This window comes from Hyperolius riggenbachi, chromosome 8 (genome assembly GCF_040937935.1).
Source record: "Hyperolius riggenbachi isolate aHypRig1 chromosome 8, aHypRig1.pri, whole genome shotgun sequence".
In the NCBI taxonomy this organism is placed as follows: Eukaryota; Metazoa; Chordata; class Amphibia; order Anura; family Hyperoliidae; genus Hyperolius; species Hyperolius riggenbachi.
Window position 1 is genome coordinate 22,087,831 of NC_090653.1, and position 121,896 is coordinate 22,209,726.

At 47.2% G+C, this 121,896-nt stretch overlaps 1 protein-coding gene across 5 annotated transcripts; it reads left to right on the forward strand.

Annotated features, from left to right (window-relative positions):
• Nucleotides 1–23,006: 23,006 nt before the first annotated feature.
• On the forward strand, nucleotides 23,007–121,127 carry HDX (highly divergent homeobox). Of its 5 annotated transcripts, none has more exons than XM_068249259.1 (12): nucleotides 23,007–23,156; nucleotides 25,599–25,697; nucleotides 48,854–48,962; nucleotides 54,155–54,304; nucleotides 60,985–62,088; nucleotides 66,905–66,958; nucleotides 73,816–73,962; nucleotides 79,096–79,297; nucleotides 110,060–110,142; nucleotides 113,895–113,978; nucleotides 119,856–119,978; nucleotides 120,857–121,127. In XM_068249259.1, the coding sequence occupies exons 3-12, from the start codon at nucleotides 48,894–48,896 to the stop codon at nucleotides 120,980–120,982; spliced, it is 2,142 nt and encodes a 713-aa protein (XP_068105360.1). In that variant the 5' UTR covers nucleotides 23,007–23,156; nucleotides 25,599–25,697; nucleotides 48,854–48,893; the 3' UTR covers nucleotides 120,983–121,127. The 5 variants fall into 5 exon arrangements, with proteins under 5 accessions (XP_068105360.1, XP_068105363.1, XP_068105364.1 ...); XM_068249262.1 differs by having other exon boundaries at nucleotides 54,158–54,304; XM_068249263.1 differs by lacking the exon at nucleotides 54,155–54,304.
• The last annotated feature ends 769 nt before the right edge of the window (nucleotides 121,128–121,896 follow it).

A 121,896-nucleotide genomic window follows, 5' to 3' on the forward strand; every position in this document is an offset into this window, starting at 1 on the left:
CTCCATGCTCTGTACACACGCTGCTGCTCCATGCTCTGTACACACGTTGCTGCTCCATGATCTGTACACACGCTGCTCCCACATGCTCTGTACACACGCTGCTGCTCCATGCTCTGTACACACGCTGCTGCTTCATGCTCTGTACACACTCTGCTGCTCCATGCTCTGTACACACGCTGCTGCTCCATGCTCTGTACACACACTGCTGCTCCATGCTCTGTACACACGCTGCTGATCCATGCTCTGTACACACACTGCTGCTCCATGCTCTGTACACACGCTGCTGCTCCATGCTCTGTACACACGCTGCTGCTCCATGCTCTGTACACACGCTGCTGCTCCATGCTTTGTACACACGTTGCTGCTCCATGCTCTGTACACACGCTGCTGCTCCATGCTCTGTACACACGCTGCTGCTCCATGCTCTGTACACATCCTGCTGCTCAATGCTCTGTACACACCCTGCTGCTCCATGCTCTGTACACACGCTGCTGCTCCATTCTCTGTACACACGCTGCTGCTCCATGCTCTGCACTCACGCTGCTGCTCCATGCTCTGCACTCACGATGCTGCTCCAGGCTCTGCACACACGCTGCTGCTCCATGCTCTGTACACACGTTGCTGCTCCATGCTCTGTACACACGCTGCTGCTCCATGCTCTGTACACACGCTGCTGCTCCATGCTCTGTACACACGCTGCTGCTCCATTCTCTGTACACACGCTGCTGCTCCATGCTCTGCTCTCACGCTGCTGCTCCATGCTCTGTACATACACTGCTGCTCCATGCTCTGTACACACGCTGCTGCTCAATGCTCTGTACACACAGTGCTGCTCCATGCTCTGCACTCACGATGCTGCTCCAGGCTCTGCACACACGCTGCTGCTCCATGCTCTGTACACACGTTGCTGCTCCATGCTCTGTACACACCCTGCTGCTCCATGCTCTGTACACACGCTACTGCTCCATTCTCTGTACACACACTGCTGCTCCATGCTCTGCACTCACGCTGCTGCTCCATGCTCTGCTCTCACGCTGCTGCTCCATGCTCTGCACTCACGATGCTGCTCCAGGCTCTGCACACACGCTGCTGCTCCATGCTCTGTACACACGATGCTGCTCCAGGCTCTGCACACACGCTGCTGCTCCATGCTCTGTACACACGCTGCTGCTCCATGCTCTGCACTCACGCTGCTGCTCCATGCTCTGCACACACGCTGCTGCTCCATGCTCTGTACACACGCTGCTGCTCCATGCTCTGTACACACGCTGCTGCTACATCCAAAGTCATCTGTAGCAGGGAAAGAAAGGGGGCGGTGCTGTGAGCTGCAGGATGCCTGCATATATTCTGGTGTCTCAACTTGTGCCTGTCCCCTGGTCTGAGGGGGGATTCTGGGCAGCTGTAATCCCCCCTGTGTTTGCCTATGCAGCCAGCTCAGGATTGAATGATTACCATTCAGCTGTGTGGAAATTTGCATACTTGCATCCATTGGTTGATGCCGGCATTAAAGTCTGCCTCCCATTTCAGACTCTGCCCGACATATCGGTCAGTACGCTGGTCTGCTGGGCACTGTGTCACTCTGTTATAGATCTGTTGATGTAGTTCAATGTGACCTTATTACCTGTGCTTTAGCTAGTTTCTTGATAAATATATATGCAGACTTGCTAATATATATTTATCCGTTAGTTGAGCCGTTTGTTATTTTTCTGTATTATTGAGTATGCCTGATGGACTGCTGCAGTTGCTCTGAGCAAACTGTGTAGCCTCTTCCATTATTCAGCTAACAGCCTTGTTGCTCTGGGTGGTCAAAGTATAACCCCCAGGCATTACATTGTGTAGGCCCAACACAAAATCACATGGAGGAGGCCTCTAACACCGTGTGTGAAGGTTCTCTGTCTTTTGAAAGATTTGAAAAGCTTGACTGTGAAACAGCAAGCAAATTTATGCCAGAATTGGTTACATTTTTGTTAAATACAGATTTTCAGGGTACAGCATTTTCTACAATCGTTCGGCAAATAGTATCGTTAGTGGCCACCTTAAGAGCCAGCTAAACACATTTTTCATCAGAAAAATACATACAGGGGCATAACTAGAAATCATTGGGCCCCCCCTGCAAAAATGTGGATGACACCCCCCGCCCTGGGCCCGCTCAGGGCCGTTTTGGGGGGCAGGACGGGTTGCAGCATGAGGAGAGAGCATGGCAGCACATCAGCAGGGAGGGGGGACAGTCCCTCACCTTGGGCTTTCCCCTCAGCATGCTCCCCTCTTGCACTTATCAGTGGCAGCGGGCGGCAGCAGGAACACATACCTCCATCCACCGCGGAGGTCAGATCTCATAAACAGGAAGTAGCGTCAGACACTTAGAGAGCGGAACCTCCGGCGCGTGGAACGCATGGAGGTATGTGTTCTTTTGCAGGAGGGGAGCGCGCTGAGGGGAGAGCCAGAGGCTGAGAGGGGGGGGGACTGTCCCCCCTCCCTGCCGATGTGCGGCCATGCTTTCTCCTCATGCTGCGACCCCTCCTGCCCCCCAAAACGGCCCTGAGCGGGCCCCAGGCCCCCGACGGGTGCAGGGGCTGCAGCTCCTACTGTCATAGCTCCCAACTGTCCCTCTATTGGAGGGACAGTCCCTGTTTGGGAGCCCTGCCCCTCTGTCCCTCTTTCCTCCTCATTTGTCCCTCTTTCAGGACTTTGTCCCTCTTTCTATGTAAATACTGTATATGTATTTCTCTACTAAAAAATGTATTTGATTGACTCTAAACTTTATTCCCATCCTTTAAATTGATATATTACTGATTTTAAAATGTTAATATGAAGGGAAATTAACCAGGATAGAAAGGACCAGTGTGGTTTGAATTATAAAAACATATTTTTCTTATGTAATCTTTATGGTATGCGTGACTAGGGGTGTGACGGGGGTGTGATCAGGGGTGGGGCAGGGGTGTGGCTTAAGTGTCCCTCTTTCTCATCTCAAAAAAGTTGAGAGGTATGCCTATTGTTACGCCCCTGAATACATATCTTAACACCGATCTGTGCATGAGTCCTGAAAGAGGGACAAATGAAAAAGAGGCATTGAATTCCCAAAGAGGGACTGTCCCTCCAAAAGAGAGTCAGTTGGGAGCTGTGGGTTTTTCTTGTTTTTGTGACTGCGGATACACTTTAATGCAATAAACGATCAGAGCAAGCACTAATCTCGCCAGCGAAGCAGCAGCCTCTGACGCCAGGCCGCGATTTTAACTTCTTTAGCGAAACCATGAAAGCCGCATTAAGAAAGGTCTTACCAGACCTGTGATTAAACCTTCGCAGAAAGGAAACGCGATTCTGGCGATCTAATGACTATCATTGAACGCTGAATATTCGGCTGATCTCAAACTGTTCCGCAATTACAGCGTACCGAGGTGTTATTAACATTAGACTCTTTTAAGACGCCAGTCATCGGAGCGGCGAAGCAGGAAGCTGCCGGGCTGAATGAGAGCGCCGCAATCTCCCACTCTCTCCGCCATAAAGATGCTTATTAGAGAACGCTGATAGCCCGGCGCTCGCCGTGGGGAGGGGGGGGGACGGCTTACCTTTCCTGTACGCCGCCCCACACTGCGCACAAAGGAAGGATTATAACCTGCACCGATTGTTGTTAAACACAGAGCAATGCTAGACATGTTTCTATACGGATAAAGGTACTTACAGCGCAGCTACGTCTCTTAACCCCATATCGCTTCCAATCAACAATGCGCTTACAGGGGAAAATATAAATCAATACATTGCAAAGTGAGGAGTTAAAAAATAGAAGAGAAATCGAGAAATGATTGATATTCACCATGTAATGCAAGAATTAAACTTCGTCCCAATCAGTGGCTGATACCCCCTCTACCATGAGAAACCTATTCCTTTTCATCATCAGGGGGCTCTGTATGGCTAATATTGTGGTGAAACTCCTCCCACAGAGTGATGTCAGCACCATGGTTCTGACATCACACTGTGGGAGCCTTGTTGCATTGTGGGAAATAACAGCTGTTTCCAACTGCAAAAAAAGCAAGCTGAATCTCCGTCCACTGACATCACCTGCCAACAGTAAAAATGTCACCATGTGATAAATGTCAGAATGTAAATCAGGGAGAGGAAAGATTTTACAACGGGCAAACACTGACTAAATTATTTATACATAATTATTGTAAAAATGAAGCACTTTTTTTTACTATATTATTTGCACTGGAGTTCCTCTTTAATCCCCATCCTTGAAATGTATATATTTATTATTTTCAAATCTTAATATGAAGGAAAATGAACCAGGATATAAAGGACTCGGAGCAGTGTGGTTTGAATTATAAAATAACACATTTTTCTTATGAAATCATTATATTATGTGTGACTAGGGGTGCGCTGGGGGAGTGATTAGGGGTGTGGCTTAAGCGTCCCTCTTTCTGATCTCAAAAGGTTGGTAGGTATAACAGCAGTTATGTCGTAATCTATAGTCAGTGGCGTAGCTAAGGAGCAGTGGGCCCCGATGCAAGTTTTACATTGGGGCCCCCCAAGCACTCTATACATAACAATTGATACGGCGCACCAAAAACTGCCAATGGCAACTACAGTGTCAGAGGTGCAAGAAGGGGATGGGGAACAGTTTGTTAATGATTACCACTATTCAAAGTATCTATAGAAGTGATTATTATGAGCACAGTACCAATAATGAGCTAATACTGTAGTTGAGGGAGGGCACTTCGGGGCCCCTCTGGCCCAAGGGCCCCAATGCGGTCGCTACCTCTGCAACCTCTATTGCTACGCCCCTGTCTATAGTAGTCTATAGGAAATGCAGTATTATGTGATCATTGTGCGATTTCCCTATGCGGAGTGAAGCCCTGCACCCTCTTCTTCCGAAAAAGCAGCAAATCATTGATCAGAATTCTAACATGATTGCAAATGCAATTGGGATTTGCAGTGGAAAAGTGCCCTTAACCATTTCAGGCCGCGGGTATTTTTCACCTTATGGACCAGAGGAATTTTCACCTGTCACCGCTTTTCTTTTTTATTCCCCAATACCTTTATCAGTACTTATCACAACAAAATGATTTATACCTTGTTTTGTCCACCACCAATTAGACTTTCTTTGGGTGGTACATAATGCTAAGAATTATTTTATTCTAAATCCATTATAATGAAAATAATAAGAAAAAAATGGAAAAAATCATTATTTTTCAGATTTCAGCAATTACAGTTTTAAAATAATTCATGCTACCTTAATTAAAATCCACACATTTTATTTGGCCATTTGTCCCGGTTATTGCAACGTTAATTATACCCCTAGTGTAATGTATGGTGACAATATTTTATTTGGAAAAAAAGGTGCAGTTTTTCAGTTTTACATCCATCACTAATTTTTAGTCCATTATTTATTCATTATATGCCCTCTTGACATAGATAATAATTTATTTTTATTCCCCAAAGTCAGTAGGTGTATTTTACTATTTGGCCACAAGATGCCCCCGCTGAGCAAAAATCCTATTAGCGTACGATGTACGCTAAATAGGATACAATGTGTTGTTACATTGTAACTAGGGAAGTGACGTAGGCTTCCATCGGAAGCCTCTGATCACAGTGGCGGCGGGGAGATTCATGAATGGAAACATTGTTCCCATTCATAAATTTAACGATCGGGTGGCGGAAACCGATAGAAATCACAGCGGCTCCATTTACAGAATAAACACTGTTTTTGAACAAAAACAGTGTTTATTCTCGGCAGACATGCTCGGATTGGAACAGGGGACTTTTGTGGGCATCAGCGCGATCGTGGGCCTCTGCCAGCAGGATCGCCCGCAGACCACCCAAACTGCAGGAAGGTGACTTGCGCGTCCCTGCGGTTCTAGCTGCTGTGACTACAGTGTGGCCCTCACTCATAGGAAATTCCAACTATAAAACACTTTCCTGGCAGAAAATCGCTTCTGAGAGCAGGAAAGAGATATAAAAGGTCAATAGTTCATAGATTTTTAGCTCTGGCATACTTCAATGAATGTGTCATTGAGCAAAAACAGTAAAACAGTCAAAACTTAAAAAGTAGATTAAAACATAAAAAAAATGTGGAATATCTTAAAAAGTCATTTTTAGGAGAAGGAGGATAGATACAATCATTTATTTCATTCGTTTATTTTCACCTCGGGTGTCCTTTAAAGCCCGTTCTTACTGGAAGATGGTTCGGAGAAGCCACAGCAATGCGACCCGACAAACGGGCGTTCCCGAATACAAATTCCTACCCGAGAGAACACGCAATGGGGGCTAACGAGAGTTAAAATGATTGCAGCACTTTATGCAGGAATAGTTGGGGATCTTAAAAACCAGATCCACCGCGATGGTCGTAATTGCTGTGCGTCACAAAACGTCATTTGTTAGTTTCATAGTGCACATGTACTCACGTTGCGAAATTGTTCATTGAGCAAAAAAATAAAAATCACCGGTTGTGGGAAAAATCACTTGGAAAATTGTGACGTGGGTAAGTAGCTTTAATGATCCTGCATGCTAGGTCTTAAACCACATAACGACCGCCTAACGCCGATAGATGTGGGTTTCCATGGAAATGGAAGCCTATCAGAGGCGGTACAGGACGGATCGCCGTCCTGTGCCGCCCATAGTGAGCGGGAGAGGGAGAGAGGAAAATCGCTGGGGAAGGGAGCTTTGGGGTGTTCCCCCCCCCCCGCAGCTCGGCCACACAGAGCGGCGGCGATCAGACCCCCCCCCCAGCAGGACATCCCCCTAATGGGGAAAAAAGGGGGGAAGTCTGATCGCCCCGCCTGCAACACGATCTGTGCTGGGGGCTGGAGAGCCCACGCTGCACAGATCAGTGAAAAATGCCCTGGTCCTTAAGTGGTTAAGGAACACCTAAACCGAGAGGGTTATTGTGGCTGCCATATTTATGTCATTTTAAAGGGAACCGGAGTTGAGAGGGATATAGAGGCTGCCATATTTATTTCCTTTTAAACAATACCAGTTGCCTGGCAGTCCTCCTGATCCTGTGTCTTTAGTACTGTTAGCCATAGACCCTGAACAAGCATGCAGCAGATCATGTACTCTGACTCAGCTGACTCAAGTTTTACTGGATTAGCCATATGCTTATTCCAGGGTTTTGACTCAGACACTACTAATGCCAGAAGATCAACAGGGCAGCCAGGCAACTGGCATTGTTTACAAGGAAATAAATATGGCAGCTTCCATATCACTCTCACCTCGGGTTCCCTTTAAGCAATGCCATTGCCTGCACCTTGCTTCATTAGATTTCCTAATATGTGCCTGTAGTGAAAATAAAAAGGCAATACCAATGGATACTTAAAAAGAAACCATGACCAAGAATTGAACTACTACATCCCAATCAGGAGCTGATGCCCCCTTTCCTATGAGAAATCTTTACCTTTTCTCAAACGGGTCATCAGAGGGGTCTATATGGCTAACATTGTGGTGAAACCCCTCCCACTGTGTGATGTCAGGACCATGGTCCTGACAGTTTCCTGTCTGTGAACCTCATTGCATTGTGGGAAATAGTTGTTTACAGCTGTTTCCAACTGCCAAAAAAGCAAGCAGCATCTCCTTCCACTGACATCATCTGCCAGTAGTAAAAATGTCACCATGTAATAAATGTCAGAAGAATGTAAATCAGGGAGAGGAAAGCAAGAAGTTCGTCGGGAGAAGGGGAGGGGGGGGGGGGTTGCGCTATGCATGATATGATCCTGTTGGCACACTCTGTCGCAGGGTCCTATGATTAACGTTTAGTGTGTTGCGGTGTGACAGGAGTGGAGCAAACACTCAGGCCAAGTGTAAAAGTGACTTTAAAACAAATTGCCAGGCTTTCCCTGCCGATCCTCTCCTCCAAGTGTTACTCCCTGTTCTGTTTGCAGCCTCATCTTGCAACCTCTCTTTGTTCAGTCCCCTTACTGGGCTGCAGCTGCCCTAGGCCCAGCCTGTGTGGCCTTTGCAGGAATGGGATCATCAGAGATGACGGATATTGCGGCTGTGTAGGTGGCTGTTTGGTGAGGGATTTGGTCTTCAGGTTATTTCCTGTTATAGTACTTCCTGTGTGATGTATTGTAAAGTGAGGAGACAGTTATAAGCAGCGCAGATACAGAGAGCCTATATCTAGCACAGCCTCCTAATTGCCATAGACAGCACAATATTGGAGCCTTGCCTGGACAGATCCGGAACAGATTGCCGGGAAAGCAAACAGAGCGGCAAGGAATAATTATTGACAAGACAAGTAGAGAAATTTTCAACTCTCTTCTTTAAAGGGAACTTAAACTGAGAGGGATATGGGCGTTTCCTTCTAAACAATACAAGTTTCCTGGCAGTGCTGCTGATCTTTGTCTGCAGTAGTGGCTGAATAACACACCTGAAACAAGCATGCAGCTAATCCAGTCTGACTTCAGTCAGAGCACCTGTTCTGCATGCTTGTTCAGGGGCTGTGGCTGAAAGTATTGGAGACACAGGATCAGCAGGAGAGTCGGGCAACTGGTATTATTTTAAAAGGAAAAATCCATATCCTTCTCCGTTTAGGTTCTCTTTAAAGCAACAGGGACAGCCATACTATGCAAGGCAAAAAAAACAACAACCCACAAACTGTATATAAGTAGATAAATACTTGTTCTATTTATATAACATATGTATTATACTGGCCACATTTTGATTTCAGTGAATTATATATAATAAAGAGAAACCCCGTTCCAGGCATTTTCCATCTTTACTGCCTCTGACTGAAGCTAATCCTGATGTCATTTCCTCCCTTACTCTTTTTTTTCTCCTACAACCTACACTGTCATATCTAGCTTGCTTTGTAAACACATGTGAGCACAGCACAGATAGTATTTCAGCAGCTTCTCCTTTCTTAGCCTTGTTTCACACTGAACTGCCCTCAGTCAATCAGTGAGGAACATGCTTCCCTCTCGTCGGCAATGTACCAAATAGAGCCAGGCTGACTGAGATAAGATTCATTACAGCAGACACATGTATGATTATATTGGAATGCTTGCAATGCAGGGTCAGATGATACAAAGTTGTGCAGAATTATCAAAACACAGGAATATACAGACATATTGCAGAAGGATCTAGGTATATGGGTAAGTAAATGGCAAATTCAATGTTGACAAATGTAAAGTCATGCATTTTGGTCATGCCAACAGTCTAGCACCATACAAAATAAACAGGATACAGATGGGGACATCAAACTTGGAGAAGGACTTAGGAGTACTCATCCACAACAAGTTAAATAATCGTACTCAATGCCAAGCCGCTGCAGCTAGAGCTAATAAAATGTTGGGGTGCATTAAATGATATATACAAACCTGGGATGCTAGCATAATACTGCCTTTGTTTAGTTCTCTTGTAACGTTGCATCTGGAATATTGAATTCAGTTCTGGGCACCACATTACAGAAAAGATATTGCCGTTTTAGAGCAGGTGCAGAGACGAGCAACAATATTGATTAGAGGAGGGATGGAAGGTCTCACTTACCAAGAGAAGTTGTCTGGAGAAAAGACAACTTAGAGGAGATCTAATTAACATGTATAAATACATCAGAGGGCAATATAATAGCTTGGCGGATGAGCTTTTTGTCCCTAGGCCTTCTCAAAGGACTAGAGGACATGATCTGTGCATGGAGGAAAACCGTTTTAGCCATTTATTTAGGAAAGGGTTCTTTACAGTACATAGTGATTGAAATGTGGAATACATTACTACAGGAAATAGTTATGGCAAATGCTGTATAAACATTTAAGGGCTTAGACGCTTTCCTTGAGATGAAAGACATCCATGGCTGTAATTACTAGGTAATGCCGAGTGGTGGTGATCCAGGGATTTTATCTGATTGCCATCTGGAGTGGGGAAGGAATTTTTCCCTTTTGGGGCTAATTGGACCATGCCTTGTAAGGGTTTTTCGCCTTCCTCTGGATCAACAGGGATATGTGAGGGAGCAGGCTGGTGTTGTACTTACATACTCGATGGACGTATGTCTTTTTTCAACCCAAATAACTATGTACCTTATCTCCATGTACAAAAATATTTATGATTGTTTTTGTTTAGTTTTGTTGTTACATGTTACAGTATTGTATAAAATGTTGTAAGCAATTTAAAGCAAAATTAAAAGCACATTGAAAACACCCAAAAAACATTGTTTATATTACATGTCTAAATCCAGTCCGAAAATAAATATATTATTCAAGTTTCCTTATGAATAACTACACTGCTCAAAAAAAATCAAGAGAACCCAAAAATAAGACATCCTTGATCTGAATGAATGAAATATTCTTATTAAATACTTTGTTCTTTACATAATCGGGTTGAATCATAAAGCATTACCGCAATCAGTTATGCAGAAAACATCTGACTTTACCGAGCACTTAGGAAAATGTCAATTCATAAAAGCTGTTACCGCATGAAAAACTGAAATTACAGTGCGTTAAAGAGAAACCGTAACCAAGAATTGAACTTCATCAGTAGCTGATACCCCCTTTCCCAGGAGAAATCTATTCCTTTTCTCAAACGCATCATCAGGGAACTCTGTATGGCTGATTTTGTGTTAAAACCCCTCCCACAGTGTGATGTCAGGACCATGGTGCTGACATCACACTGTGGGAGCCTCGTTGCATTGTGGGAAATAACAGCTGTTTCCAACTACCAAAAAAGCAAGCAGCATCTCCTTTCAGTGACATCACCCGCCAGCAGTAAAAATGTCACCATGTGATAAATGTCAAAATGTAAATAAGGGAGAGGAAAGATTTTACATTAAACACTGACTAAATCATTTATACATAATTATTGTAAAAATGAAGCACTTTTTTATTACATTATTTTCACTGCAGTTCCTCTTTAAAGCCACGAAACAATACTGTCTGTTTTGAAGTGGTGAAAAGAGTGCGGAGACTGTGCGAGGAGTCTGTGCTGGGAGCCGTGACTGACAGGAGCAGGGAGGGAGCCAATAGAAACAACCCCTGTCTCCTGCAAGTCTGACTGATGGAATCTGATAGGACAGGCAGCCTTCCATGGCGGGACAAGCTTTTAAACCCCCCAAGCAGCAGCAGAGCCATCAGAACAAAACGGGCATCCCCTGAATACCTTCAGCTGTTAACCTCTTGGGTTCCTGTTTGAAGATGAGTAGGAGCTAGTGTGGTAGGGGGGGGGGTCGTGGTAGGGGGGGGGTCGTGGTTACTGCAATTATCATTAGTTAGCTGATTATTAACAAAGAGTAAAAGATCCCAGGGTGAATTACAGTGACACAGGCAGCTCTCTCTTCCTTCTCCATACACCCCTCCCCTACCCAAGCGTGCAGTGTGGAAGTACAGCAGGCCAACAGCATCTCTTACCGTGGATGCAGCTGCCAAGGACTCCACACTCCGTCTGCTTCCTACTACAGCACGGCACCTTCTTCCTGAAATTACATAATGTGCCTGCTGTGCTCTCAAGGAGGGAACCATGGCTGGGTCGGGTCGGGAGGCAGGACAGAGTGGCAATGCTGCAAAATAAGCTGATACACACAGAGAATGTTCCCAGTGTTGCCAACTTAGTGACTTTGTCGCTATATTTAGCGACTTTTCAAATCCCTCTAGCGACAGTTTTTTAAAAAAGCGACTAGCGACAAATCTGGCGACTTCTTCTTGTGTTACCTCCCCCATCCCAAAGCACTCACAGACAGGCCCGTCCTCTCGCAGGGGTCCCCCCCCCCCCCCCCTCCCCAGCTGCAGTTACAGCAGGAGGTGCTCACTCCTACAAGTCTCGACTGCAAATAAATTGCCCATGCGCAAATGCAAATTACGTCATGACGTCATCTAGCGACTTCTACGACAGCCAATAGCTACTTTCCTTACTGACGAGTTGGCAACACTGAATGTTCCCCTGCCTGCTGCTGCTGCCTGTCTCCTACCGTCACACATGCCCTGCGGCTATATTACTCTGCCTAGATTGAATTTTAAAAGGGGCAATGGGGAAGCCTGGAGGCCTCCTCAGACCCTGGGGCATATACCTCATTTACCTTTATTGTAGTCCTCCCTCCGATGTAGAGACCGGTGCTGGCAGTGGCTCACCGTCCATCTCGAAAACACCTGCTTTGCTCAGCTCCCGGGCCATTCTTCTGAACTGTGGCTTTAAGGGTCCTCGCTTGATGAGGTCATCAAGCAAAGCCCTTATAATTCAGAAGAATGCCCCGGGAGCTGAGCAATGCAGGTGTTTTCGAGATGGATGGTGAGCCACTGCCAGCACTGGTCTCTACATCGGAGGGAGGGGAACTGAGAGGAGCTCAACGCGGGGGACATTAATCAGAGGAAGGGAAGCTGTGCGACGGGGAAAACACTTATCGGAGGGAGTGAAGCGATGCACTAGGTGCCTTATGTGACTCCAGGGGGACGTGCGCCCCCTGGAAGCCGGCGCCTTGAGACTGTATTTGTTGCTGCCTTCTGAGAACCTGGTGGAGAGATTTACCCACTTCCTGTCTGGACAGGAAACAAGAGAGAATTTCTCCAATGGGGACACAGACAGTAACAAACCCCCCAGAAGGGCACCAAACCCTCCTCAGCACTGAACAGAAGAAGGTATATTTCTCCCAGAGCTCAGTTATAAATCATTCCATTAGCAGCCTGATGATCCCGACACCTCGGCGTGTTTACTCTGCGCGGTGTGCGAAGTTTGACTCCAAGCTGTTTATTTTGGTAAATTTCTGACTCGGCTGATTCAGACTAATATTTGCCCGTTGTGCTGGAGTGCTCTCCACTCGCTGCCGCCATGGTTCGCCTCTCCGTTGTGCCTGCTGTGAATCTCTGCCAGGGTAATTGCTATGATGATTTTAATTATAATGGTAGACGTGTCAGAGAGCCGCGGCGATACGAAGTCACACGGAATGCCGGTTCCTCGCGCGCTTTTATAGGAAAAATGCTGTTAATGAATAGCTTGCTTGTCTTTCATCCGCTTTGTGATTGTGTATATTTGCTAAATTCTGTGCACGGTTTTCCGATTTATTATTATTAGTATTTATATAGCGCCGACATCTTCCGCAGCGCTTTACAGAGTATTATGCAGGAGAACAGAGGCGCCAAAAGGATAAAAGGAAGATAAATGAGCTTAAAAACCAAATTCTTGGTAAATAGAGGAGGTAGTGGTGGACTTACCTCCTCCAAGTAGACACACAACGACTGTAGTAAAGACAGTCAATATATTTTATTTATGAACTCCAAATATACAACGCGTTTCGCAGGTTTGATCCCGCTTCATCAGGCAATAACAACGGAGCAATAGCATATGTGGTCAGTAGAAGAGCCAGGCACGTCGCGCTGTACAGAGTATATATAGTCTTGTCACTTACCTGTCCCTCTCAGGGGCTCACAATCTAATCCCTACCATAGTCCTGTATGTATTGTGTAGTGTATGTATCGTAGTCTAGGGCCAGTTTATGTTTTGGGAGGAAACCGGAGTGCCCGGAGGAAACCCACACAGACACGGGGAGAACATACAAACTCCTTGCAGATGTTGACCTGGCTGGGATTCAAACCGTGGACTCAGCGCTGCAAGGCGAGAGTGCTAAACGCTACGCCACGCGAATTGCCAAACACCAAGTGGTAATTAATACGTGGTTCACTTTGGCTCACTTGACGTGCGATTTTTCACTTGCATTCTGTGCATGTAAACATTTCAGAAACTCTGCATTTTTATTTTTGTTTATTTCAGTGGACACTGCATGCGTTCTCTTTATTTTCTACATTTTGCTGCTGTGGACGAACAAGAATGTATTTTCGCAAACAAATGCGTGTAGGAAAAAGTGTGTGCGAAAATACCTGCACAATTTCCGCACGTACAAATGTCAACCTGGAGGTACCTACACACTATTTAACTAGTGGTAGATCAGGTAAACAATCTTAACAGTACAATATTTTCCGCAGATGCGATCATTCAATCTGATTTGCAGGATCGGAAGTAATTGGAAGGTAATTATCGATTTCTGCCATAAACGGATTGATTAGGGCACTTTCTCTTTTTCAGATAGGATAAAATCTAATATTCCGATCGACGAAAATCCGTATTCAATTTTCTCCAGATACTGTGTGGTTTTCTGTACAATTGGATTGTAAAAATTTGAATAAATAATTGCATATGCGGAATATAGTGTACCATTAAAGGGAACCAGAGAGGAATGGGTTGTTAAAATAGGAAAACACTTTTATACATACCTGGGGCTTCTTCCAGCCCCATAAGCCTGGATCGCTCCAACGCCGCCATCCTCCGCTTCCTGGAACCGCCGGTACCGGGCCCGTCACTTCCGGCGGACGCGGCCAATTGTCCGCATCACAGGGGCTCCCTCCATACCCGTAAGTAAGCACAGAGGGGCTGCAGCACACAACAAGAAAACAGTGACAGGGGCTCCTGGCCACGCCCCAACGCGCCCAAGCCCACCAACTGCGCCAAAGTGTCCCAACCCGGCGAGTCCCACTCACCACGCAAAACGCCAGTCTCTATAAGCAGTCCAGTGGGAACCAACCAAAAACACTTTCTCTTTTCAGATAGGATAAAATCTAATATTCCGATCGACGAAAATCCGTATTCAATTTTCTCCAGATACTGTTGTGGTTTTCTGTACAATTGGATTGTAAAAATTTGAATAAATAATTGCATATGCGGAATATAGTGTACCATTAAAGGGAACCAGAGAGGAATGGGTTGTTAAAATAGGAAAACACTTTTATACATACCTGGGGCTTCTTCCAGCCCCATAAGCCTGATCGCTCCCACGCCGCCATCCTCCGCTTCCTGAACCCGCCGGTACCGGGCCCGTCACTTCCGGCGGACGCGGCAATTGTCCGCATCACAGGGGCTCCCTCCATACACCCGTACGTATCCGCCTGCGCAGTAAGCAGCCTCATGCGTACTTGTTATAGAGGGAGCGCCGTGTGATGCGGAGAATCGGCCGCGTCCGCCGGCCGACTCGCGGCAATGACAGGACCCGGTACCGGCGGATCCAAGGCAGCAGAGGACGGCGTGGGATGCGAACCGTGCGTATGGGGCTGGAGGAAGCCCCAGGTATGTATAAAACCTTTTTTTGATCCTCTCTGGTTCCCTTAACTAATAACTAATATCTGTGGTTCTTGAACCGTGTATTTTTGTTTTTTTCTTGTTGAACTTGATTGATGGACGTCTTTTTTCAACCAAACTAACTACTGTATTTTTTGAAATATACGATGCTTCAGAATATAAGATGCACCTAGGTTTATAGGGCAAAACCAAGGGAAAAAAATTATACTAAACCTGGTGCATCCATGGTCCAGAATCATCTTGTGGATGTTCTCTCCCCCCCCCCCCCCCCCCCCCCCCCCCCCCCCCCCCCCCCCCCCCCCCCCCCCCCCCCCCCCCCCCCCCCCCCCCCCCCCCAATTATTGTGTCCGCCTTGTACACCCCGTGCCTCCTTCTGTCTCCTGTCCCACTTGTGTCCTCCTCCATGCCCAAGTTGGCCCCCTTTGTCTGCTTGTCTGCCCTTCTGTGTCTTCCTGTTTCCCTTTTTGGCCCGTTTGTTCCCCTCTCTGCCCTCCTGTGTCCCCTCTGCTGCCCATATATAGTTAATATGTGCAACCCATTTTTGCTATTATGCTGCCTAGTTTGTATTTTGGGGGATATTCTGCTGCCTGGTTAGATTTTTAGGTGGGAGACGGGGAACGGCAAGCTGCCTAATTGTCATTAGGAGGGCATGTATATTCTCATCGTTTGCCATACTTCATTCTTACAGACCATGCTTCACTTCAACTTATACACACCCAATTCAAGTTGAGTACACCTGCCAAAATGTGAAATTTTATGGGGGGGGGGGGGGGGGGGGGGTGAGATGGTTAGTTAAGCCCCTGTTGATATCTCTAACTCGAGACTGACACACCCTATTACTGGAGCCTTTGCATCTCCAACCCTTGCATTAAAAATATGGCATAAAGCAGAGCGATCAACAGTTCTCATAAACTCCAGCACTTGTTTAAATGTCCTTTTCGGAATAAGCCTAATGCTGTCCGAATAAAATGTCCATCCACATTTCATGAATGTATATTCATCACTGTGAAACCTCCTGCAACAGAATTGGTCAAATCCTTACACCGCTTTAACCATATACGCTCACCAGATCGGTCAGCCAATCCTCTCAGATTAGCAATCAACGCTTTTGGCCTTGCCAGCAAAGTTCCTCCGGTCACTCCACCAGCTTCTCCAGACAACCAGCCTTATGCTCAAAGTAAAACAAGAAAAATGCAAATAGTGTGATACCGTCTTAAATGGGTCTTAATATTGCCACCAGTGCACCCCTTTTCCACAACAGTGCTACCCAACGTGCCCTCCACCAACATAGACACACAGGGCGCTCACCAGATGCACCGGCCGACCCACAACAGACCAGCAATACAGCGTGTTGGTATAACTTTAACTCCAATACTTGGAATACAGAGCATCCTAGGACTCAAACAAAGTCGACCATAGCGTAATTCCGTTTGATTTTAATGAGTATTAAAAAGTAGTGCACTTACAATCTTCCAGTAAAAAATGCGCATGTAAAATCACAACACAGGATCCTCCAGCGTCTCCTCAGCTCCTTAGGCTCCGGAGCTGGCAGAGGCAGAGAGGCTCCAACCTCAGGGCGCAGTGTAGGAGGGGCACACACAGGGCGGGGATGAGGCAAAAGCGAGAGAGGCTCCAGCTCAGGGCGCAGTGTAGGAGGAGGCACAGGGCCGGGCCGAGGCGAGAGAGGCTCCAGCCTCAGGGCGCAGTGTAGGAGGAGGCACAGGGCCGGGCCGAGGCGAGAGAGGCTCCAGCCTCAGGGCGCAGTGTAGGAGGGGCACACACAGGGCGGGGATGAGGCAAAAGCGAGAGAGGCTCCAGCCTCAGGGCGCAGTGTAGGAGGAGGCACAGGGCCGGGCCGAGGCGAGAGAGGCTCCAGCCTCAGGGCGCAGTGTAGGAGGAGGCACAGGGCCGGGCCGAGGCGAGAGAGGCTCCAGCCTCAGGGCGCAGTGTAGGAGGGGCACACACAGGGCGGGGATGAGGCAAAAGCGAGAGAGGCTCCAGCCTCAGGGCACAGTGTAGGAGGAGGCACAGGGCCGGCTGAGGCAGAGAGGCTCCAACCTCAGGGCGCAGTGTAGGAGGGGCACACACAGGGCGGGGATGAGGGCAAAAGCGAGAGAGGCTCCAGCCTCAGGGCGCAGTGTAGGAGGAGGCACAGGGCCGGGCCGAGGCGAGAGAGGCTCCAGCCTCAGGGCGCAGTGTAGGAGGGGCACACACAGGGCGGGGATGAGGCAAAAGCGAGAGAGGCTCCAGCCTCAGGGCGCAGTGTAGGAGGAGGCACAGGGCCGGGCCGAGGCGCAGAGAGGCTCCAGCCTCAGGGCGCAGTGTAGGAGGAGGCACAGGGCCGGGCCGAGGCGAGAGAGGCTCCAACCTCAGGGCGCAGTGTAGGAGGGGCACACACAGGGCGGGGATGAGGCAAAAGCGAGAGAGGCTCCAGCCTCAGGGCGCAGTGTAGGAGGAGGCACAGGGGCCGGGCCGAGGCGAGAGAGGCTCCAGCCTCAGGGCGCAGTGTAGGAGGGGCACACACAGGGCGGGGATGAGGCAAAAGCGAGAGAGGCTCCAGCCTCAGGGCGCAGTGTAGGAGTGGCGCAGGCCGAGGCAGAGGCGAGAGAGGCTCCAGCTCAGGGCGCAGTGTAGGAGGGGGGCGCACAACTCACTCTATCGCTATCTTTCCCCTATTGTGTTTGAAGCAGAGAGAAATAAGAAAAGGGGATACATGGCAGTGACTGCAAGCCAGATAACTAGAGATTAAAGGATACATCCAAGGTAATTAAAAAATAAAAATCCACTTACCTGTGGATTCCTCCAGCCCCTGGCAGCCGTCCTGTGCCCTCGCCGCAGTTCCGGTGACTACCGGTCTCCTCCGCTGCAGATGCCGACCTCGCCAGGTTGGCTTCCGGGTCAGCTTCTTCTGCGCTCCACTGTGCGGCTCACGTGGTCGCAGTACTTCTGCGCCAGAGCAGTACAGTCCTGATGATGTCAGCGCGACCACATGAGCCGTACGCTGGAGCGCAGCAGAAGCCGACCCGGAAAGCGATCTGGCGAAGTCGGCATCTGCAGCAGAGGACTGGGAGACACCGGAGCTGCGGCGAGGGCACAGGACGGCTGCCAGGGGCTGCAGGAAAGCCCAGGTAAGTGGATTTTGATTTTTAATTACCTTGGAAGTATCCTTTAAGGTGTTGGGGGGGTTGGGGGACCTGGGGCTGTCACAGGAGCCCTGGTGGCTGGAACGCGAAATGCCTTCCAAACGGTTCCAGCGCACAGAGCGTGCAAACTGTGGTCGGAGTCAATGTGCAGAAACCGTTGGGAATTGGCTGCAGACAAACCAGAAGGGAGCCTGTGGGTTACGGAAATACACTTTACACACTATTTCAGGGTATATCTGCCACCACCACTGGTATGGGCCAGTGGTCCCTACCGACTGACTGACTGGTCCTGCAAATAAAATGGTTAAAACATGCTGTATCCTGTCTAGATATTAATAATAGTAGCGACTCCTCAGAGACCCGAGTTCAGTTTCTGTGTATGGCTGTATAGCAGGTGTAGCGGAACAGTAAACGACTTTGATAAAGTCTTTATTTACGTGCAATATAAATATTTAATATATAGAGAAAATCGTTAAAATCAACAATTATAGAGACAAATGATAACACAGTATAAAATAAAATAAGGCCCCGTTCACACTTGCGGTTTTGTCAAAACCGCACCGGATGTCCGGACCGCACCGGAGCCGGACCGGACCTGATCCGTACGGTTCCTATCCGGATCCGGTCCGGATCCGGTCCGTTTGCATCCGTTTTCCGTGCGGTGTGAACACGGTTGCGGTCCGGATCCGGTTTCTTAAGGAGATACCATCCTGTAAATACCTGGGGTCTGGGAGGTCAGCAGAAGGGTCTGGGGTCATTGTTGGAGACAGGTGGACGTGTGGAGACCATCCGTGGATACAGAGACTGCAGTTGGGACCATGGATCCAGGCATTTTTTACTCGTAAACCTGGGAATTCTCTCCTTCCTGTTGTTCGCCTCCTCGTTATCAGACATCAGACATGTTGCTGCCAAAACGAGCTCCAGCATGAAATCGCTGCTGCCCCACTCTTTGAACGCTGGGCCCATGTGGTCCCCATTCAAAATGCATAGGAAGTGGGGTAGAACGTCCGGTTTTTGTAGCCAGTGTGTTGTGCGCTCTCCGGCTCTCATTGCTTTGTATTGGCCAGATGGTGCAGTCCGGCTCCGCTCCGGATACGGCTGCCGGAGGAGCCGGACCAAAAAATAGCGCATGTTGGAACGGACGCCGGAGTCCGGATCGGATCCGGTCCGGCTCCGGTCCGGCAGAACGGACGCATGTGAACGGACGCATAGGCTTTCATTGCTATTGCCGTGCGTCCGTTCCGTCCGTTCTGCAAGCGGTCCGGCTCCGGCACGGCGATTCCGGACGGCCACCGCTAATGTGAACCGGGCCTAAAAGGGATAAAAAATACTTAGATTTGCGGAAAGATGTCCTTATGTGTGAAAAACTTGTAGAGTTCCTTTTGTTTCAGTTCAAAGTTCAGAGTTCAGACCAGGTGGATGCCAGCATATCCTCAAGCTGGCACAGATGTGATCAAGATGGTTTTTCAAGGTGGAGGACACTTGCGTTTCAGCCTATCAATAGTTTTATCACCCATCGCTGCGGGGAGTGGCTATGACAGGCACAAGTCCAGCCTCGGGAGGATGGAGCAGGGGCTGTCCCATCCTTACAGACCCTCAGACTGGCAGAATTCTAGTTCGGCCCGTCTTGGGGTGCACGTGGGGCAGTTAAAACCCTTTACCGCATATTCACACTCAGCATGATTTTACGAATCCTAGGACATGAAATATGACAGGTCTATCATGAGAATGTACTCTCTTCAAACTCATATTTGTTACGGTGGTGCACTGTTGACCACTCCACTGAGGTGAGAGAACCCTGAGAGTGCAGAGTCTAAGTGCCCACGGGTGTTCACCAGAGCGCCCCGCAAGGGACGATGGACTTTCAGCTGCCTATTGTTCACCAGGTTGCACTCCAGAATTCCCCGACAGTGGATAGGAGAACAGGGGACACCCCGATGTGGAGGTGAGTCTTGAAATGTCTCTGAGTGGCAGATAACAGGAGGATGTAGTGGTTAAACAATCCGGGTTAGAGGCAGGCAGCACAGTTGCAGAACGTTTAGGCAATCTGGGTCAGAGGCAGGCAGCACAGTTGCAGAACGTTTAGGCAATCCGGGTCAGAGGCAGGCAGCACAGTTGCAGAACGTTTAGGCAATCCGGGTCAGAGGCAGGCAGCACAGTTGCAGAACGTTTAGGCAATCCGGGTCAGAGGCAGGCAGCACAGTTGCAGAACGTTTAGGCAATCCGGGTCAGAGGCAGGCAGCAAAGGGTCAAGACGGGTAAATAATCCGGGTCAGGGCTGGCAGCAGACAGGGAGGTCCAGAAACAAGCCGAGGTCAAACCAGAGGAGTGGAGATCAAGAGTAGTCAGGACAATCCGGGTCAGCAACAGGAGATCAGGCAATAAATAACAGGACTGGCGAACAGACACACTAGCTGACAGACAGATCAGCGCAGAGTGCTGTGAACAGCTGCCTTTTATACTGCAGGGGGGCCGGCTCTGGGATTGACTTTGGCGCCATGCATGCGTCATCACGTACGCCTGCCGCCGCGCACGCGTACAACATGCCAGACGCCGCTTCCGCCCAGTTCCGCACGCGTCTCCTGGCAACAGAGACCAAACCATCGCCAAGGACGCATGCGCACAAACAGATGCTTCCGCCCAGAGCCCGACCCGGAAGTGCGACCCGCGGCAAACCACGGCGCTCCGATTCCCCCGCAGCAATCCGGCCAGGCTGCACGGAGGATACCTCAAGGACCCCCAGACCAGGTGAGATCATTGCCGCATGACCCTGACAATATTGCTATGAGAGTTTAGGGGACAGAGTTCTGGGAATTTCACAGAACCAGCACCGGGACTCATGCTACACTTTCCCCATGTCTGGCGAAGCTGCCATCTCAGGAACCCCGGAAATATGACAGATCTGGGAAGTTATAGATTACGCTATGAGCCTCAGGTCATTCAGGGTGTGTGCTGGCAGCTGGCTTCCCTTTGATCCTTACCAGGGAGCAAGGTGTCAAGACCTCCCGGGGATTCGTAGCCTGCCTGGCTGAATCTAGGCCTCCTTATCAGAGCTGAAACAACTGGCATATCCTCTGAGAGGGGCCATTAGATCTCCAGGGGGGCGGGGAACCAGCTTGTTACAGCAATGTGCTAAACGCAATTAACTACCTTTCCCAGAACTGTCTATCTTAAAACCAAAGTTTGTCATTCTGAGCCCTGCAATAGATGTGCGATCGATTGCGGTGATTGCTGCTGGATCTGCGATTTTTGTGTGTTTTGGATGACTGGGTGTCGCTTGGCGTCACAGGGGCGCCTCTTAGTCTAATAGCAATCAGTGTGTGATGGCTGGGGTGGGAGGGATGGAAGGGCGCCCTTTGGTGTCTCAGCCTTGGGTGCTGGAGGACCCTGTCCCGGCTCTGATCACAACCCTCCACACTAAACGCAGATTCACAATTGATTTCAGCATGTGACCTATTGAAAATGTATGCACGCCAGCCGGCATTCCCAGTGAGCCCCCCTTTCCCCAGCCATGCAGCTCTCACCTATCCAAAGACCGATTTTGGTGTCTTCTCCGCTGGCAGTTCCTTCCTCTCCCTAATCCTGGGCACCTATGTAACGTAACGATAAAGGCAAACACTAGGGGCAGTGTGGCACCTTATGTGACCACTAGAGGCCTCTAGTGTTTGTTACGTCACTCAGGCGCACAGGGACTCAGGAGTGTAGAGACGACGCAGCCAGCGGGGAGAGGAAGACGCTAGGACCACACCAGGGCAGGCGAGACCAGCACCAGCTGCTGCGTTGTAAAATCAAACGCCACTATCGATGCGCTCCCGACCTGCGGCCGATTGACCAAAATTTTCCATCCTGCGCGACAGACCTAAAATTGGCAAAGCTGGAATTATTTGTGGCATCAATTTCTAGCCGATTTGATTAAATCGGCCGGATATCGATGCAAAAAATCTATTAGTGTATGGCCACCTTAACCACCCTGGCGTTCAATTAAGATCGCCAGGGCGGCTGCGGGAGGGTTTTTTTTTTTATAAAAAAAAATCTATTACATGCAGCCAACTGACTGAAAGTTGGCTGCATGAAAGCCCACTAGAGGGCGCTCCTGTCTCGTACTTCTGATCGCCTCTGGCGATCAGAAGTAACAAGAAGGGCCGCGATGAGCGGCCCTCCTTGTTTTGCTTTTCTCTTTTCTTTGCCATGGTGACGAGTGGAGTGACGTCATGGACGTCAGCCGACATCCTGACGTCAGCCGCCTCCGATCCAGCCCTTAGTGCTGGCCGGAACTGATTGGTCTCGGGCGGCTGGGGGGACCCTCTTTCGCCGCTGCTCGCGGCGGCGATCAGGTAGCACACGTAGCTGGCAAAGTGCCGGCTGCGTGTGCACCTTTTTATTTGAAGAAAATCGGCCCAGCAGGGCCTGAGCGGCACCCTCCGGCGGTAATGGACAAGCTGAGCTCGTCCATACCGCTAAGGAGGTTAAAGGACACCTGAGGCGAAAATAAACTAATGAAATAAACGATTGTATCTATCCTCCTTCTCCTAAAAATGACCTTTTAAGTTTTAACTGTTTTTGCTGTGAACCAGGACACAGCATGCAAGATCTAAAAGTACTTGTTCTTAAGGGTAACTTCAAAAATGATCAATCAAGAAAAATTTCTGAGTACAAATTTATGAAAATGTTCAAGACATTAACAGAAGGTTAAATTGCGGAACAGGATTCATGACACCTTATGTAACATGATTGATTTGGCTTCATGATCTTCAGAAACCTGCTGGATTTCATGTATGGTTGCACTAACTCGCTGGCTCCAGCCTGCTGATCACCTGACACCTAACGGATAAACAGTAACCAACACAACTGTCATTTTCGTGTTCACCATTTATCTGCATCAGTGTTTTACTTCAGCTTACATCTGGAAATATGCCTGAAGAAGGGGACTAGATCCCAGAAAGCTTGCATCATTTAACTCTATTAGTTAGCCATTAGAAGGTATTATTTTTTACAAAACGTTTTTTTTCTACCTATATAATTTGTTTGGCTAATACGGTACAGAAACTTTTTTGCTACTATCAACTGTTTTTGCTCAATGACACATTCATTGAAGTATGCCAGAGCTAAACTATATGCACTATTGACCCTTTTTATCTCTTTCCTGCGCTCAGAAGCCATTTTCTGCTAGGAAAGTGTTTTATAGTTGTAATTTCTTATCAGTGAGGGTCACACTGTAGTCACTTCCTGTCTGAGTCAGGACTGAGTCAGCCACTTACATAACTGATATTTAACTCTTTCAGGCAGAGAAAGAAAAAAAGGAACACAGCATAGTTAGTAGTGTGCTAGGCACTGTACATACACATGCCTATCTCATCATGTCACATGTCACTTCGGGTATCATTGAACTTCATCCCATTCAGTAGCTGATACCCTATTTCCCATGAGAAATCTTTACCTTTTACCGCATAGATCACCAGGGGAAAGTGGTGGTGGTGGGGGGGTCTTTATGGCTGATATTGTGGTGAAACCCCTCCCACAGTGTGATGTCATGACCATGGTCCTGACAGTTTTCTGTCTGTGAACTCAGTTGCATTGTGGGAAATAACGGCTTTTTCCAACTGTCAAGAGTGCGCATCACGGCATCACTGACGCCAGAGTGAGCTGCACAACGCGGCTCACTCTGACGTCCAGATCCAGCACCACCAGGCGTTCCGTTAGGGGGACATTATGCGACCTTAACGCCCCCTCTAACGCAACGTCCTGGTGTGAAATTAGCCTAAATCAGTTGCTCTCAGTTATAACTGAAAGAAAACTGATTTTCAAAGTAATGCAGATTTTTCCTATGGCACCTTTCACACTTAAAGAGAAACTCCGACCAAGAATTGAACTTTATCCCAATCAGATAATAGGATAACAGAGGCGCCAACAGGATAAAAAAAAAACACTAAAAGAACTTAAAAACCAATCTTGGTAACAGAGGAGGCAGTGGTGGACTCACCTCCTCCAAGCAGAACACTCGACTGTGGATTTTCAGTCAAAACAATTTTATTGGATACTCCAAATAAAGTGCAACGCGTTTCACCGGATACAAACCCGCTTCATCAGGCAATAACATAGGAGTAAACAGCATCTTCCAGTATCATCAACACTGAGCGCCTCTGATTATCCCAATCAGTAGCTGATACTTCCTTTTACATGAGAAATCTATTCCTTTTTACAAACAGACCACCAGGGGGCGCTGTATGGCTGATATTGTGGTGAAACCCCTCCCACAAGAAACAAGAAAAGGACGTACTCTTGGCAGTTTCCTGTCTGGGAGCCTTGCTGCATTGTGGGAAATGGCTGTTTACAGCTGTTTCCAACTGCCAAAAAATCATGCAGCAGCTACATCACCTGCCAGCAGTAAAAATGTCACCATGTGATCAATGTCAGAATGTACATCAGGGATTTACAAGCTTTTACAATGGGCAAACACTGACTAAATCATTTATACATAATTATTGTAAAAATGAAGCACTTTTTTTATTACATTATTTTCACTGGAGTTCCGCTTTAACGCGTTTTAACTGAAATCTTCTTCCCAATGCACTGCTATGTAAAAAAGGCGTACTAACACATACTAACTGATTAAGTGTAGACGGAGCCTAAGGCCTCGTTCACATCATACGCGCTTCCGTGCGTATTTGGAAGCGTGCATGATGTGCTGAAACGCAGGAACGGCAGAGGGGCATAGACAGCCCTTCTACCGTTCACATCTAATGCGCTCCGCAGCAGTACGATGCGCTGGGAAGCGCTTGCGTACTGCTGCCTGCATTTTGCCCGCAAGCGCAGAGCTGATCCCATCACTGTCAATGGATGGGATCAGCAGCGCAGCGGGTAGCGGCGCCGATGGCGTGCGATCGTATGCACTGCGTTCGGATCACACGGCCATCTGCGCTAGTCAGATGTGAATGAGGCCTTAGTCAGTCACTGGATGGAGCATGGAGATTAGGCAAGTTAGGTTCACTCAAATGCATAGCATGGGTGCACAGTAATGGAGGTGCATGATCAGGTAGGACACAAAAGGAGGAGAACCCTGCCCAAAAGCTTACAATCTAGAGGGAGAGGTAGGGACACGAAAGGTAGGGGACCAGAGTTCACAGCTGTGGGTTTAGAGCACTTGTGAGGGGTAGTAGGCCAGAGTGAAAAGGTGAGTTTTGAGGGCCTTCTTGAAGATGTTGAAGGAGGGGGCTGCCCTAATGGGGGGAGGTAGGGAGTTCCATAGTGTTGGACAGAACATTCCGTATAGATTACCTGGAAGGGATACAGATGTACCACCAGTGATAAATGTCATAATGTAAATCAGGGAGAGGAAAGATTTTACAATGGGCAAACACTGACTAAAATATAAACGAATATTGTAAAAAATAAGCAATTTTATTTATGTTATTTTCACTACAGGTCCTCTTTGAAGGTGCCCATACGTCTAGCAATGATGAACAAATGGACCAAGAGACAGATCTCTTTCTGATTGAATCTGACTGAAGAGACGTCTGTCAGGTGCCTATACACCGCAGGCTGATTCCCGATCCATTTCAGCATGAAGTATTTGGGGAATTGGACTCATGATGCCCCCTCGTCGCGCCCCCCAGTCCCTGTCACCCCAAATGTTGTATGTGCCCCCCGTTGCCTGTGGATAAAAATGCTTTACCTGTCCTCTGTCGTCGAATGCCATCTTCAAGCGCTGCAGGCGTCACACAGCGCCATTGCTATGCACCTGCAGCACATGGAGAACAAATACGGAAGTATGGCGGACACTTAGCGACAGCGAACAGGTAAAGTATCTTCATGCACGGGTAACCGACCAGCCACGTCGACCAGAGATTTCCCAGCATGTCCCATTGATAGCTTCAACCAATTTTGGCCCAAAATCAGTTGAATCGTCAATCAGCATGCTAGTTGCGGCACAGAATTTTATCCAAAGGTCGATCGGCTGCAAAATTCTAAGAAATATGGCCACCTTTAGAATTAATCCAAAAACATACTGATAAGTTAAATTTGCTTGAATGCTTAATAAATTGGCCTTAGACTACAATAGACGTATGACTATGGTAGGATTAGATTGTATACATGACTATGTATATTGTAAAGTGCTGCAGGAGATGTCAGTGCTATATACGGTGGGTTGCAAAAGTATTCGGCCCCCTTGAAGTTTTCCACATTTTGTCACATTACTGCCACAAACATGAATCAATTTTATTGGAATTCCACATGAAAGACCAATACAAAGTGGTGTACACATGAGAAGTGGAACAAAAATCATACATGATTCCAAACATTTTTTTACAAATAAATAACTGCAAAGTGTGGTGTGCATAATTATTCGTCCCCCTTTGATCTGAGTGCAGTCAGTTACCTGTAGACATTGCCTGATGAGTGCTAATGACTAAATAGAGTGCACCGGTGTGTAATCTAATGACAGCTGCTCTGTGAGGGCCTCAGAGGTTGTCTAAGAGAATATTGGGAGCAACAACACCGTAAAGTCCATAGAACACACAAGACAGGTCCAAGACAGGTCAGGGATCAAGTTATTGAGAAATTTAAAGCAGGCTTAGGCTACAAAAAGATTTCCAAAGCCTTGAACATCCCACGGAGCACTGTTCAAGCGATCATTCAGAAATGGAAGGAGTATGGCACAACTGTACACCTACCAAGTCAAGGCCATCCACCTAAACTCACAGGCGGAACAAGGAGAGCGCTGATCAGAAATGCAGTCAAGAGGCCCATGGTGACTCTGGACGAGCTGCAGAGATCTACAGCTCAGGTGGGAGACTCTGTCCATAGGACAACTATTAGTCATGCCCTGTACAAAGTTGGCCTTTAGGGAAGAGTGTCAAGAAGAAAGGCATTGTTAACAGAAAGCATAAGAAGTCCCGTTTGCAGTTTGCAACAAGCTATGTGGGGGAAACAGCAACCATGTGGAAGAAGGTGCTCTGGTCAGATGAGACCAAAATGGAACTTTTTGGCCAAAATGCAAAACGCTATGTGTGGCAAAAAACTAACACTGCACATCACTCAGAACACACCATCCCCACTGTCAAATATGGTGGTGGCAGCATCATGCTCGGGGGGTGCTTCTCTTCAGCAGGGACAGGGAAGCTGGTCAGAGTTGATGGGAAGATGGATGGAGCCAAATACAGGGCAATCTTGGAAGAAAACCTCTTGGAGTCTGCAAAAGACTTGAGACTGGGGCGGAGGTTCACCTTCCAGCAGGACAATGACCCTAAACATAAAGCCAGGGCAACAATGGAATGGTTTAAAACAAAACATATCTATTTGTTAGAATGGCCCAGTCAAAGTCCAGATCTAAATCCAATCGAGAATCTGTGGCAAGATCTGAAAAGTGCTGTTCACAAACGCTGTCCATCTAATCTGACTGAGCTGGAGCTGTTTTGCAAAGAAGAATGGGCAAGGATTTCAGTCTCTAGATGTGCAAATGTGCAATGGTAGAGACATACCCTAAAAGACTGGCAGCTGTAAGGGCTCTTTCACATTAAGGCAGATTTTCTGCGTTTCAACACAAAGGGTAAAGTTTGCGTTACCCAAGGTGAAATGAAAGTCCATAGACTTTCATTTTAGCTTTCACATATAACGCTGCGTTTTTGTGCGTTGCGTTACACTGCACCCAGGCGCAGTTTTTCGGCCGACGTTAGCTTTATGCGTTACAATGTTAGTCAATGTAAAACGCACACTATGCACGTTTTTAATCCGTTAACGCAGGCAATCAGTCCCAGAATGCAACAGAGGAACAATGTAGAAAGTTGACGACTAAGGGCTCGTTTCCACTAGTGCGAATCCGCATGCGGGCACTGCACGCGGATTCGCATAGGCAATGTCAGTGGATGGGGCTGTTTCCACTTCTGCGGGTGCGGCAGCGTTTTTTGAAGCGGCAGAAATCTGCACTGCAGAGCCGTCAGATTTCGCGTGCAGAAGGAATGTGCACGAATCGCCGCTAATGTATCTTAATAGGGAAATCGCATGCGGGGTGACGATGCGTTGACGCAAAATCGCATGCGATTTCGCATAGGTAATAATGTTAATTTACACCAGCAGTTGAATCGCATGCGAAATCGCGGCAAAAACGCATGCGGAATCGCACCCGCATGCGATTTCATCCGCGGTGGAATGCAGGCGATTCCGCACCGCACTAGTGGAAACGAGCCCAAAGAAAAAAAAATTACCTGCGTTTTTCTATGTGCAGTAACGCATTGAAAACGGATTAAAAACGCACACTCACTGCAGTGCAACGCATATCAAAACGCAGTAAAAGGCATACAACAAAACGTATGCTTTGAGCGTTCTCCAACGCAAGCTCTGATGTGAAAGAGCCCTAATTGCAGCAAAAGGTGGTTCTACAAAGTATTGACTCAGGGGGCCGAATAATTACGCACACCCCACTTTGCAGTTATTTATTTGTAAAAATTGTTTGGAATGATGTATGATTTTTTTTGATCCACTTCTCACATGTACACCACTTTGTATTGGTCTTTCATGTGGAATTCCAATAAAATTGATGCATGTTTGTGGCAGTAATGTGAAAAAATGTGGAAAACTTCAAGGGGGCCGAATACTTTTGCAACCCACTGTAAATACATAATAATAATATGGTAGGACATTAGACTAGGACTATGGTAGGATTAGATTGAGAGCTCCTCTGAGGACAGTGACATGACTATGTACTCTGTACAGTGCTGCAGAAGATGTCAGTGCTATATAAATACATAATAATAATATGGTAGGACATTATGGAAGGATTAGATTGTGAGCTCCTCTGGGGACAGTCAGTGACATGACTATCTACTCTGTAAAATGCTGCAGAAGATGTCAGTGCTATATAAATACATAAAAATAATATGGTAGGACATTAGACTATGACTGTGGTAGGATTAGACTGTGAGCTCATCTGAGGACAGTCAGTGACATGACTATGTACTCTTTAAACGACAACCAAGGTGATTTGACAAGATGAGATAGACATGTGTATGTACAGTGCCAAGCACACAAATAACTATGCTGTGTTCCTTTTTTTCTTTCTCTGCCTGAAAGTGTTAAACATCAGGTATGCAAGTGACAGTGTCTGTACTGGTCAAGAACAGGTCAGACTGGGTCAGACTATAGCATAACCCTCACTGATAAGTAATTACAGCCATAAAATACTTTCCTGTCAGTATATGGCTTCCTGGAGCAGGGAAGAGATACAAAGGGTCAATAATTCATAGATTTGAGCTACGGCATACTTTAGTGGAGGTGTCATTGAACAGAGACATTGAAACTGTAAAAACTTAAAAACTAGATTTAAATGTAAAATAAAACCCTGGGTTATCTAAAAAAAAGTAATTGTTAGGAAAAGGAGGAAAGATACAATAGTTTTTCTTATACGTTTATTTTCACCTCGGATGTCTTTTAAAGTGCTGCAGAAGATGTCAGGGCTATATAAATACATAATAACAATACTATGGTAGGGCATAAGACTATGACTATGGTAAGATTGTGAGCTCCTCTGAGGACAGTCAGTGACATGACTATGTACTCTGTAAAATGCTGCAGAGGATGTCCGTACTATAGAAATACATAATAATAATAATATGGTAGGGCATAAGACTATGACTATGGTAGTATTAGATTGTGAGCTCCTCTGAGGACAGCCAGTGACATGACTATGTACTCTGTAAAGTTCTTTGTAAAGATATCAGTGCTATATAAATACATCCTCTGTAATAAAACGCAAGTGTCCCTGCGCACTCCTGTCTCTGTGTCCTTGGGTCTGTGCTTTTTGCTACTGCCTTGTGTGCAGCACGGACCCAAGGACAGCCATTGAGACGGGGCGTGTGCGCGGGGGCAGACAGGTGCGTGCGTGCACAAGCGGCGGTTGTGCGCACGGGGCGGCTGCACGCGCATGAGCACTGTTAAAAAACAGACCTAGGTACAGTTTTTAAACGGGCTTGGTTCTACTAGTAATAATATGGTAGGGCATAAGACTATGACTATGGTAGGAATAGAGCGCAAGCTCCTCTGGGGACAGTCAGTGACATGACTATGTACTCTGTAATGTGCTGCAGGAGATGTCAGTGCTATATAAATACATAATAATAATATGGTAGGACATTAGACTATGACTATGGTAGGATTAGATGGTGAGCTCCTCTAAGGACAGTCAGTGACATGACTATGTACTCTGTAATGTGCTGCAGAAGATGTCAGTGCTATATAAATACATAATAATAATATGGTAGGACATTAGACTATGACTATGGTAGGATTAGATGGTGAGCTCCTCTAAGGACAGTCAGTGACATGACTATGTACTCTGTAATGTGCTGCAGAAGATGTCAGTGCTATATAAATTCATAATAATAATATGACAGGACATTAGACTATGACTATGGTAGGATTCGAGTGTGAGCTCCTCTGAGGACAGTCAGTGACATGACTATGTACTCTGTAATGTGCTGCAGAAGATGTCAGTGCTATATAAATACATAATAATAATATGGTAGGACATTAGACTATGACTATGGTAGTATTAGATTGTGAGCTCCTCTGAGGGCAGTCAGTGACATGACTATGTACTCTGTAATGTGCTGCAGAAGATGTCAGTGCTATATAAATACATAATAATAATATGGTAGGGCATAAGACTATGACTATGGTAGGATTAGATGGTGAGCTCCTCTGAGGGCAGTCAGTGACATGAGTACGTACTCCGTAAAGTGCTGCAGAAGATGTCAGTGCTATATAAATACATAATAATAATATGGTAGGGCATAAGACTATGACTATGGTAGGATTAGATGGTGAGCTCCTCTGAGGGCAGTCAGTGACATTACTACGTACTCCGTAAAGTGCTGCAGAAGATGTCAGTGCTGTATAAATACATAATAATAATAATATGGTAGGACATTAGACAATGACTATGGTAGGGTTAGATTGTGAGCTCCTCTGAGGACAGTCAGTGACATGACTATGTACTCTGTAATGTGCTGCAGGAGGTGTGAGTGCTATATAAATACATAATCATAATATGGTAGGACATTAGACTGTGACTATGGTAGGATTAGATGGTGAGCTCCTCTGAGGACAGTCAGCGACATGACTATGTACTCTGTAATGTGCTGCAGGAGATGTCAGTGCTATATAAATACATAATCATAATATGGTAGGACATTACACTATGACTATGGTAGGATTAGATTGTGAGCTCCTTTGAGGACAGTCAGTGAAGGACTGTGTACTCAGTAAAGTGCTACAGAAGAAGCAGGCACTATCTATACACTAAATAATAATATTGAACCAATATATAAACAGTGACTGGTCTGCTCAATACTCTAAATGTGCAGAGACTAGAGAACAGAGCCTGGTCACTGTACTTGAGCTGTTAGTCTGGGCTGTGATCTCCCAGTATACAGAGTATATAGCAGATCTCTGCAGTCATATGACACAGTATGTATATATGATGTATATGACAGATCTGGGTCCCCCATTCATCACATTGTGGATTTGGGGGGTCCTCGGCTCCGGCTGTCCTCTGATCTCCCCTCCCCCTCCCTCCAGGCCCCCCTCCCCCCGGGAATGTCAGGCCCCCGATGATCTCGCCCTGCGATTGGCCGCTGTCTGCGGTGACGTCACGATCATGATGAGAATTGATGATCGGACGAGCTGATTTCATTGTCTGGAGCGGAGCGCAGAGCAGCCGGCGGGGCCCGTGATTCCGGTGCCGGGGGGAGGTAGGAGCGGGCCGGGGGAGGGCGGGGGGTGGCCTGGGGGCCGTGCGGTGGGGGAGGGGGGTGATGGGAGGGGAGGAGGGGGCGGGGCTGTGCAGTGTATGGGGGGCGCACGGGGTGGGGGAGGGCGGCCTCCGCTCCGGGGTGAGGAATGGGGAGTTTGGGGGTGAACGGGGATCCGGCTTTCTAGGGGTTAATTTGAGAACTCGAGGGGGGAGGGGGAGGCTCCGGGCATGCGCGGCAAGCCTGACGTCACGTGACGAGCCCAATACTGATACATTGTATCTCCTGCCCGAGCACGTGACTACCCTATACATCCGCCTGTCTGAGGCCCCGCCCCCTCCCGCACTTTGCCCGCTCCGTCACGTGGTGTCACATCTGGCTACCCCAGTCACGTGTCCTGCTGTCACTTCTTTCTGTACATTCTGCTCTCTGTCAGTCTCCACATTACAGCACATCTATAGACTAAGCTCCATTATATTCCATATTATATATATATATTATTTACAGGCAGCCCATCACTGGTATGCGGCATCTCCCCCAAAACTGCCCCAATCCTCACTGGGACCCCCAAAAGATCCTTTGATAATGTCACACTGGGGATTATTTCTTGGTCTGATGCTGTGTACACGTGATACGTTCTTGCCGCTTAATAGATGAATCCGATACATAATTCCCGACATGTCCGATATTCCTTACGATCGATTCTGGCCTCGATTTCGCATAGAAGTGAATGGAAAAAGATAAGAAAAACATGCGGATAAGAGAATTGAGCGGAAAAAAACGATTGGGTGGAAAATCGAGCGGTAATACGTATCGTGTGTACCCAGCATAAAGGCCCTTTTCCACTAGCTGCGATCCACTTATCCACGGTAAACGGATCGCAGCTGTTTTGTCAATCGCAATGGGCACCGCGATAACATGTAAATCGCGGTGCTCATTTTCCAGTTGTGCGTGTCGTTTTTTCCTGAAATCACAATCATTGGGCTGTGCGATTCTCGCTGGGATCGCTGTCCATTCCTGGCGGCTTACTACACAATCGTGGGGGAAATTGTGGGTTGCGCAATCGATTGTGGTTGTGATTGCGCGTCCCAGTGGAAAAGCTGTTTTTCTGCAATTTGCGTTTCTCCCATTTTCAGCTGCTGCAATTGAGCAGCATTTTGCTCCGATTCCCTTGGGTATATTTTATTTCTTATTTAATTGCGTTGCAGTCGCCTGGAAAATATTTTGAATTGCAGAAAGATCCCACATGACCCACCACTATGTAATTTTTCTGGATTATGCTTTGTATAGGAGGCCAATCGTGCAGAAAAAGGATCAGGCGCAAGGATTGCGATCAGGAAAAATCATGTTGCAAACGCTCCGTACTAATAGAAATGTCCCTGCGCAGTTCTTGGTAGTACGTGGCGTTTAGCAATCAGAATGTTATTGCAAAACGCTGCTAGTGGAAGATAGCCCTAAAGCCTTGAAGCTAGTTGGGGGATTCTAGCGGATGTACATCGGTCTCCTCCCCCCCACAGCGTAGGCGAGTGATCTGCCTTGAGGACAATCTCAGTCGAACGCAGACAAGGGAATCTTCTATCCTGCTCTGCCACACCAACAACCCTCCTCTCCCCTCCATAGAGACTCAAGCTAGTGATGTGTCTTTACAGCTGTCACCTGAGGGATCTCATCCCAATCACTGCTGATTATGTGCGAGACTTAAAGGATACCCGAAGTGACATGATGAGATAGACATGGGTATGTACAGTGCCTAGCACACAAATAACTCTGTTGTGTTCCTTTTTTTCTTTCTCTGTCTGAAAGAGTTAAATATCAGGTATGTAAGTGGCTGACTCTGTCCTGACTCAGACAGGAAGTGACTAAAGTGGGACCCTCACTGATAAGAATTTCCCCTTTTTTATCTCTTTCTTGCTCTCAGAAGCCATTTTCTGCTAGGAAAGTGTTTTATAGTTTGAATTTCTTATCAGTGAGGGTCACACTGTAGTAACTTCCTGTCTGAGTCAGGATTGAGTCAGCCACTTACATACCTGATATTTAACTCTTTCAGGCAGAGAAAGTAAAAAAGGAGCACAGCATAGTTATTTGTGTGCCAGGCACTGTACATACACATGTCTATCTCATCATGTCACATGTCACTTCGGGTATCCTTTAGGCTCCCTGCACACGGCAAATCCGATGTGCAATTCCGATTCCGATTTGCAATTCTAATTTTCCCTGAATGCAATCAACAGAAAAACGGAGGAAAAAACAGAGTATGCAGTAACGATTAAAAATCGTAATTGGAATCACATGTAAACAATTAAAAATCGGAATTGGAATCGCATGCAGTGTTCAGGGAGCCTTAAAGAGACTCAGAGATGATATAAGGTACGGCTCTGATACCTACCTGGGCCTTCCTTCCGCCCTATAAACACATCTAAGTCCCACGCCGTCCTCCGTCTGCCGTCCAGCCGTGGTGAGCCCCAGTAACAGGCTCAGTGATGTCAGTCTGGGACTACAGCACATGCCTGGGAGGTCTGCGCATGCGCAGTAGATCCTTTCTGGCATCGACTGAGCCTAATAACTGAGTTGGCTCATAAGTCGGTATCTTTTCCTGGAAGCGCCTGCGAATGGACACATTCATAGGGATAACAGTGGTGCCTGGATGAGTGAATCTGTGAATGCATTCGTGTGAACATTTGCATGCGAGCGTGCAAAGGGTTACTGATTTTTGCTATTTTTCCGGCCACACCCCTTTTAGCACCTCCCTTTCCTTAAATTACTTATTTAAATGTCCTAACTAGAGGCGATGTGGCTGGATATATGAGTTTTTTCTTGTTATGGACCCCTGTGGCTAGGGTTTTAATCTAGTGCACTCCCTCCTTCACATGTTTGTGTTTTTTTGTCAGCATGCACAGCTTATGCTGGTGTATGCGCATGGTGCGCATGGATACATTACGTTAGCTCCCTTGTGCGATTGGTAAGATGCACTGTCTGTCCCAGGAGAGGACATCAGGATGTGTGCTCCTAATCCCTAGATAGGTTTGATGCAATGAATGTTTGCATGTCTGCACTATGCATGTTACAGGGCCAGAGTTAGGACACCTACGTTTACCTGGGTACTTCTGCGCAGTGTAGGTGACTATGCAAGAGAATGCATTCTTCTGTGAACTAAAACCCCGGCTTTTAACTTAGCTGTAGGGATAACAGTGGTGCCTGGATGAGTGAATCTTAGAATGCATTTGTTTGAACATTTGCATGCAAGCGTGCAAAGGGTTAATAGATTTTTGCTATTTTTCTGGCCACACCCCCTTTAGCACCTCCCTTTCCTTAAATTACTTATTTAAATGTCCTAACTAGAGGCAATGTGCCTGGATATATGGTTTTTTTTCTTGTGAATGGACGCAAGCGATTCTGAACTGGTCATGCGCGAGTTGCGAACCTCACGTGCACCATAAAGGGAAGCTTCTGCACAAGAACAGAGGCGTGGCTAGGCTTATCAGCACCCGAGGATAAAGACCGTTATTGCGCCCCCTCTGGACTAATTGGGCATGGCCATGCCTCAGAATATGGGTGTGGTCAAGGGTGGAGCCAAATGTACAAATGCTGTTTAGCTAGCCAGATGCGCCCCCCTTCCACTCCCCCCCCCCCATTTAGATAGCCAAACGTGCCCCCCTTTAAATAGCTAGATGTGCCTCCCTTCCCCACGTTTAGATAGCCAGATGTGCCCCCGTTCTGCTGCTGTTAACACTTCTGCACTCCTCTGCAGAGGGCGGGAGGAAAGCCGGGGCACTTCGGGCAGCCAGCGAGCTGTCTCTCACTCACTTGGGGGTGCGGTAGCCATGCTCTGTGCCCCTTTACAGCGCTGCACCCAGGGACATGTGTTCCCCCCCCCCCCCCCCATGGCTACGCCTCTGCACACGAATGATAGAAGATGTACTGTACATGGGAGCTTTCTTTCAGCGCACAAGTGGTCATGCATGCCCAGTTCAGAATCACTTGTCCATTGCTCATTGAGAAGGGATTGGGGGAGGGGACCCTGAGGACAAAGGGCAGCATGAGGATGTTTACTTGTAAGAGCTCTGGCTCACCAATCCAAACAGCAACACTGAAGCGACCTGAAAAAGAAAAAAAAACTTAAAGGACAACTGAAGTGAGAAGAATATGGAGGCTGCCATATTTATTTCCTGTTAAACAAAACCAGTTGCCTGGCAGCCCTGCTGATCTATTTGGCAGCAGAAGTGTTTGAATCACATCAAGAAACAAGCATGCAGCTAGTCTTGTCAGATCTGACACTAATGTCAGAAACACTTGATCTGCTGCATGCTTGTTCAGGGGCTATGGCTAGAAGTATTAGGGGCAGAGGATCAGCAGGGCTGCCAGGCAACTGGTATTGTAACTTTTTTTACGGCATTTTTGCACGCACTCACTGCAGTGAGACAGAGCGAGTGGTGTGAGAGTTGAATGTTTGTATAGAGTGGGGAAGGTGCTATAAGTTTTCTTGTGGCCTAGGATCAATTATCATTGTTTTATGAATTTGGATCATTAAAGATATTTATCTTTTAAGCGCTGTGGACATTTTCATAACTATTTAACATTGAGGTTTTTGGGGATCGCCTGGTCCAATCAGCTGCTGAATTAAACCAATTGGCGCAAGCTGCAACTCACAGTTTATGGTATTGTAACTAGTGAAACCCATGCTAACCTAGAAATAAAAAAACAGATATATAAGTAGATAAATACTAGTTCTACTTACATAATGGATGTATTGTACTGTCCACGTTATGATTCCTGTGAATTTTATAAAGGAAAAGCAGAGAATCCTATTCTAGACAGTTTCCATTTTTGTTACCTTTGAATGAAGCTAATCCTGACATCATTTCCTCCCTCACTCTTTTTTTCTCCTCTTGCTAACAGGGATGTGGAGAACGGTTCACCGGGCGAACACCTCTGGGGGGGGTTACTACTTCCGGGTCGCTCTGACCCGGAGTAGTACACCTGCGCTGCCCGGTGGAGCGCGTCCTAGATCGCGCTCCTGTTGCCGGGCACTCTCTGCACATGAGCGTGACGTCGCGAACCGTTCGCCACATCTCTACTTGCTAATTGTGTATTCGTTACCCACCCTCCTCCCAGAGTCTTCAGACACTCCCACTGAGGTCTATACTAGGAACCGCACGGTCTTATGTCATTAGAAGGAGGGGAAAACAAAGGGAAGAGGAGGAATATATCATAGATAAAAAGACCCCCCAGCATGCAACTGTTTGGCAATGGCAATTAAAGGGCCAGTGCTCCTAAGGTATGTAATATCTCCAAACCATAACAGCAGAAAAAAGTTTTGAATGCAGGATTAGCATTTTTATCACTTAATACACTCAGACCAGTTGCTGTTGAAATTTGATTTTTATGGTGACAATCCCTCTTTAAAAGGAAATAAATATGGCAGCCTCCATATTCCTCTCACTTCAGGTGTCCTTTAAATGCTCACCTGGCCCTGGGTGTCATCGAGCCTTCCCCGTCTCCTCATTCCCCAGCTGTCCTCCATTCAAAATTGGCACCTCGCATCCTTCAGTGCTTCCAAAGACAGGTGCATCTGTACTGCCCGAGTATGAATTCCAGCATGTGGACTACAGATCCACTGGCATAACAATAGCCCTTGCAAGCCGTGCCGTCGCAGGGGGGTGGGGGCTTCGGTTGCACTCCCTCCCATGCGCTCGCTCCCACGAGTCCCACCTCCCAAACACCTCTCTTCCCCACCCCCTCCATCTCTCAGACACCGCTTGTACCCCCCACCCCCAATCGTGCAGAGCTAAGGCAGCTGCAACGGAGCATATACTTTTCCTATTTTCCTACTTTCAACGTGGTGGTAGGTCCTCTTCACAATTTCGAGTAGCCTATTAGCTTGCTGCTTCCTATCACATGACTTGCAGTGTCAGGAGAGATAATAAGCTGCATGTTGTGGCTACACAGAGTAGTGAAGAGGACCTGTCCCGCCGGTGCAGGGGTGGGAAGAGACATAACCGACCTATAGGTTGAATCATTTCACCAGGGCTCAGGGGTAGAATGAGGAGACAGAGGACTGGGAAGGCTCTATGGGGTCTGGAGTCTCCATACCTCTACATACAGTGGGTTGAAAAAGTATTCGGCCCCCTTGAAGTTTTCCACATTTTGTCACATTACTGCCACACACATGAATCAATTTTATTGGAATTCCACATGAAAGACCAACACGAATTGGTGTACATGTGAGAAGTGGAACGAAAATCATACATCATTCCAAACATTTTTTACAAATCAATAACTGCAAAGTGGGGTGTGCGTAATTATTCGGCCCCCTGCCCTGAGTCATTACTTTGTAGAACCACCTTTTGCTGCAATTACAGCTGCCAGTCTTTTAGAGTATGTCTCTACCAGCTTTGCACATCTAGAGACTGAAATCCTTGCCCATTCTTCTTTGCAAAACAGCTCCAGCTCAGTCAGATTAGATGGACAGCGTTTGTGAACAGCAGTTTTCAGATCTTGCCACAGATTTTCGATTGGACTTAGATCTGGACTTTGACTGGGCCATTCTAACTTTGACTGGGCCATTCTAACACATAGATATGTTTTGTTTTAAACCATTCCATTGTTGCCCTGGCTTTATGTTTACAACAACAACAACAACAAATAACATTTGTAAAGCGCTTTTCTCCCGTGGGACTCAAAGCGCATAAGCATGGCTCCGACCATCGTGGTACAGAGGAAGAATTTTATAAATCTGGAAATGCCAGGCTAAACAGGTGGCTTTTCAGTCTGGATTTGAATAGCTCCAGGGATGGTGCTGTCTTTACTGGGTGTGGTAGGGAGTTCCAAAGAGTAGGGGCAGCATGACAGAAGGCTCTGTCTCCAGATTTTTTGAGGTGCACTCTGGGAGTGACCAACTTTATAGAACTTGCTGATCTGAGGTTGTGAGAGGTGTGGTGCAGCTTCAGCAAGTCCTTCATGTATCCAGGGCCCAGATTGTGCAGGGATTTGAATGTCAGCAGTCCAATCTTGAAGAGTATTCTCCATTCTACTGGTAGCCAGTGCAGTGAGCGAAGGATCGGTGTAATATGACAGTGGCGAGGCTGGTTTGTTAGCAATCTGGCAGCAGCATTCTGCACTAATTGCAGGCGACGCAGGTCTTTTTTGGGGAGGCCAGCATAAAGGGCATTGCAGTAGTCCAGCCGTGATGTGATGAAGGCGTGGACTAGGGTTTGAAGATCCTCTGGGGGAATCAGATGTTTAATCTTTGCAATGTTCTTCAGATGAAAGAAGGAAGATTTAACTACAGATGAAATTTGGTTTCTGAAACTCAATTCCCCATCGATTAGTACGCCAAGGCTGCGCACAAGGTTGGAGCTGTTTATGTCTGAATTCCCAATCCTGATTGGTGTTGCTTTAGGATAGAGCTGTTTTGATGGCGAGCACTGGCTTTGGACAAACAGGACCTCAGTTTTGTCAGCATTCAGTTTCAACCAGTTATCATTCATCCATGCCTGAAGCTCAGCTAAGCAAGAGTTTATTTTTGGGGTAGGGTCTGTTCCACCAGGTTTGAAGGACAGGTATAGCTGTGTGTCATCAGCGTAGCAGTGGTACGTCAGGCCATGTCGTTGGATAAGTGTACCGAGTGGCAACATGTAGATTGCAAACAGCAGAGGGGATAGGATTGATCCTTGTGGCACTCCGAATTGTAGAGGTGCAGGTTTGGACATTATAGGTCCTAGGGATACTCTCTGTGTTCTGTCAGTCAGGAATGATCTGAACCACTGGAGGACTGATCCACTGATGCCACAGTACTCCTGCAATCTGTTAAGCAGGATTTCATGGTCAACTGTATCAAAAGCCGCTGAGAGATCCAACAGGATTAGGATGGAGCATTCCCCTCTGTCCCTTGCCATGAGCAGATCATTGCAGACTTGGATGAGGGCTGTTTCACAGCTGTGGTGTTTCTTAAAGCCAGATTGTAGAGGGTCCAGGATGTTGTTTACTGACAGCCTGGTTTCAAGTTGCAGATAGACAGCCTTTTCAATAACTTTACCTAAGATGGGGAGGTTGGAGACAGGTCTGTAGCTGCTCATAGCATCTGGATCCATGGAAGGTTTTTTAAGAAGGGGCTTGATGATTCCTTCTTTTAGAGAGGTAGGAAATCTCCCTGCTTGCAGGGAGCAATTTACTATTTTGTGAAATGCTGGGACAAGCAGGTCAGGGCATTTCAGCATATGTTTAGTTGGTCCAGGGTCCAGGTCGCAGGTTGTCTGGCGGAGACGACAAGCTGGCCATACACTGGCCCGATTTGCCGCCATTTCGACAGCAGATTCGATCACTGGGATCGAATCTGCTGCCAATCGTTCGCGCTACACGCCGAATTTCGATCCATTTCGTCCGATCCCGTCTATCGCTCCGTGCGAAAAATAACCATCGATCGCCCGCGGGTAGGGAGGGCGTCGCTAGCGGCGTTCGAGTACCCGACGACCGACGCAATAGAGCCGCATACATTACCTGCTCCGCCGGCACGACTACCCCCGGTCACCGCTGCTCAGTGTCCGCGCTGGTCTCCGGCATGCTTCAGTTCCTCCTGCCCGGCAGGAAGTTTAAACAGTAGAGGGCTCTCTACTGTTTAAACTTCCTGCCGGGCAGGAAGAAGTAAAGCATACTGGACCTGGAGACCAGAGCGGAGACGGAGCAGCGGAGACCTGGGGACTGGAGTCGCGCCGGTGTTCCAACTAACTAGCATACATTGACAAAACAGCATACATTTAAAGTGATATACCCCTTGTTAGTAGAATCAGTGTCCCCTTGCCCGCTTGCTTCGCTCGGACAACTTTTTATTCTAACTCTATGTCCACTTGGATAGTGGAGATTGCACATCAGCACCCAGGCAGCTAACTGGGGTTGCAATGGTTAATGCTGCTGATGGGCATTATGGGGTTAATGTATGACCTGCATGACTTTGCACATGCTCAGTAGCATTTGTATGCTATTCTGTCGGGCATGCTAAAATGTTGGAACACCGGCGGAGCAGGTAATGTATGCGGGCGGGGGGAGCGGCGGCAGCACCACCACCACCACCACCACCACAACAGATTGTGAACGGTTTCAGGCTGAAATCGGTTCACAATCTGTTTGCAGTAAAGGCAGCCATACGAACCCTCTCTGATCAGATTCGATCAGAGAGGGATCTATCTGTTGGTCGAATCTGATGGCAAATCGACCAGTGTATGGCTACCTTTAGGGTCATTGTCCTGCTGGAAGGTGAACCTCCGCCCAATCTCTAGTCTTTTGCAGTATCCAAGAGGTCTTCTTCCAAGTTTGCCCTGTATTTGGCTCCATCCATCTTCCCATCAACTCTGACCAGCTTCCCTGTCCCTGCTGAAGAGATGCACCCCCCGAGCATGATGCTGCCACCACCATATTTGACAGTGGGGATGGTGTGTTCAGAGTGATGTGCAGTGTTAGTTTTCCTCCACACATAGCGTTTTGCATTTTGGCCAAAAAGTTCCATTTTGGTTTTATCTGACCAGAGCACCTTCTTCCACATGGTTGCTGTGTCCCCCACATGGCTTGTGGCAAACTGCAAACGGGACTTCTTATGCTTTCTGTTAACAATGCCTTTCCTCTTGCCACTCTTCCATAAAGGCCAACTTTGTACAGTGCATGACTAATAGTTGTCCTATGGACAGAGTCTCCCACCTGAGCTGTAGATCTCTGCAGCTCGTCCAGAGTCACCATGGGCCTCTTGACTGCATTTCTGATCAGCGTTCTCCTTGTTCGGCCTGTGAGTTTAGGTGGACGGCCTTGTCTTGGTAGGTTCACAGTTGTGCCATACTCCTTCCATTTCTGAATGATCGCTTGAACAGTGCCCCGTGCGATGTTCAAGGCTTTGGAAATCTTTTTGTAGCCTAAGCCTGCTTTAAATTTCTCAATAACTTGATCTCTGACCTGTCTTGTGTGTTCTTTAGACGTCACGGTGTTGTTGCTCCCAAGATTCTCTAATGGTCCATACTCACGGGCAACCAAAACTGCATGTCGCTAGCACACGGGAGCGTGTGCGCGACAGTTCGGCGACAGCTCGTCGCCACGTCTCTCCGCATACACACTGCAGAAGAGGGACTAGTGGCGCGATTGAAGCTGTCGCCGACGTTCCTCCTCCCCGCCGGAAACTCAGTGCACCGGCTATGGGGTTGCTGTCGCTAGTCCGCATACACACGCGGACTAGCGAGAGTTGCGGCGAAGTTGCGGCGGCAACTGTCGCTAGGCGATTGACCGGTTCAATCGCCTGGCGCCAGTGGCGACGGGCGACAGTTCAGGGTGCGCGCCCGTGTTGTGCCTCATACTCACGGGCGACCTGTCGCTGCAACACGCGCGCGCCGCGCGTTGCGGCGACAATTGTAGCCCGTGAGTATAGGCCATTAGACAACCTCTGAGGCCGTCACAGAGCAGCTGTATTTGTACTGACATTAGATTACACACAGGTGCACTCTATTTAGTCATTAGCACTCATCAGGCAATGTCTATGGGCAACTGACTGCACTCAGATCAAAGGGGGCCGAATAATTACGCACACCCCACTTTGCAGTTATTGATTTGTAAAACATGTTTGGAATCATGTATGAATTTCCGTTCCACTTCTCACATGTACACCACTTTGTATTGGTCTTTCATGTGGAATTCCAATAACATTGATGCATGTTTGCAGCAGTAATATGACAAAATGTGGAAAACTTCAAGGGGGCCGAATACTTTTGCAAACCACTGTATATACAGCTTGAAACTGGACCAATCAGAACAACTTCCCGACAATCTGTATTGGTCTGATTTCAAGCTGCATATAATTTACATAAAATTATATATAACTGACAGAATATATCTGTGCTATATAAATACATAATAATATGGTAGGACATTAGACTATGACTATGGTAGGATTAGAGTGTGAGCTCCTCTGAGGACAGTCAGTGACATGACTATGTACTCTGTAAAGTACTGCAGAAGATTTCAGTGCTATATAAATACATAATAATAATATGGTAGGACATTAGACTATGACTATGGTAGGATTAGATTGTGACCTCCTCTGAGGACAGTCACTGATATGACTATGTACTCTGTAATGTGCTGCAGGAGATGTCAGTGCTATATAAATACATAATAATAATATGGTAGGACATTAGACTATGTATGTGGTAGGATTAGAGTGTGAGCTCCTCTGAGGACAGTCTGTGACATGACTATGTACTCTGTAATGTGCTGCAGAAGATGTCAGTGCTATATAAATACATAATAATAATATGGTAGGACATTAGACTATGACTATGGTAGGATTAGATTGTGAGCTCCTCTGAGGACAGTCAGTGACATGACTATGTACTCTGTGATGTGCTGCAGAAGATGTCAGTGCTATATAAATACATAATAATAATATGGGAGGACATTAGACTATGACTATGGTAAGATTAGATTGTGAGCTCCTCTGAGGACAGTTAGTGACATGACTATGTACTCTGTACAGTGCTGCAGAAGATGTCAGTGCTATATAATGCAGCAGCATAATAATAAACACTGTTCTAGTTTGTTTAATCAGGCCCATTGTATTTGCAGGAACATTTGTTAGCAGATTATAAGCAAGGGAAACAGGTATTATAATAATAATCATAAGTAATCAGATACAGTTTTTTTATGCTGCTTCCTGGGTTCCCTGTTCCCTTACCAGCAGGGACATTATGTGACATGGCTGGTGAGCAGTATTGAGTAGTGCCCCATGCGATGTGCTGTTTCCAGGGAACGCACTGATCATGTGACCTTGCTTCCATGCCAGGGGGCACATGGTGACAATGGGGCCTGCAGAGCGTTCCTGCATGGATGGCTGCGTCCTGTGAGGCCCCAGTGATGGGGGCAGGGGGAGGGTACCGCAGCCGTCCTGTGCCCGGCCTGATCTCTGCAGCACTGGCCTCGTCACACACATCATTACATCAGAACATACTATTAATGGCTCATTAGCAGTGATGAGGAGAGATGGGCATTTTGGTTCTCACGCAAACATTTTGTGTGTGTGTGTATATGTGACAATTTGCTTATTCTCGCAATGAGAATACATTGCATTGTTGCAGAGATGAGATCTTTTTTTTTTCTTTTTTATAAAACTTGCTAAAGTAAATAGACTATGAAAAAAGCTACACCTCCCCCCTCCCCCCCCCCCCCCCAAAAAAAAATAAAATAAAATTACATACATCCAGTTTTTATTGGCCAACAATTGGGCAATTGTACCACCTCCATGTAGTATGAGAGCTTAGCTACACAACTTGTTCATAGTATTCAAAATCTGTTGGTCCTCTTGCTACATGGAGGTTGTATAATTGCCCATTCATTGGCCAAATATAATTGGATGTGTGTATGAACCTTAAGGGTGGCCATACATTACTCGATATTGTGGACCGTCAACCTTTCGATTCGATAATTTTATTAAATCAGAAGAGAATCGCTGATGCATTATGGCCACCCGATCGATCTTTTATTTAATTTCCAGTTGAAATCAGTCAAATGAAAACATGAGCAATTCTGGAAGACATGGTATGGATGGTTTGAATTTAAAGAGAATCTGTATTGTTAAAATCGCACAAAAGTAAACATACCAGTGCGTTAGGGGACATCTCCTATTACCCTCTGTCACAATTTTGCCGCTCCTCGCCGCATTAAAAGTAGTTAAAAACAGTTTTAAAAAGTTTGTTTGTAAACAAACAAAAGGCCACCAAAACAGGAAGTAGGTTGATGTACAGTATGTCCAAACATAGAAAATACATCCATACACAAGCAGGCTGTATACACCCTTCCTTTTGAATTTCAAGAGATCATTTGTGTGTTTCTTTCCCCCTGCAGCTCACTGAAGAGTTACAAGCTGATTGTTTGTTTCTTCTTATAGACAGCTCTGCCCGGTTGTCTGTAATTCTGCAGTATGTGACTCATCAGTATGTGTACAGAGGATTTATCCAGCTTGTAAATGATAAGAGAGCAGAGAAAAGTTGGCTAATGTAAATAACACACACACACAGGGGAGTGTGCATAGAGGGGGCATGCATAGCAGATCACACTGAAGAGTTGGCAGCCTTCCAGGCACAGGACGACAAGTCCGACAGGGGAAAGATAAGCTGTTTTAATACAGAGATGGTGATAGTATAAAGTGCTGCAGTAAGCCAGGGCACATTATAATAGGTTTAGGAACCTGTAGGATGGTAGAAAACACAATGACATTTTTGTTACAGAGTCCCTTTAAGGAATCTGATCACTACCGCTCCCTCATGTCCGCCTAGTCACACAGCCTGCTGAGGGAACTCTGACCGAACCTCTGACGTTCTGGAGACAGCGTTGAAGCTGTGGCGCTGTCCTCGGGACCCTACCACCTCTACCGGTCTTCTTTTCTCTTTACCCCTTTCTTCTCCTCTCTAACTATTTTTTCTCTTTATTTTTACTTTTTATTTTCTTCTTATGTCTGTCTATGTCAGACTAAACCTTTTTCTAGGGTTTGTCCATATGTGGCAGCCATATATGGGTGAGTCTGAGAATCCTTCACTAATTGATATTAAAGAGAAACTCCAACCTAGAATTGAACTTTATCCCAATCAGTAGCTGATACCCACTTTTACATGAGAAATATAATGATTTTCACAAACAGACCATCAGGGGGCGCTGTATGACTGATTTTGTGCTGAAACCCCTCCCACAAGAAGCTCTGAGTACCACGGTACTCTGGGCAAACTGCCACAATGTAACAATATTCACAGACAGGAATTAGCTGTTTACAGCTGTCTCTAACAGCCAAAACAGCTAGGAGCAGCTACATAACCTGCCCACAGTAAAAATGTCACCATGTAATAAATGTCAGAATGTAAATCGGAGAGAGGAAAGTTTTTACAATGAGCAAACACTGACTAAATCATTTATACATAATTATGGTAAAAAATGAAGCACTTTTTTTACTACATTATTTTCACTGGAGTTCCTCTTTAAACTAGTTATGGTATACATAGAAAGACTCCGTTTTTCAGGTTTTTGCACTCTCTATGTGGACTATCTACTCAGGGTCGGCTACTGGTGGATGTTCCCTTTGGGCCCAGAGCTGATCCCTTAGAAGTTTCTATATATAGTGGAGAGTCTTAACCTTTATACTGGTTGAACTCGATGGACGTATGTCTTTTTTCAACCAAAATAACTATGTAACTATGTAACCTCTCCAAAAGGACCTTTGCAGTCATTTGCACTATATTTGATGTTCTATCTCTTTTGAAGGAACCACGCTGGTTTGTGGTTCATCTTACTACTGTTTATCGAATGTTATAGAATGTGTTTTGGTCTCAATACCATGTACTGTATCACTGTTCTCTATGGCTTGCACTATCTATGGCGGGCTTTATGTTGTTAGTCTTGTTGTCTTTTTGTACTACTTATAAAACTTTCAAAATAAAAGAATCATTAAAAAAAGAAATCGGTGAAATGAGAATGCCGGTACACTATCAGTCGCAAGGGCTCGATAAGGTAATGGCGTTCGATATTGCGGTAATCGACGGACCTCAAGACGCTGTGTCACAAAGTGTATAAATGTGTCGGACCTCCTCCCAACCAAACCCTCCCCCCCCCCCCTCCATGTCCGTGTGCAGTGGGAAAGTCCACCTCTCTGCTGGCACGGGTCCTCCTCCCTCCCCAACACCCCCCCCCCCTTCATGTCCGTGTGCATTGGGAAAGTCCGCCTCTCTGCTGGCACGGGTCCTCCTCCCTCCCCAACACCTCCCTCTTCAACACCTCCCTCCCCCCCTCCATGTCCGTGTGCAGTGGGAAAGTCCGCCTCTCTGCTGGCACGGGTCCTCCTACCTCCCCAACCCCTCTCCCCCCCCCTTCATGTCCATGTGCAGTGGGAAAGTCCACAGCTCTGCTGGCACGGGTCCTCCTCCCTCCCCAACTCCTCTCCCCCCCCTCCATGTCCGTGTGCAATGGGAAAGTCCACCTCTCTGCTGGCACGGGTCATTTCCTCTTCCCGTGTCCAGCGTCACCACGAGTGACATTACTACACATGCCAAGTTACGTGGTACAGGCACTCGTGGTAACGCCGGCCACCAGAGGAGAAAATCGGTGTACAGTGTGTGGGCAGGCAATAGAGAGGGATCGATCTAATGGTCTATCTGGCCATGTATTGGGTGATGTATGGCCACTTTAACGATATCTGCTGCAATCTCTTTAACTAAGAATAGTCAATGAGATACAAAATAATCTGATACAGGATTATGCAAATTTGTGCATCTTGAAAATGGACCAATCAAATTCCACCTTGGGTGGGATTTGATTGGTCCATTTTTAAACTGCATAAAGAATGTTTTTGGCTGGAGCCCTGTCACAGGAGCCCTAGTGGTCAGACCGCGAAATGCCTTCCAAACGGTGCCAGCGCACGGATCGTGCGAACTCTGGTCGCAGTCAATGCGTAGGAACCGTTGGGAATTGGCCGCAGACAAACCAGAAGGGAGCCTGTGAGGTACGGTAATTACAACTTTACACACTATTTCAGGATATAACTGCCACCACCTCTGTTATCTGAGACAGGGGAACTCACTAACTGGTTATTTCTCGACCTGCAAATAAAAACGGGTAAACACACTCTATTCTGTCTAGATCTCAACAATAGTAGCGTCTCTTCAGAAGTCTGGTTCAGTTGTGCGGCTGATAAGCAGGGTAGCGGAATAGTGAATGACTTTGATGAAGTGTTTTATTCACAGCAATATAAATAATTAATATATACAGACAATTATTAAAATCAACAATTATTAAAACAGTAATAGCCAGTATGAAATAAAAAAGGAGAAAATACTTAGGGTTTGTGGAAATATGTCCGTTCTGGGAAAACTTGTAGAGTTCCTCTTGTTCAGTTCAGCAAAGTTTAAAATCCAAGCAACATGGAAAATGTCCTTTGTTCAGTTCAGACAAGATGACCGATCAAGATGGCCGCTAGCCATGTGTCCTTTGTTTCAGCTCAGACAAGATGGCCGCCAACCACATGGTCTCCTGGCTGGCAGTGTGCTTTCATGAAGGTGGAATTTGGAGGACTGAGGGCCCATGTGCTTTTGATGAAGCTGGTTTGGGGGTGAGGCAATGCCGGCCCCCTCTGAGTTACCCACCAATGACAGTTCATTCCCTCTGAGAGATTTTAGGGCTAAACTTATAAAATGCCGTAACTCATGAACGATACACGTTATATTTAGGGGGATAACAGATTCATACTTGTCGGAAAATACAGATTAATATGACATCAGACATGGCTAGGGCAGCCGGTCAGGTTCCTGAGAAGATTCATACCTGGGTTGTAGGGGCCCCGGGCCCCTCTCGACTGGTATCAAGAGATTCAGCATGACCCTACGGATCCAATGATACCGCTCTCATTACTACCCTATTTACTGTATTCTGTAAATAGGCAAAAAATTATATAACCTGTTCATTTCTTCCTGGTAAGGCTGCAGCCAGGCTGTCTGGTGTCAAGCTGTGACTAGCTTCCTGGGATCTCCCTGTATGAAAAGGACCTTTTGGTTCCTTTAATTAACATCTGAATGTGAAATCAGCTTGGACAAGCTTTGAGTTTACACCTCTGGCTAACAGTCCACAGGCACCAGGTTTCATGAAAAGAACTCTGCTGCTCTTATGAAGACAGCAGAGACCCTCCAGGCTGGACTGCCTGGTATCCACAGACATGAGATTCTGATTTGGCAGCGCAACGGCAATCGAGGCAGGAAACCGACTGCGGTTGCGTTTTCGTTTCTCACGGCTGTTCTGTGACAAGCCCCCCTTCTCTCATCAGATCCTGGTGGTCTTGGCTCAGTGTGAACGTACGGGGTACTGTACCATCAGGGGGGCAGTGTTATGTGTTCCTCTACCCGTAATAACGTCAGACCTTTTCCCCCCTAGGAATCCAGGAATCCCGGCTGTGACACACTAACGTCCCAGGATGGAGGGGAGCGTAGCTGCTAACGTTGGGGAGGTCACCTCTACAGGGTCTCAGGGATACCAGCAAGAGGTGAGCCCCCTAAACACCCGCACAGCAGAGCACAAGGGACACGGTACAGAGGGGTGAGGAGGAACTGACAGACCACCTGCTGCTGAGGGGCTACAGGGGACACGGTACAGAGGGGTGAGGAGGAACTGACAGACCACCTGCTGCTGAGGGGCTACAGGGGACACGGTACAGAGGGGTGAGGAGGAACTGACAGACCACCTGCTGCTGAGGGGCTATAGGGGACACGGTACAGAGGGGTGAGGTGGAACTGACAGACCACCTGCTGCTGAGGGGCTACAGGGGACACGGTACAGAGGGGTGAGGAGGAACTGACAGACCACCTGCTGCTGAGGGGCTACAGGGGACACGGTACAGAGGGGTGAGGAGGAACTGACAGACCACCTGCTGCTGAGGGACTACAGGGGACACGGTACAGAGGGGTGAGGAGGAACTGACAGACAACCTGCTGCTGAGGGGGCTACAGGGGACACGGTACAGAGGGGTGAGGAGGAACTGACAGACCACCTGCTGCTGAGGGGCTACAAACACCATCCTGTTCTACCAGGTGACAATGAGGAGTCAACCAGGAGACCTGGAGTACCTTCACATGAATATGGCCTTAGTTAGATTTTAAAGGGAACCTGAAGTGAGAGGGATACGGAGGCTTCCATCTTCATACCCTTATAAAAAATGCCAGTTTCCTGGCTGTCCTGCTGATCTTTTGGTTATAGTTGTGTTTGAATCCCACACCTGTAACAAGCATGCAGCTAGTGGAGTCACACCAGAGTCACAGCATCTGATCTGCATGCTCATTCTGGGGGAGGGACTTGTAGTATTAGAGGCGGAGCGTCAGGACAGAAGTCGGGCAACTGCCATTATTAGAGAAGGAAGGTGGCAGCCTCCGTATTCATCTCACTTCAGCCTCCCTTTGTGTACCTCTGGTGGCTGAATCTTCTGTCATCCCATGCTTTTGGATGGCCTAGACCCATTAAATGGTTATATGTTCTCATTGTTGTTGCCTACACAAATGGTGGTCAGGTCTTCTTATTTTTGTCCCATGACTATGGCTTGCTTCCACACATATGATGATCAGATCTTCATATTGTTGTCCCATGACTATTGCTAGCCTCCGTAGATGTGATGGTCAGATCTTCTCATTGTTTTCCCATGACTATGGCTAGCCTCCACACGTATGATGATCAGATCTTCTCATTGTTTTCCCATGACTATGGCTAGCCTCCACACATATGATGATCAGATCTTCTCATTGTTGTCCCATGGCTTTAGCTTGCCTCCACACATATGATGGTCAGACCTTCTCCTTGTTGTCCCATGACTATGGTTACCCTCCACATATATGATGATCAGATCTTCTCATTGTTGTCCCATGACTGTGGTTAGCCTCCACACATATGATGGCCAGATCGTCTCATTGTTGTCCCATGACTATGGCTAGCCTCCACACATATGATGGTCAGATCTTCTCATTGTTGTCCCATGACTATGGCTAGCCTCCGTAGATGTGATGGTCAGATCTTCTCATTGTTGTCCCATGACTATGGCTAACCTCCACTCATATGAGGGTCAGACCTTCATATTGTTGTCCCATGACTATGACTAGCCTCCATAGATGTGATGGTCACATCTCATTGTTGTCCCATGACTATGGCTAGCCTCCACACATGTGATGGTCAGACCTTCTCATTGTTGTCCCATGACTATGGCTAGCCTCCACACATGTGATGGTCAGATCTTCTCATTGTTGTCCCATGACTATGGCTAGCCTCCATAGATGTGATGGTCACATCTTCTCATTGTTGTCCCATGACTATGGCTAACCTCCACTCATATGATGGTCAGACCTTCATATTGTTGTCCCATGACTATGGCTAGCCTCCACACGTGAATGGTCAGACCTTCTCCTTGTTTTCCCATAACTATGGCTAGCCTCCATTCATATGATGGTCAGACCTTCTCCTTGTTTTCCCATGACTATGGCTAGCCTCCACACGTGCGAGTGTCAGATCTTCTCATTGTGGATAGCCTACACACATAGAACGGTCAGACCTGTGCATTGTTGTCCCATTACTATGGCTAGACTCTGTGGGAGGGGGTGGCTGCGGATGTTTAGTTCAGTGTTATTCTATTGTTCAGACTGCAGGGGGCGCAGGCAGCATTCTCTGAGGTGGTCGCTGCATGCAGTACTAGAAGTTTGTGCTGCTGAACATAGCTGGTGAGGGGGTTCCTGATCTGTTAATCAGGCATCAGCTGATCAAAGATCTGCTAAATAGATAAAAAAACAAGGTCTGCCTGTTCAGGGCCCAGAGATCATCTGTGCAGGGAGTGTGGCTTTAAAATGAATGTATCCTAAAACGTGTGGGTGGGGCTTAATGTGGGCAGCGGCTAAGTGTGGGTGGAGACTTAGTGTGAGCGGCAGCTTAATGCATCGGCTGTGGTGTGCGTGTGCAGCTAAAGGTGCGTCTGTACATACTTAAAGCAAATCTGAAGTGAAAATAAACTTCTGAGATAATAAATTGTATGTGTAGTACAGCTAAGACATAGAACATTAGTATCAAAGAAAAGAGTCTCATATTGTTTTCAGTACAGGAAGAGTGAAAACACTCTTATCTTATCAAAAGAGCAAAGGAGCTGCTCTGAGCTCTCCACTTAAAGCTTCACTATGGCGAAAAATTGTAAAATTTAAAATATGTGCAAACGTACAAATAAGTATGTTTTTTCCAGAAGAAAAAGCCATAAATTACTTTTCTCCTATGTTGCTGTCACTTACAGTAGGTAGTAGAAATCTGACAGAGCCGACAGGTTTTGGACTAATCCATCTTTTCATTGGGGATTCTCAGGGATTTACTTATTTTCAAAAGCACTTAGTAAATGGCAGTTGCTCCGTCCAACTGCCAAAAAACTATATAGCGAGCAGGGAAGCTGGCCAGCATCATTGTTTACATCTTTTTTTAGGGAATTGCTTTATAATGAATAAAAGCCTTGCTGAGAATCCCCTATGAAGAGATGGACTAGTCCAAAACCTGCTCACTTCTGTCAGATTTCTACTGCCTACTGTAAGTGGCAGCAACATAGGAGAAAAGTCATTTATGGCTCATTTTACTCTGGAAAAAACTTACTTCTTATTTGACTTGTTTGCAGATATTTTAAATTTTACAATTTTTCGCCATAATGCCCCTTTAACTTGGTCAAACTGAGTCCTATTTTTTGAAGCACTTACACAGGCAAGAATCTGTGAGAGGCAGCTTGGGATAAGGTTTGAATGCAAGAAAGTTCAAAGGGTCATTATTTTTGCTTTGTTTTTACAACTTAAAAGACAGAGTGTGGTTTCTAAACTGCAAATATGACAGCCTGATGCAATGTTATAAATAAATAAAGCTACATAACTGAAAATAAAAATATGAGACTCTTTTCTTTGCAACTAATGTTCTATCAATGATCCATACTACACATAGAATTTATTATCTCATAAGTTTATTTTCGCTTCAGTGTCACTTTAAGGATGCGTGACCGCACCTGTGGGCGGAGCTTAGTGTGAGTGGTGGCTTAGTGCAGCAGTGACTTAGTGTGGGTGGTGCAGTTGTGGGCGGAGCTTAGTGTGGGTGGTGGCTTAGTGCAGCAGTGACTTAGTGTAGGTGGCGGCATTGATCTAGCGTGAGTTTCTTTTGAGAATCGGTAATCGGCAATGAATTGTATGTGTAGTACAGCTAAGAAATAGAACATCAGTAGCAAAGAAAAGAGTCTCCTATTGCTTTCCAGTATACAGGTAGTCCTCGGTTAACGAACGTGATAGGGACTGTAGGTTCGTTCTTAGCCTGAATCCGTTCTTAAGTCGGAACGCTGTGCTATCTCTGTCCCCTTTGCCTCCCATGTGCCCTCCTTTGGCTCCAGTGTCCCCCCCCCCCCCCCCCTGTGCCTCCGTATTTACCCCCTGTTCCTCTTTCCCCTCGCTCTCCCTATGGACTTACCTTCCAGCCCAAGTCCAACGCTGTCTGCCCTCCGCTCTCCGCTTACATCACCGCTAGATGCAGCATCACACTGCTTCCTGTTTGTCATGTGACATTCAGGAAGCTGTATGTCACATGACATACAGGAAGCGAATGGATGCTGCATCTAGCGGTGCTGTACGCGGCTATTGGGAGCAGGACGCAGAGAGCGGTCAACAGACAGCGTTGGACTCGGTTCGGACGTGAGTCCAAGACTGCTGGGGACATGAGCCGGCACTCGCGGGAAGTTTGAAGCCGCTTCTTCAAACTTCCCTCATGCGAATATGACGTCATCGCAACGGGATCGGGTAGTTCGTATCGGCAGGTCATTCGTATGTCGGTCGTTTGTAACCCAGGGACTACCTGTAGTTAAAAGAGTTGTTATCTATGCAAAAGAGCTTCTCTGAGCTCTTCAAACCCCCGGGTCCAATACAGTCCTGTTTTCTGAAGCATTTGAACAGCCAAGAAACAGTGAGAAACTGCTTGAGATAAGGTTTTACTGCGGAAAAGTTCAACTGGTCATTATTTCTGCTTTGTTTTATAGCTTAAAAAGACAGAGTGTGGGGTCTAAACTGCAAATATGACAAAATGATGCAATATTATTAAAAGAAAAGCTATAAAACTGAAAATAAAAATATGAGACTCTTTTCTTTGCTTCTAATGTTCTATTCAGAATTCCTACTTCACGTGCAATTAGTTAAAGCATAAGTTTTTTTCCGCTTCTGATTGGCTTTAAGTGTATGGCCACCTTAATGAGAAGTAATTTATTACACAGGACTATGCAGGAATCCATTACCAGAGCAAGCCAGGATGGACAACTACATAAACACTAGAGAACATCCTGGCATACATTAAAATGTGGAAAATGTAACAGTGACACCTACAGGTGGGAGGCAGGAAAAGCAGAGTCTCACTAGGCAGTATAAGTATAGGATGAGGTTGAGTGCCTGGCAGTTAGCACACTTCTGTAATGATGAGCTCAGGCTGAGCATTGTAGGACCCCCGAGGCGCGGTCCCATCTCTGGCAATGATTGGCTGATGCTGTCGGTATGAGTGATGCCGCACGGGTCGGTGCTGCTGTCGGTATGAGTGATGCCGCATAGGTCGGTGTTGCTGTCGTTATGAGTGATGCCGCACGGGTCGGTGCTGCTGTCGGTATGAGTGATGCCGCATAGGTCAGTGCTGCTACTAATTTCTGCCTCCCTGTAGCAGATGAATCTTCGGTCGGTCTTCACCGTGGACCAGCAGAGAATTTTACAGCGTTATTATGATAACGGAATGACCAATCAGAGCAAAGGCTGCTTCCAACTCATCCTGCAGTGTGCACAGGAGACCAAGCTGGACTTCAGCGTGGTGCGGGTGAGTAGCTCAGGGTCCCTTATGGTAGGGATTGCCCATGAACAGCGAGTGGGGACTGAGGTGTTAGGGTGTGTCCATGTACTGGGGTTCAGTGACTGGGGACTGGGGTGTTAGGGTGTGTCCATGTACTGGGGTTCAATGACTGGGGACTGGGGTGTTAGGGTGTGTCCATGTACTTGGGAGTCAGTGACCGGGGACTGGTATGCTATTACGGAGGAGTCTCCAGCTATCCCAGCAGTCTCAGCCAACCAGCACTCACTGGCCAACTTCTTCTTATTAAAGTGTATCTGAGACTTAAGTTAAAAAAAAAATGTAAACATACATGTGGCTTCCTCCAGCCCCCTTCAGGCGGATCGATCCCCCGCTGTCTTCCCAAGCTGCCTAGGCAGCCCGGTAATTCCACCAGTCGGTGCAGGCGCAGTCCGGCCGTGCATGCTCCCCCACCACACTCCCGTGCCAAGGAGCATTCTGCATCTGCACGGTAGTACTGCGCAGGCTCAGAACTCTTCCGACGAAGGGGCGCAGTACGCCCTGACTGGCAGAATTACCAGGCCCCCTAGCGGAGGATCCAGGCAGCTGGGGAAGACAGTGAGGGACCGATCAGCCTGAAGGGGGCTGGAGGAAGCCCCACGTATGTATATTATTATTTTTAGCTAGTCTGTAGTTTCCTTTAAAGGGCATCTGAGACCGAAAAAAACCCAATGTGTAATGGAGTACATACTTTTTTAGTAATGGCCTCCTTTGGCAGGCTGTGTCCTCCCTTTCCCCTTCCATCTCCTTTCCTCAGTTATAAGTCCCATAAACAGACCCTGACTAGAACTAGTCAGAACCTCGGAACAGGAAGTAATGGCCCTTGCACGTGCGCAGTAGCCTTCCCCCTAGCGCCAGACAGAAGAGCCACTGGGAGCTCAGACAGCGCAACTGTGGGGAGGCTACTGTGCATGCGTGGGGGTCATGTATTCCGGGGTCCAAATGTCCTGACTAGTACTAGTCGGGGCCTACTAATGGGACTTATACTAAATGAAAGTGGGGGGGAAACAGCATGTCAAAGGATGCCATTAGTATTAAAAGTATTTACTCCATTACACATAGTTTTGGGGGGGCTCGGATTTAAAGAGGAACTGTCGTGAAAATCTTCAAATTTAAAACACATACAAATAAGAAGAAGGTTTATTTCGGAGTAAAATGAGCCATAAATGACTTTTCTCCTATGTTGCTGCCACTTACAGTAAGTAGTAGAAATCTGACATTACCGGCAGGTTTTGGGCCAGTCCATCTCTCCATAGGGGATTCTCAGCATGGCCTTTATTCTTTATAAAGACACTCCCTGAAAAAGATTAATACAAAGATGCTGGCAAGCCTCCCTGCTCACCGTACACTTATTTGGCAGTGGGACGGAGCAACTGACATTCACTAAGTGCATTTTGAAAATAAAGAAATCCCTGTGAACCCCCCATCAGGAGATGGGCTAGTCCAAAATCTGTTGGTAACTCAGATTTCTACTCCTTACTGCAAGTGACGGCAACATGGGAGAAAAGTCATTTATGGCTCATTTTACTCTGGAAAAAAACGTACTTCTTAATTGTCTATGTTTACTTAAATTTTAAGATCCTTTAAAGACTGGGTTCCACAGCTCCCTTAATATACTAGAATAATTAATATTGTGCAAAACGCCATTTATTTCAGTCATTCATCTTAAAATGAAAAACTAATATATGAAATAGACTTATTATATGCAAGGTGAGATATTTCAAGCTTTTATTTGTTATACATTTGATGGTTATGGCTCACAGCTTATGAGAACCCCAAAATCAGAAGCTCAGCCCATTAGAATATTGTGAAAATGTCAATATTCTCGGCTCAAAGTGTCCGACTCTAATCAGCTAATTCATCCAAAACTCCTGCAAAGGGTTCCTTTTTCATGTATTGGTTTCACCTTTTAAGTTGAATTACTGAAATCATTTTTTGAGTTTCATCTGTATATAGAGTGGGGTATAGTGTTGCATTAGCCAGGCCTATGTGTGTATTAGGTAGGTCTATTTTTAAAGCTTCCTCCAGCCCACTGTAGCCCGCTAAGTCCTCGGCATCCTCCTGGCCCCTTCCGTGGTCGCGCTAGCGGCTCCGGTAATGCGGCGACTCTGGGTGAAGTCGTGCATGCTTCCCCCCTCCCCCTCCGCCACGTCATCACGCCGGTTGGCATAAGAGTCCTGCTCATGCGCAGTTCAGTCTTCAAAGAACCACACATGCGCAGGACTCTTACGGCGACCGGCGTGGTGACACAGGGTGAGCACTCGCCACTTCGCCCGAAGTCACCACTGCCAACAGGACCATGGAAGGGACGCAGACACCTTGTGCCCGTGCAGCCACTCCCCAATGCTCCGGCCCCGCCTCCGGTTCACTTCTGGAATTTCAGACTTTTAAGTCAGAAAACCACTGTGCCTGCGTTGCCGTGTCCCCCCTTCCGCTGACGTCACCATTGAGCAGGCCCAGTATGGTCTGTGCCTGTGCAGTAAGCTCCTGGTGACATCAGTGGGAGCGAGGACACAGCAACGTAGGCACAGTGGTTTTCTGACTTTAAAGTCTAAAATTCCAGAAGTGAACCGGAGGCGGGGGTGGAGCATCGGTGAGCGGCTGCACAGGCACAGGATGTCTGCGGGGGACCATTAGAAGCCCCGGGTAACTTCAACTCTTTCCCCCCGACCCCCCTACAGTATTCCTTTAACAATAAGTCTCAAGCAACCAGAAAGCACACTTATCCAGCATCAGACGATCCCAGTACTGTATATTATTATTATTATTATTATTCTTTTTGATGTATAAAGCGCCAACAAATTTTGTTGCCCTGTTAGAAACAAACATGGGATACATAATAGTACAGACAATGGTATACACAGAATATACACACTGGTACATAACACAGAATCACAGGAACACAGTAATGACAAATGTAACATGATGAAGAAAATATATAACCAATCCCAAGAAAGAAGAGAGTGAGAGAGCCCTGCCCTTGTGAGCTTACAATCTAAATAAAAGGGGGGGAGGGGGACACAAGAGGAGGGGTAGTGTACATTATGCATAACTAGCGGCCGTGTGTTTATCCTATAAGTAGTGAGGAGAACAACTTGGGTAGAGGTTGAAAGAGAAGTTAGTGCGCATGCTTGTCGGAAAAAAAGCGAGTTTTGGGGGAGCGCCTTAGATAGCTGCTGGGGGTTGGGGGATGGGGGGGGGGGGGATTGGTTAGATTCACTAATTCAATACAATACTGATGTTAATCCTCTAACAATAACTAGGTAGCGCCCACAAAATCCCCCTCACCATGCTAGCAATACTTAACTAATGCTGGGAATACACCATACAATTTTCTGTTCGATTTTTCTGTTAGATTTTCTGTTGGATTTTCAGTTAGAATGCATAATTAGATTATTTTCTGTAGAGACTGGTCATTACCTCTGGTGCATTGTCTTCTGGTTATCTCCTGCTGAGTAGAACAATGCCTAATTGCTCTGCAGATAGATCAGAATCAGAATCAGAATCAATTTATTTTCGCCAAGTAAGTTTGCACCTATAAGCAATTTGTCTTGGCAGTTGCTTAACAAACACAAACAAAAACAATACAAGGACAGACAGTGTGAATATTACAAGTTAAGGACATTATAAGTATAGTGGCAGTAAGCAATGTGAGAATTGTTCATGTTTAGTTCTGTGCTGATTACTTTCCAGTCCTAGCAGCTCTAACGTGGTTCAGCATTAAGTATGGCTACCGCTTGAGGAAAAAAACTGTTCCTGTGTCTAGAGGTTTTGGTAGCGATTGACCGGAATCTTACTCCTGAAGGCATGCGCTGGAAGATGGAGTGAGCTGGGTGAGAGGGGTCAGAGGCAATTTTCTTTCTCTTTCTGCACCTGCTAGTGTAAAGATCCTGCAGGGAAGGTAAGCTACAGCCAATTATCCTTTCCGCTGATCGGATGATGCGCTGCAGCCTCCCCTTTTCTAATGCTGAGCAGGAGCTGAACCATACAGTCATGGATGATGTTATGGTGGATTCGATGATTGCAGTGTAGTACTGCACCATTAGATTTTGAGGTAGGCCAAACTTTTTCAGCTGCCGCAGATGGTACATTCTCTGTTGTGCTTTCTTGACAATAGTGGCGGTGCTGTTGTCCCATTTTAAGTCGTTTGAGATCGTGGACCCAAGAAACTTGAATGACTCTACTTGGGTTATTGTGGATCCATTTATGGTTAAGGGGAGGTGCTGGGGGGGAGATCTCCTAAAGTCTATTATCATCTCCATGGTTTTGAGAGCATTTAGTTCCAAGTTGTTGCTGCTGCACCAGGAGGAAAGTCCCACCACATGCCTGTATGCAGACTCATCCCCGTTTTGAATGAGACCAACAACTGTTGTGTCGTCTGCAAACTTCAGAACCTTAACAGATGGATCTGTGGAGATGCAGTCATTGGTGTAAAGTGAGTACAGCAGTGGGGAAAGCACACAGCCCTGGGGTGCACCAGTACTGACTGTCAGAGAGCTTGATGTGAGTTTACCAAGTCTAACACGCTGTCTTCTGTCGGTTAAGAAGTCGGTTATCCATTTGCAGAGGGATTCAGGTATGTGTAGCTGGGAGAGCTTGCTGTGCAGCAGTGATGGAATTATGGTATTAAATGCAGAGCTGAAATCTATAAATAAAATCCTGGTGTAGGTTCCTGGGGTGTCTAGATGCTGTAGTACATAATGCATACACATGTTCACGGCATCGTCTGCGGATCTGTTAGGCCTGTAAGCAAATTGCAAAGAGTCCAGCAGGGGATCTGTGATGGATTTCAGATAAGTCATTATCAGTTTTTCAAATGCTTTCATGACCAGTGATGTCAGGGCAACAGGCCTGTAATCATTTAAACATGTAGGTTTTGTTTTTTGAGATAGATAAATTTCCAACATGTTGAACTTTATCTATCTGCAGGTAAATCTAACAGGAAATTGTATGGTGTATTCCCTGCATAAAAAGACCACCATGTTCATCATCATTCTATCTCACTCATGCCTTTCAGCCTCCACACACTGGGGCTACTTGTCAGATAGCAGAATGATCGTGTCCTCCCGGCTAGCTGGCAAAAATGGGACTCTTTTGTCCAGCAGAAGGATGAGGGCGCCACTGCTGGAGATTTAGGACGTGTGCTCCAAATCTGTAGCACCAACAATGCCACAGTGTGGCAAATATAAAACATTAGTAGCAAAGAAAAGAAACTCATATTTTTTTTTTTTAGTTTTTTTTTTTTTTTTTTGCATCATACTGTCGCAGTTGCAGGTTAAAACCACACTCTGTCTTTTAGGCTAAAAAACAAAGCAGAAATAATGACCCTTAGAACTTTACTGCAGTAAAACCTTATCACAAGCTGTCTGTCGCTGTTTCTTGGCTGTGCTTCAGAAAACAAGACTGTTTTGGACTCAGTGGGTCGAATAGTTCAGAGAAGCACTTTTGCATAGATTACTGAAGTTTTTTTTTAACTATTCCTGTACTGGAAACTAACATCAGACTCTTTTCTTAGCTACTAATGTTCTATTTCTTACCAGGGCCGGATTTAGGCCAGGGCCACCTCGGCCATGGCCTAGGGCACCACAGGAGCAAGGGCACCAAAGCAGCAGGCTAAACTGGTGCAGCATTTGCAAGCTTGGAAATGCTGCAGTGCAGGGAGATCACAGTGCTCTGCTGCCAGCAGCCTATGCAGCGACCACCCTGCTCTCTCTGCACGTTGGAGTTGTAGCCGGCGGCTATGGACTTGGGCAGTATTGCAGAGTTACAAGCGGAAGATGTGGAATAGCAGCCGCCAGTCGCTCACATCTCCGCTTGTCTCCAATGTTGAAGCTTCCTCTTCCTGTCTGACTCGCTGGTAACATGCTGGCAAGTCACAAGAGATGCTGGTTGGAAGGACAGATATACAGCAGTGACTGATGGAGACTGAGTGGTAGAGGAAGCTTCTGCTCTGGAGACGAGCGCAGAGGTGACACTGATGGCTACAGCGGCATGGAGGTGAGCTGACTACCTATACTGAAAGGTGGGAGTGGGAAAGGGAGGGATTAAGGGAGTCACCTAGCTACCTATACTTGAGGGGAGGGGTCATCAGGATACCTATACTAGAGGGAAAGGGGGAGGGGTCATCTGGCTACCTATACTGAAAGGTTAGAGTGGGAAAGGGAGGGATTAAGGGAGTCACCTAGCTACCTATACTTGAGGGGAGGGGTCATCAGGATACTTATACTAGAGGGAAAGGGGGAGGGGTCATCTGGCTACCTATACTGAAGGGGGCCGGCTGATGACAGTGCCCTTGTGCAGTAAAAAGTACAAATCCGGCCTTGTTTCTTACCTGTACTACACATACAATTTATTATCTCATAAGTTTATTCTCGCTTCAGGTGTGCTGTAAGGTGAAAATTAAGTAAGCTTTGTAAATCAACCCCATTAAAGGATACTGGGACTTGCTTAGGAGGAACTTACCTCTGTTGAGGAGTTCTGGGACTCATCAGTGAGCTATTTGCTGTGGATGAGGGGCGGGCTATCAGTATTTGTAGTTCCATGGACAGTTGAATTGTACCTTTTGTAAGAACTGCATGTTAAGTTCTGTAAGACAGATTCAAGTAAGTACAGAAACCAACTGTGTTCATTCTTGTTCCTTATCTTCACAGACCTGGGTTGGAAACAAACGCAGGAAAATGAGCAGTAAAAACTACACAGAGTCCAGCACCCAACTCCAGGCCTCCATGCCCAACTCACCATCCCGACCTTCAGAGGCGGCCGTTAGGATTGTGCCAAACCTCTCCCGCAATGTACCTCCTCGGACTACCTCTAGTAACGACTTTATTATGACCTGTGCGTACAGCCCGAGCAACTCATCGGGCCGGGCAGGGATCAGTCCACAGACGACAACGAAGGCCGATCTCCTAAAGCCAAGCATGCCAAGACCGCCAGTCAAGAATGACCCCGAGTACCTTAAGCTTCAGGCTCTTCCTCCTCCGAGGCCAGCTCCAATGGTGAAGAACACCATGGATGAGAAGACCCTGATGTTATCTCGATCGTCGAGTGCTACGAATCCCCCAAACTCGCTCTACGTCAAGAAGAACTTTGGTGGCTCTCCGGCTCCCGTGATGGACAGGATGGCTCCTCAAAAGGCAACGTCTTGGTCTATAAAAAGTGTGACAGATCTTCCTGGTGGCCATCGGCCACACAAACCCGATCAGCCAAGCATTAGTCCGGTACTACATGTCTCTGCCGGGCAACGCAACAGAGACTCTTCCTGTGGACTGAAAAACGTGGAGATCAGAGAAGTATTTTCACTGGCAGCTTCGGAGAACTCTTCCTGGAGCCTCACCTCAGGGGCGGCAGATGAGAAATTTCGGCCAGTAGAATCAAACTGTTTTTCCATCGCTATGGAAACAGGAGATGTTGACGAATACACTCGAGAGGAGGAGCTTGCGTCCCTGGCGGCCCAGAACCAGCTGTGCTCCAGGTTTAGGGACTGTAACAGCTCCCCCCATGCGGAGAACCAGTGCGCCATATCGCCGGTCTCCGTACGGACGGGGAACGCCAAAATACTTCCGGCCAATGCAAGGGACGCCCCTGAAAATACAGCCTATCACAGCAGCGATTATTACATGGCGCTCAATACCTCAGTGCACAACACAAACAACGTGCAGTACCCGGCGGGTAACACCTCTCGGAACAGTGCGCATCGACACTACAATATACACCCTCCACAGGGGGCGCTACTACTGAACCAAAATAACTACCAGGTAAGACTTTGAGCTGTAAAGACCCTTCTTCATTATTTGAAAGGTCTCTGAACCCATAACTGAAATATCCATGTGTGGTTCCAGCCACTGATTCATTTACAAAGGCTTTGGTGGCGACATCTGTTTTCCTGAGTTCCCAGCTCAGCACATCTGCTACGCCCATCACCAGGAGCTCCACCTCCTGCTTCTGGATTCTTCTATCTCTCGGGCATTTTGCTGGAGACATCTCTGTTACTCTGAGTTCCTAGCTCTGCCCGTCTGCTGCACCAATTACCAGGGGCTTTCTATGAAGGCAATGTGCTCAAGGCAACTGTCCGCAATGATAATAGCAGCTGAGCTCAGTAGTAACATAGATGGGCATACTCACCTCAGTGAGCGGCTACTGGATAATCGTTATCGTTATGCATTAGCCTCTCGAAGTAACGCAACGAGGGGAATACACCCTTACAGACTGCCGTTTTTGTGAGGTCGGCTGCAAGCATTGTGGATTGTTGCCTCGAGCGCATTACTCTGATGAAGAGGCGGACTGATTGTTGGGCAGAGAGGCGCACCACCAAACACAGAGACTGCCCAGTCTCTAAAGGAGCTCATTAACAATCCAATTTCCCCCCAAAATTGCAATAAATCAAACAATTCTTCGGGCCTTCCAAAGGGGGGGGGGGGGGGGGGGAACGATACGCAAGGTAAGTACACACGTTCTACTTTTTCAACCAACTTGTCGTCCGACTTGTAGTTTAAACGACATGTTGGTCGTGTGTATGTGTTGTCGGGCGACTGATAACCGCCGGTTTGCCCGATCCGCTTGACGGATCCGTTGGACCAACTGTGGTTCAAGCGACTGTCAGGTCCGTAAGCGTATACAAACAACTGCTAGTCGTTTGTCCAACTAAAAGACGTTCAAACATACAGTAGTTTGATCCATCGTTTAATCTAGTCCATTGTTCTATCCAGTTCATTGTCCATTAGAGTTGGTTAAACGTCATGTAAATTAGGTAAATTAGCATATCAGCCACTTTGTTGTTTAGTGTGTACATGACATTTGAACGTCTTGTTGTTTGCACGACTAGTTTAAAAGACAATCAGGCGTAAAGTTGGAAGTGTGTACTCACCTTAAAGGTCCATACACATGTCGGATTTTTTTAAACGACCCGTCGTTTGGACGTCCCGTCGTTCAGTCGTCTGCCAGGCGGATCACTCAAGACCAGTCTTATCAGCTGAATGACGGACTGTACACACGCCCGATTTGATGTCCGGACAACTGAACGACGGCACATCCAAACGACGTGTCGTTTAAAAAAAAATCTGACGTGTGTATGGACCTTAAGGCCCCTTACACTTGTAGTGCGTCGTGGTATGCCAGTCTCTACAAGACTGGCCGCTCTACCCACGGTGCAACGCGATCAGAAGTGACAACGACAACACATACTCTGCAGTGCGTTGCCAAGCGGTACTGCGCAACATGTACTTGCATTGGTGTCTATGGCACCGCAACAATCTATTATCAATCTACGATTGTTGCGGTGACGGTGCTGCACGCAGGCGCTGATCATACGGAAAACAGTGACCTACTTCCTGTTCGGAAGGGAGCACGTCATTCTTCGGGGGTGGAGATATGCATATTATCCTGTTGACGCACTCTACTTTGGGGTAATGTGCACATGGAAATGGTGCGGTGCGATCGTCTTGCTCCAGGGTTTCCTGCCGCAAAATGATGCATTGCTCTAGGGGCTTGACTAAACCGTGACAACTCATATCACAGCCGCGCCATCGTTTTCATCTTCGTAAATTCGCGATTGCATGCGGAAATTCGCAATTGCATGCGAAAACGCTAGCACGGCCATGATATGAGTTATCACGGTTTAGTAAATCGAGCCCTATATGTGAAACCAGCCTAAAAGAATCATTCTGAAATTCAGATCGGTAGAGCGATCATTCATCATTGATTGGCACCAATAACGGTATCCGATCAATCGTACTAGAGGTTGTACCGTTAATGGGTACACCATCCAGCAGCGGTGGCTGGATCGTGTACTGGTTAAGGGCTCTGCCTCTGACACAGGAGACCAGGGTTCGAATCTCGTCTCTGCCTGTTCAGTAAGCCAGTAATTCAGTAAGGAGTTCATTGGGCAAGTCTCCCTAACACTGCTACTGCCTACTGAGTGTGCTCTAGTGGCTGCCTCGCAAGCGCTTTGAGTCCGACAGGAGAAAGGCGCTATACAAATACTGCCATTATTATTATAATAAAACAGCTATGTGAGTTTGCTATGATGCAAATGTTTCCCTATTGCCTGGCCTAGTCTGCCCCAGGATCACCTCAATTCTGGTGGGGTTAGCGTCTGTTTTACCGCATGCACGGTAATTTACCGCATTTGGTTAATTCAATTTACAATTCTGCTAGATTTTAGTTATAAATTACCGAATGTGGTAAATCAGGTCATAAAATGTGCAGTATTTAGCATTCTTTTAGGGCGCGTTTCCACTTGAGCGGCTCTTCCGGGTCTGCGGGGAAAGCAGGCGAATCCCTTCAGCCGTGCCATGCACGGCTATGGGATCAGCAGTCTCCCGCGCCGATTCGGATGGAAAAGCCGGCCGAATCGCTAGCGGTAGCGATTCGGCAGGCTTTACCATTGCACCCTATGGCAGAGTTTCCCCGCGGCGGTTTCCGCTCAAGTGGAAACGTGCCCTTACTGAAGTTTACAATGCTCATGGAAAACAGGTGGCATGTTAGCACATAATTTGCTGATCAGTTTAAATGTGGCCACACACCATACAATTTCTTTAAATATCTGTTCAATTCAAGAATTGCAATCAATTTTTCTGACTGATTGTAACATTTGAAAAATATGACCAATGTACCACACACCTACTGTATGTTTAATTTTTCCCCAATTATGATAAAAATTATTGGAAACTCTGAGAAAATTGCTAGGGTGTGTATATTAATAAATTGACAATGTGACACACACCATAAAAATTTATTTTGAAAAATTGAAGAAAAATTTCCAGCATTCCGGATCGATAAAAACAAAAACAAAAAAAAAATGGGAAATGGGATCGGATTTTTCAATTGAATGAAAAAAAAAAGCTTTCGATTTTTCAGGAGATCCGATCATATTTATCGAATTGCCATTTAATCTGATAATTTTATTGTATCGTGTGTGGCCACCTTAAAGGGGAACTGAAGTAAGAGGTATACGGAGGCTGCCATATTTATTTCCTTTAAATCAATACCAGTTGCCTGGCAGCCCTGCTGGTCTATTTCTCTGCAGTAGTATCTGAATAACACCAGAAACAAGCATGCAGCTAGTCTTGTCAGATCTGACTTTAAAGTCTGAAACACCTGATCTGCTGCATGCTTGTTCAGGGGCTATGGCTAATAGTATTAGAGGCAGAGGATCAGCAGGGCTGCCAGGCAACTGGTATTGCTTAAAATGAAATAAACATGGCAGCCTCCATATACCTCTCTCTTCAGTTCCCCTTTAAGACCTGCCTGTGCCTGGCGGTAAAGTCAATTTGTGAGCATTTTGCAGTTTTTATTGGCGTTCCTATTCAGTTTCTATTCCTGTTTAAGTGGAGTTCCTATTCAGGCTGTGCAATAGGAATGAATAGGAGAAATAAAACTCCAAATATTAACTGGATTTTGTTTATAGGGGATGCCTATAGATCAGGGGTCTCAAACTCAATTTACCTGGGGGCCGCAGAAGGCAAAGTCAGGATGAGGCTGGGCCGCATAAGGAATTTCACAATCGCGGCGCATCGCCGCCTCTGCCCGCCCCTCTCACTCTTCCTTCACAGTGAGGGGCGGGAAGAGGCGGTGATCCGTACGGCGATTGACGTCCGGAGGGGCAGAGCTGAAGCTGAAAGCTCTGCCCCTTCCAGGAAATGCCGGCGGATTGCCCCCCGGGCGATTTGGGGGCTCTGCAGCCCTCGTTTAGCGGCGGGGATGCGGCTGATTACTTGGGAGCACTGAAGCGAACTATAAGGAAGCTTTTGCCGGCGAGGGCCACAAAATATTGTATTGAGGGCCGCAAATGGCCCGCGGGCCGCGAGTTTGAGAGCCCTGCTATAGATAAACTTTCCATAGTTTGCTGCATAATCAAATACACCCCCCCCCCCCAAAAAAAAAAAAACACGTTCCAAAGACTAATTTATGGAAGACATTCAAAGACTATTATTATTTACTGCATGCTAACCGCTGAAATACCACTCTTTACCGCATTTTCCACACTTTTTACCGCACTTTCGTAAAATTACCGAAAAATGGTTGCATGTGGAAAAATCTTTCAGAATTGCCCCCCCCCCCAAAACGGAAAATGCTGATCGCGGTATTTTCCTGACAAAGAAAAAAATTACTGCGCACAGCGAGGTCAATGTCATCCAACCCACAGGCACCCCAACCGACTGTTTGTACCGCTCACGCCCGGCTACCACCCCCGCAATTCATCTAATTTATATAGGGTGATATTTCCGGCGGGCGACTAGAGTGACCATTGGTGGAATCTGAATAAATAGTCTCCACAATATAATTTCCTGCGGCTGCACGCAGTACAGATTATCGGCCGCCATGACACCCAGACGGGTCCAGGAATGGAACGCGATACACGGCGGCCGGACCGCTGCGGCCGCAACTCCCGGCAGAGGGAATTTACATTTATATTAATCTGTGAATTTATTACTATTGTGCCTTTTTATTTGCACGGCGGCGAGGAGCGACAATCCGCGGGATTAGACTAAGCAGCGGCCGGACGATTCGTGCTATTTACATAAATATCGCGTCCGATCTCACAGCCCCTCCCCTCTCTCTCTCTCTCCGCAGATATCAGGGAACCTCAGCGTGCCTTGGATTACCGAATGCTCGCGCAAGAGAACAGTGAGTGAGTTTAATAAAATAGCATTTGTAGAGCTTTAATACCCAATCCCTGTTTATTTACATGGAATATTTCTGCTCAGCGAAAAGAGTATGTGTTACATCTGAAATGCAATGGCTTAAAGAGAATCTGTATTGTTAAAATCGCACAAAAGTAAACATACCAGTGCGTTAGGGGACATCTCCTATTACCCTCTGTCACAATTTCGCCGCTCCCCGCCGCATTAAAAGTGGTTAAAAACAGTTTCAAAAAGTTTGTTTATAAACAAACAAAATGGCCACCAAAACAGGAAGTAGGTTGATGTACAGTATGTCCACACATAGAAAATACATCCATACACAAGCAGGCTGTATACAGCCTTCCTTATGAATCTCAAGAGATCATTTGTGTGTTTCTTCCCCCTGTTCTCATGCACTGAAGTTTCAGGCTGCTCTTTTCTTCCTGCAAACAGCTTTGCCCTTGTCTGTAATTCTTCAGTATGTGAAAGCCCAGCCAGCTCAGAGGACGATTTATCCAGCTTGTAAAAGATAAGAGAGAAGAGAGAAGCTGCTCTAATCTAAATAATACACAGGCAGTGTGCATAGAGGGGCCTGGAAGGGGGAGTTCATAGCAGAACCACAACACTGAAGAACTTGGCAGCCTTCCAGACACAGGCCGACAAGTCTGACAAGGGAAAGATACATTGATTTATTACAGACACTGTGATAGCAGAAAGTGCTGCAGTAAGCCAGAACACATTAGAATAGCTTTTGGAACTTGTAGGATGATAAAAAACAGGATGCAATTTTTGTTACGGAGTCTCTTTAAAGAGACACTGAAGCGAAGAAAAAATTATGATATAATAATTTGTATGTGTAGTACAACTAAGAAATGAAACATTGGGAGCAGAAATATATGTCTAAAATTGTTTCCAGTTCAGGAAGAGTTAAGACACACTAGTTGTTATCTGTGCAAAACAAGCCATTCAGCTCCACGACTTTCAAAGTCGCAGAGAGCTCTGTTATCTGAAGTTTATTATCTCACCTGTCAGGCTTTTTCTTCTGCAGAGAACAGTTCAGGATAGGTCAAAAGTTCACAGCCTGCTCTGTAAAAATCATTTAGAATGCTGAGTAGTGGGGAAACTGGAAATATTAGAGAATGATGCAATGTTATAAAAAAACACTATATGACTGAAAATAAAAATATGAGGATATTTTCTTTGCTTCTAATATTCTAGTAATTATCGGTACTACACAACCAATTCATTATATCATATTTTTTTTTTTCGCTTCAGTGTCTCTTTAAAGAGTACCTGTAGCGAAAAAAGTGCCTCAAATAGATACTGCTGAGGTAGAGGGAAGCCACTGGATCATTATTTACACAGGTTGTACTTTCTCTCTCAGCATACTTCAGGTTTGTCAGCGCAATTCAATAATTTATATGCGCTGGTTCTGTATCCATCCTGATATCATTGAATCTACAGATGGCCACTAGGGGGAGCCTCTACAAATGAGTATGTGTTTAAGTGGATCTGAGATAAACTTTTACTCATTGCATAGTTGTGTTCCTTTCATATAGTTTATACGACATTCCTCAAGCCAAATACTTTTTTTTTTGGTTTTAATACCCTAATTCCCTAAAAACTAAACAAGACCCGCCCACAGTTCCTCCAGCGCCTTGGTACTCTGAGACCCATGTAGTAAGGGATTATGGGAGCTCAGTCTGGGCAGGAGGAGGGGTTACTAGCCAGAGATTTCAGAGGCAGAGGGGAGGAGGGAGGAAAAGAGGGCAGTGAAGTTTTCACAGGCTGAGGGGAGGAGATGCAGAGCAGCTTTGCCTGTGTGTAATAATCACAAACAGAACATGGCTGCCTTCATTGTATCACAGGAAGAAATAATCATATTCTGCTGAAGCTGTTTGCAGCTAGATTTGCTGTGTAAACTATCTAAACTTTAGATGAGATACATAGACAAGTTACTTGTTATAGTTAGTTTTTCATCTCGGATCCACTTTAATGATGGTCAGTGAGCGGATCAGTTCATAGCAGCAATGCTATGATGCGCGCCCCATGTAGCAGTAATTCGGGGCTATGGCAGCTGCCAGACCCCGAATTAAATATCCCTTCAAGCTGCGACAACTCGGAGGGTGAATAGTATTTAACGCCACCTCGGAGTTTAGCGGCAGCGGTGAAAGCCGTCATTCGGCTCTCCCCGCACCGAACTGAGCAGCGCCGAAATAATATGTACCCGTCAATGAGATGGAAATAATTGTTGAAGCAACCCTTTTGATAGGTTCACACAATCAGATTTTCCATAGAATTGAATGGAAAATCGATCGGAAATCAGATCGGACAGGTTGGAAATAATCGATCTGGCAGGAAATCTGCCATAAAATCTCACCGTGTGTACCTCGCATTAGGCCTGGACCCACTTACGCCTGCAAAATGTTTTTAAAAATGTGATTTTGGGCTCTGCTCTCCCTCATGAAATCGCTGTGAAAATGTTGCATGCGGAGCTACATTGTGATCGCGGCCAATCGCTTTCAGCAGGGAAGCGCTTTTGGTATCACCATCGATTCCTAGACAGCATTAATTGATTCTGAAAGCGCTCTTGTGAGTCCCAGACCTGGAGCCCACTAGAGAAGTCTCATCAGCAATTTGTGCAAAAGCGCCAGGCTAATGAAAGCCTATGGCAGTGATTCCACAGGAATTATTGCCATTCACAATCGCACTTCCACAGCAGTGAGGGCTGGAACCCACAGGAGCGCTTTTGGCAGCGTTTTGGCAGCACTGCGATACGCTAGCAGTTTGCCAAAACGCTGGGCTAATGTTAATGGATGGGGCAACTTCCACAGGAGCGTTTGCGTTTCCCAGAAACGCAAACGCAGGACCTGCAGCATTTTGGGAGCGTTAGCGCTTCAATGTAAAGTATTGAAACGCTAGCAGAAACGCTCAGCAAAACCTAAACTGAGCGGTTTTGCTAGCGTTTTGCAGTTCAGCACACTGTAACAAAATGAAAAATAATTCACAGGACCAATCAGGATAAAAACGCAAAACGCAAAACGCTAGGCACCCGCTGGGGAAAAAAATACAATGTTGCAAAACACAACCAAAAACGCGTATGAATCCGCTTGCAAACCGCTCAGACAAAACGCTAGCGGTTGCGTTTTGCATTTGCTGATTTCAGTGGGTTCCAGGCCTTACAGTCGGGCATGCAAGGGCCAAATACACAGTCCCTAAAATCGCTCCAGAAATTGCTCTGTTATGAGTAGCAAATTTGCTCTAAAAGAAACTCCAGTGATTTGTGGTTTCTAGCAGACTCCACCCGTAGCGTAGGGGCAGCAGGGGAGCTTTCATGTCAGGAAAGAGTCTCTCATTTATAGATGAGGCTTTCAGGTAAAGGTTACATTAATATCTCCTCACAGAGGACAGGTTATCGTATGCAGCGACTAATTCCTGCCCGGCGGGGGGTTCCGGCGGTAGCTGTACTGTGCGCCGGTGGTCTCTGTGTAGTGCAGATACTGCAGCTCCAGTGTGTCGTGGCTTTGATATGGAGGAATGTGAGGCAGTCTGTGTGCGGAGACCCCCCACAGCCCTACCTCTGATCCCCCAATGCTAAGTAATAATGAGCCTGCTCTGATCAGAGGCGCCAGGATGTGACTGAGAACAGCCACTGCTAAAGCGGATCAGAGACAGCGGGACATAATCACTGACTGAATATCTTCCTCCAGACCTGGCCAGGCATCCCCGGCCCCTGACAGTCACCAAACGCTCATCTGCCGACAGCTGCAACCATCTTACAGCCGCTCCTAACAATTCCACCGCCTCCTTCCCAGAAGCTCCAAGCCAGTAGTTATGGCCCAAACAGGTGGACAGTTCCCAGTGAACTTGGGCTGTTCACCATTCGCATTTAGGCTAGTTACACACCAGGACGTTGCGTTTAGGGGACGTTATAGGGCACATAACGTGCCCCTAACGCATCGCCTGGTGCTCTCTGGTGTGGACGTCGGAGTGAGCCGCGTTGTGAAGCTCACTTTGGCGTCCGTGATACGTACTCTTGGACGCATGCGGCATCACGTGGTCTCGCCCGGCCAATCGCCGCACAGAGCGGCCGCTCCAGGAAGTAAACACTGCACGTCACTGAATGCAGTGAATATTAATTAGCCATGTGCCTGGCCGCTCTCCCCTCCTCCCCAACATGACTGAGCATGTGCAAACAGTCTAACACGGCTTAGCCGCGGAGAACGCACAGCATGCAGCACTTTGCTGCGTTACAATGTAACGCAACGTGGGCAGTGTGAACAGCCCACTTGTGTTACATTGCTGTGCGTTGGGGGAGCGTTACAGGCTGCACTAACGTGCGCCTGTAACGTCCCTGCGTGCAAGAAGCCTTAAAGGACAACCGAGGTGAAAATAAAGTGATGAGATAAAATAATTATATCTATCCTCCTTTTCCAAAAATTACTTTTTTAGATATCCCCCAGTTTTATTTTATATATATATATATATATATATATATATATATTTTTTTTTTTTTTTTCTTCTACTTTTTACGTTTTTACTGTTTCATTGTCACTGCTCAGCAACACTGGACATTGGATTATGGTTGAGCTCAAATCTGAGTTAATTACCCTTTTCCTCTCTTTCCTGCTCTCAGAAGCCATTTACTGACAGGAAAGTACTTTATGGCTGCAATTACTAATCGGTGAGGGTGCCCTGGGTGCTAAAGGAGTGTGGGCGCTGTAATGGAGGGGGGAGTCAGCCGCGGGGAGGGCAGCCCGACCTCTCCCTCCCTTCCTCTCCGCGGGCCACCCTGTGTCCCCACTTACTGGCTGCCTCTTCCTCCTCTTTAACTTCCGACAAGGGCTTATTTTCGGGGTAGGGCTTATATTTCAAGCATGCTCAAAATTCCATCTAAGGCTTATTTTCAGGGTAGGTCTTATTTTCAGGGAGAGAGGGTAGTATCTCATTGGCAACTTCTACTTATCGTATCACTGAAGACATTAGGAGATCACAGATGGTGCATTATTAATTCAGAGGCAATATACTTTATTTTTATTACAACCATTAATGCACATTAATGGGGCAGCACGGTGGTGTAGTGGTTAGCGCTCCTGCCCTGCAGCGCTGGGTGCCCGGTTTGAATCCCAGCATGGTCAACATCAGCAAGGAGTTTGTATGGTCTCCCTGTGTCTGCGTGGGTTTCCTCCGGGCACTCCAGTTTCCTCCCCCCCCCAACAAAAAAAACATACATGTGGGTTAATTGGCTTCCCCCTAAAAATTGCCCTAGACTATGATACATGCACTACATGATATAGACATATGACTATGGTAGGGACTAGATTGTGAGCCCCTCTGAGGGACAGTTAGTGACAAAACTATATATAATCTGTACAGCGCTGCGTAATATGTCAGTGCTATATACATACTTAAATACTGTAAATAATTAATAACTTTAAAGCACATCTGAATGAAGAAGGATATAGAGGCTTACATATGTATTTCCTTTTAAACAATGCACATTGCCTGGCTGTCCTGCTGCTGATCCTCTGCCTCTAATACTTTTAGCCATAAACCCTGAACAAGCATGCAGATCCGATGTTTCTGACTAAAGTTTGGCTGGATTAGCTGCATGCTTGTTTCAGGTGTGTGATTCAGACACTACTGATGCATGAAAGATCAGCAGGGCTGCCAGGTAACTGGTATTGTTTAAAAGGAGAAGTGGCAATCCAAAGACAGCCTATAGGAGACAGCTACCCAGGAAATGAAATATGTCACAGTGTGAGCTCAGCTGGATATTTGTTTAGATTGTTAAAAAAAAGAAAACCAAAATTGTATCTATGTATGCATATTGTGACTGTTCAGTAGGGACACAGACCTAAATTAAAGTTTAGAGCGCACGGCACATTGGTAAATGGCACCAGAGCTGCAGCCACTAGGGAGCACTCTATAAGCAATAGCAGTGTTAGGGAGTCTTGCCCAAGGTCTCCTTACTGAATAGATGCTGGCTTACTGAACAGAAAGAGGCTGGTCTTTAACCAGTAAAATATCCAGCCACCAGTAATTGTCCCATCATCAGGTGTGAGGCAGGGGTCACACCGGGGGGAAGCGCAGGCGATTTCCTGCAATGCAAAACGCAAATGTTGTCTTCTCTAGGGGCCTGCCGCTATTTCCGGACCCATCTGCGATTCAGGTAATAACTGGGAATGGGAATCGCATGCGGCAAGAAGTGCATGTAGGGCCTGTACACACTGGAGATCGCCAAGCGCAATCGCAAACGCAAGACGATTTCAAAATCACATATGGTGCAATTTTAAAATCATATGTTTGCATTTTTACTTGCGATTTTTTTTTTATATATGCATTTGAATTTCCCTTCTGGTTGGTGATTGGCTAAAATTCCTTCAACAGGAAGTTGCAAGGTCTCCTGGGATTTGACCTCAATTTGACCTCGAGAAAATGCAATGCAATAGCATTATATCACACTTTTGTGTGCGATTTTACAAACACATGGCTCAGTAAGTGAAGCAGTGATTTGCGATTTTATTTTCTAAAATCGCATCACACCACTCTATACAGCTCATCACAATTTTCATTATTTTAAAAAGGGATTTGTGACTGAAAAACACATGCGATTATAAGAACGCAGCGCAACGCAGCCTAGGTGTACACTTCCGTACTCACAATGCAGAATCGCAGATGTTTCCGGAAATCACGGCAGGCCCATAGAGATACATTATGTGCGCTTTCGCATTAGATTGCACATTGCAGCAAAGCGCACGCATTTCTCCCAAGTGTGACCCCTGCCTAAGGGAGGGCGAAGGATATATTACGCATGTAGAAATGTATATATACTATAGCTGTGTGTTTCTGTGTTGGCAGCTGCAGGACCGCACCCAGTTCAGCGACCACGACCTCGCCATGCTGAAGAAGTACTGGGATAACGGTATGACCAGCCTGGGCTCCGTCTGCCGAGAGAAGATCGAAGCTGTGGCAGCAGACCTCAACGTGGACTGCGAGATAGTGCGGGTGAGTGGCGTGCTGCCCCAGTGCCCCCTCTGTGACCCCGAGAATTACAGTGATAGTAAGAGATAGTGCGGGGAAGTGGTGTGCTGCCCCAGTGCCCCCTCTGTGACCCCGAGAATTACAGTGATAGTAAGAGATAGTGCGGGGAAGTGGTGTGCTGCCCCAGTGCCCCCTCTGTGACCCCGAGAATTACAGCGATAGTAACAGATAGTGCGGGGAAGTGGCGTGCTGCAGGAGGGAATAGTCCCAGACCAGCAGGGCTGTTTTTACACGTAGGCAGACTAGGCAATAGGCTACAGCAGCACCACCTGTTGGGGGTGGAATCTTGCTAAATACACTATTCTTTATGGAATGGTTAAAGAGACTCTGAAGTGAGTCTAAATTCCTGTTTTTAACTACTATTTATGTAAAGCACTATAGGTAATGCTGAACCGCCGCATCACCGCGGCAAAACGAGGGGTTTATACTCCCCAAATCCCCTCTGCTAGGTTCGGGGAGCGCTTCCTGGTGAGGCAGAGCTTATGGCTGTAGCTCTGCCTCTTGGCTGATCGCCGCCTCTCCCCGCCCCTCTCAATTTGCCTTCACTGAAAGGGGCGGGGGAGAGGTGGAGATCCGCGGGCAGATTGACGCACATGGAGGCAGAGCTGCAGCTGAAAGCTTTGCCTCCATGGGCAGCAAAATGCACGACCAAGAAAGTCGTGGATTATGCAGAGGGGATTTGGGGGATAAACCCCTCGTTTTGCCGCGGGGATGCGGCTGTTTAGCATTACCTATAGTGCTTTACATAAAAACTGCAATTTAGACTCACTTCATAGTTTCTTAAAACTTGGGGGTTTCTAAGACATGTTTGGGGTAAGTAATATCAGTAGTGCGTTACAGTACAAATGTGTTTTTTGATTTGGAGGGGGGGCTATAGTTAAAGACACAGACACATTTTTATTTGTACCCGTTTCGAGTGCTGGACTCCGCCAGAAGAGGGGGTTGCTCGGCTGAACGCCATTGCAGTAGACGTCCGGAATAAACCGCCGGTGGTGAAATAGTAGCGCCCGTAGAGCTGGATCGCCTCTGTCTTGGCGGGACGTGACTCTCAGCAGCGGAGTGACTCTTTAATATTGCATCAGGCACAAATCCCGCTGGAGAGCCTGGAAATAGATTTCAGCTCCTGTATAATAAATAGCCCTGCTGGAGTCTACTTACTCATTCTGTCTGCGCAGCTAAATATAGACACAATCCCCCCAGGTGAGGCGTGCGTTATCGATCGGCGCCGCGCATCTATACCGTGCAGGAGAATGATGTAAAGCGCGCCACTGCACCGAATGAACAGCTGCTGAACACACAATCCGCTCGCTTATTTATATATTTCATGGGGATGAGATGATATTTTACACACATAGAATCCTCTGCGGACTTCCAGGCTGGCTGCGATTGCCGCATTACGTATTCCAGTCCGCTGCCTATACTGAGTGCTGTTCCAAACGTCGCCAGATACGGGTCACATCTATAAGCGACAAGCGTCCCTACACACAGAGCTGACCTCTCAGAGTATAGCGGGAGCTGGAGAGAGACCAGTTTAGGGTTCTGTGCTTGCGTACATTTTTACACATACGCGTGCGCTTCTTTTAAAGAGGAACTTTAACCAAGGATTGAACCTCATCCCAATCAGTAGCTGATGCCCCCTTTCCCATGAAAAATGTTTACCTTTTCTCTGACAGATCAACAGTTAAAAACTCGAGATGCTAGCATAATATTGCCCCTGTTTAACTCTCTAGTAAGGGCACATCTGGAATATGGAATTCAGTTCTGGGCACCACATTACAAAAAAGATATTGCAGTTTTAGAGCAGGTGCAGAGCAGAGACGAGCAATAATATTGATGCGTGGGATGGAAGGTCTCGCTTACCAAGAAAGGTTAGATAAACTGGGTTTATTTAGTCTAGAGAAAAGACGCCTTAGAGGGGATCTAATTAACATGTATAAATACATCAGAGGGCAATATAATAGCTTGGCGGATGAGCTTTTTGTCCCTAGGCCTTCTCAAAGGACTAGAGGACATGATCTGCGCATGGAGGAAAAACGTTTTAGCCATTTATTTAGGAAAGGGTTCTTTATAGTAAGAGTGATTAAGATGTGGAATGCATTGCCACAGTTAGTTATGGCAAACTCTATACCTGCATTTAAAGGGGGCTTAGATGCTTTCCTTGCGATGAAAGACATCCATGGCTACAATTACTAGGTAATGCCCAGTGATGTTGATCCAGGGATTTTATCTGATTGCCATCTGGAGCGGGGAAGGAATTTTTCCCTTTTGGGGCTAATTGGACCATGCCTTGTAATAGTTTTTCACCTTCCTCTGGATCAACAGGGATATGGGAGGGAGCAGGCTGGAGTTGTACTTACATACTCGATGGACATACTCGATGGACGTATGTCTTTTTTCAACCTAAATATCTATGTAACTATGTAAAGGGTGTCAGTATGGCTGATAATGTGGTGAAACCCCACGCACAGTGTGATGTCAGGACCATGGTCCTGACAGTTTCCTGTCTGTGAACCTTGTTGCATTTTGGGAAATAACAGCTGTTTCCAACTGCCAAGCAAGCAGTATCTCCCTCTCTGCATAGAACTCTCAGTAACGAACATTCCGTACAGATCACCTGGCCTGGTGTCTTCCTCTGTTTGTCCGCTATTGCTGCCGTTGTCTATTTCCTGGCCTTTGGCCTGGAGATGCTGCGCTTGTGCAGTATGGCCTATCGTGCTGCCTTTGACCGTGCTCGCCGGGAACCAGTATACTGTATATGTGCTTGCCAGCATGAAATAATACCCGGTGTGTGCACGCTCCACCGGCGAGCGTGGTCACAGGCAGCCCAATGCACATGCGCAGCGCAGTATGTCCAGGTCAAAGTGCGACAACCAGGAAATAGGCAGCGGGAGGCACAGCGGGCGAACCGTAGAATCCACCACGGGAGGTGCGGTAAACCTTTGCGCACCTCCCCACAGACAAACAGGGCATCATTTTGAAATTTAAATTAGGAGCAAGGTAACCGTTAACCACTTCCTGTCCCTATGACGTGAAAACAAGTCTCTGCACTCTCCTCCCTACAACACTGTTTACAACTCTATAGTGATGTTATCAGGTCAGGGAAAAATAAAGGAATGGCAGCAAACCCCTCTCCTCCTCCCAGGGAATTTATTAGCAGAGTTAATTAGTAAACACGTGTAAAATACACATTCCAGGAGCAGATAGTAGCAGATTGTATACATTACTTAATTGTTACATCTAATACATTATCAAAACAAATGAACTGTTTAAATAAAAAGGATGGATAGACAAATAAAATGTGTGGGTTTAATGTACAAAAGAACTGTTTATATTAAAGGAGTTATCAGGCTAAATAACAAAAATGAGGTTTACTCACCTGGGGCTTCTCCAGCCTCTTGCAGTCGACTGTCCCACGCCGACCGCTCTGCTCCCCGCCGCTGTCCCGGTCCTGCTGCACAGTGCATAGACCGACCGCGGAGTCGGCCTTACTGCGCCTGCGCGAGCCGCCGATGTCAATCATCGCCACATGGTCCGCAGTACACTGCGCAGGTGCATAACTACTGCGCCTGGGCAGTGCGCCGCGGACCACGTGGCGATGATCCCACGTCGACCGCTCTGCTCCCCGCTGCTGTCCCGGTCTCGCTGCACGGTGCAGAGACACCGGGACAGCTGCGGGGAGCAGAGCGGTCGACATGGTACAGTCAGCTGCAAGGGGCAGGAGAAAGCCCCAGGTGAGTAAACCTCATTTTTGTTATTTAGCCTGATAACTCCTTTAAAGAGAATCTGTACTCTAATATTCTTACAATAAAAAGCATACCATTCTATTCATTATTTTCTCCTGTGCCCCTCTGTGCTGTTTCTGCCACTCTCTGCTGCAATCCTGGCTTGTAATTAACAGTTTTAGGCAATGTTTACAAACAAACTAACCAGCTTCTAATAGGCTCAGCTAAGCATAGTGTGTGAGTCATTCATAGTATGCAGGGGGCCTGCAGAGGGTGTGTATCGCTTCTACCAATCACAAGCAGCCCTGCACATTCCACACAATCAAGCTTTAGCCCGACAAACAGGACAGAGGAAAGATACATTGATTTATTACAGAGACAGTGCAGTTAGGAAAGACTGCAGTAAGCCAGAGCAGATTAGAACAGGCATAGGAACTTATAGGATAGAAGAACTAAGGCTGAAAAATTTGTTACAAAGTCTCTTTAAGGCTACAGTTTATGAAAGTGGATAAATTGTGTATTTATTCACTTGTTTTCCTTATTTTTCCTTTAAAATGCATAGAAAATAAGGTAATTACTAAAAACAAATATCAACCACAAAAAGCCTAATTTGTCCTGAAAAAAACAATATAGAGATCATTTAGTTGTGATAATTACTAATAAAGTTATTACCAAAGTAATCAGAGCTGAGCTGAACTGTGAAAATGACCAGGGTAGGGAAGTGGTTAAGGATCCCATTAACAATACAATTTCCTGAACAATCAATCCAGTAACTGCGATCAGTCAGAATCGATCAGTGGACTTTCATGTTACCTCGCTCGCAGCATCCTATGCGTGGTCCGTCCGAACGGACAGCACAGCTACTAGTGTGAGGCAGGGGTCACACTTACCGGCTTTCGTACGCGTTTTCTGCACAGAAAAACTGACTTCAACTGAGAACTCATGTTAATCAATAAGCAAGGTCACACTTTAATGCAGATTTCGCATGCAGAAAAAAACTGACATCTTGCGCAATTTGTCAGTTTTCTCTATAAATTACATTAGCTGCTGTAAGGCAGGGGTCACACTTGTCTTTCAGTTTTCTGCAAAGTGTAGAAACTGAACGACAAGTGTGACCCCTGCCTGAAGGGAGCCTTAGGGATTCAGTAAAATCCCTTTATAGTATACTTCAAGGCAGCAGGCCGAGTAGTTTACTATATCAGGATTGGTCATGCATTGTATATTCATACAGGCACCTGGCTGGGACCTGAGGGCTGGGTTTATTATAGCCAGAGTTTTACTAAGTCAGAGTTTATTATAATGATCTTCTATTATACTATTAAATAGCTTTACTTTCAGCCATTTAGACCCAGTTGTGTTCATCTTATCATGGCAGACATGGATTGGGAATCGGAGGAGGAAGTACCGGTTAATGGGGATTGAAGTCCCGCCTCCCCGAGGAGGGCCGGCCACCTTTCCTGAGCACCAAGACTCCGCCTCCTCTCTGACGCCCACAGAGGACCCAGTTGCCGGAGTGGTGGAAGAGAGCGACCGGAATGACGCCGTATCCATCTGCCTCTCTGAGGAAAGTTCACAAGGTATGACATGGGGAGGCTGGACTGCTTGCAAAGTGTTTAGGGCAAATAGGGCATAAGTAAAAGTATTGAAGTACCAGGGGTGGGGCATATAAAAAAGTGCAAGGAGCTGGGGCAAATAAGACAGTGCCAGGGTTAGGGCAAATGAGGAAGTGCCAGGGTTGGGGTATATTAGGAAGTGCCAGGGCCTGGGGAAAATAAAGAGGTACCGGGGGGGGGGGGGGGCAATAAGAAAGTGGCCGAGGCTAGGGTAAATAAGAAAGTGCCAGGAGTGGGGCAAATACAGAATTGCCAGGGTTGGGGCAAATATGAAAGTGCCAGGAGTTGGGTGTATAAAAAAAAAAGATCTGAGGCACCTCTGGGCTCCAGTGGAAGTAGAATTTATAGCGTGACAGTAGGGCCGGGCCGAGGCAGAGGCGAGAGAGGCTCCAGCCTCAGGGTGCAGTGTAGGAGGGGGCGCAGGGCGGGGCCTGAGGCAGAGGCAAGAGAGGCTCCAGCCTCAGGGCACAGTGTAGGAGCGGGCACAGGGTGGGGCTGAGGCGAGAGAGGCTCCAGCCTCAGGGCGCAGTGTAGGAGGGGGCGCAGGGCGGGGCCTGAGGCAGAGGCAAGAGAGGCTCCAGCCTCAGGGCACAGTGTAGGAGGGGGCGCAGGGCGGGGCCTGAGGCAGAGGCAAGAGAGGCTCCAGCCTCAGGGCGCAGTGTAGGAGGGGGCGCAGGGCGGGGCCTGAGGCAGAGGCAAGAGAGGCTCCAGCCTCAGGGCGCAGTGTAGGAGGGGGCGCACAACTCGCTCAGCTATCATTCCCCTATTGTGTTTGAAGCAGAGAGAAATGAGAAAAGGGGATACATGGCAGTGACTGCAAGCCAGATAACTAGAGAGTAAGGTGTTGGGGGCCCTGGGGAGCCCTTTAGTCTAATAGCAATCAGTGTGTGACGGCTGGGGTAGGAGGGATGGAGGGGCGCACTTTGGTGTCTCAGCCTTGGGTGCTGGAGGACCTTGTCCCAGCTCTGCGTGACACAGAAACATATTGGCATGGTCATGGCACATTGTGGGAGTGGCCAAACACTGTATGTGAACCGGCTGGGAGGGGAATCACTTTTTTTTAAGCAAGACATTAAAAAAACAAAGATGGACTGGGTCATTATTTATGTAAGGAAAATTAGGCAAAATGGTGAAGCCATGTGTGAAAAACGAAGTACACCCCATCATTTCAATAGTTTGTAGAACCACCTTTAGCAGAAATAACTTGAAGTAATAATTTTCTGTAGGACTGTGGCCAGTTCTACGCAGCATTGCTTCAGTCCATTGTCTCGCCACAGCATTGTGTTCAGGTTGAGGTCTGGACTCTGACTGAGCTACTGCAGTAACCCATTCTGCATTCTGTTGCAGATTTTCTGGGGTGCTAGGGAATATTATTCTGTTGCTTGTCCCAGTTACATAGGTTGCCTGAAAAAAGACATCCATCCATCAAGTTCAACTAGAGAATGAAAGAAAAATAGAACACTGCCCTGATCCCGCATTTTTCCTAGTTGATCCAGAGGAAAGAAAAAGACCCTTACAAGGCGAGGGCCAATTAAGGGGAAAAATTATTTCCCGTCTCCAGATGGGAAGCTGACAAAATCCCTGCATCAACACTGCCGGGAATGGCCTAGTAATTATAGCCATGGATGTCATTCAATGCAAGGAAAGCATCCAACTGTCCTTCACATGCTGATATAGAGTTTGCCATAACGACTTCCTGAAGATATTCCAGATTTTAACCACTCTCACTTAAAAGAACTCCTTTCTAAATAGACGGCAAAAACATTTTTCACCCATGCGCAGATCATGTCCCCTTGTCCGTCGTACAACCCTAGGGACAAAGCGCACATCTGCCAAGCCTTTGCATTGCCCTCTGATGTATGTATACAGGATCTTCTCAAAAAATTAGCATATTGTGATAAAGTTCATTATTTTCTGTAATGTACTGATAAACATTAGACTTTCATATATTTTAAATTCAAATACACACAACTGAAGTAGTTCAAGCCTTTTATTGTTTTAATATTGATGATTTTGGCATACAGCTCATGAAAACACCAAATTCCTATCTCAAAAAATTAGCATATTTCATCCGACCAATAAAAGAAAAGTGTTTTTAAAACAAAAAAAGTCAACCTTCAAATAATTATGTTCAGTTATGCACTCAATACTTGGTCGGGAATCCTTTTGCAGAAATGACTGCTTCAATGCGGCGTGGCATGGAGGCAATCAGCCCGTGGCACTGCTCAGGTCTTATGGAGGTCCAGGATGCTTCGATAGCGGCCTTAAGCTCATCCAGAGTGTTGGGTCTTGCGTCTCTCAACTTTCTCTTCACAATATCCCACAGATTCTCTATGGGGTTCAGGTCAGGAGAGTTGGCAGGCCAATTGAGCACAGTAATACCATGGTCAGTAAACCATTTACCAGTGGTTTTGGCACTGTGAGCAGGAGCCAGGTCGTGGTGAAAAATGAAATCTTCATCTCCATAGAGCTTTTCAGCAGATGGATGCATGAACCCACTTTTGAACCAGAAACAGCGGCAGAAGAGCCTGACCTGGGCTACAGAGAAGCAGCACTGAACTGTTGCTCAGTGGTCCAAAGTACTTTTTTAGGATGAAAGCAACTTTTACATGTCATTCGGAAATCAAGGTGCCAGAGTCTGGAGGAAGACTGGGGAGAGGGAAATGCCAAAATGCCTGAAGTCCAGTGTCAAGTACCCACAGTCAGTGATGGTCTGGGGTGCCATGACAGCTGCTGGTGTTGGTCCACTGTGTTTTATCAAGGGCAGGGTCAATGCAGCTAGCTATCAGGAGATTTTGGAGCACTTCATGCTTTCATCTGCTGAAAAGCTTTATGGAGATGAAGATTTCATTTTTCAGCACGACCTGGCACCTGCTCACAGTGCCAAAACCACTGGTAAATGGTTTACTGACCATGGTATTACTGTGCTCAATTGGCCTGCCAACTCTCCTGACCTGAACCCCATATAGAATCTGTCGGATATTGTGAAGAGAAAGTTGAGAGACGCTAGACCCAAAACTCTGGATGAGCTTAAAGGAATACTTAAGTCAAAAAAAAAAAAATGACATTTACTCACCTGGGGCATCCCTCAGCACCCCGAAGCTGGATGGTGCCCTCGCAGCCCCGCTCCGATCGTCCTGTCCCCGCCGGCGGCTACTTCCGGTTCGGCGACAGCCGCCGACAGGCTGGGAACGCGGCTGATTTTCCGCGTTCCCAGCCGCTGCTATCACTCTCTATGCTGCTATAGCGTATATATATATATACGCTATAGCAGCATAGAGAGTGATAGCAGCGGCTGGGAACGCGGAAAATCAGCCGCGTTCCCAGCCTGTCGGCGGCTGTCGCCGAACCGGAAGTAGCCGCCGGCGGGGACAGGACGATCGGAGCGGGGCTGCGAGGGCACCATCCAGCTTCGGGGTGCTGAGGGATGCCCCAGGTGAGTAAATGTCATTTTTTTTTTTTTGACTTAAGTATTCCTTTAAGCTCATCCAGAGTTTTGGGTCTAGCGTCTCTCAACTTTCTCTTCACAATATCCGACAGATTCTCTATGGGGTTCAGGTCAGGAGAGTTGGCAGGCCAATTGAGCACAGTAATACCATGGTCAGTAAACCATTTACCAGTGGTTTTGGCACTGTGAGCAGGTGCCAGGTCGTGCTGAAAAATGAAATCTTCATCTCCATAAAGCTTTTATACGCTATATATACGCTATAGCAGCATAGAGAGTGATAGCAGCGGCTGGGAACGCGGAAAATCAGCCGCGTTTCCAGCCTGTCGGCGGCTGTCGCCGAACCGGAAGTAGCCGCCGGCGGGGACAGGACGATCGGAGCGGGGCTGCGAGGGCACCATCCAGCTTCGGGGTGCTGAGGGATGCCCCAGGCGAGTAAATGTCATTTTTTTTTTTTTTACTTAAGTATTCCTTTAAGGCCGCTATCAAAGCATCCTGGGCCTCCATAACACCTGAGCAGTGCCACGGGCTGATTGCCTCCATGCCACACCGCATTGAAGCAGTCATTTCTGCAAAAGGATTCCCGACCAAGTATTGAGTGCATAACTGAACATAATTATTTGAAGGTTGACTTTTTTTGTTTTAAAAACACTTTTCTTTTATTGGTCGGATGAAATATGCTAATTTTTTGAGATAGGAAATTTGGGATTTCATGAGCTGTATGCCAAAATCATCAATATTAAAACAATAAAAGGCTTGAACTACTTCAGTTGTGTGTATTTGAATCTAAAGTATATGAAAGTCTAATGTTTATCAGTACATTACAGAAAATAATGAACTTTATCACAATATGCTAATTTTTTGAGAAGATCCTGTACATAGTTATCAGCTCACCTCTCAGTGGCCTATTTTTGCAAACTATATAAGCCCAGTTTGTCCAACTTTCTTGGTAAGTGAGATCTTCCATCCCTCTAAATAATTTAGTTGCCTGTCTTTGTACCCATTCTAGAAGGTCAATGGCCTTTCAATAGTCCGGTTCCTAAAACTGTATCCCTCTACTTCAGATGTGGCCTCACAAGTGATCTATACAGCGTTCTGGTCAGGCTTTATCTGTCACACAAGTGACCTCACATTTGCCTTTAGAATACTTTGGTATACAGAGGAGTATATGGACAACTTAATGGCTGCAGGTCCAGTGGCTGTAAAACATGTTATCATCCCTTCAGCACCGTACTTCACAGTTGGTCTGCTGTGCTTTGTATAATCTTCCAGAAATGTGGCGATGTGCATCATTTCCATACATCTCCGCTTTGGTCTCATCTGAGTATATTGACCCAGAAGTCTTGTGGTTTATTCAGATGACTTTTTCCTAGCAGCCCTGCCAAACAAGGCATATGTGTTCAGTTTTTTCTAATTGTTCTGTAATGAATCTTACATAGAACCAGGGACGTTAAAAACTCCAAAAATCACATACTAACCTAAGGAGATGGAAGCCTCTGGATCCTAATCAGACCCTCCAGCCTATCAGGGCCGTGCTCCTCTACTGGCAGACCAGGGGGCACTGTGAGTAGCCTCATTAGGATTTAGAGCCTTCCTTCTTAGGTAAATCAGTGATGTTTGAAGCTATTTATGCCTTGGGTCCACTTTAACATTTAACATGCGAACTAGGATCTGCTGGGGCTGAGATGTGGCTTTTGGGTCTTTTGCAACTTCTCTGAGCATTGCTTGGTCTGACCTTGTGGTGAATTTACTGGGACATCCACTCCTGGAACAGATGGGCGACTGTCTTGAATAAATTCCACTTGTGAATAATCTTTCTTAAAGGGAACCAAAGACGTTGGGGGAAAGGTTTTATACATACCTGGGGCTTCCTCCAGCCCCATAAGCCTGGATCGCTCCCACGCCGCCGTCCTCCGCTGCCTGGATCCGCCGGTACCGGGTCCCGTCATTTCCGCGAGTTGGCCGGCGGACCCGGCCAATTGTCCGCATCACAGGGGCTCCCTCCATATACCTACGCGTGCAGCTGCAAACTGCGCAGCTGCATGCGTACGGGTATGGAGGGAGCCCCTGTGCATGTGGACAATTGGTCACGTCCGCCGGAAGTGACGGGGCCCGGTACCGGCGATACAGGAAGTGGAGGATTGCGGCGTGGGAGCGATCCATGCTTATGGGGCTGGAGGAAGCCCCAGGTATGTATAAAACCTTTTCCTATTTTTTGCTATCCTTCCTCTCTGGTTCACTTTAAGATGGCCAAAATTGGCCATTAATGATACAATTTGCTGAATGATCGTTTATGAACGATTATTCGTATGAACTATCGGAAATGATCGTTTGGGAGCACTTATTGAGAAAAATCTCCTAAACAATTTGATCAGACTAATGAAATTGATCCTATTTGAGGATCTGAATGGATTGGTTAGGAGATTTTTGTCCGTTAGTGGTCCCAAATGATCCTTTCTGATTGTTCATATGAATAATTGTTCGCAAAGGATTGTTCGATCAAATAGTATAGTTAGTGGCCACCCTAAATGTAGAATAACAGGATTCTGGTCGTTTGGAAATGGCCCTTATGACCCTTCGCAGATTGTTGGGCTACCACAATTGCTTCTGTAGAGGCTCGTACAGACTAAAGTCACCTTAGATGGATGATAACGACCACCTCAGCCAATAATCAGGTGTATGTACTGTGACCCCTGACCCACAAGTGATCCGTCCGGTAGATCAACTCACCTCCTGCGACGGCCAATCGCATTGTTCAAGCTGCTCCCCCACCCGTCATGTGATGTCACACACATTCGTTCCTCCACCTCCCCACATAGCAACACAGCGTGTCGTCTGCTACTCAGCTGACATGCGTCCTCTGCAGGACGGCCCAGCCGTGTCCCTGCCAAGCGACATCTGTCAGAGGTGTATACGCATCTTGAGATCATAGCTGATGTCTTCCTTCCTTGGCATTGTGTTAAAGAACAAGCGACACCCATGCTAACCTAGAAATAAAAAACACATATATAAGTAGATAAATACTACTTTTCCTTACATAACAGATGTATTGTGCTATCCACGTAATGATTCCTGTGAATTTTATAAAGGAAAAGCAGAAAATCCTATTCTAGGCGGTGGCCATCTTGCCAAGCTAATGCTGACATCCTATCCTCCCCGACTTTTGTTTTCCCCCCTCCCTTCTCTTGCTCATTGTGTATTCATTAGCTGCCCTCCTCCCAGAGTCTTCAGACACTCCCACTGAGGTGTATACTAGGAACGACCCTGTCTTATCCTCCAATCACTGAGTCACCTCAGCCTTGCTTGTAAACACAAGTAATCAGATGGTGTTTCTGATAAGCAGCTAGGCAGGGAAATAAATGGAAGAGGAGGAATATATTATAGATAAAAAGAACTCCCAGCATTCAACTCTTTGGCACTGTTTGGCACTAGGGCACTAGGGCCAGTGCTCCTAAAGTATGTGATAACTACAAACCATAACAGCAGAAAAAGTTTTGCAAGTTTTGAATGCAGGATTAGCATCTTTATCACTTAATACACTCGGACCAGTTGCTGTTGAAATTTGATTTTTTATGGTGACAATACCAAACTGTCTTTCTATACAGGGCTTGTCACACCTGCTGATGATCAGTTAATCCTGTGCACCTTATTGTCAGCACCTGGCTGCAGCTTACCCTATTCATTATTTTTCACACGTGGATTACACATTTTGACGTAGCTTTTCTTAAATAAATAATGACACGATGTCAAGTGTTCATCTGAGGTTGTATTTACCTTATTTAAAGACCTGATAAAAAACATATATATGGAAAATCTTAGAAATGGAAGTACTTTATTTTTCTCATGGTTATCTATATAATATCTATATCCTTTATTAGGTAAGCGCCTCACATTTATTGGAAAAACAAGATACATTGTTGTTTCTGTATGCACCAGCAGTGAACCTAGTTTATAATTTATTATTATTTAGTATTTATATAGCACTGACATCTTCCGCAGCGCTGTACAGAGTACATAGTCATGTCACTCACTGTCCATCAGAGGGGCTCACAATCTAATCCCTACCATAGTCATATGTCTATGTATGTATTGTGTAGTGTATATATCGTAGTCTAGGGCCCCCTAGTTTAGGGGGAAGCCAATTAACTTATCTGTATGTTTTTTGGGGTGTGGGAGGAAACCGGAGTGCCCGGAGGAAACCCATGCAGGAATGGAGTGTGGCAGGGAAAGAGTTAAAAGCGACTTGGCGTGGGCATCAGATAGCAGTAAGCGGTGCCAGTGATTGGAGCATTGTGTCTGGACCCGCCCCTCCAGTCTTTTAGCTCCAGCTGGAGATTTCACAGGCATTGGGCGTGATCCAATTCAGTTTTCTTCCAGCAGGGGGCGGAATCTGCAGCGTCTCCAATGCTGTCTCTTTATTGAGGTCTTGGCCTTGAAGTGTTGTCCCAGTCCGGCCCTCGCAGTCTTCCGCCCGTCTGTTTTTATCTTGTAAGACAGGGAAGATGGAGTCCCCGGGCTGCTCGCCCTGCGGGTGTTGTGTTTTGTTCCACTTCAAGACACTGTATCCTTATATGACATCACTGTGTCCTTATGTGACATCATGTGTGACATTATCAGTCAGTGACTGGCTCCTTATGCAGAACTGCATCTAAATCCTCTATTACATGAAGTCAGAGATTAAACATCCAGGACGGATTCCTTACTTACCCTGCAACCCCTCCACCTCCTCCTACCCTCCCCCTCATGTTTCTTATGTAACCTGTAACCCCCTCCCCTCCTCCCCCTTATTCCTTACTTACCCTGTAACCCCTCCCACTCCTACCCTCCCCCTCATGTTTCTTATTTAACCTGTAACCCCCCCCTCTTATTCCTTACTTACCCTATAACCCCTCCCGCTCTTCCTACCCTCCCCCTCATGTTTCTTATTTAACCTGTAACCCCTCCCCTCCCCCTCCCCCTTATTCCTTACTTACCCTGTAACCCCTCCCCCTACCCCCCTCATGTTTCTTATTTAACCTGTAACCCCTCCCCCTTATTCCTTACTTACCCTGTAACCCCTCCCACTCCTCCTACCCTCCCCTCATGTTTCTTATTTAACCTGTAACCCCTCCCCTCCCCCTCCCCCCTTATTCCTTACTTACCCTGTAACCGCTCCACCCTTTCCTCTCCTCCTCCTCCCCCCCCCCTTATTCTTCATTTACCCTGCAACCCAGCAGGGGCATAGCAATAGCCATAGTAGCTGCTATGGGGCCCTGGAGAATAGGGGGCCAGGTGGTATATTCACTTTTAACTTTCCTGTATTCCTCCACCCTCTGACTTTGCCTCGGTGCCCATGAATTATGTGTAGTGTTGATTGCATGAGAATGTAAATTGCTCAGTTAACTCATATGCACAGGGTAGGGGCAGGTGGCATTGCATAAGAGTGTCTATATCTGAGGGCCCCATGAATGTTTTACTATGGGGCCCGATGATCTCTAGCTACTGCAGCAACCCCTCCACCCTTCCCTCTCCTCAGCCTGGTATAGGTGCCCCCCCTCCCCCCGCCATTATTCCTTATCTACCCTTCAAACTCTCCACCCGCCCTCTCCTCCTCCTTCTCTCCTCCCATTCTTTATTTATCCTGCGACCCCTCCCTCTCCTCCTCCTCTCTTCCCCTATTCCTTGTTTACCCTGCAACCAGGTGCATAACTAGAAATCACTGCCCCCCCTGCAAAACTTTGCATGCCCTCCTCCTCCTTCTTAAAACAGAAATTGGAAAGTAAGGCCAGGCAGGATATAAACAAACAAAAAAAATACTTACAGTATAGGTAGCCTGGTATAGGTGACCCCAATATAGGTAGCCAGGTATATGTGCCCCCAGTATAGGTATCCTGGTATAGGTGCCCGCAGTATAGGTAGACAGGTATTGGTGCCCACAGTATAGGTAGCCAGGTATAGGTGCCCCAAATATATGTAGCTTGGTATAGGGGCCACTAGTATTGGTAGCCTGGTATAGTTGCCCCCAGTATAGGTTGGCCAGATATAGGTGCCTCCAGTGCAGGTAGCTAGCTATAGGAGCCCCCAGTATAGGTAGCCTGGTATAAGTGCCCCCAGTATAGGTAGCCTAGTATAGAAGCCCCCAATATCTGTAGCCTGGAATAGGTACTTCCAGTATAGGTAGCCAGCTATAGGTGCCGCTTGTATAGGTGCCACCAGTGTAGGTAGCCTGGTATAGGTGCCCCTAGTGTAGGTAGCTAGGTATAGGTGCCCCCAGTATAGGTAACCAGGTATAGGTGCCCCTAGTGTAGGTAGCCTGGTATAGGTGCCCCCAGTATAGGTAGCCAGGTATAGGTGCATCTTGTATAGGTAGCCAGATATAGGTGCATCTTGTATAGGTAGCCAGGTATAGGAGCCCTAGTATAAGGTAGCCTGGAATAGGTGCCCCCAGTATAGGTAGCCTGATATAGGTGTACCCAGGTATAAGTGCCCCCAGTGTAGGTAGCCTGGTATAGGTGCCCCCAGTATAGGTAGCCAGGTATAGGAGCCCCAGTATAAGGTAGCCTGGAATAGGTGCCCCCAGTGTGTGTACCCAGGTATAAGTGCCCCCAGTGTAGGTAGCCAGGTATACCGTATTTTCCGCCGTATAAGACGCACTTTTTCTCCCCAAAAAATGGGGAGAAAAAGTCCCTGCGTCTTATACGGCAAAGGCAGGGAATCCCCAACTTGCGAACGCCCGCCGCTATAAACCGCCGCCCCGCCGCCATTGGGGATTCCCTGCCTGTGTGGGCAATCACTGTGCCTGGCTCCCCCGCGTGCCTTAGCGTTTCCCCTCTATTTACCTCCTGCCCCCCTCCATGTGCGCATCTCCCCGTTCCCCCCCGTGTCTCCGATGTAAATATTTCCCCCCTCCGGGTCTGCAGCTGCAGCGGCTTACCTAATACATGCCGCCGCGAAGTCTGCAGACAGCCGGCTACTCCATATGTTTCCTCTACTGCGCGGCCTGTACTGATTGCGTCATCAGTAGCCGCGCAGTAGAGGAAACATATGGAGTAGCCGGCTGTCTGCAGACTTCGCGGCGGCATGTATTAGGTAAGCCGCTGCAGCTGCAGACCCGGAGGGGGGAAATATTTACATCGGAGACACGGGGGGGGAACGGGGAGATGCGCACATGGAGGGGGGCAGGAGGTAAATAGAGGGGAAACGCTAAGGCACGCGGGGGAGCCAGGCACAGTGATTGCCCACACAGGGGGGAAGGATTTACAGCGGGCATATCTGAGACGCGGGGGGTGGGTTGAGATGCGCACATGGAGGGAGGAAAATAGAGGGGAAAAGCTGAGGCATGCGGGGAGGCAGTCAAAGAATGACACGTGGGGGAGCCAGGACACAGGAGGACACATGGAGCCAGCCAGGACACATGGAGACAGGACACAGGAGGACACATGGAGCCAGGACACAGGAGGACACATGGAGCCAGCCAGGACACAGGAGGACACATGGAGCCAGCCAGGACACAGGAGGACACATGGAGCCAGCCAGGACACAGGAGGACACATGGAGCCAGGACACAGGAGGACACATGTGGAAGACAGGACACATGGGGAGAAGGGGCACACAGGACACATGGGGGAGAGGACACAGGAGGACACATGTGGGAGATGGCACACAGAAGGACAGATGGGGCACACAGGTGGAGAGATAAGGTACACGGGAGGACACAACATGTACAAAGACGCTCCTGGAATATAGACGCACCAGATTTAATATATATATTTTTTCCCAGGTTTTTGCCCTCTAAACTTGGGTGCGTCTTATATTCCGGAGCGTCTTATACGGCGCGAAATACGGTAGGTGCCCCAGTATAAGGTAGCCTGGTATAGGTGCCCCCAGTATAGGTAGCCTGATATAGGTGTACCCCGGTATAAGTGCCCCCAGTATAGGTAGCCAGGTATAAGTGCCCCCAGTGTAGGTAGCCAGGTATAAGTGCCCCCAGTATAGGTAGCCAGGTATAAGTGCCCCCAGTATAGGTAGCCAGGTATAGGTGCCCCCAGTTTTTCCCCATTCCCCCTCCATCACCTCTCTCTCCCTCTGTCTCTCTTCCCCCTCCTCTCGCCGCCTGTCTCTCTGGGCCGGGTAATAATAACACATTTAAGGGTTATGTTTGTATTTAGGATTTCTCGGCTCTCAGAGCAGCAGATAAATTGTTTCTCAGTAATTGCAGTGAAAACATAATTATGAGCCGTCAGTTTGCTGAACTCCGGGGTGACAACACAATCGTCTTCATTTCACGAGATGGAAGAAAATGGGATGATTTGTTTGGAGATAAACTCTCACATAATATAAAGTCAGGAAGAGGCAGCTCTGGTTCCCAATCATCGTTACACGAAGCGGATTATGTTCTGTGTAGACAGAGATCGCGCCGCTGTCACACATTGTCTGCTGAAGGGATAAAGTAGCCAATTTACATTCATATTTTATTTGTCTGTAATTTATTTATTTCCATATCTGTGCAGCGCAAACATAACATTCAGCGATTTATATAATAATACATAGAATCGTTCCCTCTCCCTCAAGGCATACTCAACGTATTATCCCTGCAGCGATTGCACAAACCACTGACGCTACGTACTGTACACTATCTATACATTATACACTACGCACTGTACACTATCTATACATTATACACAGGGCCGGCCCGCCCATGAGGCGGGGTGAGGCGGGTTCCTCAGGCGGCAGGAAGTGGAGGGGCGGCACCAGATGACGTGGCTGTGATAGCGGGGGGAGCCAGAGCCGCGGTGAGGGCAGCCCGACTTCTCCCTCCCTCTCCCCGGGCCGCTCTCCATGCTCCCCCCTCGGACTGTAGGCAGCAGAGTTAGCGCGCAGGGAAGCGCTGCTGTACACAGCTGTTACTCACCTCCCTGGATCCAATCGCCGCTCCCGCCCTGCTGGTCTCCTCTCTGCCTAGCCGGCTGATACACACGCTGCTTCCTGTGTAAACAGGAAGCAGCGTGTGTATCAGCAGCGGCTACACTGCAGCAGAGTTAGCGCGCAGGGAAGCGCTGCTGTACACAGCTGTTACTCACCTCCCTGGATCCGATCGCCGCTCCCGCCCTGCTGGTCTCCTCTCTGCCTAGCCGGCTGATACACACGCTGCTTCCTGTGTAAACAGGAAGCAGCGTGTGTATCAGCAGCGGCTACACTGCAGAGAGGAGACCAGCAGGGCGGGAGCGGCGATTGGATCCAGGGAGGTGAGTAACAGCTGTGTACAGCAGCGCTTCCCTGCGCGCTAACTCTGCTGCCTACAGTCCGAGGGGGGAGCATGGAGAGCGGCCCGGGGAGAGGGAGGGAGAGGTCGGGCTGCCCTCACCGCGGCTCTGGCTCCCCCCTCCGCCATTATGAGGGGGCACCTACCTACTTAACCTATACTGGGCAAGCTACCTATCTATCCTATACTGGGGGGCACCTACCTAATCTAACCTATACTGGGGGAAGCTACCTAACTATCCTATACTGGGGGCACCTACCTAATCTAACCTGTACTGGGGGCAGCTACCTATCTATCCTATATTGGGGGGCACCTACCTAATCTAACCTGTACTGGGGGCAGCTACCTATCTATCCTATACTGGGGGGCACCTACCTAATCTAACCTATACTGGGGGCCAGCTACCCATCTATCCTATACTGGGGGGCAGCTACCTATCTAACCTATACTGGGGGGCAGCTACCTATCTAACCTATACTGGGGGGCAGCTACCTATATAACCTATGCTGGGGGGCAGCTACCTATCTATCCTATACTGGGGGGGGGGGCAGCTACCTATCTAACCTATACTGGGGGGCAGCTACCTATCTAACCTACATTGGGGGGCAGCTACCTATCTAACCTATGCTGGGGGGCAGCTACCTAATCTAACCTGTACTGGGGGCAGCTACCTATCTATCCTATACTGGGGGGCACCTACCTAATCTAACCTGTACTGGGGGGCAGCTACCTATCTAACCTATACTGGGGGGCAGCTACCTATCTAACCTATACTGGGGGCAGCTACCTATCTATCCTATACTGGGGGGCACCTACCTAATCTAACCTGTACTGGGGGCAGCTACCTATCTATCCTATACTGGGGGCACCTACCTAATCTAACCTGTACTGGGGGGCAGCTACCTATCTAACCTATACTGGGGGGCAGCTACCTATCTAACCTATGCTGGGGGCAGCTACCTGTCTAACCTATGCTGGGGGCAGCTACCTATCTAATCTATACTGGGGGCACCTACCTAATCTAACCTGTACTGGGGGCACCAACCTAATCTAACCTATACTGAAGGGCAGCGACCTAATCTAACCTATACTGGGGGGAAGCAACCTATCTAACCTATACTGGGGGCACTTATCTAACCTGTATTTGGGGCACCTACCTACCTAGCTAGCCTATACAGGTGGCAACTATACTGGCTACCTATACTGGGGGCACCTACCTAACTAACCTGTACTGGGGGTACCTACCTATCTAACCTATGCTAGGGGCAACTATACTGGCTACCTATATTGGAGGCACCTACCTAGCTAACCTGTACTGGGGGCACCTACTTATCTAACTTATACCGGGGCGGGGGGGTGCCTGCCTATCTAACATATACTGGGGGCAACTATACTGGCTACCTATACTGGAGGCAACTACCTGGCTAACCTATACTGGGGGCAACTTTACTGGCTCACCCATGCCTGGCCACCTATACTCGGGGGGGGGGGGGACCTATAGCTGGCTACCTACACCGGGGGGGCGCAATTTTTACACCCTCGCCCTGGGTGCATTTTAGCCTAGAAACTGCACTGTTGCCGCCGGCGCCCGAGTCCGACGACTCCGAGCTCTGCAGCCTCTCCTGTCTCCTCCAAGGCTGCACGCTGGTGACGCTGCCTAGTGCCTAAGCCTGCTGATTTGATGGCGGCGGCTGCCGCCCGCTCTGCTGCCCTGGCTGCGGCTGATTGTCATGGTCAGTCACTGAGCAGCGAGCGCCGCCGACGTGACGATGATGATGAGGCTGGCTGGCTGCCGCCGGCCGCCGCTCACTGGCCCAGCGCGAGATCCCTCAGATCCGAGATGGAGCATGCCCGCCGCAGACCGCAGCCGTCTGTCCCCTGCCAGTGCAGGATGCATGCTGGATGCGGATGCCCGCCCTTCGCCGCCGCCAGACCCGGAGGGAGACCCAATCCCTGGTGAGTCAGTCACTCACTTTGCTGCGTCACTCAGGCTTTCCTTCACGGACACGGTCGGTTGTGTGGGGGATGTAATGTTATGTAGAGATATTGGGGGGGGGGCGCCTTTACGATCTTTGCCTCAGGCAGCAGAAAGTCCAGGACCGGCCCTGATTATACACTACGCACTGTACACTATCTATACATTATACACTACAAGCTGTACACTATCTATACATTATACACTACAAGCTGTACACCATCTATACATTATACACTACAAGCTGTACACTATGTATACATTATACACTACAAGCTGTACACTATCTATACATTATACACTATGCACTGTACACTATCTATACATTATACACTACACACTGTACACTATCTATACATTATACACTACGCACTGTACACTATCTATACATTATACACTACGCACTGTACACTATGTATACATTATACACTACGCACTGTACACTATCTATACATTATACACTACGCACTGTACACTATCTATACATTATACACTACAAGCTGTACACTATCTATACATTATACACTACGCACTGTACACTATCTATACATTATACACTACGCACTGTACACTATCTATACATTATACACTACAAGCTGTACACTATCTATACATTATACCCTACAAGCTGTACACTATACACTACATGCTACACACTATGTATACACTACACACTGTACACTATGTATACATATACTTGCCCTCCAGGCAAGTAATCCTGTGTCACCCCCTCGCCCGAAAAAAAGCCCCCACACACTAGAGAATATAAACCATGCGCCGTACAGGGTGGATGCATAATACAGGGAGACTGAAGGGCACATGGGGACTGAAGGTGGCACAAGGAGACAGAAGTAGGCACAAAGGGAGACAGTAGGAGGCACAGGGGCGAGAAGGAGGCATAGGGACACACAGGGGGCAGAGGTGGCACAGGGAGACAGAAGGAGGCACAGAAGGAGGCACAGGGAGACAGAAGGAGGCACAGGGGGACAGAAGGAGGCACAAAGGGGGACAGAAGGAGGCACAGGTGCGAGAAGGAGGCACAGGGGGACAGAAGGACACACAGGGGGCAGAGGTGGCACAGGGGGACAGAAGGAGGTACAGGGGGACAGAAGGAGGCACAGGGGCGAGAAGGAGGCACAGGGGGACAGAAGGACACACAGGGAGACAGAAGGAGGCACAGGGAGACAGAAGGAGGCACAGGGGGACAGAAGGAGGCACAAGGAGACAGAAGTAGGTACAAAGGGAGACAGTAGGAGGCACAGGGGGACTGAAGGAGGCACAAGGAGACAGAAGGAAGCACTAGGGGACAGTGAGGTACAAACACCCGTGGCGGTGTGGTTTTGGTTGGGAGGCGTGGCTTGGTTCAGGGGTGGGGCTTCGTTCATTTGGCGGGGCTTAATCAGGAGCGTGGCGTCCCCCAGATCCAATGGCACTCCAGGCATTGGCCTGTATTGCCTATGCCTAAAAACGCCCCTGACTATAATAGTGTGCACACTATTTATACATTATACACAGAGATGGAGTAAGATGTAATGGGGCCCTATGCAAGGTAATAGATGTGGGGTCCCCTTGAGGTCCTTTTGGTAAGCTGAAGAAGAGAGAAGTCAAAAAAGGTGGCAGGTGGGCCTCCTAAAAATGGCCTTTTTAGGTATCCCACACTTTTATTTCATATTTAGATCTGCTATTTAAAGTGGAACTAAAAGGGGAAAAAAAGTGTTTCACTTACCTGGGGCTTCTGCCAGCCTCTTGCAGCCTTCCTGTCCCGCGCCAGTCCTCCACGATTCCCCCGCTGCCAGCTAGTATTGTCACCGCAGCAACTGCGCCTGCGCGCCCCGGGCCACGCATATGTTTCTTTTCGCTCCCACCTGCATTAGCGTCCCTCACTATTAGTGAAAGATGCTATCGCGGGCGATAGCGCTTAGAAAGATAAGTGTGGCTCGGGGTGCTCAGGCGCAGTTGTCATCGACTTACAAGTCGACGGTACGACAGTAACGAAACTAGCTGGTGGCGGAAGAACGGAGGATCGTGGAGGACAGGAAGGCTGCAAGGGGCTGAAACACTTTTTTTCCTTTCAGTTTCACTTCAGTTCCGTTTTTACTGTTTCATTGCCTGTGCTCAATGACACATTCATTGAAGTTTGTCAGAGCTCAAATCTATGAACTATTTACCCTTCTCATCTCTTTTCAGCTCTCAAAAGCCATTTACTGCCAAGAAAGTGTTTTATGGCTTTAATTCCTTATCAGTGAGGGTTGTGCTATAGTCTGACGCATTGCCGACCTGGACTAACTAGCATACTTGATGTTTAACTTTCAGGCAGAGAAAGAAAAAAAGGAACACAGCCTAGGTATTTGTGTGCTAGGCACTGTACATACACATGTCTATTGCATCATGTCACGTGTCACCTCGGGTATCCTTTAAATTATCTGTGAGGTTTATAGCTACGGCGACACAAGTAAGCAGAGCGCGCTGCCGCAGTTGGCCGATCGGCGGGGATGCTGGTGGAGGACAGTGACAGAGGCAGCTGTTCCTCCTGCTATCCCATCATTAATCTTCAGAAGATGAAATGTTTCAGGTGTGGCGCTGTGCCAGCGGTTGGCGTCCTTCCTCGATGGCTGCGCCGGATGAACAGAATGTTGTACGAGATGAAATGTCCTCTCTGGCATGCTTTGCGGCCGTAGCTGCGCCCGTTACAATTATTCAAGGAAATCAGGCAAGCCGGAGGATCAATTAGCCCGCACTAATTAAAACGACGCGTCCCGCTTGTGTGTTTTTAAACACGAAGACGTTTCCTCAGCTCCGTGTCGACTTTCTGGAGGCCTCTTCTCAGCCGCTGTCACCGATCCAGCCGCAGCGCGTCCAAACGCATCATCGCCAGTCATTAGCCGATCGTCAATAAGAGATTTACTGCCAGCACGAAAACATAATCCTCCTCCTGCCGCGGCAAAGGCATTTTTACGCATTCGCAAATAAAACTGTAATATAATCTAGAATACAGTGTAAAAATGAACAGAGGCGCTCGGCCACGCTACAGACATTTTTGAGTTTCTCCGGTTATTGCCTGATGAAGCGGGACTGTGCCCGCGAAACACGTTGCAAAGAGGAGTATTTTATAATAAACTAGCAGATCCAAGCCCGTTTAAAAACGGACTCTAGGGTCTGTGTTTCTCACCGCCACATGTACTGCGAACGCGCGCACCCGCCACACACGCGTTCACAACCGCCGCACACCCGGCTGCCCGCTCACATGCCCTCCAGGCTCCCTGGCCCCGTCCTCCTGCCTGTGTGAGGCTGGGTCCGTGCTGCGCACATGCGCATGTAGCAAAAAGCACGGACCAGCTACACAGAGACAGCACACGCAGGGAGGGACACAGGGGTTTTATTATAGAGGATGTTATTTGTTTATAAAAAAAGAACGGATCATTGTCTGTATGTTCTTGAGGGAGGTAAGTCCACCGCTTCTCCCCTTTTAAACTGATTTTAGACGTTTTTATCCTATTTTGGCGCCTCTGTTCAAAAACCTCAACGGTATACACTGCATAGGATTCCGAGTTTAATCGTTTTTTTACATCCGATTCCGATTTTTAATGGTTACTGCATGCTGCGTTTTTTCCTCTGTTTTTCTGTTGATAGCATTCAGGGAAAATCGGAATCGCAAAACGGATTTGCAGGGAGCCTAAAAATGATTCTGTTATGTTGATACTGTAATTCAAGAGTACTTAAAGAGACACTGAAGCGAGAATAATTCTCGCTTCAGAGCTTATAGTTAGCAGGGGCACGTGTGCCCCTGCTAAAACGCCGCTATCCCACGGCTAAACGGGGGTTCCTTCACCCCCAACCCCCCCCCCCCCCCCCCTGCAAAATAAACGACCAAATTGGTCGTAAATTTTGCTCTTCCTGGAGGCAGGGCTAACGGCTGCAGCCCTGTCTCTCAGCGCGTCTATCAGAAGCGCATCGCCGCCTCTCCCCCGCCCCTCTCAGTGAAGGAAGACTGAGAGGGGCGGGGGAGAGGCGGAGGTAAGCGTCCGATAGGCGCGCGGGAGGCAGGGCTGCTGCGGTTAGCCCTGCCCCAATGCGGGAGAGATTCCGCGATGTACGGAGGGGATTGGGGCGTGAAGGGACCCACGTTAAGCCGCGGGATAGCGGCGGTCTAGCAGGGGCACACATGCCCCTACTAACTATGAGGTCTGAAGCTAGATTTATTTCAGACTCTCTTTAAAGTAAAAAATATATAGAGTCTGTCACGTCTTATGCCGGGAATACACGCTCGATTCTGCCGCCGGATCGATTCCCGCTCATCCCTGCGGTCGATCCTCTTATCTTCTGCTCGTTTCCTTATCTTTTTCCACTGTCCCGCCCGCGGTATCGAGCGCAGAATCGATCCGGCGGGTGATCGGACATGTCGGAAATTATCAATCGAGCCAACTAGTACCGTGTATTCCCAGCATTAAAGAGACTCTGATGCGAGTCTAAATTCACTTTTTTAACATGCAGTCATGTTAACAACTATAACCCTTGCTAAACCGCCGCTATCCCGCGGCAAAACAAGGGGTTTATACCCCCCCAAATCCCCTCTCCTACCTCCGGGGAGCGCTTCCTAAAGAGGCAGAGCTTTCAGCTGCAGCTCTGCCTCTCAGCGCGTCAATCCCGGCTGATCGCCGCCTCTCCCTGCCCCTCTCACTCTTCCTTCACAGAGAGGGGCAGGGGAGAGGCGGAGATCCATGTGGCGATTGACGCTCATGGAGGCAGAGCTGCAGCTCATAGCTCTGCCTCCAGGAGGAGCAAAATCCACGACCAGGAATGTCGTGAATTTTGCAGGGGGAATTTGGGGGCTAAAACCACTTATTTATCCGCAGGATATCGGCGGTTTAGCAGGGCTTATAGTTGTTAACATAACTGCATGTTAAAATAGTGAATTTAGACTCGCTTTAGAGTCCCTTTAAATAGGAACTTTAACCCAGGATTGAACGTCATCCCAATCAGAAGCTGATTCCCCCTTTCCCATGAGAAATCTTTACCTTTTCTCTGACAGATCATCAGGGGGCACTGTATGTCTGATATTGTGGTGAAACCACTCCCACAGTGTGATGTCATGACCATGGTCCTGACAGTTTCCTGTCTGTGAACCTCGTTGCATTGTGGGAAATAATGGCTGTTTCCAACTGCCAATAGGGTTGCCAGGTGTCCGGTTTTAGACCGGACAGTCCGGTTTTTGGCCGCTGTGTCCTGTCCAAAAAGGCATGTTAAACCGGACAATTAAGATGTCCGGTTTTATGCCTTTTGCCACTTGCTGCCACCCGTCCGCCAGCGCTGCGCGACCGCTGATTCGCTGCCTGGCTGTCAGTCAAAGGCACAGCCAGCCAGCTTACGCGGCGTAAGTTACGCCAGCTTAAGTACCGCCCCCGAGCCCGCGCTTCCCGACGTTGCTACGGCAACGCCAACGCTGCGTTGCCACCGCACGCATGACGTGCGTCACTCACGTCATTTGCAATGCGATTCTGCATCTGCGAAGGAAGCAAGGTAAGGTCAGGAGTCTGGAGATATGGTGAGTGAGTGACCCATAATTCTCTGGTTGTATTTCCGCTCTTTGTGTGCATTGGCTCCGCTCTATCTCCCCTCCGTATAGTCCAGGCGTGACTTTCAATCTCATTCAATCTCGCCTGAGCCCGCTGCTTACTATACTTTACACTTGAATTCATACTATTGTACAACGCAATTTATACTGTTATACTGTTATATTTGTTATATTTGCTCAAAATGTGTACATACATGTATGCGCAGATTTATATTTTAACTTTATGCCTATGTATGTCCACTTTATTGTTCTCAATAAAAAATTTTGGTGGGAAAAAAAAAATAAATTTTAAAACTTCCCGCAAGAAATCGACCACTTCACTGTGCAAAAACGCCATAAATGCATTGCATTATTTGCATAGTTTTCCAGTTTTGTAATAGTTTTCTGCTCTGTCTCTTATTATGTGCATTTACTGGTGAAAAGCGGTCTCTTATTATGTGCATTTACTGGTGAAAAGTGGTCTCTTATGTGCATGTACTGGTGAGGACAGTTAGTGACATGGCTATGTACTCTGTAATGTGCTGCAGAAGATGTCAGTGCGATATAAATACTGTAAAAAACATTTTTTAAAAAGCCCATTGCTTAGCCCCACTCTACATAAAAGTGTGCTTCTGACTCCGTCCCTAACTCCACCCCCTGTCCGGTTTTCTCCATCAGCCGACCTGGCAACCCTAACTGCCAAGCGAGTAGTATCTCCCTCTGTGCATAGAACTCTCAGTAACGAACATTCCGTACAGATCACCTGGCAGGACTAAAGAGGTCACCACCAGTGATAAATCTCAAAATGTAAATCAGGGAGAGGAAAGATTTTACAATGGGCAAACACTGACTAAATAATCTATAAGGCCTTGTTCATATTACAAATCGCCAGCGCTATCGCAAGCGCTGACGATTTGGTGAGTGCTTTTCTAAGCGCTTTTGCTCAGCGATTAATTTTTTCACTTCCTGACTTCAGTCAGGAAGTGAACTCTTTCACCCGCAAATGAATAAATACAATGTATTTATTAATAAAAGCGCTCAGGAAATCTTGTCAGATCTGACAATAATATCAGAAACACCAGATCTGCTGCATGCTTGTTCAGGGCCTATGGCTAAAGGTGTTAGGGCCCGTTCACACTGCACGCGTTTCCAGCCGCGTTTTGGAAACGCGTGCAGGTGGCCGATACGCACGACATCAGACATTGCATAGAGTGCAATGTCTGATGTTCACACTGCATGCGTTCCGGACCTGTGCGGTCCGGGAACGCATGCTGCATGCAGATTTTGCTAAAACGCGTGGCTGTTCCATTCACTTTTCAGTGATGGGATCAGCCACGCAACGCACACAAACGCGGATGGCCATGCGTTCGTACACGTTGCAGTCCGCACGCGTTCCGCACGCATGGCCATCCGCATTTCTGATCTGAACGGGCCCTTAGAGGCAGAGGATCAGCAGGGCTGCCAGGTAACTGGTATTGCCTGAAAGGAAATAAATATGTCAGCCTCCATATACCTCTCTCTTCAGTTGTCCTTTAAAGTGAACCTCCGGACTAAAAATCTACTCAGCAGCACTGAAAAGGCTTGGTGTTTCTTTAACAGTTTCACAGCATCAGAACTTTGTTTTTCTTACCCAAGCCTCATTTTTAGCTGCACATAAGAAAAGTGCCTGGGCATTTTTCCCCTGATGCTGTGCAAAGCATGATGGGATTTCTGATGTTGTTGTTCTCCTTCTGCTGTTTTGGCGGAAATTTTTTGTTTCTCTAATTTTGAATTTGAGATTTGAAGCTTAACGCGCACAGCTGGGAGGGGTGATAAGGACACAGGACAGTTGGAACTGTGTCTCATGCTCTGTCACCTCCTTTCAACCAAAAAGATGGCTTCCCCCATGGAAAAGATGGCTGCCCCCATGAAATCACAAACGTGTCTGTTCTTAGAAAACAGGGTGGATACGAGATCATATTACCTATATATTTTAATTAACATAACTAATGTAACTTAATGACAGTATGTTTGTTTGGGCTGAAGTTCCCCTTTATGGTGCGTACACACGCCATACTGTAGCAAACGACGGGTCCATCAGACCCTCCTGCTTGGCGGACATTCTGCTGACAGTAGAACGTGTGTACACGCTGGCAGACGCCCAGCGGGAGGGTCTGACGGAACCGTAATTTGCTACAGTATGGCTTGTGTACGCGCCTTTAAGTGGTTAATCATGTTCCATTTGTCGCTGTAATTACTATGTGTATCGAGTATCTATATTTTGTGCATACAGCAGAATCCCTTTACAGTAAACTCAAGAGGTCCGGGAAAAGTAGTTTACTATATCAGAAGTTTACTATATCAGGAATGGTCATACTCAAGAACATAAACAATGCTATAGTACAGGATCTTAGTTCAGTCAATAATTGGGAGTCTTTTTCAATTTTTAATGCTTCAGCAATCGAGAACAGACAGCGTCTAAGCTAGATCACAATGCACAGTGCTCAATATGCAGGGATTTGCATGCAATAATCACACAATAGCTTGCACAGGAAGCACCAGTTAATGTCCACATGTCTGTGCAGCCTGGATAATACTGTAGGGTTGCAGCCATGCACAAGCAAGTCACAGATGACAGGCAATTCCCTCAGTGATCAGGCAGCAGCTTACACAGGAAGCATTGCTCTCACCAGTTAATGCAAGGACAGTACATATAGTGTGTCCACATGTCTGTGCAGCCTGGATGATACTGTAGGGTTGCAGCCATGCACAAGCAAGTCACAGATAACAGGCAATTCCCTCAGTGATCAGGCAGCAGCTTACACAGGAAGCATTGCTCTCACCAGTTAATGCAGGGACAGTACATATAGTGTGTCTACATGTCTGTGCAGCCTGGATGATACTGTAGGGTTGCAGCCATGCACAAGCAAGTCACAGATGACAGGCAATTCCCTCAGTGATCAGGCAGCAGCTTACACAGGAAGCATTGCTCTCACCAGTTAATGCAGGGACAGTACATATAGTGTGTCTACATGTCTGTGCAGCCTGGATGATACTGTAGGGTTGCAGCCATGCACAAGCAAGTCACAGATGACAGGCAATTCCCTCAGTAATCAAGCAGTAGCTTACACAGGAAGCATAGCTCTCATCAGTTAATGCAGGGACAGTACATATAGTGTGTCCACATGTCTGTGCAGCCTGGATGATACTGTAGGGTTGCAGCCATGCACAAGCAAGTCACAGATAACAGGCAATTCCCTCAGTGATCAGGCAGCAGCTTACACAGGAAGCATTGCTCTCACCAGTTAATGCAGGGACAGTACATATAGTGTGTCTACATGTCTGTGCAGCCTGGATGATACTGTAGGGTTGCAGCCATGCACAAGCAAGTCACAGATGACAGGCAATTCCCTCAGTGATCAGGCAGCAGCTTACACAGGAAGCATTGCTCTCACCAGTTAATGCAGGGACAGTACATATAGTGTGTCTACATGTCTGTGCAGCCTGGATGATACTGTAGGGTTGCAGCCATGCACAAGCAAGTCACAGATGACAGGCAATTCCCTCAGTAATCAAGCAGTAGCTTACACAGGAAGCATAGCTCTCATCAGTTAATGCAGGGACAGTACATATAGTGTGTCCACATGTCTGTGCAGCCTGGATGATACTGTAGGGTTGCAGCCATGCACAAGCAAGTCACAGATAACAGGCAATTCCCTCAGTGATCAGGCAGCAGCTTACACAGGAAGCATTGCTCTCACCAGTTAATGCAGGGACAGTACATATAGTGTGTCCACATGTCTGTGCAGCCTGGATGATACTGTAGGGTTGCAGCCATGCACAAGCAAGTCACAGATGACAGGCAATTCCCCCAGCAATCAGTCAGTAGCTTACACGGGAAGCATAGCTCTCACCAGTTAATGCAGGTACAGTACATATAGTGTGTCCACATGTCTGTGCAGCCTGCATGATACTGGAGGGTTGCAGCCATGCACAAGCAAGTCACAGATGACAGGCAATTCCCTCAGTAATCAGGCAGCAGCTTCCACAGCAAGCATAGGTCTCACCGGCTGGTGCTTTTGAGGTAATCCACGCAGGCCCAGATCAGTGTAGATAGCGAGAAGGCTACAAGTGGCTGTCAGCCCCACCCACAAACCACGGCTCATGGATCTCTGACTGACGTCAACGAATGTTGATTCCGATGATACCTTTAATGACTAACCAAGTTTGTTTCCTGCTCTGTACAGCGCCACAGAATATGTTGATGCTTTATAAATCAATAAATATAAATGGTGGAAATAACAGAGGGATTAGACGTTTACCTCAGAGACCTTCTCTCCTTTTCTAGAAATAAAAGCCTTCACAAAAAAAGGGTGATGTTTACGGATAATCTGCCTTTCACTCTCTATAGCGACTGTTGTGGCTGCCATGCTGGACGCCGTGGTCGCACAACGCGCGTCGCTATGATATAACTGCTGCTGTAATCTTCTCCTGCTGATGCCGCACTCGCGAACAAGATGCTGCTTATCGCGTTGTGTTTCATTTCCTCCAGCCCGTGCCGCAGGGCGCACCTCGGAAAGCGGAATAATTGCGATCTGAAAGCCGCTCCTCGGGGAACTGTAATCGCCTCGGAAATTGGGGGGAGGGGCGGGGTAAAGATACGCTGAGATACCTGGGATGGATAATAGCCAGAACTGGGATTTCTTTACTCAGAATTCTTAAAGAGCTGTTTATTTACCAGGTAAAAAACCGTCAGCCGAAGTCGCCATTAGCTACTCGGCGGTTCTGGAAGGCGGGCAGCGCGCCAGATCCCGGCAGGACGCACTTATCCCTCGTCTGCCGAGCGCTCGGCGCCCCTGCCGCACGCCCCCATCCTGCGCTGTCTCTGCTGTGACTGACCAGCGGATATAGATTGCTGCAAAAAGGACAATATTTTATATTTGGGGACCACTATCGAGAAAAATTGTAAAATGTAAAATACATGTAAACATGTACAAATAAGAAGTACATTTCTTCCAGAGTAAAATGAACTATAAATTACTTTTCTCCTGTGTTGTTGTTACTTACAGTTGTTAGTAGAAATCTGACAGAATTGACAGGGTTTGGACTAGTCCATCCCCTCATGGGGGATTCTTAGTTAACTAGTTTATTTACAGACACGCTTACTAAACTGCAGTTGCTCAGTCCAACTGCCAAAATAGTGTGCTAGTGAGTAGGCAGGTTGGCTGACATCTTTGTATAGATCCTTTCCAGGGAGAGCTTTTGTAAAGCGTAAACAAAATACTGAAGATCCCCCATGAAGAGATGGACTAGTCCAAAATTTGTCAGTTCTGTCAGATTCTGCTTACTACTGTAAGTAACTGCAACATGGGAGAAAAGCAATGTATACCTTTTACACTGGAAGAAAAACACTTCTAATTTTTATGTGCTTGCATGTATTTTAATTTTGACAATTATTTTTTTTGCAATAGTGGACCTTTTAAGAACAGGAGTGATCCAACAAATCTGGCCTGGATTCATTACATATCATAAGCTGCTCTTTGAGAAGACTGTGTGTGTGGCACTCCTCTGGGACTTATTCAGGGGTCTAGTCCTGGAAAAATAAGTGAGTGGACTCACCCTAAAAATCTAAAAATGGGCGTGGTTAAGCATAGCGTGGGTGTGGTCATGGGTGGGGCCAAATATACATGGCCTTAGCAGTGGTATAAAAGGACTGCCAGGGAAAGTTTGAGTTCTGTCATAGTGTATCCCCAAAAAGTAGATGTAATCTGACAGCATTTCACCAAAAAGACACATAATCTGGCAGAGGTTCCTCCAAAATACAGATAATATGGCAGTGGTTCCCCCAAAATAGGCAATCTGGCAGCAGCAGTTCCCCCAACATACACATAATCTGGAAGCAGTTCCCAAAAATACGTGAAACCTGGCAGTGGATCACCCAAAATACACGTAACACCCAAAATACATGTAATCTGGCAGCAGTGGTCCCCCAACATACACAATCTGACAGCAGTTCCCCAAAATACACATAATCTGGCATCAGCGGTTCCCCATAAATACAAATCTGACAGCAGTTCCCCCAAAATAGGTACCCCCAGTATAGCTAGCCAGGTCTATAGGTGCCCCCAGTATACGTAGCCATGTGTATAGTTGTCCCCAGAATAGGTGGCCAGATGTAGAGATGTCACCAGAATAGGAAGCCAGGTGTATAGATGTCCTCAGAATAGGTAGCCAGGTCTATAGGTGTCCCCAGTATATGTAACCAGGTGTTCGGGTGTCCCCAGTATAGCCAGGTGTATAGGTGTCCGCAGTGTATGTAGCGAGGTGTATAGGTGTCCCCGGTATATGTAGCCAGGTGTATAGGTGCCCCCGGTATAGCCAGGTGTATAGTTGTCCCCAGTATATGTAGTCAGGTGTATAGGTGCCCCCAGTATAGCCAGGTGTATAGGTGTCCCCAGTATAGCCAGGTGTATAGGTGTCCACAGTATATGTAGCCAGGTGTATAGGTGCCCCCAGTATAGCCAGGTGTATAGGTGTCCCCAGTATAGCCCGGTGTATAGGTGTCCGCAGTATATGTAGCCAGGTGTATAGGTGCTCCCAGTATAGCCAGGTGTATAGTTGTCCCCAGTATAGCCAGGTGTATAGGTGTCCCCAGTATAGCCAGGTGTATGTGTCCGCAGTATATGTAGCGAGGTGTATAGGTGTGCCCAGTATATGTGTAGCCAGGTGTATAGGTGCCCCCAGTATAGCCAGGTGTATAGGTGCCCCCGGTATAGCCAGGTGTATAGTTGTCCCCAGTATATGTAGTCAGGTGTATAGGTGCCCCCAGTATAGCCAGGTGTATAGGTGTCCCCAGTATAGCCAGGTGTATAGGTGTCCACAGTATATGTAGCCAGGTGTATAGGTGCCCCCAGTATAGCCAGGTGTATAGGTGTCCCCAGTATAGCCCGGTGTATAGGTGTCCGCAGTATATGTAGCCAGGTGTATAGGTGCTCCCAGTATAGCCAGGTGTATAGTTGTCCCCAGTATAGCCAGGTGTATAGGTGTCCCCAGTATAGCCAGGTGTATGTGTCCGCAGTATATGTGGCGAGGTGTATAGGTGTGCCCAGTATATGTGTAGCCAGGTGTATAGGTGCCCCCAGTATAGCCAGGTGTATAGGTGTCCCCAGTATATGTAACCAGGTATGTAGGTGTCCCCAGTATAGCCAGTCTATAGGCGTCCCTAAAATCGGTAGCCAGGTGTCCTCCCAGCTGGAGGGGAGCAGCGCAGTGGAGAGGAGCATTGTGCAGAGCAGCGGGGAAGGGCGGACGTCTCCCCCCCCCCCCCCTTCCCTCACCCTGGGGCTCCTCTTCCTGGCTCTCCCCTCCAGAACGATTGCAGCCTATGAGCGCATTTATATAGCTCTGACATATTCCACAGCGGGGAAGGGCGGACGTCTCCCCCCCTTCCCTCACCTTGGGGCTCCTCTTCCTGGCTCTCCCCTCCAGAACGATTGCGGCGGTGGCTGGCAGCGGGCATCAGTGGGCGGGACTTACCTCCTCCTCGTTCCGGCGAGTTGACGTTGTGCTTGCCACTGCTCTGGTCTAGAGCAGCGGCACGCACAGCGTCAACTCGCCGTAACAGGAAGAGGAGCCCCAAGGTGAGGGAAGGGGGGGAGACGTCCGCCCTTCCCCGCTGTGGAATATGTCAGAGCTATATAAATGCGCTCATAGGCTGCAATCGTTCTGGAAGGGAGAGCCAGGAAGAGGAGCCCCAAGGTGAGGGAAGCGGGGGAGACGTCCGCCCTTTCCCGCTGTGGAATATATCAGAGCTATATAAAGGTATAATATTAGTGTGTGACTTTGGTGAGGACATTAGAGAGTAAGCTCCTCTGGTGCAGAGACTGATGAGAATGGATCGGTGATCTCTGTACAGCGCTGTGGAATATGTCAGAGCTATATAAATGTATAATAATAGTGTGTGACTGTGGTGAGGACATTAGAGTGTAAGCTCCTCTGGTGCAGAGACTGATGGGAATGGATCAGTGATCTCTGTACAGCGCTGTGGAATATGTCAGAGCTATATAAATGTATAATAATAGTGTGTGACTGTGGTAAGGACATTAGAGTGTAAGCTCCTCTGGTGCAGAGACTGATGGGAATGGTTCAGTGATCTCTGTACAGCGCTGTGGAATATGTCAGAGCTATATAAATGTATAATAATAGTGTGTGACTGTGGTGAGGACATTAGAGTGTAAGCTCCTCTGGTGCAGAGACTGATGGGAATGGATCAGTGATCTCTGTACAGCGCTGTGGAATATGTCAGAGCTATATAAATGTATAATAATAGTGTGTGACTGTGGTAAGGACATTAGAGTGTAAGCTCCTCTGGTGCAGAGACTGATGGGAATGGTTCAGTGATATCTGTGCAGCGCTGTGGAATATGTCAGAGCTATATAAATGTATAATAATAGTGTGTGACTGGGGTGAGGACAGTAGAGTGTAAGCTCCTCTGGTGCAGAGCAGGCGCGGAGCTAGGGGGGGTCGGGGTAGGACAAGTGCCCCGGGGCGCCTGGTCCCCAAGGGCGCCCTCTGCCTGGCTGAGCTGCGGGGGTTTTTTTTGTTTTTTTTCGGCGGGTGAGGGGAGCAGCGCAGAGAAGAGGGAGAGCTGTGCGGACGGTGGGGAAGGGGGGCCATCTTCCCTCACCTTAGGTGCTCTCCCTCCCTCGCTGTCCCCTCCAATGTCCGGGTGGTTGGCAGCGGCGGGCGGAACTCACCTCCATCTCGCTCCAGCGCCGGCCGGAAGTTCGGGTGCGCAGCCGCTGCTCTGGTCTGGACCAGACCAGAGTAGTGGCAGATCCATCCGGCGCTGCGAGAGAAGGAGGTAAGTTCCGCCAGCCACCCGGACATTGGAGGGGAGAGCGAGGGAGGGAGAGCAGCTCTTCCTCTTCTCTGCGCTGCTCCCCTCCTGCTGGGGAGGGGGACACCTGGCTACCTACTCTGGGCACATATACCCCTAACTACATATACTGGGCATATACCCCTGGCTACCTACTCTGGGCACATATACCCCTAACTACATATATTGGGCACATATACCCCTAACTACATATACTGGGCATATACCCCTGGCTACCTACTCTGGGCACATATACCCCTGGCTACCTACTCTGGGCACATATACCCCTGGCTACCTACTCTGGGCACATATACCCCTGCCTACATATACTGGGCATATACCCCTGGCTACCTACTCTGGGCACATATACCCCTGGCTACCTACTCTGGGCACATATACCCCTGCCTACATATACTGGGCACATATACCCCTAACTACATATACTGGGTACATATACCCCTGGCTACATATACTGGGCATATATACCCCTGGCTACATATAGACAAGACAAGACAAATAACATTTATATTGCGCTTTTCTCCTTGCGGACTCAAAGCGCCAGAGCAGAGCAGCAGCCACTAGGGCGCGCTCTATTGGCAGTAGCAGTGTAAGGGAGACTTGCCAAAGGTCTCCTACTGAATTAGTGCTGGCTTACTGAACAGGCAGAGCCGAGATTCGAACCCTGGTCTCCTGTGTCAGAGGCAGAGCCCTTAACCATTACACCTCTGGCTACATATACTGGGGACACATACCCCTGCCTACATATACTGGGCACATATACCCCTGCCTACATACACTGGGCACATATACCCCTGGCTACCTGTTCTGTGGACATCTCTACCCCTGGCTACCTGTTCTGGGGACATCTATATTGCTGGCCACCTATTCTGGGGACACCTATAGACCTGGGGCTACCTATTTTTGGGGAAGCACTGCTGTCAGATTGAGTGTATTTTGGGGAACTGCTGCCAGGTGAGAGGTGTCTATGTCTACCATATTAAGGGGACATTCTGCCTATTTATGTGAAATGCTGTCTATTTATGTGCCTCATGACTGCTGAATTTGTCTTGTTGGGGGCCTCATGGTTCCTGAATTTGTCTTGTTGGGGGCCTCATGATTCATTGGGGGCCTCAAGATCGCTGAATTTGTCTTGTTAGGGGCCTCATGATTGCTGAATTTGTCTTGTTAGGGGCCTCATGATTGCTGAATTTGTCTTGTTGGGGGCCTCAGGATTGCTGAATTTGTCTTGATGGGGGGGGCTCATGATTGCTGAATTTGTCTTGTTAGGGGCCTCATGATCGCGGAATTTGTCTTGATGGGGGGGGGGGGGCTCATGATTGCTGAATTTGTCTTGGAACATGCTGGAAGGTACATACTGAGGGAGGGTGGGTGAGCGTGAGCCTGCTAACCTCCATGTACTTTTGAAGGGGCGTGACCAAATGTGGAGCACCCATAACCACGCCCACATTTGGTCACGACCCTTCACCTTAGGGGGCGCATTAATAGTCTTTGTCCCCGGGCGCTGAAAACCCTAGCTACGCTTCTGGTGCAGAGACTGATGGGAATGGATCAGTGATCTCTGTACAGCGCTATGGAGTATGTCAGAGCTATGTCGGTACAAATAACATCTAGTGACTGCTGCACTTTCTTTTCCCAGCCGATGAGATGCCAGATGTGGGACGCAATGATGATGTGATGATAAAAGAGGACAGTCCAAGCGGAGTCCCCCAGCATAATGTGGTATGTGCAGTGATAATATGGAGCAAACTGTGTGAATTACATCTTGTGCACAAATACTCAGTGCTGATTGGCGCAGCGCCCTGTTCAGTGAAATGGGACAGCAATGCACCACAGACCAAACTGCGCACTGTTGCAAAGTACATACGTGTGTCTGTCATACAATCCTTATCTGTAGACCTTGCTTATTACACACATCTGTAGGGGTGCCCATAGACAATACAATCTTTATTGTACAATCTTCCCAAATCTATGTAGCAGAAGGATAAACTGGATGAATATACTGTATTTTTTGGACTATAAGACGCACTTTTTCTCCCCCCCAAATGTGTGTGTGTGTGTGGGGGGGGGGAGTCACTGCTTTATAGTTTAAATGCAGAGGATTAGCGACAAGGCATTGTGGGTGATCATATCAGAGCTGCGCAGCTCTTTCTCCAGCGTGGCCGCGCAAATGTCGCCCACGCATGCGCAGTAAGCCAGAGCCATTGTGGGCGGGCAGGCTTGTGCAGCTACTGCATGGCCATGCTACAGGAAGAAGAGCTGCGTGGCCCCGCTGTGGAGGGGGCCGCACTCAGCAACAGGGAGCTTCAGATAAGCAAGGGAAGCCTCAATAGGATTCTGAGGCTTCCCAATCTGAAGGTATGTGTCCGATTTTGATCACTTTAAAGAGGAGCTGTAACTTCAAAATGTCCCCTGGGGGGTACTCACCTCGGGTGGGGGAAGCCTCCGGATCCTAATGAAGCTTCCCACGCCGTCCTGCGTCCCTCAGGGGTCTCGCTGCAGCCCTCCGTACAGCGGCGACGTAAATATTTACCCTCCCGGCTCCTGCGCAGGCGCTCTGGTGGCTGTCGGCTCCGAAGTAGGCGGAAATACCCGATCGCCGTTGGGTCTGCTCTACTGCGCAGGTGCAAGTCTCCGGCGCCTGCGCAGTAGAGCGGACCCGACGGAGATCGGGTATTTCGGTCTACTTCGGAGCCGAAAGCAGCCACAGCGCCCCCGCTGGAGCCTGCAAAGGTAAATATTGAATTGACAGTCGGGTCTGTCGTCGGCTGTTCGGAGGGCTGCAGCGAGACCCCCGTGGGACACATGACGGCGTGGGAAGCCTCATTAGGATCCGGAGGCTTCCCCCACCCGAGGTAAGTACCCCCCAGGGGATGTTTCTGATGTTACAGAGTCTCTTTAAGTATCCAGTGTTGTCATCCCCAAAAATATCGCAGGATACATTGGCAGCGCTTCCAAAAAGAGGCTGCACCCAAATTGACTACCTGCAATAGATGTGCAGAGCTCCACAACTGTGGACTAAAATACACAACATGCAATCAAAACAGGTACACCAAAGGAGGACGTTAGCTTCAGTATAAATAATATGTGCACAAGTGATTCCCTACTAGACTTCCCCACGGCGGTGACGCGTCCTCTCGGGGATGACCTACCGCTAGTCTAACGATAAAAACACGATTTTTTCCTAGTGCTGCTAATCATAAAATGGTATACACATTTCTCTCAAACAGACATCAAACAAATGACAGCGCTCATAGGCTGCAACTGAATTATAGACCAACAGTGGCATGCAGAGCCCCAGAGGGCTAAATACATGCCTTGAATGCAAATCAGATGCAAATCATGTACAAGTCCTAATCTATAATTGGAATGCAAATTGATGCACATGCATGCAGCTAGCCATAAGTATACTTACATGAGTTTTGTACAGCAGGAGACATTGGCAGCGCTTCCAAACAGAGGCTGCACCTGAATTGACTTCCTGCAATAGATGTGCAGAGCTCCACAATTGTGGGCTAAAATACACAACATGCATTCAAAACAGGTACAGCAAAGGAGGACGTTAGCTTCAGTATAAATAATATGTGCACAAGTGATTCCCTACTAGACTTCCCCACGGCGGTGACGCGTCCTCTCGGGGATGACCTACCGCTAGTCTAACGATAAAAACACGATTTTTTCCTAGTGCTGCTAATCATAAAATGGTATACACATTTCTCTCAAACAGACATCAAACAAATGACAGCGCTCATAGGCTGCAACTGAATTGTAGACCAACAGAGGCATGCAGAGCCCCAGAGGGCTAAATACATGCCTTGAATGCAAATCAGATGCAAATCATGTACAAGTCCTAATCTATAATTTGAATGCAAATTGATGCACATGGATGCAGCTAGTCATAAGTATACTTACATGAGTTTTGTACAGCAGGAGACATTGGCAGCGCTTCCAAACAGAGTCTGCACCCGAATTGACTTCCTGCAATAGATGTGCAGAGCTCCACAATTGTGGACTAAAATACACAACATGCATTCAAAACAGGTACAGCAAAGGAGGACGTTCGCATCAGTATAAATAATATGTGCACAAATGATTCCCTTCTAGACTTCCTCACGGCGGTGATGGGTCCTCTCGGGGAAGACCTACCGCTAGTTGTTTATACTGAAGCTAACGTCCTCCTTTGCTGTACCTGTTTTGAATGCATGTTGTGTATTTTAGTCCACAATTGTGGCTATTTCTGCCTGAGCCAGATTGGAAAGCCCCTACTGTTGCTGCGCTGGTTAGCAGTAGGTAACTATTTCTATCGCTGGTGTTTGGGGGAAACGGCGCTGGATCCCGGAGAGTGAGGAGGAGGGGGAAGGCCTCATTAGAATCCTGAGGCCTCCCCCTCCCAAGGTAAGTTTCCCCCGGGGGGAGAGGGGGTCCTTTGTTACGTTTTTCCTCTAAAAACATGGGAAACTGCTGCTAAAATCACTACAAAAAGAGCTCGGTGATTGCGCTTTGCAATATCTAGCGGGCCTCAAATTAAGACTCATTTTGTCTCGATGTGTCTAATGAAGTATCCTCTTGAGTAACATCTTCAAGTGAATCTGAAGCCCTTTTAAAATTTAAAAAAACACAGATACCTAAGGAGAGGGAAGGCTCTGGGTCCTATACAGCCGTCCTGTTCTCCTCCCAGTGTCCGCATTCCCCCGCAGGCTGCATCGTTTGAATTTCCTGCTGCGGGAAACTTAGGTAGTCTTTGGAAGAGCTCGGCGGCTCTGTACTGCACATGCGCGAGTGTGCCAGAGAGGGCGCTCACGCATGCGCAGTACAGAGCGGCCCGTCTTCGCAAGTCCGAGTGCTTCCGAAGACTGCCAAAGTCTCCTCTACTCAGAAGAGAGCCGTCACGACCAAATTGGTCATGGACTGCTAGCGGGGGAACGAAGACACCGGGAGGAGGTGGGACGGCTCTATAGGACCCAGAGCCTCCCCTCTCCGCAGGTAAGTATCTGTTTTCTTATTTTAAAACAGGCTTCACACCAGGGGCGTAACTAGAAATCACTGCCCCCCCCCTGCAAAACTTTGAATGGGGCCCCCTCTCGTCAATACTGTTACCCCTCTGGCTCTGCAGACTCCTCCAGCATTACTACAGTACAGAGCACTTGCGGAGGGAGTAGTGAGGTTGGGGGCTGTACGCTGTACACAAGACCCTGCTGCACACTGAATAGGGACTGTCTTCAAATCTTAGTCTGATTCCTTCAAAACTTTGTATTATTCCTTATCAGTGGCTGAGCAGATGCAGTCATTAGAACAATTGTGCAGAGAGTAGAACGTTTTTTTCTCCGTGCCCTTAGTTGTCAGTCTCTCAGGACAGGGCCCCTGTGGCTTCTGGGCCCCCCTGAGGCTGCATCCCTTGCAGGGTCTATTGTTACGCCCCTGCTTCAGACTCCCTTTAAGTATTTCACTGGATAACGGTGGATTTTGTGTTGCAGAAAGTCGAGGCTGTGGATGAGGAGGAGAGAGACGCAACAAGCCAGTATAACGTGGATCAGTTGCGCTCACTGCTGGAGTACAGGGTGAGTATACAGATGTGTATTACTGCCTAAATATACAGTCACATGACTCACCGAAATTACTCCACTATCAATGCATTATTCTTCAGTTTCATTGTATCTGTTCTAATTAATTTGACTGGTTTTGGGGTGCAGTATTTCTTATTGCCTACAGGTGGCGCTGCTGACTGATGACATCATTATTAAACCAACAAACAATGGAACAATGGAGCGAAATCTCCATCTGCTGAAATAGGTTCAGAATTGTTCAGCTTTCACTTTTTTCCTATATAGCTATTTGGCATTTGGCTCAATTTGGATTTTCCAATGAAAAAAGGCACCTGAAGTGAAAGGGATTGGGAGGCTGCCAAATGTATATATATTTTTTTTACACAATGCCAGTTGCCTGGCTGGTCTATTTGGCTGCAGTAGTGTCTGAATCACACTTCTGAAACAAGCATGCGTCTAATCCAGCCACACTGCTATCAGAGCACCTGATTTGCAGGCTTGTCCTTTAAAGGACCACTATCGTGAAAAAGTAGGCAATTAAAATCTGACAGAACCGTCAGGTTTTGGTCCAGTCCATCTCCTCATGGGGGATTCTCAATTTTTTCTTTGTTTTCAACAGCATTTCCTGAACAGCAGTTTAATTGCCAAAATAGTAAGATACCAGCCAGCCTCCCTACTCACTTGCACACTGTTTTGTCAGTTAGGGCCTGTACACACTGCTGCGCTTGCGCTGCGCTTTTCAAATCGAATGCGCTTTTTAATCGCAAGGTCTTTTGAAAAATCTTGAAAATCGAGAAGACCTGTACACACTGGTGCGATGCGCTTTTTTCTATTCTAGTAAAGACTTGTGATTTAAGAATCGCATGTGATTTTAAAAACGCAGCGCAAGCGCAGCAGTGTGTACAGGCTCAAAGACTTTGCAACTGCTGTTCAGGAAATGCTGTTGAAAACAAAGAAAGCCCTGAGAATCCCCCATGAGGAAATGGACTTGTCCAAAACCTGTCTGTTCTGTCAGATTTTAACTGCCTACTTTTTCATGATAGTGGTCCTTTAAGCCCCCTTCAGACTTTTGGCTCCCTCGTCGTCCTCCTGGGCCGCCTCGATCCACCGCTAGGGTCCTCTGAAATTTCTCCAGTTGGGGGCCGGTCAGCATATGCGCAGTTCGGCTCTGATTGTCTACTAGCCGACCTGCCTCTTCCTCCAATAGCTGCCATTCCCACAGTACTACTGCACAGGCGCAGAGCCCTCCAAGCGATGGGGCGCATGTGTAAAGGCTGCACATGCGCAATACAGCACAACTGAGCCAAATGGGGGGAGAGATCGGGCCACCCAGCATGTGACCGGCAGAATAGTGAGGGAGCCAACGGTCTAAAGGTGGCTGAAGGAACCCCCAGGTAAGTATAAATGCTTTATTAACCATTTATCCCGCCTGGACCTGATCCTCATGTCTAGGCGGCGGCTACTGCGCGCGCTCACGTGCCGCCCCCCGATATCCCGGGGATCTATGAATAGGAACATGGTTCCCATTCATGGATCTAAGTCCCCGACAGAAAAACCAACGGCTTCTCATCAGAGGCCTCGGTCTTTCTGACATAAAAAAAAGTTTACCGTCCTCTATATGCTTCCTGGAAGCAATCAGGGCTAAAAAAAAAATCTCACTGTAGCCATCTTGTGGCCAAATAGTAAAACTACATCTACATACATTTTTTAATACAATAAATCCACATTATTACATTTAAAATTAACTATTTACCACACCAAAAATTACCCAAATAAAATTTTTAATGAAAAAAAAATTACAATTAAAAAAAAAAAAAAGTGAATAGTTACTTAAGGGGCTGAATTTTTTTAATATGCATGTCAAGAGGGTATATTAAGAACATTTTTTTAAATTATAAGCTTGTAAATAGTGATGCACGCAAAACTGAAAAAAATGAACCTTTATTTCCAAATAAAATACTGGCGCCATACATTGTGATAGGGACAACATTTAAATGGTGTAATAACTGAGACAAATGGGCAAATGAAATACATAGGTTTTAATTACGGTAGCATGTATTATTTTAAAGCTATAATGGCCGAAACTGAGAAATAGTGAATTTTTTCCATTTTTTTTCTTAATATTCCTGTTAAAATGCATTTAGAAAAAAATAATTCTTAACAAAATGTACCACCCAAAAAAAAGCCTAATTGGTGGCGAAAAAAACAAGATATAGATCATTTCGTTGTGATAATTAGTGATAAATTTATTGGCGAATGGGAGGTGAAAATTGCTCTGATGCATAAGGTGAAAAATACCCGCGGGCTGAAATGGTTAACGTGACACTGAAGCAGAAAAAACCTTTAAAAAAATGAATCGGTTGTGTAGTACGGATAATTACTAGAACATTCGTAGCAAAGAAAATAGCGACATATTTTTATTTTCAGGTAAATAGCTTTTTTCTATAACATTGCATCATTCTCTAATAATGGCAGTTTCCACAATACACCCAGAATTTTAAATGATTTCACAGAGCAGGCTAGTGACACTTTGAACATTTCTCAGCAGAAAAAACATAAACCTAAACAATGAAGAAGCAATGAGAGACAGCTGAGATAAGAGCTTCAAAAGACAGTGCTGTCCACGACTTTATAAAGTCGCAGAGCTCACAGACGCTCTTTTGCATAGATAACAACTGAAGTTTCTTAACTCTCCCTGTACTGGAAACAATATGAGACTCCTATCTGTGCTAATAATGTTCCATTTCTTAGCTGTACTACCCATACAAATCGTTATAAGTTTTTCACTTCAGATTCCCTTTAACGCTGTACAATATTGTGTCGCTAGCATTGTTCCTCTGAATTCGCTCCTTAAATTGATATTCCACCCTTCACGCTGTCACCGTCGCTCTGATAAAATATTAAGATCCCCGGAGAACTGCGGCAGATGTACGGTTCAGCGCCGCGTGTCAATAAACCATCCGCTCCATCTTATTTGCGTTCCACCGGGTCAGACGTAGCAGGTGGGAAAGCCGGCGTTAATTCCGGCGTTGGCGTCAGGAGGGATCGCTGATTAAATCTAAACATAAACGCGGTTCAGGGAGAATCTGTTTTCATTTCTTGTTACACGATTTTCCAGCAGGTGCCATGGCAACAGACCTTCCAAGGTCCTCGCCTGCCAAACGGGCGGCTGGCGCTCAGAATCTCCTTCGCAGCGGCGCTGTGCACACGCTGGATGCGGATCGCGAAACACCAGCGGACGGTGACTCACCGCAGGTTCGCTCGTCTCTGTCAGCCGCAATCGCCCTGGTGCCGCTGTGAGGTTGTTATGCGTCCGCGAGATTATGCCTCCGACAAGAAGGGGTCCGATTAACGGATAAACAAACGCTCGCCGATTCCATTGTCACGCTGCTACTAAGCGAGTTAACAGCCGCCGCCAGCCGGCTCGTTTACAAAGCCGTGAAATTAAATCAAAGGGTTTTAATTGCTCTCCCTGGTTACAAAAGGGCAGGATTAAACCTGGGAAATAATATAAAACTAAAAAACAGAATTAAGAAACTACATTCAGAACCGTGACATCAACAGATGAAAAAAGCAAAATACGCAAACAGCAACAAGAGGAAGCACCGCACGCCAAAAATAAAACATAAAAAGCTTAAAGAGGAACTCCAGTGAAAATAATGTAATAAAAAAGTGCTTCATTTTTACAATAATTATGTATAAATGATTTAGTCAGTGTTTGCCCATTGTAAAAGCTTTCCTCTCCCTGATTTACATTCTGACATTTATCACATGGTGACATTTTTTCTGTTGGCAGGTGATGTAGCTGCTGCATGCTTTTTTGGCAGTTGGAAACAGCTGTAAACCGCTACTTCCCACAATGCAACAAGGTTCACAGAGAGGAAACTCCCAGGAGTACCATGGTCCTCAGAGTTTCTTGTGGGAGGGGTTTCACCACAATATCAGCCATACAGAGCCCCCTGATGGTCTGTTTGTGAAAAGGAATAGATTTCTCATGTAAAAGGGGGTATCAGCTACTGATTGGGATAAAGTTCAATTCTTGGTCGGAGTTTCTCTTTAAATAGGACCTGTAGTGAAAATAACATAATTAGTAAAATTGCTTATTGTTTACAGTAAATAAATAAAAGGTATCTCTGCTCCTTGTTCCATTCTGATGTGAGAAAAGTGATAGTGAAATCTAATGACAAAATGGGCCTGATTCACAAAGCGGTGCAAACTTTTTAGCTGACTTTTGCGTGCGCAAAGTGCCGCGATTCGCACGATCGCGGACTTTTGCAAATTGCTGCAAATTGCGCACGCAAAAGTCCGCGATCGCGCGAATCGCGGCACTTTGTGCGCGCAAACGTCCGCGAAAAAGTTTGCACCGCTTTGTGAATCAGGCCCAATGTGTGTTTTACTGCTCTTTTTATGTCAGGTTTGTCCCTAAAGTGACCAACCAGGTGTATGTTACCACAGATACAGCTGTTTGGGTGTATGAAACCTGGTAATCTGCCAGTGCCAAGCCTCGAACGGATTGCTCAAAACGGTCCAGGAGCCAACCAAAATAGGGAAGAGGCGGCAACCACTGGCTGCAAAAAGTTGCTTGTATTGCGGAACAGAAGCACTACATGTTTTGGACTCACAGGTCCTGAAGAACTACATGTTACGGACTCACAGGTCCTTCATCAGGTGTCCTCCATCAGGTGCATTTGTGAGTCCATAATATGTGGTGCTTCGGGGCCTGTGAGTCTGTAACATGTAGTGCTTCTGTTCAATACAAGCAACTTTTTGCAGGCAGTGGTGTGCCGCTTCTTTTCTATTTTGGTTTGTCCCTAAAGTGGAACTTTAAATGAAACATGGGGGCTCGTCCGGGATGTTGTTCATGTATGTTATATGTGTTCTGGATTTAAAAGGTCAATGTTTCACCTGTGAAAATAGAGTTATGGAAACGACTATTTCCACATCTCTTTTTAAACTCAAAGTAGAACGAGACAAATTCTTAGAACCAAGTATTCTCTTTAAAATACAACTTTTCATGTTCAAAAGCCCATTATGTAGCTGTTCTTGTCTGTAGCTGTGCACTTCTATCCATACAAGCTTAAAGGGCACCCAAAGTAAGAGTGATATGGAGGCTGACATATTTATTTCCCAGCTGTCCTGCTGATCCTCTGCCTCTAATGCTTTTAGACATAGGCCCTGAACAAGCATGCAGATCAGATTCTCTGACTGAAATGTGACTGGTTTAGCCGCATGCTTGTTTCAGGTGTGTGATTCAGACACTACTGCAGCCAAATAGATCAGCAGGACTGCCAGGCAACTGGTATTGTTTAAAAAATAAATAAATATGGCAGCCTTCCTATCCCTCCCACTTCAGATTTATTTTAAGACATCCATTGCCTGTCCAGCTTTTTTCTATTGAGCTGATTGAGTTTGTACAACTCCTCGCCCACCAAGTTCCTCCTCCTCATGCACAGTAGACAAATGATTTCTACTGTAATGAAGGGATTCTGGAAAATGTAATCTATTCTTTCCTACTTTGCTGTCACAAGGTCACACCAGTTTGACCCGCCCAACAGCTAAATCCAGACAGGACAGAAAGCAAGATGCACTGCAGCAGCAAGCACATTGGCTCCACGAAACCGTACACTGTTTATGTTCACTTTTTAACCTAAATGCATTTGCCTTGTTTGATTTTGTGTTTGGTTGAGATTCAGACTTAGGAGTGTCACCATAGTTCCACTGATCTGTGACCCACTGCCCTGGAACAAGCATAATAGAGGTCGGAGGTTTTGTTTTGCCCCACCCCCGAGTAGGGAAAGTAGTCACATGACTGTCTTTGATTGGTTCCTCTATTCTGTCTGTCATGGTTATTATCGCTCCTGGTCCTCACTGCTGACTTGTCTGTATATCCAGAATGAAGAGGCCAGGTACATGGAGGCGGAGCTGGAGACCTACAAGCACAAATACACGGAACTTCAAGTGTACGCCCGGAACCTCATCCACGCCATCAGATCCAACGACATCGAGCAGCAAAAGGTACACGAGGCTCTCCTGCACACACTGCTGCCTCTTTATTGGCGGTGATTGTGGGAGGGGCTATAATAACTCTTCCCTACTGTGGAAAATCGACCATCCGATTGTCGTGATCAATCAGAAACGATCAATCGGGGCCAACAACGGAAGTTAAAGTGATAAGCAATCTGATCAGACTCAAAGAATTGCTCCAAAATTTGGATCAATGGAACAATCGAAAGAACAATTGTTCATTGATCTGCACCATTTACTTCCTTAGCTGTAACTCCGAGGCAGGCTCGGGATGGAAAAAAGAAATCAGGGAAGGTAATCCCGAGTCTGACTTGGGGTAGCTGACGGGAGGTACGGTATTTGGAGAGCGTGCTCGCAGCAGGCATTTCAACTCTCCTCCCCGGGATCTGGTCGCTGACAGAATTTCCTCTTCCTGTCCTCGGAGGCTCTGGATCCCTCTGGTGAGATTGCCATTTGTCGTCATTACAACAGACAGAGATCTAGTATAGGGGTGTGGGGGGCGGGGGGGGGGGATAACAATTGCAAAGTGAGATGTAAAGAAATAGATAGATTACAAAATTATTGATTCTCGCCGTGTAATTCGTTCATGTTCTTTGATCCTCCGTTGGTCTGCAAGTCAACTTCTTTACTGCAGGCAGACATGAAAAAAAACATGGACAGCACAAACTGCCATTATCTATAACACATCCGCTAGCAATGTGATAGGCTGAAAAGTATATATACACACAGAGAGGTGTTCACAGACAGGAAACGGCCATACAAAAGTGGCACAGGGAAGTAATTGTTGTCATAGTTACCTATATCAATGCCCACTGCAGTGATTGGTTGTCACATTGGTATTGTCTGTTTATCATTTTTCCTCTCTCTAGATCCTCCTGAACGAGCCCCCCGCTGAACTGGACGACATGGATTTCAGCCACGCCTCCCCGGAGCAGGACGATACCTCATACAGCATGTCCTCCGTGTCTGAGAAAAACAACCCAGACAGCGTCTGATGATGTCACTTCCTCTCCCAGACGCTGACCACGTGGCTCCGCCTCTTCCCACCTTCCCCCGCGCAGCACGCCCCTGCGCGTTCCTAAAACCGAACGGACTTACGGACTTACACAATGAAATAAAGCCTAACTTATTTTCATCTGATGGAAATAGAATATATTTTGCATCCTGGAAATATTTCTGCCTCACGAGAGTAAATAAACCATGTTAGAGTGTCGGTATGCTCTGTATTCTGCATACAGTGTACATCTCTCTCCTCACAGCACCTCCGTACAACTCCCTGCCGCCTTACAAGCTACACCTCAGCCCTACCGCTGGATTAACTCCGCCCCACATCTGCACAATGACCCCCTGTCATGTCCGATCCAAGAGACTTCCGAGGCCTGAGGAACAGCGAACATACTCATACCTGGCATGCAACAATATTCCTGGAAGGCAGAGGGCGCCATCGTGATACACCTATTACTAAGCCCCACCTCTCTCTGCTCATCAGCAGAGCAGAGAAAACTGACATTTGCCCATTCCATGAAATAAAAGTAGTCATTATATTCAAATCCTACAGCCCTGCTTTACAAAAGCTGGGCTGAAGCCAATTTTGTGGCGCAGGAGACGTTAGGTTAGTGAGGCTACTCTCTTCTTCTGAAATAAAGGTGTGAGTCTCAAAGGACCACTGTCGATAAAAAAAAGTAGGCAGTTAAAATCTGACAGAACCAACAGGTTTTGGGCCAGTCCATCTCCTCATGGGGGATTCTCAGGGTTTTCTTTGTTTTCAACAGAATATCCTGACTAGCAGTTGCAAAGTCTAACTGAGAAAATAGTGCGCAAGTGAGTAGGGAGGCCGGCTGGTATCTTACTATTTTGGCAGTTAAACTGCTGTTCAGGAAATGCTGTTGAAAACAAAGGAAACCGTGAG

Bases quoted from the DNA above. Each gene is read 5' to 3' on its own strand.
- HDX (XM_068249259.1), top strand. From the start codon at position 48,894: ATGGAGGGGAGCGTAGCTGCTAACGTTGGGGAGGTCACCTCTACAGGG. The intron at 79,298-110,059 runs GTATGACATGGG...TTCTTTTCCCAG, and splicing joins CTCTGAGGAAAGTTCACAAG to CCGATGAGATGCCAGATGTG. The intron at 110,143-113,894 runs GTATGTGCAGTG...TTTGTGTTGCAG, and splicing joins GAGTCCCCCAGCATAATGTG to AAAGTCGAGGCTGTGGATGA.